This window comes from Perognathus longimembris, chromosome 3 (genome assembly GCF_023159225.1).
Source record: "Perognathus longimembris pacificus isolate PPM17 chromosome 3, ASM2315922v1, whole genome shotgun sequence".
NCBI classification, from domain to species: domain Eukaryota; kingdom Metazoa; phylum Chordata; class Mammalia; order Rodentia; family Heteromyidae; genus Perognathus; species Perognathus longimembris.
This window is the reverse complement of record NC_063163.1, coordinates 64,709,532-64,849,211: the sequence shown is the minus strand read 5'-3', so window position 1 is coordinate 64,849,211 and position 139,680 is coordinate 64,709,532. Positions and strand designations below refer to the sequence as shown.

Sequence of the window (139,680 nt, the reverse complement as noted above, 5' to 3'; positions counted from 1 at the left end):
GAGTTCAAGCCCCAGGACCCGCACAAAACAAATAGTTAAAAACACTGGGTCTGGGTGGTTCAAACTGTTATGCTCAAGTCATGAGACGACCACCAAGAAGACCACTGAGAGCCAGATGTTCCGAAATGCAAAAGCAAGGCTTTATTCAGGCGGGCTGCAGCTCGGGCCTCATCCTACACTCCGACACAGTGGAGGTTAGGAGGAAAGCCCCAAGCTGAAATTTCACTGGGCTTATAAAGGCAAAAACCACAAAGTTACAGCAATCAGGTGTTCAAGCAAGATTAGGATACAGGTACAAATCTGATTGGCTCAGGGCTAGAGGCATTCCGGGGCTGTTAGAGTTAAGCATTCCCAGGCGGTTAGAGTTAAGCAGGGAGTTCTGACCTGCTGGGCCCTACTAAGCTTGTTCTGCTAGCTGGGATAATTGGTGGCCTGGGTTACTCATAGTTTAAACAGTCAACAAAATGGCTACTGCGTCAAAAATGGGGTTTACTTCAACTCTACAAAACCTCTTATCCTAACTGTTGAAGAGGCTGAGATCTGAGGATAGAAGTTTGAAACCAGCCCAGGCAGTAGAGTCTGTGATACTCTTATTGGCAATTAACGCCCCCCAAAAAAGTCCAGAAGTGAAGCTGTGGCTCAAGTGGTACAGCTCAAGCTTTGAGAGAAAAAGCCAAGTCAGACTGTAAGGCCCTGAGTTCAAGCCCCAGGGCCAACACAAAGAAAGAGAGAGAGAGAGAGAGAGAGAGAGAGAGAGAGAGAGAGAGAGAGAGAGAGAGAGAGAGAGAAGAGACAGAGAGGAGGGGGGAAGGGAGGGAGGGAGGAAGGAAGGAAGGAAGGAAGGAAGGAAGGAAGGAAGGAAGGAAGGAAGGAAAGAAGGAAGGAAGGAAAGAAGGAAGGAAGGGAAGGAGGAAGGAAGGAAATGAAAATAAACACTTGTCCAGTGCTGATGTCTCAAAGCTTAATCCTGGATACCTCAGAAGGCTGACATCTAGAAGATGATCATATACTCGGGTTTCTCTTCAGATCGTATAAATCTTTCACCTTTTACTAGAAGATGATCATTCTCTATCTCTAAATAACAAGCAAAAGACAGAGTTGGAGGTGTGTTGCAAGTGGTGGAACACAGCCCAATAAGCAGCCTAAGTTCCAACTCTGATACTTAGAAAAATAAAATAAAGTAATAAGTTAAATTAATAAAATAATGTTATCTGCTGTTTCTTTCCTTCCTTTTCTCCCTCTTTCCATCCTCTCCTTCCCTCTTTTCCTTTCCTTCTGCCTCTCTTCTTCCTCCCTCCCTTCCTTCTGTCAGGTTTTTGGTCTCATGGTGTGGTCCAAGCTGGCCTCAATCTCAACATCCCCTCATCTCAGCCTCCCCAATCTTGGAATAAAAAGTATGGCTTGTTTTTAAGGAATGAAATTACTGGCTGGGAATGTGACTTAGTGGTAGAGTGCTGGCCTAGCATGCATAAAGCCCTGGGTTGTATTCCTGAGTACCACATAAACAGAAAAAGTCACAAGTGGTGCTGTGGCTCAAGTGGTAGAGTTCTAGCCTTGAACACAGAGAGAGGCTCAGGGACAGCGCCCAGGCCCTGAGTTCAAGCCTCAGAACTGGCAAAAAAAAAAAAAAAGAAAGAAAGAAAGAAAGAAAAGAAAGAGAAATAAAATTACTTAATTGGGTGCTGGTGGCTCACACAGTTAATCCTAGCTACTCAGGAAGCTGAGATCTGAGTATTACTCTTCAAGGCCAACCCGGACAGGAAAGTCACTGAGACTCTTATCTCCAATTAACCACCAGAAAAAAAAAATCAGAAATGGCACTGTAGCTTGAGTGGTAAAACACCAGCCTTGAGCAAAAAAGCTAAAGGATGGTGCCCGGGCCACCAGTTCAAGCCCCAATATTCACACACACACACACACACACACACACACACACACACACACGAAAGAAATGAAATTACCAATGATCATTGTTTTTTCCTTATACTTTTCAGCATTTTCTAGTTAGTTCTGACTAACTAGATTTTTTTCTTGTTTTTGATTGTGCTGGTCCTGGAGCTTTCACTCAGGGCCTGGTTGCTGTCCCTGAGATTGTTTTGTTTATTTGGGGGGGGTGGGTAGGTGTTGGGGACACTTGAACTCAGGGCTTGGTTGCTGTCCCTAAGCTCTTTTTTTCTTTTAAATTCGGTTTGTTTTTTGTTGGTTGTGAAGCTTGAACTCAGAGCCTGGATGCAGTCCCTGAGCTCTTTTGTTCAAGGCTAGCAGTCTACCACTTTGAGCTGCAATCCACTTCGGGTTTTCTGGAGGTTAATTGGAGCTAAGAGTCTTACAGGGTTGACTTTGACGTGTGATCCTCAGATCTCAGCCTCTGGATTAGCTGGAATGACAAGCGTGAGCTACCTGTGCCCTGCTGGCTTAGCGACTTTAGAGTTTTGTTGCTGTTGTTATGCTCCAAGCAAGTTCTCTACCCAACTTGGGCCATAGCTCCACTTCCATTTTTTTTTTTAATTTTTATTGTTATTATAAAGGTGATGGACAGAGAGGTTACAGTTAGATAAATCAGGTAATGAGCACATTTCTTTTGGACAATGTCATCCCTTCCCCCACTCTCTCCCAGTTTTTCCCTCCCATCCCCATGCACAGCTTGTATATCTTATTTCACCTCCAGCTGATTTGCTGGTTCATTGGACATATTTGTCTACCCAGATTGGCTTCGAATCTCAGTCCTCAGATCCCAGCCTCCTAAGTAGATAGGATTACAGACATGAGCCACTGGTGCCCGGCCCTAACATTTTCATCTTTCTGTGTGTTTTTTTTTTTCAAATATCTTTCCTACTTGTGGACGATTGGTAGACCGATGTGGACACATCTGCCTGCAAAACGATGCCTAGGCTTCTGTCTGTGGCACTTCGAGGCTCACTGTTCACAGTGCTCCATTATCCTCCTTTAAACATGGATTGTTTGTGGAATAAAAAACTAATAACAGGATTTATTTTTCTACCCCCAAACTTCCTTCCTCATGGCCTCATGTGCGTTTGCCCAATGACCTTTCCCAACACTCGCAATAATTGATCCTTAATCAAATATTCAAATGAGTGCTCCAAGGAAAGCGGAAAGCACCGTTATTTGGCAACTTGGACAGTGAATATGTCTTTACTTTGCACCCCTGCATACACCTTGCTCCCCAGTTCCGACCTGGTCCCCCACTCCCCACCCACTAGAGTCTTGTAAATGTCTTCTTGTTTTAAGGGTTCCCTGGGGAAGCCTTGTTCTAAATGAGGTGTAAAAATCTAAGCGGCACCAAAAAAAAAAAAAAGAAAAAGAAAAAAATAGCGTGAGGTTCGAATCAATATTCTCTTCACAGCTCCATCGATTAACAACCATAGTCTTCATTTATTAATTATGAAGGGGATTTCAGAGCTGCGTCTCTTGCTTTTGCTGTGACATGGCGGCCCCCACCCCACCCCCTCCTGCCTCCCTGCCCAGCTGTAGTACCCCCGCTCAGCACCCCCAGGCTCCCTGAGCGGAGCAGGGAGGGGGCGCGCGGCTGCCCGTTCTCCCCTCTCCCCCCTCCGCTGGGTCCTCCAGGATCTCAGACTGGTCTGGCTTTGGAGACTGCCTGGCAGCTAATGATTCCATTGCTTTGCTTCAGGGCTGGTTTTTTTTCCAGCCTCCTTCCCCTTTACCCCCCAAGAATGAAAGTTTCTTTTGGAGCAGGGTACCAGTAGCTCACACCTATAATCCTAGTTATTTGGGTGGCTGAGATATGATTATCACAGTTTGAAGACGGCCTGGACAGGAAGTTCATGAGACCCTTATCTCCAATGAGCCAAAAAGCAAGAAGTAGACCTGTGGGTCAAGTGGTAAAGTGCTAGCCTGAAATACAAAAGCTCAGAAATGGTGTGCGTGTGTGCACACCATGGGATAAAGCTGCCCTAGATAAACATCACAGCCTTAGCAATGGTGATTTCCAGAGGGGCTAGGCTGGCTTATAGAAGTCTGGCTGGAGCCACCATGGAGTGACAGCTCTTCAGAAAGTATCCCCACTCCTCCCCAAGGACTATCCGTCCATTGGTTTAGGCATCTGTACAATGGAGTCTCTTTCTAATGATGTGATCTTTCAGGTCTGCCCTTGTCTGGCCCTAACATGCTATTGATATGGAAGGGGAATGTCTTTGATCTGGGAAGTCACTAGGTCAGGAGACAGGTCAAATTCAAATTGGTCACCAGAGCACAGCATCAGGACAACCCATAGGGCGGACCAATGGATAAGTGAGATAGTAAGATGGTTGGCTGGAAGGAGGGAGAGAGGGATGAGTGTGTGGATGGATGGGTGACTGTGGATGGTGATAAATGGGTGGATGGGTAATGGATAAATGGTAGGTGATGGGTGGATGGATAGAAGTGTGGGTGAGTGGATGAGTAGGTAAATGAACGGGTGGGTGGATGGATGCATGGGTAGATGGATGTGAGGGAGGGTGGGTGGATAGGTAGGTAGATGGAGGGATGTTGGGTAGTTGAATGGGTGGATGGTGGATGAGTGGATGTAGGGATAGATGAATGGATGAATAGATGTGTGGGTGGATGAATGGATGGGTGGTGGGTGAATGGATGGATGGTTCATGGGTGGATAGATGAGTGAGTTGATGGATGGGTGTATAGATAAGTAAATAGGTGTATAGACAGATACCTGGGTGGAGACATGGATCTCCATGTGGATGGGTTGATAAATAGCTTGAAAGGAGGAACGGTAGATTGCTAAGAGGACAGATAAATATGGATGGATGAATGAAAGCTAGAAAGATGAATGATGGATCAATGGTTGGCTGAGTGAATGGATGGGTGGATAAGTGGCTGGAGGTGTGGATTGGTGGTGGGACAGGTGGAGGAGTAGATGGAATGGGTATGTTGATAAATGTATGGCCTATTGATTGTGCAAGTGGGTGGATGGGCGAATGGTGGATGAATGAAGGGTGAATGGGTGCTGTATATATGTGGGTGGATAGATGGATGAGTAGGTGGATGGGTGGATAGATGGGCAGATGGTGGGTGATGAGTCTCACTGAGTGGGTGGAGGACCATATGGCTGACTGGATGTGTGAGTGAGTGGATGGATTGGTTGTGTGAGGGTGAATGAAGAGGTGGGTGGCTGGCTGAATAAGTGAATGGATAGATGGGTGCATGGATTTGTTGTGTGTGGGTAGATGGATGAATGGATAGGTGAATGGGATGGTTGTGTGTGGGTGGATGGATTGGTTGTGTGGGGTGAATGAAGAGGTGGTTGGCTGGCTGGATGAATGAATGAGTGGCTGGATAGATGAATGGGCAGATGGATTGATTGTGTATAGGTGGATGAATGTGACTGGATGGATGGATGAATAGATGGATGGATGGAGTGGTGGGGGAGTGGAAGAAAGGGCAGATGGTTGGAGAGATAAACCGGAAGTTGGAAGATGAGTGGTGGATGAATGGACTGGGGAGGGGAGGAGTGATGAGTGAGTCTTACTGAGTGGGTGAAGGACCACACGGGTTGATGGTTGGGTGGTTAATGTGTGGATGGTGGAGAGGTGGGTAGCTAACTGGGAGGATAGGTTGGCAGATGCATGGTGGATGGATGGACAGATGGACAGGTGGCTGGGTGGGCTGGTAGGCGGTAGATGGCTGGAGGATCGGCTGGCCAGCAGGGGAGGGTGGTTTCTTCCTGTGTATGGAGGCAGAGGTGATGGAAGGAAGGACTGACTGAGCGGGAGCCGGCCCGGGTCACCTGTGTGGCATTCAGTCTTTCTGGAACTCTTTCCTAGCATTTCTTGGGTCTGTACCCATACTGTGGGAGGGAACCCTAGTCCTGGCTCAGGAGCAGGACACGCCAAGAGGGGGGGTGGGGGGGACCCCCAAAGTCTCTCAACTGCAGAGGGAGCCGTTGGCTTGGGCTTGGAGCTGGGGTCGGGCACTGCCCACCCCCTCCTGGGCAGCCGCGGTGCCCGTCCCCGTTTCTCCCCGCAGCCGCCGACCCCGTGGTCCCCTGCCACCCTCCACTTGGCGAGGTCCCTGAAGGGGGGTGTAAGGGGGAGCGCACACGGGGCGCGCGGGGCTCGGAGCCCGCAGCGGGAGCTGTCAGAGCCGCGGCTGCGGGGAGGGGGGCTCCTCCGCCCCGGGTCGATGCGAGTGGGGGCCCAGGCTGCGGTTTACACTGAATCCACAAAAATCACCGGAGCTTGAAAAGTGCTCGATGCGCCATCGATCGCCGGCTGCTGATCGGCGCGGGCCTCGGGCTGGGGAAGGCGGGGTTCGGGAGGGGCCGCAGCCTGCCACCCCCCACCCCCTCGCCCCATTGCCTTCGCCCACCAGGCACCCCATTCCTCTCACTCACCCCAGCCTGCAGCACCATGGCCTGGGACGCATCCTCTAGTGGGCCCTAGCCTGGAGTGTCCCTGGAGGTGGGGGGTGGGGTGGGGGGCGGTGTTCAAAATCGTCCTGCAACTGTGGCATGAAGACAGAAAGCCTGTCTGTTCCTTGAGGGTGCTGTGTGACCTTGAGTTCGTTTCTTGACATCTCTATGCTTCAGCTGTCCCATTGGTAACATACACATGGCAACATGCACCCTGTCAGATTTCTTTCTTCCATTTCAGGGCATTTCTCCTGTCCCTGTGGGCTCTTCCTTTCTCCTCAGCTGACAGAGAGAAGCCCCCAAGATCTGCTGCTCCCCTAACTCTAAACTCTTCTGTATCTCACCCCTGCTAGACCTGAGTCTTATGCTCTGTCCCTGATGTGGTTGGTCTGTCCTGCTTGTAAGTCTGCCTGCGCTGCCCCCCCCCCCCCCACCAGCACAGCCTCAGGAGAGTTCTGTTTTTACCCCACATGCCTGCTGGGCCCCTGCTCATTCCTAAGCCCCTCCTTAGCTCTTCCCCCACCCTCCCACGTGAGTCTCTAGGCTCTTTCTTCAGATTCCCAATGGCCTGGCTTTGCCCCCCACAAGGTGGGATTCGTAGAAGGACCTCAACTTTTGTTTTTGTGCCAGGACTGAGCCTTGGACACAGGAACCGAGTACTGTCTCTTAGCCTTTTCACTCAAGGCTGGAGCTCTACTACTTGAGACACAACTCCACTTCAAGGTTTTTGGTGGTTAATGGAGATAAGAGTCTCATAGACTTTCCTGCCAGGGCTGGCTCAGAACCATGGTCTTTAGATCTTAGCTTCCTGAGTAGCTAGGATTACAGGTGTGAGCTACCACAGTGCCCAGAAGCTTCTTGTGTTTGATTGGAATCCTTAACCTCACCCACAGAGACACAGCAAGGGAAAGAGAGGAAGAAAGGAAAGATCAGTAGCTGGCTCCTCCTTTTACCTGGGACCCCTCCCCTCACTGTTAGGACTCTTCCTATAACACCCCAGTCCCAGCCACCACGCAGGTTCTCATCTGACCCAAGCAGGAGCCACTCTATCCCTACCTGGCTCTCTCCACAAAGGCCATTGAGCTGATGTCATTCCCAGGCGTCTCTCATGCCTCTGTGATTAATAATTGAAGAAAATGTGTTTCTTTGGGGACCCAGATAAATCAGAAATAACCACAGCTGTGAAGCTGGGGACACCCAAAAGGAAGGACGGGATGTAGGCTTCCAAGACTGGGGTACCCCCCCCCCACCCTCAAGCATGGGAAATGATGCTTGCAAACTCTCATGAACACCAACTGCGGATTGGGGCTGGCTTTTATCCCTTGACTCTTTTTGGAGCAAAGGAGGTCCCCACCACACTTCCGTTGTTCAGATGGTGAAACTGACACGCAATTCAGAGAAACTGTGGTTCAAAGGAAGATGTCCAGTATCAGTATTTCATTCTGTGTTTGCCACTAGGCCTCCTTCTTTCTCTGTTCACAGTCCCAGTCGGGTCTGCAGAGACAGACACTCAGGATTCCCATCATGCTGCGTCCCACAACCTGCTCCCAATATACCCCAGGGTGTGGTGCTTCTCGTTGAGGTCACAGCCACCTCCACCACAAAGGAGAAGACACCTCTCCAGGGACTAAGGACTCAGGGTATCCAAGGCCATGTGTGAACCAACCACCATGGCCTCTGCTGGCCTCCCCGACTTCAACTGCAATCTTCAGGCTGAGCCCACGTGAGGAGTGTGGGATGCTTGAGACCCTGTGGGATCCACTCACTGCCTCAGGGTCCACTGGCCAGAAATGGATGAGGTCAAAAGACATTGGAGGCTGGGTGCCAGCGGCTCACGCCTGTCATCCTGTTACTCAGGAGGCTGAGATCTAAGGATGGTGGTTTGAAGCCAGCCTGGGCCGGAAAGTTTGTGAGACTCTTGTCTCCAAGAAACCAGCAAAAGCCAGAAGTTGAGGTGTGGTTCAAGTAGTAGAGCACTAGTCTTGAGCAAAAAAAGTTGAGGGATAATGCCCAGGCCCAGGATCAGGAGAGGAGAAGGGGTGGGGGAGAGAAAGAGAGAGAATGAGAGAAAGGGGGAGAGAATAAAAATGGAATTATGTCCACCCAAGTACCTGAGAATGTGGATCATCTAGAAATTTAGTTTTTGCAGCTGTGATCAAGGTAACATTATCATGGCCAGATGTGGTGAGGAACACAGGTAATCTCAGCTACTTGAGGTGCAGAGGTGGGAGGATTGTGATCTGGAGCTGGCTTGGGCAAAAGCATAAGACCCTATGTGAAAAACAAACTAAAAGCAGAGGGATAGTGTTTGCAGGACTTGGGGCTTGAACTCAGGGCCTGGGGACTGTCCCTGAGATTTTGTGCTTAAGGGTAGTGTACTACTTTTGAGCCACAGCTCAATTTCTGGATTTTTAGTAGTCAATTGGAGATCAGAGTCTCACAGACTTTCCTGCTGGGGCTGGCTTTGAACCACGATCCTCAGGTCTCAGTCATCTGAGTACCCAGGATTACAGGCATGAGTCACTGGCACCCAGCTCCATTATACATAGTTTTCAGAATGCATCAGAGTGCCCTCAATCCAATGTCTAATGATCGAATCCAAAAAGCAGCACAGACACACAGAGGAGAAATAGTGCTGGAGGACATGTGAAGATGGAACTGATGACCAGGGCCATGAACCCACAAGCCCAGAATCACAACCACCAGAAAACAGATGAGGTAGAAAGGGTTTTTCCTTGGAGCTTTAGGGGAAAGCATAACAACTTTACTTCATTTCAAATTCCTGGTTCCCCGAGCTGTGGAAGAATAGCTCTCTATAGTTATGAGCGGATCAAGTTTATGATATGACAGCAATGAAATGAACAGTCTGGGAGGCAGTCATACAGGAAAATGCAGGAGGATGGTGGGTGCTTCCTATCAAAGTCATGCTACCCCAAGGTTCTTCATTCCACGGGGATTCATGCCCCTATTTTTTGGAGTCTGTGCCCGTACTGGGGTTTGAACTCCATGCCTGGGAAAAGTCCCTTAGCCTTTCCACTCAGTGCTGACACTCTACTACTTGAGCCACAGGTACATTCTCCCTTTTTGACAGTTAATTGGAGAGAAGAATTTCACTGACATCCCTGCCTAATGTGGCTTCAAACCACGATCTTCAGGTCTCAGCCTCCTGAGTAGCTAGAACTACAACATAAAGCACCAGCTCCTGGATCTGCCTCTACTTTTTTTTTTTTAAGATGAAGGGTCATGATGTCTCAGAAAGACACTGTTCACAGCTCAAGGCCTTAAAGCCATCTGGGCAGGCTGGGAAGGCCACCATAGAGGTGAGTGGTAAGAGGCTGGAGAGGCTCAGCGGGGATCCAATCTCCATCTCATGAGCTGCCACTGCCCCCATCTATCTGTACTGAGCAGGCTTAGCCTCAAGGAACTGATCTTTTTTTTTTTTTTATACTCCTGGGGTGGGGGTAATCTCCTTTCTTTAAATGTGAGCAACTGAGAGGAGAAAAAGAGGGGATGGAGGGAGGGGAGAGGCAGGAAAAAGTATGAGGAAGAGGAAGGTGGAAAAGAAGTAGAGAAGAGTTGTGCCTATTCTGGGTGCATTGGCCTCATTTTTGGTCCCTCATCTGTGAAGTGGGAATATAGGCCCCAGTTCCACGTTTTGAAGAAACCATGAATGAACATATGTGACTCATTTAGCAAGGACCCACCTCATGGCAATGGTCAATGAATATAATGGAGAAGATAAATCAAAGGCAGAAAAAAGAGAGGAAAGGAGGAGGAAGAAGGGGAAGGAGAGGAGGAGCTGAAGAGGAGGAAGAACAAGAGGAGGAGTAACTGGGCACCAGTTGCTAATACTTGTAGTCCTAGCTATTTAGGAAGCTGCAATCTGAGGATCATGGTTATGAAGCCAGCCCAGACAAATCTGTCAGAATCTTATCTCCAATTGACCAGCAAAAAGCTAAACATGGAGCTGACACTAAAATGCGAGAGCATCAGCCTTGAATGAAAAAGCTAAGAGACAGCACCAAACCCTTAAGGAATAGCACCCAGACCTGGAGTTCAAGCGCCAGTACCAAAACTAAAACATAAAAAAAAACATCAAAAAGGAAGTAGAGGTGTGGTTCAAGTGGTAGAATTCTGGCCTTGAGAAAGAAAGAGGGGGGGGGGGAAACAAGCTCAGAAAAGCAGGGTGTCAGTGGCTCATGCTTGTAATCCTAGCTACTTGGAAGCTGAGATCTGAGGATCAGGATTCTAAAGGCAGCCTGGGCAAGAGTGCATGAGACACTTATCTCCAATCAGAGACTAAAAAGTCATCTGAGAAGCTGTGGCTTAACTGGTGGAGTGCTAGCTGAGAACAACAACAACAACAAAAATGCTCAGGGACAGCACCCAAGCCCCGAGTTTAAGCCCCAGGACCATTGGCGCTTGAACATGGCGCACACACACACCGAGGAAGAGGAAGGAAGGGACTGGATCAACCCGGACTTCCCACCGAGGAAAGAAAGGAGAAAGGTTGCCCTGCTGGGCCCGCACGCTTTCTGTCCCCTCCCAGCACTCAAAGTCCCAATCCGAGAAAGAACTGTCACTGTGCCAAGGAGACACAAAGAGCTGATGGAATCTTTCCTAGGGTCCTTACTACAGCCCCCCAGGGATGGCGAGGGGAGCAGCACCTGATAGAGAAGCCCCTCGAGTCTCAGCACAGCCTGCTTCTGGAGCTCGCAAGTGATTGGGGGCAGAATTCAAATCCTCACCACCGAGCCCCTGCGCCCAGCTCCGGGGTAGGCTGACACTACACTGACTCCTTTTCTGGGGTATGGGCAATTTTTCACCCAGCAGACAGCCGTTGCTGTTGTTGTCATTATTATTATGGAAAGAGGGTAGCGGGGGAGGGGGGGCTGGAGCCCCTCTTCGAGCTTATTAAGCGCCTCAGGCCGTGGCGATCGATGGCCACTGGGCGCCGGCTGCAGCATCCTTTCCCGACCAGCAGCAGCGCGGCGCATGCGCGCTGGAGTCAGATTGATCGGCTGCGCTCCGGTATCCTCGGCCTCCCGGCCCCGCCCCTCCTCCCGCCGCGTTGCCTGGCAACCGCAGCTCGGCGCGCTTCCATTGGTCGGCGGCGGGCCGGCTCTCCTGGCCGCGCGTGGTCAGTTGGTCAGCGCCGGGCGCGGCGTGGTGGCCGGGGGGGCCTGGCTCCGGGGCGCGGGTCGATGCCGCCTCCCATCTGACCTTTCCGGGTGCGGGGAGGGGGCTGCGGGTGTGTGTGCGGCGGGGGGCGGGGGGTGTGGGGGGAAGCAGCCAAGAAGACGCAGAGAGCTGGACCATCTTAAAAAAAAAAAAAAAAAGTTTATTGACCGCTTTCTTATCTGGTGAACGCACGGCTTCCTGCAGAGGGGGCGATTGACCGGCTTAGGCGGGACAGGGAGGGGGCTGGAGGGCCCCCTGGGGACCCCTCGGCCAACTCACCTGGCTGGCTTCCCGGGTTGGGGGGGGTGGGGCCTGCGTGGGAAAGCAGCACCCAGAAGGGCTCAGAAGATGACCGGGGTCACAGGGGGCCGACAGGGCCCGCTGAGTTCTCTGCTCCACCCACCTGGCTGATAACTTCACATCTCGCTCCCCACCCCCCTCCCCACCCCCAGCCTTCCTGGGACCCGCAAAACTCACTGCCTGTAGCAAACAGCAATACTAGATGTGGGTGCTGGGTGGCTTATGCCTGTCATCCTGTCATCCTAGCTACTCGGGAGATGGAGATCTGAGGACCACACTTGGAAGCCAGTTCTGGAGGGAAAGTCTATAAGACTCTTACCTCCAGTGAACCACCAAAAAGCTAGAAGTGAATCTGCGGCTCAAGGGGTATAGCATGTTAGTGCCCAGGTCCTGACTTCAAGCCCCAGGACTGGTACATTGAGATGAAAGGTCTGAAGGGTGGCCCAGCCCCATTTCACAGAGATCTGTTAATTAGACACCACAACACAAGCCTACAGACTTCCAAAAAGGTTACTGGCCATTTATTGGCTAATGGTAGTGCCCTAAATCTTCCAGTTTAGGAAAAAAAGAAAAGAAAATCCCAAACCTTCCAGCAGTGCATTGGATTTATTAAAATTAACTGCCAGATGTCTTTTTTTTTTTTTTTTTGCCAGTTCTGGGCCTTGGACTCAGGGCCTGAGCACTGTCCCTGGCTTCTTTTTGCTCAAGGCTAGCACTCTGCCACTTGAGCCACTTCTGCCTTTTTCTGTTTATGTGGTGCTGAGGAATTGAACCCAGGGCTTCATGTATACGAGGCAAGCACTCTTGTCATATTCCCAGCCCCGGATGTCTTTTTTGTGTGTGAGGCTTGAACTCGGGGCCTGTCCCTGAACTCTTTTGCTTAAGGTTAGCCACAGCTCCCTTTACAACCTGCTGTCTTAAGAAGGCTGACAGTGAGACTAAAGATTCTGTTGGTGAAGTGCTAAGATTCCCTATGTGCCCCCAATATTTCTTCCTTCTCCGAGAGTATAAAATACAAGAGAATTATTTGGGCTGGGAATGTGGTTTAGTGGTAGAATGGGTTTGATTCCTCAGCACCACATAAACAGAAAAAGCCAGAAGTGGTGCTGTGACTCAAGTGGTAGAGTGCTAGCCTGGGGTAAAAAGAAGCTCAGGAACAGTGCCCAGGCCCTGAGTTCAAGCCTCAGGACTGGCAAAAAAAAATTTAATAAACAAAATGGAATTATTTGCTCCATATGCAGGATTGCTTTAATTTAAACTATGCACCCCTATTCCTCCAATTCTGTTTTTTTTTTTTTTTTTTTTGCCAGTCCTGGGGCTTGGACTCAGGGCCTGAGCACTGTCCCTGGCTTCTGTTTTGCTCAAGGCTAGCACTCTGCCACTTGAGCCACAGCACCACTTCTGGCCATTTTCTGTATATGTGGTGCTGGGGAATTGAACCCAGGGCCTCATGTATACGAGACAAGCACTCTTGCCACTAGGCCATATCTCCAGCCCTATTCCTCCAATTCTATGTGATTTAATTATTTTTTTTTTTTGGCCAGTCCTGGGCCTTGGACTCAGGGCCTGAGCACTGTCCCTGGCTTCTTCCCGCTCAAGGCTAGCACTCTGCCACTTGAGCCACAGCGCTGCTTCTGGCCGTTTTCTGTATATGTGGTGCTGGGGAATCGAACCTAGGGCCTCGTGTATCCGAGGCAGGCACTCTTGCCACTAGGCTATATCCCCAGCCCCTATGTGATTTAATTTTTAAGTTTATTTTATGTAATTATTGTTGTGTGTGTGTGTGTGTGTGTGTGTGTGTGTGTTAGTATTGGGGTTTGAACACAGGGCCTGGGTGCTGTCCTTCAGCTTTTTTTTACTGAAGACTCTACCATTCGAGCCATAGCTCCACTTCCAGCTTTTTTGGTGATTAATTGGAGATAAAAGCCTCATGGACTTTCCTGCCTGGGCTGACTTTGAACCTGGGATTCTCAGATCTCAGCCTTTTGAGTAGTTGGGGGTTAGGCATGAGCCGCCAGCACCCAATTCATTGCTGTGGTCATTCTGTCCCATGCTCAGAGCTTCAGTCTTGCTACTCTTGCCAATATTTGCTCTTATTTTGCATCATGCTCCACCTGATGTCTCCAGTCTCCTTTCTTGGCCTTTGCATTTCTAATTCCTAATGGCTAAGAACGGCTGCATTGACCGAATTGTGTGGAGGTTCTTTTTGAAAGCCGATGCTGCAATTCAATTTTTATTTTAACATGGTTATTGAGTGGGGAGGGGAGGGAGGTGGGGGTTGGTGGGTTTGTGTGTGGGATGAAAAAGCCAGATTTTATCAAAGGAGCAGTTTTGAAAATAGCTGCTTCAGCTTCTAATGTATGAATGGTTAAGCGACAGACTGAAAGACTGCAGGTGTGTGTAGGTAGGAACATACAATTCTGTGTAGATTGTACTGTGTGTGTGTAAATGAATGCAACAACAGTGTGCTCAGAGAGGGTTGTGTGAATATGTTGTGTGTATGCCTGACACAGAAGAGACACTAAGTGTCTCACTTTTTTTTTTTTTTTTTGTCAGTCATGGGGCTTGAACTCTGGGCCTGGGCGCTATGCCTGAGCAATTTAGCTCAAGGCTATGCTCTACTACTTGAGCCACAGCGCCGCTTCCAGTTTTCTGGTGATTCATTGGAGTTAAGATTCTCATGGACTTTCCTGCCCAGGCTGGCTTTGCACTACGATCCTCAGATCTCAGCCTCCTGAGTAGCTAGGATGACAGGTGTGAGCCACTGGTGCTCAGTCCATCTGAGTGTTTCTGTGTTCCAGAGAGTATGCATCTAGGGTGGGAACACATATGAGTGCCTGATCATGGGATGTTTGTGTTCCTGTGTGTAAACATGGGTATGAATGTATTCATGCAGTGTGAGCAGTTACATGTGATCCCAATACATGTGTGCATGTTAGTGAGTGAGTGAGGGTGGTGGACACACTCAAGTCTGTGCAAAAGTGAGTGGACGTTGCGTGTGTGCCTTGCATCCAAGTTTCCTTCCTAGGAGCTCCTCTCTACCAAGGCCAGCTGGAACCTTCCCTGCTGCCTGTTGACTCTCAGATCCCGCTCTGCATGTGGCCCACAAGTGCTAGCCTTCCTTGCAAGCTCTGGGCTGCTGAGGCTTCTCCAGCCTGAGCATCACTTGGCCCCCAGAGCCCAGGAAATAGCAGCAGACCAGAGCAGACAGAAATTCCGAATGTGCCCTGAGAACCTCAGCCCAGCCAGGTGCTGTGACTCACGCCTATAATCGCAGCTGCTCATGGGGCTGAGATTTGAGCATCACAGGTTTGAAGCCAGCCCAGGCAGGAAAGTTCGTGGGACTTTTCTCTCCAATGAACCACCAGAAAGCTGAAGGTGGTGCTGTGGGCTCAAGTAGTAGAGCCTTATGCAAAACAGTTCAGGGACAGTGCCCAGGCTCTGAGTTCAAGGCCCAGGACTGGCACCATGAAACACATTGGCCCAGGCTGCCCAGTGCAGTGGAGAAGCCTCTGGGAAGATAAGGAGGTGAGGTGCAGACACAGGTTCTCCACATTCTTTATTTCCCAGCCCCAGCATGGGCCCCGATGCCGTCAGCTGGGTGCTGGCACCATGTCCCCATTGGACATGGCCATATATGGATTTCCGAAGCTGTCTCTCCAGCTGGCAGCTTTATTAACCCAGTTCGACAGATCGAGTGATTGACGTGTTTGCTTATCATTCTTCCCACCTCTCCGAGGTCCTGGGGCTGAGGATCCCCACCCCATCTCAGGAGGAGAGGGAACACAGAGCCCCTTCACAACTGGAGATCAGCATGCACCCATAGCAGCTCACACGTTTACACTCTTGGCGCTTATATTGATTGAAGTGGATCTCCCTTTATATGTGTGCATGCACTGGGGCTTGGACTCAGGGGCGGGGCGCTGTCCCTTGGCTTCTTGGCTCAGGGATGGTGTTCTAACACTTGAAGCACAGCTCTACTTCTGGCCTTTTGGTGGTTCATTGGAGATAAGAGTCTCCTAGACTTTCCTGCCCAGGCTGGCTATGAACCTTGATCCTCAGATCTCAGCCACCTGAGTAGCTAAGATGACAGGAATGAGCCACTGGCACCTGGCCCATTGATGTTAACAATAGAGTAAGTAGGAACCTCATCCTAACTGCACTATTTGATTTCTCTGTAGAGTCTAGGGCTTGGGGGAAAGGCTCAATGAGGAACACTTGCCTGGCGCAAGGAGGCTGTAAGCTTCCTCCCCAATACCACACGCGTGCACACACACACACTATATATATGTGTGTGTGTGTATATATATATATACACACATGTTGCTCGCTCCCTTTGCCTGGATACCCCTTCTTTCTTGAGGTAGTGTCACACACCTAAGCCCTCCCAAGCCCTATTCCATCCCTGCCTCACTTTGGTGCTCGGCTGACCACTGGGTGTTGGCATATATTGTTCCTGCTGCCTGGATGCTGTTCCTGCTTCTCTCCATTTAATAAACTCTTGGAACCCCTGAAGCTTTCAGAACAAACATATATCCCTCAGGTGCGTCCCCAGTCCTGATTTCAGACATGATTTAATGTCTGCCATCCTGAGGCTGTGTTTCCCAATGCCCCCCCCCAACCCCAAGTCTCAGCTCCACACACACCCCTGCCCCGCAAAGAGGTGCAGCACAGAAAGGGTTGTCTAGCAATTCCACATCTGGTAAAGGAAGGAAACGGCAGCTCCACAGCTGCTGGTGCATAGCAGTGCCTCAACAGCAATGGAGAGTGATTCATGGGTGCTTGTGCCCTCTTTTCAGCCCTGAAAAGGGGAGGGAGGTGGCAGAGCTTCTATTCAAGGCTCCAGTACCACCTTCTCTCATCGAGGCACCTGCACGAGCCTCGAGCAGCCCATTAAGCGATTTTTTTTTCCCTTCCCACTTACAGCCGCCTGCATTGACAAGGAGATTCAATATGGGCTGAAGACGCTGGCCTTGGAAAAGAGATCTCAGCCGCCTGGATAAAATATCCCCACTTGTCAGTGCCTCCCCAGCCCAAAGCTTCTTATTTGATCTCCTCCCCTAATGAGCTCAGCTTGCTCCTCTCCAAGCAGAAGAGATGCTCCCTGCACCCCCCCTTCCTTCCCCCTTCCTTCCCTGTGTTCTTCTGGGCAGAGAATCAATGGAGGGGGCGTTTTCAAAGTTCTGCTGATGAGGTCACCTCCCGCAGGAAGGCCACCCAGATTCACGTGTGCAGGTTCAGAGTGCCCCAACCCTGAAGGGCATGTGGGGGGGGATAGAGGGACCCACTCTGTGTGAAGAGGAGGGATCCCCGTGTTGGGGGGGTCTCCAAAATATGGAGATTCTCCTCTGCCTGTTCTTTCAACAGAGGTGCTAAGACTGAGCCCAAGGCAATAGTTGGCCAAGATGGAGCAGAGCTGCAGGAAGTGCCAGGTAAGTTGAGGAGGGACAGGAGGGACAGGGAGGGGAGGGGAGAGGAGGGGAGAAACAGGAGGTCTAGAGGGACAAGAGGGAGGATGGGAGTCACCAGGTGTTCTGGGGAGGGACAGCAAGGCAGGGAGGGTTGGGAAAGGACAGCTCACAAGCCATGGATAAGAGTGTAGTAAAAGCCACGTGCCAGTGGCTCACACCAAGCTAATCAGGAGGCTGAGATCTGAGGGTAATGGTTCAAAGCCAGCTCAGATAGGAACATCTATGAGACTCTTAACTTCAATAAGCCACTCAGAAAAAGCCAGAAGTGGTGCTGTGGCTCAAGTAGTAGAGTGCTAGCCTTGAGCAAAAAGAATCTCAGGAACCCAGGCCCTGAGTTCAAGCCCTAGGACCATAAAAATAATAAATAAGCATAGTAGAAGCTGCATGCTGGTGGCTCACTCTTGTAACCCTAGCTACTCAGGAGGCTGAGATATGAGGATCAAGGTCCAAAGCCAGCCCAGGTAGGAAAGTCTGTGAGACTCTTCTCGCCAATCAATCAACAAAGAATTGGAAGTGGATCTGTGGCTTAAATGGAATAATGCCAGCCTTGAATGAAAAAGCTCAGGGATGGGCTGGGAATATGGCCTAGTGGCAAGAGTGCTTGCCTCGTATACATGAAGCTCTGAGTTCGATTCCCCAGCACCACATATATAGAAAACGGCCAGAAGTGGCGCTGTAGCTCAAGTGGCAGAGTGCTAGCCTTGAGCAAAAAGAAGCCAGGGACAGTGCTCAGGCCCTTAGTCTAAGCCCAGGACTGGCAAAAAAAAGAAAAAAAGAAAAAGCTCAGGGATAAAGCCCAGGCCCCGAGTTCAAGTCCTAGTGCTGGAACAACAACAAAAAGCAGCAAAGCAGAGGGCTTCAGAGGCACAGTGGCTGGGGTAGGCTTGTTCAGCCTGGTCAGACAAGAGGCACAGGAGATCTGAGTCCCGACAGGGTGAGGATTCCTGGGTGAATGGTGGCAGGCCAGGGGAAGCCCTCGCTTTGCAATCTGGCTTCAGCACCACGGACAGCACCCAGCTACCAGGGAGCTCCCGTTGGTCTCATGGCTCCATTAATCCAGAACTGAGAGGGCCCACGCCATGAGCTATGTCTCCAGATGCAGTTAACCTCCCCTAGTGGGGCTGTGAGGGGCTCCTCGCATGCCAGTGTCTTGATGAAGTGGTGAGGATCGGGGTGAGTGCCTGTGCTGTGTAGAAACCATGAGTCACGGGGCATTCTTTTCCCCTGAGAATCTACCAGTGCTGGGGTTGGAGGCATGTTTCAATTGGTAGAGCGCTAGCCAATGAGTCAAAGTGTCAGTGCGAGGCCTGGTCTCAGAATTTAAAAATACAAAAGAAAGAAATACTCTATCAGTGTTCAGTCTGCTCAGAGGGCCCCTACTCATGTAGGGGTGGATAGGAAATGACCCCCAAATGGAAACTATGACCCAAGTCCTGGGGTTTAAACTCAGAACCTCGTGTTCTTGCTTGGCTTGCTTGCTCAAGTGAAGCCATGTCTCCAAGTCCAGGTTTTTTCTGAGATGGAGTCTCATAGACTTTTTTTTTCTTTTTTCTTTTTTCTTTTTTTTTTTTTTTTTTTTTTTTTTTGCCCAGGCTGGTGTCAAACTGTGATCCTTGAGGCTTTGGACTCCAGAGTAGCTAGGATTGCAAGAGTGAGTTACTGGCACCTGGATAGACCCTTGTTTTATAAAAAGAGAAACTGGGCCAGGCACCCCTGGCTCACACCTGTAATCCTACCTACTCAGGATCACCATCAAAGCCAGTCTGGGCAGGAAAATCTGTAAGAGGCTTATCTCCAAAAAGCTGGAAACGGAGGTATGGCTCAAGTGGTAGAGCACCAGCCTTGAGCAAAGAAAAAAAAAGATATCAGGGACAGTTCCCAAGCCCTGAGTTCAAGACCCAGGACTGGCACACAAAAGGAGGGGGAGGGAGACCTGAGAAGAATATGATTTTGCCTCCCTTCTTCTCCCAACCAGGTTCCAGAATCTTCACTCCGGGATAAGAACCTAAAGGGCAAGGGGGAAGGAAAGAGATCACAAGCCCTCAACAATGAGCCCCATTCAGTGCCCAAATGTATAATGACCCACTGAAGGAGATGCTGAGATCGCAGAGAATGGTCCAGCTCTTAGGAAAAGTACCCCATGCTGAAATGGGGCACACACATGGGGATAGAACAGAGGGAGAGACCCAGGACTCAGAGAGTGCCAAGGAAAGAAGGAGGGCAAGCTGCCTAAGAGAAGAGAGTGCTAGCACTGGGTTTTGCAGGTAAAGTGGGAGTTTCCTAAGGGAGTATAGACATAATGAGGGCTGGGCCTCAGCTGAGGAAATGCCCTCCACCATCAGAGAGGAAACTGAGGCTAGAGAAGGAGGGTCCACAGACCAGGCTCACAGCTGCAGGTCTCCTTTGCGTTTGTTCGGAAAGGGTCAGAGGTGGGCCAAGAAGCCTGACCAGAGAGATCAAGGTGAATCAGTCCAGGGAAAATAAAAGCCAGTTTCTCCCCCCCCCCCCCCCCGCCCCGCGCTACTCTCCAGACATCAAGCCCAGCCTCCTCTCGTTCCAGGTTATTAATTTTTCAGGGAAGAAAATGCTTTTTGTGTTTTTTTTTCAGGCAAAATATTGATAATGGGCTTAATGCGCCTTTCTGCTTTTGTGTGTAGAGAGAGCTTTTCTGTCCGGCTTGCCGCAGAGGCTGCCCTCCCCCCATGATCCGCCCCCCCCCCCCCGCCGTCGCCCCCTCCATTGGCAGCCCCTGAGCAGGGCTGCCAGGCTAGTGTCTGCAGAGACTGCCCTCGCCGAGCCCCCACTTCCACCTGCACAGAGCCAGACAGCCGCCTACCCCTTGGTGGGTCGATCAGTGGTGCCAAGGGACAGACATGGCGTTTGCAGCACTCCAGCTTGAGATTGGGCTCTATCTGCTTGAAAATTGTGTTCCGTCTTTACGTGGCCTTCCAGATGCAGCAGGTAGGGACCTCTGTTCATTCATTCATTCATTCCCTCACTCATTCTCCCACAATGGGCACCTAACATGCATCAGAGCCCATGTGGCCTTCGACAAGCAGCAGGTAGGCAAGGCCTCTGCTCATTCATTCATTCATCCATTTACTCTCTCATGTTAGGCACCTACAATGCACCAGAGTGCACGATAGCCAGGCCAGTAGGACAGATCCAAACCCCTCCTCCCCAGTCTGCCCTTGGAGCTGGTAGACTGGTGGCAGAGTAGGAACTCAACAGAAAAAGAAAAAAGCACAATAAATTATGACAGGCTCCCAAGAGAGATGGCCAAGTGCTGGGTGCTCCTGCCTGTCACCGTAGCTACTCAGGAGGCTGAGATTCAAGACCAGTTCAGGCAGAAAAGTCCATGAGACTCATATCTCCAAAACAATCAGCAAAAAGCCAAGCTGGAGCTATGGCTCAAGTGGCATAGCACCAATCAAGAAGCCATCTGAAGCTGAGCCCTGGCTCACACCTGCAATCCTAGCTACTCAGGAGGCTGAGATCTGAGGATCACAGTTCCAAGCCAGCCGGGCCAGGAAAGTCTGTGAGACTCTTATCTTGAATAAACTACTCAAAAAAGGCCAGAAGTGGAGCTGTGGCTCAAGTGGTAGAGTGCCAGCCTTGAGCACAAAAGCTAAGGGACAATGCGCAGACTCTCAATTCAAGCCTTAATATCCCCTCTCCCCCCCCCCAAAAAAATAGGCACACAATCTTTCTCTTCAGGGTTCTTGTCCAAGGTCACATGGTGATTGGTAGGGCACAAGTCCTCTTCATTGTTTGACTTGAGCCTCTGTTTTCTTATTGGCTGTTCAGGAGGATGATGCTTTATTTATTTGTTTATTTATTTTTGGTGCCAATCCTGGGACTTGAACTCAGGGCCTAGGTGCTGTCTCTGAGCTTTTGTGCTCAAGGCTAGCACTCTACTACTTGAGTTACAGCTTCACTTTGGGCTTTTTGCTGGTTAGTTGCAGATATGAGTCTCAGGGACTTTCCTGACAAGGCTGGCTTTGAACCATGATCCTCAGGTCTCAGCCTTCTGCGTAGCTAGGATGACAGGTGGTAAGCTGCTCTTTGTAATGGGAAGGTGGCCCCCTCCAAGGACCCTGTCACAGAAGTCACTCTACCAACAGTCAGCCAGAGTGGAGCACCAGGCCTGCAGTCCTGGGAAGCCATGTCTTAGAGGCCAAGCCAGCTAAGGGACTCACCCAGCAGGGAAGACTAAAGCTGCCTCTTCCATACCAAACCAGGCTTTGGCTGCCTGTGGCATAAATAATCATTTACAAACACAGCCCACCGCACATTGATTCGCGGGCAGAAGAGGATGTACCACTTCAGGAATCTGGCTTCCCCCTGCCCCCCAAGCAGCTTCCAGCCCAGGCAGGGCGGCTCAAGATCCCACTCTCCAGCCCCAGGAGGAGAGCTTAGCTCAGCCTGGTACCCCTTGCACACCACTCCTACACTCCCTTCACCACTGGCAAAAGGAAGACCAGGATAAAAGCCTCATCATACATGCAACAAGCTCCTGGACCAATGCTTCAGACCGGACATGGGTCCTCGCCTGACCCAGGGGGTGAAGACACCAGACCGCCAGCAAAGCAAAGCAGCCCTGATGTGCAGAGACTGACCGCAGAGTGGGTCTTCAAGGAAGGAGCAGGAGATGGGTGCTCAGGTCAGAGGCACTATCATCAGAGGGTCCTCATAACCATGAGACCTCCTCTGAGCACTTCCCTGCCATCTTCCTGGCTAAGGGATATTCTAAGCAAATACCGGCCTGGAAGCCTGGCCTGACACTTGCATGCTTTTTGTTGGTGGTACCTTTAGTGCTGGTACTGGGGCTTGAACTCAGGACCTCATGTTCTCACTTTGCATTTTGCTCAAGGGTAGCCTTCTACCAATTGAGCCACAGCTCTACTACTGGCATTGTAGTGCTTAATTGGAGATTAGAGTCTTAGGGACTTTTCTGCTAGCTCTGTCTTTGGATTGTGATCCTCAGATCTCAGCCTCCTGAGTAGCTAGGATTACAGGTATGAGCCACTGGCACACAGGAGTATTCTGGTTTTGAGACAGACTCTTGCTGACTTTACCTAGGTGGGCCTTGAATTCACCATCCTCTTGCCTCTCCTTCCCAAGTAGCTGGAATTAGAAGCATGTGCCACTATACTTGGCTATGGATTTTTAATTATTCAATTTGAGCCCCCATTTTACAGGCAGGTAAACTGAGGCAGTAAATTAAGTGAGTTCCTGGGACTCCATTGCCTAAGACGCAGGGCCAGCTAGATGCAGGGGATCCAGCTTGCCCAGCTCAAAGTCACACTGCAGCCCAAGTTCGTGGTCCAGTTTTGTAACTGTCAAGGTAGCCAAGGGGTTGGAGACTCCGTTTACCTACCTTTAAAATGGGGTTGACAATTTTGCTTTGTCCACTAGCCTGCCAGGAATAGGTGTAGGTGAATTGCCTCTAACATGGACCATAGTTTTGTTTTACTTTTTTTTTTCATGGTAGAGTCTCTCTGTAGCCCAGGCCAACCTGAAGCTCACTTGGCCTCCAACGTCAGCCTCTTAGTGCCTGGATTTCAGAGCTATCAGCATGCCTGGCTCTGATCAGTCTTAGAGTCTTCAAGTAGGTATAATGGCTCCCACTTATAATCCCAGCACTCAAAAGACAGAGATTGGGAGAATCATCCTTTTTGAGGACAGCCTAGGCAAAAAGTTAGTGAGAATCCAACTCAACCAATAACTGGGACAGGGTGGCTCTTGCCTGAAATTCCAGCTATATGAGAGGTGGAGGCAAGGAAAAATCACTGTGCAAGCCAGCCCCAGTGAAAAACACAAGACTCTATCAAAAAATAACGGACAGCAAAGGAGGCATGGGGTTATGGATCAAGCAATAGAGTGCTGTGGAGCAAGCATGAAGCCCTGAGTTCGAATCCCAATCCAAGCGCCACTATACAGTCTCCTGGGAGAATGTGACTGTGTCTTGCTGTTTGTGTCTTACAGCTCTGATATTCCTGCTACATTTGAGAGGAATCAGCCATGGGCACGGGGCGGGGGTGGAGGGTGTCCATGCAGGAAGCCCTGAGGTCCTTCTGCAGCACCAGGAAGAAAGAAAGAAAGAAAGAAAGAAAGAAAGAAAGAAAGAAAGAAAGAAAGAAAGAAAGAAAGAAAGAAAGAAAGAAGAGAGAGAAAGAAAGAAAGAAAGAAAGAAGGAAGAGAAGAGAGAAGGAGGAAGGAAGGAAGGAAGGAAGGAAGGAAGGAAGGAAGGAAGGGAGATGGGGGAGGGAGGGAGGGGGGAGGAGAGAGGGAGGGAGGGAAAGGCAGACAGACAGACATGCCTGGAAAAGTTTAAGGAACAGAAAATCAGGAAGTGATACACAGAGGCGAACCAAACACTCCTGGAAGGAACCCATAAGACCAGGGCTGGTAACTCCAGACTGCTTTCTTATTTTTCTTGGTTGTGGGGTTTGAACTCAGGACCTGGGCACTGTCCCTAAGGTGTTTTTAGGCAAGGCTAGTGCTCTACCACTCTGAGCCACAGCTCCACTTCTGGTTTTCTGGTGGTTCATGGGAGAGAAGAGTCTCCTGGACTTTCCTGCTGGGGCTGGCTTCACAGATCGCAGCCTCCTGAGTGGCTAGGATGACAACCATGATCCACCAGCAGCGGCCGGCTCCAGACTGCTTCAGTCTCCCTTCCCTTAGCATCCCCACATTGCCCGCTTCCACAATTCACCTCTGGGCCTCAGCTTTCCCATCTGTAAAGCGGGAGCCCGGTGAACCTCAAGTCTCCTGCATCAAAGGGGACTTGGGGGTCTGCATGCCTGGAGAGGGTAGGAGGTATCTTCCTGTCCTTTGTCCACTCCTTGCCCACCTCTCCCCAGCCTGCTCCCAGCCTTTCAGCATGGAGCTGGCCTGCTGGCTCCAGTCCTCCCCACCAGGATCGATGAAAGGATCAATCCCAGCTGCAGGCCTGGAATGAGGGGCTGGGTGGGGGCTCCTGGGGGAGCTGCCTCCTCCTCTCCCTCCTCCCTAGCATCTGCCCTCCGCCACCTGGTTTGCTCTTGCTATGTAGGAGCTGGGTAAATCTTGGTGGCTCCTTTCTGAGTGTCTAGCAGGTGTCCTGAGCATATTGTATCTCCATCCCACCGAGGGGGAAACTGAGGCTCCAGGAGGGTCGGTGATGCTGTGGGTGAGGGAAATCAGGATTTGAATTCAGAACCTATCCTTAACTGAGAGGGTTCAAAGCACCTGGCACTAAGAAGGCCCTAAGGATGGAGGCTGAGGCTCTTGCAGGGCAGGCCAGCTGTCCTGAAAAGGGTGTTCAGAACCCCTCTGGGCAGCCAGCATGGAGGTTGGACACCTCATCTGCGAAATGGGTGCATGAAAGAAGCAACCCCCTTGCCAGGCATTAGTGGCTCACAGTTGTAATCCTAGTGACTCAGGAGGTTGAGATCTGAAGATTGCAGTTCAAAGTCAGCCTGGGCAAGAAGGTCCATGAGACTCTTGTTTCCTACTAACTCTCAAAAAAGGCAGAAATGAGCTGGGTGCTGGCAGCTCACGCCTGTCATCCTAGCTTCTCAGGAGGCTGAGCTCTGAGGATTGTGGTTCAAAAACAGCCTGGGCAGCAAAGTCCTCTTGTGACACTTACCTCCAATGAACCACTCAAAAGCCAGAAGTGGCACTGTGGCTCAAGTGGTAGAGTGCTAGCCTCGAGCACAAAGAGGCTCAGGAACAGTGCGCAGGCCCTGAGTTCAAGCCCCACAACCAACAGGGTGCCTGCTAGTTTTGGGGTGAAAGGGACTGGAAAAGACTGTCCTAGAAGCTGCTCTCTCCTTCCCTAGATGTTCAGGGAATAAATGTTAAGAAAACACTAGGTGCTCTGGGACTCAAGCCTATAATCCTAACTACTCAGAAGGCTGAGATCTGAGCATGGAGGCTTCGAGCCAGCAGAGCAGGAAAGTCCATGAAACCCTTATCTCCAATTAAGCAGGAAGGAGAGAAAGAGAAAACCAAAAAAAGGCCAGAATTGGAGCAAAAAGGTTCTGGGACAGTTCTTAAACCCCAAGTTCAAGCCCCAAGACGGGCACACCAAACCAAAAAGAATGTGTTGTTTTATTTGAAGAGAGGAAGGAAGAAAGGGAAGCCCTGGGAGTCCCAGGCCTGGCCAAGTGCTAGGATTTATCTCCAAGGCAATTACTAAGGCTCCCTTGTTTGGGAGGTGGACTGAACCACAATTACAGAGGTTAGCATAGAGGGGAGGGAGGAGTGGGAAGGGCAGCAGCAGGAGGAAGTGGGAGGGGGAGGAAGAGAGAAGGAGTGAGGGGAGAGGAAGAAAAAGGGAAGGAGGAGGAGGTCCCCAAGATCCGCCCACCCCTGTTCTTAAAAAAAAAACATCACTGTGGCCGGGCACCAGTGCTTACACCTACTCATAATCCTAGCTACTCAGGAGGCTGAGAACTGAGGCTAGGGATGGAAACCAGCCCAGGCAGGAAATTCCATGAGACTCTTATCTCCAGTTAATCATCAAAACGTCACAAATGGGCCTGTGGTTCAACTGGTAGAATGCTAACCTTGAACACAAAACCTCAGAGACAATGCCTAGGCCCTGAGTTCAAGTCCTAGGACTGGCGCATATGCCCCTCCCCCCAAAAAGCATCACCCTTAAACTGAGATTAGCTCCAGACTGAGCCCTTCAGCCAACAACTCTCATTGTTCCCCCCTCCCCAACCCCTCTCCAACAGCCTGGTCTCTGCTTCACCTTCCTCTTCAGGCTCCTCGGCCACCACCCCTACACACACACCCCACCCCCAACACACCTCCCCCCCAGCAATGGGTAGGAGACTCTAGAACTGGTACCCCAAACTTGCCACTCCTTCCTGCATTGTGAGCTCCCAGCCCCAATATTCAAGGCCCAGTGTGGCAAATCCTTCTACTACAGATGGATTACCCACTTCTTGTCTCCTAGCTGTTCTCCATCCCAGGACTGGTAAGCTGGGACAGAACTGAGACACTTCCCTGGAGCTGGTGCTTGGTGGTTCAAGCCTGTAATCCCAGCTACACAGGAAGCTGCAATAGGATCTCAGTTAGAAGCCAGCCTGACAGGAAACTCTCATCTCCAACTAACCACCAAAACACTGGAAGTGGAGTTGTGGCTCAAGTGGTAGAGCCCCACCCTTGAGCACAAAAGCTCAGGGACAGCACCCAGGCCCTGAGTTCAAAGCCCCAAGACCTGCACCAAGGGGGGAAAAAAAAAATCAAGTGTGTGTGTGTGTGTGTGTGTGTGTGTGTGTGTGTGTGTGTGTGTGTTGTGCTTGCCTCCCCAATCTGGCAAATTCATTCTGCCTGCCCTCCTGTGAGGCTGCACCTCCCTCCCTGTGTACCCACACTCCCTTCCCACCCAGGCGGGCTAGGGGATCGCTACCTGGGCCCCAAGGCCGTGCAGGTGGGTGCCCTCCTCTCCCTGGCTTCCGGCCCAGCAGAAAGGGCGCTAAAGTGTTCAGATAAATGGCGTATAAATGGGTGTCAGCGCCTTGACGCAGGCACCCGGCCAGGTGTGGCCCAGAGCGATCCACCTGCCCCAGCCCTCTGGGGGCAGAGTCACCTTCCTAGTTAGGATCTCGGGCCTTGCACAAATAAATGGGTGCGCTCTGAAGCCTGACCTCTCCACCCCCCCCTTGCACCCCGATTCTGTGGATCAGTCAGGGAGTGTCCATCCCCAAGGTGCGCTGCCCAGACCCCAAGGAGGCTCCTGCAGGAGCCCCAAGACCTCTGGTCCACAGATCCCAGGCGAAGGAAGGGGGAAGGAGGGGGACATCTGCTTAAAGACACCCCCAAGATCGGCGGGCTGCCTTCTTCGGCGAGGGCACTAAGAATGAAATATTCATACATACAGGTTTACATTTTTAATCCTCCAAGGAGTCTGTCTTGCCCAAAGGGCACCATGGGTCTCCCTCAGCGCTGTGGTTCGGGGGCGTCAGGGGTCTCGCTGGGTGGCCCGGGTGGGGGGCGTAAAGCCTGTGGCTGGGTCGGTCTTTGGGCGTCTCGGAGCGCAGCGGCGCCCGACGCGGGTTTCGTTGCGTCGAGGAAGTCGGTAATACCTGTAGTACCAGCCACTGCACGGTCATCGGAGTCCAGTTTGGGGGTGTCCTGGGGGTGCCCTGATGGGTCCTATCCCCTTCCTCCAATTTCCCGCCGGCCGAAGCAGTGCCTTGATCCAGCCGGCCTCAGTTTCCCACGCCGGAAAGTGCAGCGCAAACGTTGTTGGTTTTGTTGTTGTTTCCTGGAGGTGTCAGGCGACGGAGGGGGAAGGGAAGTGGGGTCCCGGCCAGGAAGTGGGTGGCACATTGTCACCAGCCACGTCTGTCCACTTTCCAGATCTGATGGGCCGCCCACCTCCCCCGCAATGCGCAGAGGAAGCGAAAGCAGGGCCGACCGAGGAGACCCGAGAGACCTCCGCCATCGGCCGCCCAGAAATCCCACAGGCCCAGCTTTCCAGCTGGGGAAACTGAGGCTCGGACAGGGCGATGGGGGTGGGATGGATTTCCCTCTTCTCGGGGCCGGGAGGAGTTGGGGCGGGACGGGGGAGGGTGGGGAGAAGGGAAGGGCGCGCGGAGCCCCAGGCCTCTCCCTCACCTCCACCCCCGCGCCCGCTCCCGGCTGCCCAGCCCCGGTGCCCGGCGCAAACAAGCTGCTGTTTGCCGAGCTCGCGGCGGGCGGCGCGGCCGAGAGCGATGAGGATTCGATGGAGACGCGCGCCTTCCGCGGCGGGGGCGCCGGAGCCCGGGCGGGCGGCCGCGGAGATCGATCCCGCACAGCTGTCACGGAAGAGCCCGGGGATCAACCAACCCCGCGGGGCTCACCAAGTCTGGGGCACCACCCGGACAGAGGGCCAGGGGATCCAGGGGCGTCACACCCGCCAGAGGCGAAACCCCAACCTCGCCGCACCCGCGGTGCCGCACTCCAAGGGGTCCCCTCGTGCCCAGTGCTCAAAGACGAGGAGGCTCGAGGCGCCCCGCCGCTCTTGGGGGTGGGGGGAACCCTTCCCCAGGGAAGGAAAGAAAAGCAGACCCTCTGGGTCCAGACCAAGTCCCCGGACCCTCCGAATGGAGGTGGCCGGGTTGTGGGCGCGTGGTGAGGCAGAGAGGGCCGGGACTGTGGAGCAACGGCGGGTTTGGGGGTGGGGTGGGGACTAGTAGAGGGGGGCCAGCACAGATTTTGGCCAGAACGGGCATTCACCTCAATTATTTCCTAAAACCTCTCTCCAATTAAAAAAAAAAAAAAGTGCCAGCACCGGATAGACTTTTCATTTCCGCTGGAGACAAACGCAGAGGCCCCGCCACGGCCGGAGGGGCTCCTGGAGAGGGAAAACTTTGGAGTGGCTTCCCCAACATTTTTAAGGCGAGACATCAGAACAGGGAAGACAGGGCGCTCCTCTCCCCACCCCCCACCACCGAAAAAAAGGAAATGGCTAAAGCCTACCGACTAAGCAAGACATTTGAGCGTGAGAGGTGTGGTGCTCAGAGGTGGAATTAACTGTGTCCATGGGAGCCCACAGCCACTGTCTCAGCCTGTCCTCCCCTCCGCTCCCCTACTCTCAGAACCCTCTCCGGTTAGCTGGTCCCCCAGGTTGACCCTCTTGGCTTCTCCCAAGCCTACCTGGGCTGGACACAGAGAGGGTGAGTGTTGGACTAGGGCAGCCCAGCAGGTGTTGAGGCACCCCAAGGTGCATAAAGCCTGAATTTCCTATTTTCCTAAAGGGAATATTGAGGCTAGAGAGCTTTTTCCCCCCGTCGTGGTGGGGTTGAGAGCACCCACCCCCCCTCACAGTCCACCCCTCCCTTGCCCGTAATTTGCCTAATGACCCAAGATCGATCAAAGACCCAGGCACCCGCCTGCCCCTTGGACGGCTCAATTCTATTTTACTAATTACTAAAAGGCCGCTGTGGGGGATGCTGGCTCTGGCGTTCTAAGAAGGGCCACGCTGGCTCGGTGTTGGGGGTAGGGCACGTCAAATTTTGGGGTTCATCTCCCAGGGGGAGCACATCGCCTGTGAAGAACAAATCTCCCTTTGCAGGGGAGTCAACTCCTTTCACCTCCCAGCAAGGCTGCACACACCAGGACCAGATCTGGACTCTGGGCTGGGGAGGTCACTTCTGAGTCTAAGGAAGTTGTGGGGGATCCGTGTTATTAACTTAGGGTATCCCCATGCAGCTGAGAACAGGAGCCCCCCCTCGTTCCAAAGCTGCAGCTCCGTCTTATTCAAAATGGATGCTTCCACAAGAAAAGCCACAAGGCTTGTGATTTAAAAATAAGAACAAAAATGATATCAAAGCTGTAGCAAATACATAAAAGAAGGAAACTCACTCGATCCCAAACCCTCTTTCCTGGAGTCTCCTGAGATTGGCTTTGGGGACAATTTAAGACCCTGTGGAGATACCACCTCCTCCTCCATGCCCTGGTTCCCCTCTCCTCCCCTTGGTCCTCCCTTTTTCCTTTGAACCTGTGATGCTATCGTTTTATGGCGGCTGATTGATTTTTAGACCCCACGATTATTTTTAATTATCTGTGATTGTTAAATGGTGGAGTTGAGAAGCTCAGGCTAGGGGCTTACCACAGCCAGACCGCCTCCTGCTTCCCAGCCTATGAGAGCCAGTACAGGGAGGGGGAGAATTCTGTGCTCCAGTCCCCCTCCCCCCCACCTTCCCACTTGGAAGATGACTGTGATTGTGTTTGTAACCAGAAACTGTCACCATCAGCCAGGCTCCCGTGGCTCATGACTGTGGCTCATGACTGTACTCCTCCTAGAAGGCAGCCCAGGCAAAACAGTGTATGAGACGCTTATCTCCAATTAATCACCCCAAAAAAAAAAAGCTGAAAGGGGACTGTGGCTCAAGTGGTAGAGTGCTAGCTTGAGCCACAAAGCTCAGGGACAGCGCCTCAGAAGAAAAGAAAGAGAGAGAAAGAAAGGGGGAGGGAGGGAAGAAGGAAAAGAGAGAGAGAGAGAGAGAGGAAGGAAGGAGGGAGGGCCAGGAGGACCGACTCCCACCTATAATCCTAGCTACTCAGGAGGCTGAGATCTGAGAATCATGGTTAGAAGACAACCTGGGTAAGAAAGTCTGTGAGACTCTTATCTCCAATTAATCACCAAAGGAGCACTAACCATAAGCAAAAAAAAAAAAAAATTGAATGAATGAAAAAACCCAGGGACAGCGCCCAGGCCCCAGGTTCAAGTCCCAGAATAGAAAAAGAAAGAAAGAAAGAAAGAAAGAAAGAAAGAAAGAAAGAAAGAAAGAAAGAAAGAAAGAAAGAAAGAAAGAAAACGAGAGAAAGAAAGAAAAAGAACCCAGAGACAGCGCCCAGGCCCCAGGTTCAAGCCCCAGGATAGAAAAAGAAAGGAAGAAGGAAGGAGGGAGAGAGGGAGAGAGGGAGAGAGAGAGAGAAGAAGAAGAAGAAGAAGAAGAAGAAGAAGAAGAAGAAGGAGAAGAGGAGGAGGAGGAGGAGGAGGAGGAGGAGGAGGAAGGAGGAGGAGGACAGCAAAAGGTAAAGAGATCATCTTGCTTATTTATACATAAGCCTAGAACTGGAAAGTCCAGGGACTTGTCCTTTGGAGGCCATGTTAGCACTAGAGGACAACACAGGAAAGATGGAAAGGGGCAAAACTATACCACCCCAAACCTATCTGAGGTCTGAGGCACAGGAGAAAGGACCCGTGACTCCCTCTGTGGGCTGGGTAAGGAGAATGTGCCTGGTAAACCACAGGCACTAAATACTGAATCCTAAGCCCCACTTAGTAACGGAGATCTCCTTTAGTCCTGTTCCCTCCCCCCGCCAGGACTTCTCTCAGCCACTCCACAGCTGGATGATGCCAAGCTCAATGCCCTGATCAAAGCCCAGGGATGTGGCTCACCCTTGTAATCCTAGGTACTCAGAAGGCTGAGATCTGAAGATCAAGACTTGAAGCCAGCCCAGACAGGAATGTCTGTGACGCTTACCTCCAATTAGCCACTAAAGACAGCAGTGGAAGCATGGATCAAGTGGTAGAGTTCCAGCCTTGAGCCCACCCCCCCCCCAAAAAAAAAGCTAATAGAAAGTGTACAGGTTTTGAGTTCAAGCCCCAGAACCAACCCCTATACACCCAAACAAAACAATGTCAGGATCAACCCATGTGCCCTTCTCCCTTGGTCAAAGACACCCACCCTTTCCCTCTCTAGTTAGGAAGGACAGCCTAAACCCTCTTAGGGCCCTCAGCTGGGATTGGTTGGAAGGCATTCTCTCCCATATCTCAGAAGGGGAAACCAAGGCACAGAAAGGATCCTTGATATAGCATCAAGCCTGATCACTACAGATATCACACCTCCAGTGTGTGTGTGTGTGTGTGTGTGTGTGTGTGTGTGTGTGTGTCCACATCTGCAAGGCTGGGAATCCTATGGCAGATCCAAGGCTTTGGCAAGAAGGGGAAGGTCATAAAAATGAGTGGCCTTAGGGAGTGGGGAGGGACTTCCTAATTAGATCCTCCGCCTCCTCGCCCACCGAGCTTAGAACTCTAAATTCTCCCTTAGAAATGGGAAGGCTGTCCTCCCCACCGGTGCAGCACTGAAGGCAAATAGCTTAGTCCCAAGAGGTCCTGGGCCTCACCGGTTCCCCCGGTGGGGGCAGGGGCGGGGACGGGGAGACCAGCACCTCGGCGGCTCCCCACCGGATGGAAAAGCCCAGGGGCCAGGAGTGGTTCCCAGCCGTACACCCGGCCTAACAGTGGGGTCCTCAGAGTTCCTGGGCGTCAGGGCCCGCTAGCTGCTCTCCCAGGCTCCCTAACCCTGTCCTTTCTCAGTGGGACTAGAAGGCAGTACCAGGAGGCTGGAATTAGGCCGTGGCTTTCGGCCCTTCTGAAGCCAGGCATTCCATTGTACAGCTGGGCAAACTGAGGCCCAGGTGCCTGCACGTGCGACACAGTAACACCCAGCCCGAGGACCTCGCGTTCTTCCCCGCACCCCCTCTTTCTTCAAAGAGGTGTTTCAGAGGTTCTGGGGCCCTCCTGCGTGTGCGTGGGAGAGGCTGAGCGGGCCGAGCACCCTCCCGGGGCGGGGCGTTGGGCCGGCGGATCGCGTCTGCCCGGCCCCGTCTCCCGAGTCGCTCACTCCCTGGAGAAAATCTGGGCGCCAGGCAGGAAAGTCACATTTGGGACACTGGAGAGAAACGCAGAGAGACACAAAACCAAAGCCGTGGAAAGTCGCCCCAGCTCCCTGGAGGCCGCAGCTGTGCTCTGACCACACCCCCCTCCGCCGCACCCCGCCCCGTCGAGGGCGTCCCGGACCCCGCGATCCCCTAGGGCCCCGGGATCGCGGAAGCCCTGGCCGCGGCTCCCCCGAGCAGCCGGGCGCTGGCGGGGGCAGGGGCGGAGTGAGGTGGCGGGAGCGGGTGGGCGGGGGCGCTGACGTCAGACCCGGGTCCGGGCGCCGCCGGCCGCTCCCCCGCCACAGCTTGGTGGCCGCGCTCGCAGCCGGGCCGGGGCTGTGCGCCGCGCAGCCAGGCAGCCTCGCGCGCAGCCACCGGGGAGCGGGGCGGGGGCCATGCGGCTGCCTTGAGCGCGCGGGGCCGCCGCCAAGCATCGCGCGTCGCGGGCGGGCGGCCGGAGCGGCGAGTGGGGGGGAAGACCCCCCGCGTGCGCGCGCGGCGACCCAGCATGGAGCTGAGCCTGGAGAGCCTGGGGGGGCTGCACGGCGTGGCCCACGCGCAAGCCGGCGAGCTGCTGAGCCCGGGCCACGCGCGCTCCGCGGCGGCACCACACCGAAGCCTGGTGGCACCGGGTCGCCCGGGCCTGGTGGCGGGCATGGCGAGCTTACTGGACGGCGGGGGCGGGGGCGGAGGCGCCGGGGGCGCGGGCGGCGCGGGCGGCGCGGGCGGCGGGGCTGACTTTCGCGGGGAGCTGGCGGGCCCGCTGCACCCGGCCATGGGCATGGCCTGCGAGGCGCCGGGCCTGGGTGGCACCTACACGACGCTCACGCCCCTGCAGCACCTGCCGCCACTCGCGGCCGTGGCTGACAAGTTCCATCAGCACGCGGCAGCCGCAGCGGTGGCCGGGGCGCACGGTGGCCATCCCCACGCGCACCCGCACCCCGCGGCCGCGCCGCCCCCGCCGCCCCCGCCGCAGCGCCTGGCGGCCAGCGTGAGCGGCAGCTTCACCCTCATGCGCGACGAGCGCGCGGCGCTGGCCTCCGTGGGCCACCTTTACGGGCCCTACGGCAAGGAGCTGCCCGCCATGGGGTCTCCACTATCGCCACTGCCCAACGCGCTGCCGCCCGCGCTGCACAGCGCCCCGCAGCCGCCGCCGCCGCCGCCGCCGCCGCTGGCCGCCTACGGGGCGCCGAGCCACCTGGCGGGGGACAAGCTGCTGCCGCCCGCCGCCTTCGAGCCGCACGCCGCGCTGCTGGGGCGAGCGGAGGACGCGCTGGCCCGAGGGCTGCCGGGAGGAGGCAGCGGGGCCGGGGCCGGCGGGGCGGGCGCCGGGGGCGCCGCGGGCTTGCTGGCGCCGCTGGGCGGGCTGGCGGCGGCCGGGGCGCACGGGCCCCACTCGGGTGGCGGCGGCCCGGGCGGTGGTGGCGGCGGCCCAGGCGGCCCGGGAGCCGGTGGGGCAGCCGAGGAGATCAACACCAAAGAGGTGGCGCAGCGCATCACCGCGGAGCTGAAGCGCTACAGCATCCCGCAGGCCATCTTCGCGCAACGCATCCTGTGCCGCTCGCAGGGCACGCTCTCCGACCTGCTGCGCAACCCCAAGCCGTGGAGCAAGCTCAAGTCGGGCCGGGAGACTTTCCGCAGGATGTGGAAGTGGCTGCAAGAACCCGAGTTCCAGCGCATGTCGGCGCTGCGCCTGGCAGGTAGGAGCGCGCCGCTCACTTCCCGGCCCCCGATCGCCGGCGCGGGGCTCCCCAGCGCCGAGCAGGGCGGCGCCGAGCACCCGGGCAACCTCCCCGAGCCCCGATCGAACGGTGGTACGCCCAGTTAGCCTAAGCCCCTTCGGAGAAGGCTAGATCAAGATCTGCGTCCCAGTCTATTGGTACCGTCGTCAAAAGAGGAAAGAAAAAAAGGAATTGGACCATGTCTCTCCCTCCAACATGTCGCCGCCCCTGCCCCCTTGGGAACCAGTAGGGGTCCCTCGTCCCTTTTGTCCTGCGAGGAAAGGGTCTAGGCCCTTTCTGTGAAGCCGAGCTCAGGATGATCATTGTGTATGTGTATATGTGGGGTGTGTGTGTGTGTGTGTGTGTGTGTACGCGCGCGCGCCCCTTGGGCAAGGGGGTGCTGTGTCTCGGACAAGGCTCTGCTATCAGATTGGGGTACTACTCCCCTCTATATCTAAACCATCCTGAGCAGGGACCCCTCAGCCCCAGCCCACCCGGTTGGTGCGCCGGCGCTGAATCCTCCTCAGCAGCTCAGGCAGGGCCGAGCTCAGCCCTCCAGCTCTCGCCGCCGTTCTTTGTAGCTGGGCCCCAGCGATCGATAGTCCCTACCTCCCCACCCCTCCGGCCGCTGGCAAAGGTCACCCGAGAACGGGCGGGGGGGGAGGGGCGACCCCGGGGACCCTCGGCTTGCGGCCCGCCGGAGGCCTTCACAGCCGGGCTTGGCAGCTCGCCTACGTGTGCCTCTGGTTTGGATGTGGCTGTCCGCCTAGCTTTTTAGGTTTTTCTCTCTGGATTCGACTTGTGTCCGTCAGGACAAACGGGATCTATTTTTCCACTGCTCTCTGGTTTTCTTATTCTTCCTTGTCTCTATCCCTCTCTTTGCCTCTCTCTTTCTCACTCAGGTAGCTCCCTCCCCTGGGGATCTGCTCCCTCCCCCCTCATAGGCAACAGCTGGGACTACAAGTCCCCCCCCCCCCTCCCAGCTAGGAAGCCTCCTCCAGGACTCTCATTCTGTGTGTTTGTGGGGGTGGGTGTCTCCAGGAGTGTTTTCCCTGGCTGTGTTGGGGAGGGGGCTGTGCACCCAGCCACAGGGACAATAGCAGCTTCCAAATCGATCGGTTTCTCCACACACAAGAGCGAGGGGGGGCGCAGGCTGGGCCAGCAAGGAAGACGGGAGAGATTTACTGTACCCCTATTCCTGCCAACAGAGAGGCTGAGGAGAGGAGTGGAGTATGGGGACTGAGTTGTCCTGAGTTGTGACAGCTCCCCCCCCCCCCCGCCCCAACTTCCAGCAAGCTGTTTCCTTTCCCTCCATATGCCAGGCTCACTGGACAAACCTCCTGGAGCTGATGGACCTCAGTTTCCCTCTTCTACAGAGCCAGGGTCTATCTAGCTGGACCTCCTATAGGAGTCCTAGATTCTCCACTTTGGACCTGGGAGTAATTGTCTTTCAAATGTGGCAGGTAACTAAATCCCCAAGGATGTGGTTGGAACATGTTAGAAATAACCACTGGCACTCAGACAGCTTCCTGTAAGTGCTGGATGGCTGGGTTCTGTTCCCCGAGACACATTCACATCGGGGACTTCATCGACCTCACCACGGAATGCCCAGGCATGCCAACACACAGCCTGGGCTGCCCTGTGCCTCGTGGGTGAGCTGGGGAGACAGACAGCAGATCCCACCAGGGACCTGTCACCACACAGCCCTGCCCACTGCCCCGGGTCACCTCTCCAGCACATACGGAAGGGATGCCAGCCTTCACCTACCTCACCATCAATTTACATACCTAAGATCGACCTGTTAGTGGTCTTTGAATGGCACATGTGAGCGGCCCAGCTGAAGATTGCCCACAGAGTCCCAAGGACAAGCCACAGGCCAGGTGAGAAGTTGGGGGTGGAGCCTGTGGCCATCGGGTCTCACTCAGGGCTCCACTTTCTGCTCAGGTGTAGTTACAGATCGGGCACCTGAGGCGGATTTACTCTTGACATTGCCTTCCTAACTTTTACTGCGATGGATGGGGAGCCGTCTCCCCTCTCTGGGGCTATCTTCTTGTTTTGGAAACAGGAGTAGGAGTAGCCGGGACCCCGGGTCCCCTGGGTGGCTGGAGGTGAGCGCAGGGCGCCCCACCCCCGGCAGTCTTCACGTCAACCAAGGCTCTGGCAGAGCGGAGATCACGAAACCAGGACCACCCTTCTGGTGTTTGCGGCCCTCATTTTTGGCTCCCTCCGCACCCCAGTTGACCTGGGACCCTCGGCCAGCCGGGGATGTCAGACGTGGTCGCAGGCTGCTGCGAAGGCTGCGGGGTAATTTAAGGTTCGGGCAGGCGGAGGCCTTTAGTTCCGGTCGCTGCGCAGATAAAAAGCGATTAAGTGGCGGCAAATCGAGGCGTTTAGGGGAGGCGGCGGGCGGGTCCCCGCGGCCCACACCGCGCGGCACGACGACCATCGGGGGCCCCCAGAGGCAGGGCTCCCAGAGCCAGCTCCCCCGGAGAGGTCTCGTCCTTCCCTGCGTCCTCAACCCGCGCCCAGCGAAATCTGCACACCCAGCCCGGCCGGCGAAGCTACCCACCGCGCCCGTCGCCGTGCGCCCTGGTGGCTTCGGCCAAGGTCCCCAGGAGGCTTCCTGTGTCCCACCGGGAGAAGGGACTGAGAGAGGAGGAAGGGGGCAGACTGGGAACTGGAGACGGGGAGTGGTGGGGGGGGGGAGTACAGAGGGAAAAAGAAAGAGATGGGAAAAGAAAAAAGAAACCAAAACAGAAAGGACTCGGGGAAAGACAAAAAAGACGGGAGACAAAGACCAGGAAAAGAGAGACAGACTGCAGTCAGCACACGGAGTTAGATCAGGTAGATCAGGGCGCTGGAGGAGCTCAGGCTGGCGAGATAGCTCTTCTCCCGCCCATCTCCTGGGCCCCCAGACCTGGAGACACAGTGGCCATCTCTGTCCTCAGGATTGCAGCTGGGGTAAGGGCTGCAAGAGACGACCAAGTGGTTGCTTTGTTCCACCAAGAAACCCTGCAAGATTTCTAGTTTGAGTTCATAGTCAGTATGCCTCAGTTTGTCCATCTGTAAAATGTGTGCTTGACGGTACTATTTGGTGATCCTGGGCCCTTTTAGTCTAGGAGAGGACAGTCTTGAAGCTCCCACCCTGTTCCTACCAGGATAGGGGCATCACACCCCCTGCTGCCCCAGAATCCTCTTGCAGAGGCCCCCCACCCCAGCGGTTCCTCAAACTGTGATTATGGGAGATGGCTGGGGGAGGGGCGGTCGATGAATTCGAATTACCGTCTCTAATTCATCACCACCGTGGCTGGGTCGATAGCGCTGGCCGTCTTCAAATATTGTTTAAATTGCAACTGTGGAGGAAAAGTATTTTTTGTAGCTGATCAGAAAAATATGCATTAAAAATAATAAAATAATCAGAGGGAGGCTGTTGACATAATAAAGCACCTTCATCTCGCCTTCCTCATCCTCGCTGAGTGGGGAAAAGTAGGAACCCAGAAGTCTCTTGGGATCCAATATGGGGGAAACTGAGGCAGGGAGGAGCCCAGCACCGATGGGATTCTCAGCCCCAATATGGAACGAATCAAACCATCCTCAGGACAAAAACCAGAGCGGTTTCTGGAAAGAAATGCTGGAGGCACCAGCTTGGTAATGGCCCACCTAGAGGGTAGAGAGAGCTGCTGAGAGCTGGGTGCCTCTCAGGACTGCGATAGATCCCTCACACCCCACTCTGTCCCTCCATCCAGAATGGGGTGGGGGGTGGCGAGAAGAGAGAAATGCAGAGTACAGTTAGCTGAAGACCTATCTAGGAGATCTAGGAGTCTCCTTTGAGGGAACAAGTACTGTGGCCCCCTCTCTCTTAAAGGACCCCTCCCTGGCTCTGTGTGGTGTGTGTGTGTGTGTGTGTGTGTGTGTGTGTGTGTGTGTGTGTGTGTGTGTGCCAGTACAGGGGCTTGAACTCAGAATCTGGTTGGTGTACCTTAGCAAAATTTGCTCAAGGCAAAACACTCTACCACTTGAGTCACAGCTCTACCTCTGGTTTTTTGCTGGTTCATTGGAGATAAGAGTCACTCGGAGGTTTCTAAAGCCCACGTTGGCTTTGAATCATGATCCTCAGAATCTCAACCTCCTGAATCATAGGATTACAGGCATGGGCCACTGACACCGGGTCCTGGTGCCTTTTGGGGAAAATCTTACCACCCACCCACAGCAGGAAAGTGTCCCAGCCTAACAGCAGATAGGAGTGAATGATGAGATGGGGTGGGGGTACTAGAAAGCCTGGACCTCACCTGGGTGACACATCTGGGCAGAGAGCGCCACAGACCTGAAAGGAACAGAGCTGGGAGCCACAGAAGCTTCATAACACTGGCAGGTGGGCATCATGTCCAAGGCTGTGAGCGCAAGGTGCCCAGAGAGCCGGCGTCTCCTCAAAACTCCCTCCCTCCCTCTTAAACCCAGGTGGAGGCTCGGAGCGTGGCTCCCTCCTGTGCATGGAAGTAAGTCCCCGCTGAGGGAGGAGAGGCTGGTAAACCCTGAGATGAATCAACACCTCCATCCTCTGAGTTTTGCTGGTTCATTGGAGATAAGAGTCTTCTGGGCACTTTTCCCGCCCAGGCTGATTTGAATCACGATCCCCAGATCTCATCCTCCTTGGTAGCTAGGATTTCAGGTGCGAGCCACAGGTGCTCGGCTTCTGGGCTTCTGGAATGATCCTTTACACTGGATGCAGTCATGGTGCCCACTTCACAGATGAGCAAGCAGAGCCCAAGAAAGCGAAGGGCGTGTGAAGGAGGTGTGATAGTGGCGCTGAGAGCTGAGCCTGGCACTCAGTTTCCCTAATCTCCTGCAGATGTGTGGGGACAGCAGGTGGCACTGTGGGAATGAAGGCTGGCACAGAGAGCCCTTCACGGCATTGAGAACCAGAACTATAGCTGGGTGGGAGGCTCCGGGCTGGGCAGGGGAGGAAGGGCAGGCACATCGCATTATAGTTTGTAATCTAGTCAAGGTTACCTCCAGTGGATGGGTGGATGGCCCTCCGTTCCCATCTCAGCGCTTTTTAGGGGCTGTGAGCTGGCGTGGGCCCTCGGACTTCCCCAGAGGGTGACTGCTTTGCCCCCTTTGTGGTGGGAGAGCTCCAGGTTTCCTCCTTCCCCCTTCTTTGTATCAGGATCCCCATGCCCTGTTTTTCAGGGCAAATCTTCCACTCACCACACCAACCACCCACGGGACGGGGAGCCAGCACCAGACCCTGGCAGCAGACCTCAGATCCATTGAGGTGATTTCCTCAGAGACAGGCATGAACTCCCCACATCCCTGAAAAGCCCCCGGGTGAAGGTGGGGTGGCTGTGGGTGCTGGCATTCAGCTCCTTTTCTCTCAGGTCCCTGTAGACTACAATTCTGGACTGAATGAAGGTCCATCTATTCTCCTTAAATCTCTCTTTGCCCTCCTTCTTTCCCATCAACCATCACCACTGTAGTCTGAGCCAAGTCTCCTCTCTCCCCAGCCTCCTCCTCCACGCGGGCCTCTCGGATCTCCTCTCTTCCCTGGCTGCTCTCTCCTCCTTGAGCTAAGCTTTTTACAGCCACTTTGCAGCTTGCCACTTCACCCTGCCGGTGCTGCCAGCTTACCATGCAATAACTCCCCAACTTTCCACCCTCCTGAAGGGACCGGGGAGGATGTGGAGACAAAAAGGTTGGGAGGTGAGACAAGTTGAGTCCAGGCTACGGGACTGAGGCCTGATCCCTCTCAGACTCTTTGTATGAGCCAGCAAGCAGCCCTGTGTAACCAGAAGGGCTCAAGCTGCTTTGAATGGAGGATTTAATTAAATATAGGCCCTAATCAATACAGACCAGCAGCACGAAGTGGGCTGGGGGCTGAGTTAGGTGTGGGCGAGATGTAAGGGGAAGACCCCAGGACCTTGGGCTAGCTGGGACACCTTCAGCCTCAGTTTCCTCTCTTACCAAGTAAGCATGCCTGTGTGTGAGTCTTGCTGTAAAGACCCATTGAGGAACAAAAAGGACCTGCCAGGGAGTGGTGGCGCACACCTGTGGTCCTAGCTATTCAGGAGGTTGAGATGTGAGGATCCTGGTTTGAAGCCAGCCAAGGCAGAAAAAAAAAATCACAGAACCTCTTTTCTCCAATGAACCACCAAAAAGCTGCGAGCAGAGCTGTGGCTCAACTGGTAGAGCACCCGCCTTGAAAGTGAAAGATCTTGAAGACAGCACCCAGGTCGTGAGTTCTGGCACAGAAAACAAAGACCAGGATTAGGAGCTGGAGAAAATTGCACAGGTCACAGGCACTGGTTCACAGTAGGCTTCCCCTTGCCCCAGCTGTCCTTACAGGTGGCTGTGGAACCTTCCAGACCTCACAGAGGCCCTGGGGCATCTGAAACACACACACACACACACACACACACACACACACACACACACTCCTTCTCTCCTGAGTTCAGCTGCTGAGGCTGGGGGTGGTCCCTTTCCCTCCCCCAGCTGTGCCAAGGAGGAGGGGCTGCCCCTACCTTCTGCCCTAGCCCTGATGGGGTAGGGGAGAGAGCCATGCCTGCCCAGGAGATATACAACCAGCAAGGGACCCTTGTATTTCTGAGTGCCCTGGCCCACACACAAGACCACTGCTGGAGAGGGAGGGGGAGGGAATGTCTGTGCCTCAGTTTCCCTACTAGCCAATATCACCCTGCAGTGCTGGGGAAGTTACCAAGTCAGGCTGCAACCTTCACATTCTGCTTGTCAGTCATCCACCAGTGTGGGGAGCCCTGGAAACCCCAACACCGGTCACTCACTCAACTTCCTGCCGCAGGCACAACAGGTCCCCAGCCTCAGGGTCCCCCACCAGCTGGAAAGGAGATGCAGCTCTCTCTCGCCCTCACCCCGCAGCACACACACAGTCTTTGGGGCCCCAGTCCCTCCCCACCGTGTACACCCCTGAGTTGAAGCACCCTCTCTGTGTGAGCACAGACATTTCTGTTCTCTTCCTTCACCTCTTGTTTTCTCTCATCAGCTCTTGCACAAAGGACCTCTGCCTGCTAGGCAGGTGCTCCAATGATGAGCCTCAGACCTAGCCTGGAACATTTTTGTTTTATTTTATATCTTCAATGCTTCTTTTTGACATAGGGTCTCACTTATTGCCCAGACTGGTGTGAATCTATCCTCTTTTTTGTTTCTTTATTTGCCGTAATAACTTGGATGACGGGCACTGGCCCCAGTATGGGTTGAGAAGAGAGGCAGAAAACTTTTTTTTTTCCCCTCCTTGGGCTGGCCTGGCACCTTGGTCCTCCTGATCTCAGCTTGCCAAGTAACGAGGATTACAGTAGTAAACCACTAGTGGGAGACCCTCCACTGGATCTTTAAAAGTATTCTACATAATTGTGTGTGTGTGTGTGTGTGTGTGTGTGAGAGAGAGAGAGAGAGAGAGAGAGAGAGAGAGAGAGAGAGAGAGAGAGAGAGAGAGAGCTTCATTTTGTATCCCAGGCTGGTCTAGACTTGGAGATCTGAGGCACTAGAATGCTGAGATTACAGGTATATGCTACCACACCTGGCTCCCATAGTATTTTAAATAGTGAACACTTCCAAATTTAAATGGACTAGGAGCAAGGCTTCATTTCTTCCTTTTTTGCTAAACAAATGCTTCTCCTTTTCTCCTCCAGAGACCATCTTCAGCTGAAAACCAACTTTCTTTCTTTCTTTCTTTCTTTCAAAATTAAATGAAGGGCTGGAATGTGGCTCCAAGTGGTAGCGCCTGTGCACTGAATAGGTGCCCCAAGTTTGAACCTCAATACCATGAGAAAAGAGCTTCCCATTATGTGGGTGTCACCTGCTTTTCATGCCCAGGGATTCACTTTAGGGAAGAGACCACGGGGTCTGTTTTGCTGGCTGTCTAGTATTCTACTCTGTACTTATTCTATTCATTATTTAACCACAACCGGCACAGCCCATATTTGGACTGTTGGGAAACGTTTGTGGTCACAGGGTGGGGGTGGGGGCAGTTACCATGAATACTTCCACTTCCGGGACCTGACTTTATCTGTGGATTAATTCCCTAATAATTGAAATGTTTTGTCACACACGCCCCGTTTTCTGAGTTGGCCTTTTGGTCCTTGTTTTTCTTATCGCTGGTTTCTTTTCTGTCATCTTTTTCTAATTCATTTCCAACTGTCTGCTGGGTCTTGTGTGAATGTCTTTTTTCTTTTTTTAAATCAAAGCTGTGTGTAGGGTGTGTGTGTGGGGGGGGTGTAGTCAGTTTGCCCTGTGGAAGGGCTCATGATGGGGGGGGTGTCTCTGTGGTTGAATGTGGAGCCTGAGCTGCCCTGGGCACCCCCTGCCTCTACCCCTTCAACAGTCCAGCCCCCTAGAAGGGGCCCCCAGGGAGAGGCAGGCCCAGGTGGGGGTGGAACCTCCCAGATAAGCCCTTGAAAGACTCAGAACTAATTTGAGAGTTCAGTCATTGAAATCCCTACTGCCAGGTTGCTCTGGAGAGAGAGGAGGGAGGGGGGAATGGAGGCCCGAGAGAGGTAGGAGGCTGGGCTCCTGGGAAGATGTGGGCAGTCCAGGTAGAGAGAGGGCAGGAGAAAGGACTAGGAACAATGGCTTGGCATGGCTCTCCTTGCTGGAAAAGATACCATACTCTAGTCACTATGGACCCCCATTTCTGACTGATCTAGGGTATTGGGTTGATACTAAGAGAATCAGAATATCCCCCACCCCCACCCCCACAATGCTGTGTGACCTTGGCCAAGTTACTCACCCTTTCTGGCTAGGAGAGATACTCAGAGCAATTCAGCCTGGCAGGACAAGGCATGGGGTGGGGGTAGTGTTCCCCACATTCTGGTCTCTAGCAGCTGGTGGCTGGGGCAGAATGTGTTGCCAAGGAAACTGGTCATCATCCCAGCCGGAGACCAGGCTGCGTATTGAATTGTCTGCTCCATGAAGCCCAGTCTGGTGAGGGGGGCTCAAGCTGGAGGGAGCACAGGAAGGGGACCCTGGTGGTCAGGGGGAGAGGCAGCTCACTACCCTCCTGTTCCCTCTCCTGTCTTGTGCAAGTAGACACATCCGGGAGCACAAGCACACAGGGCACATGTGGGCATTGGCTGGGGGTGGTTGGGGTTGATGCTCAGTTGGTGTGGGACACAAGGAGGGAGGACAGTAACACCTTGGGGCCATTTTTTACTGGTGTGTGCTGACACTGGGCCTTGCACTCTCGCTTTGCTTTTTGGTTTACAGTTGGCACTTACCACTTGAGCCACAGCTCCATTTCTGGCTTCTTGCTGGTTCACTAGGGATAACTGACTTTGCTGCTCAGGCTGGCTTTGAACCAAGAACCTCAGAGCTCAGCCTCCTGAGTAGCTAGGATGCCATGTGAGCCACCAGCCCCTGGCCTTGGGATCATTTCTTAGTCCACCTCTGAGAATCCTGCAGCTCTTGGCTGGCCACTTACACCCAGCTGATTCCTGTTGCTGTCTTGGCCTTGGCCACTACTAGTTGTGTCAGCCTGACCTTGTCCTCTACTCTGGGCCTTTCTGACCCTCCCCCAGTGTCCCCGGAGCATGAATGTGGTCTCCTGATCTACCGGTCTCTCATCAGTTTCTCAGAGCTGGGCCTGCTTCTGACCTGACCCTTGCACAGTAGTGCCTGGAAATTGCCGAACAGATGGTGAATGAGTGAGAGAGTGAGTGAACAAATGATTCGTCGAGTGAATGAGTGGTTCAACGAAGGAATGAGTGTATAGCGAGTTAAAGGAAGGAGTAAATGAATGAGTGGTTGAGTGGGTGAATGAGTTATAGAGTGAATGAATGCCTGAGTGGATGAATGAGGGAAGGAAGGAATGAACAAGTGCCTGGGTGAATGAATGAGTGAGGCAATGAATGAGTGCCTGGATTAATGAGCAAGTGAGTGAATAAAGGAGTGAGTGGATGAACAAACAAATGCTGGGCCAGGCCCTGCTCTGCACTCATTCACAGCTCCTGTCATATCCTCATGGCCCCTGCGCAGTGGGGCCATCACCTTTTCCCACAGATGAGGACACCCGGGTCACGGGTCACTGTTCCACCTGATAAACCAGGAACCTGAGGTCAGTGCAGGCCCAGGAGCCACGCCCCCGCGGAGCCACCTGATAAACCAGGAACCTCAGTGCCGCCTTGGGTGACAGCAGAGGCCACTTGCCCTGGAGCCACGCCCATGACCACGCCCCCTCCGAGCCACGCCCCCGCTGAGTCCTCTCCCCTCCCACTCCCTGCAGGTCTGTTCTGCAATGCTGAATCTCTGTACCAAGGGCTCCCCGGTGCAGCTCCCACGCCCAGCTGCAGATCAACGCCAGTCACCCCGGGGTCCGCTGGCCCTCGCTCCAGGTCACAGCCACTCTGGTCCCCACAGACTTTCCTGAGGGCCACAGGCGTCTCCCACCCTGTGGCTGGGCTGGACTGTGCTGGACAGCGCGCCCCCAGTGACAGCCCTGTGCATTTGCATATGTCTGGAGCTCCTGGAGGTCCTCCAGGTTGGCCCGTATCGCACACAGCCCACGTCAGGTGTGTGCAGAGGCACCCACTGACCCACGGGGAGGCACCCCAGTTTCGAGCCTCGCTGCACTCACGGCTTCAGGGGAGAGGGGCGGCTGAGATGGGAGAAGGGGGGTGAGGAGGAGGCGCCAGTGTCTTTCAAGTGATCATCTACAGCAGGACAACAGTGAACAGGTGGCTCCCAGATCTGGCTACAAGCAGGAATCTGGCTGAGCCACTGAGGGTCTTGTCTCCCCTCCCCCTCCTGCCTCTGAATGCTAGCTCCCTCCACCCCACCCCGCAGATCAATAGATCAATCAATGCCTGAGTTATGCACTCCACAGAGGCTGGTCTGGGGGGGTTCCCAATGTCCTGCTCAGCCCTCCAGGAAATTGATTACCTCAGCAGGATCTAAGTTTGGGCTGAGACCTCCCTCTTAATATCACTACCACCCCCCACAAGGAGTAAGGTGGGGGGAGCTTGCTAGTCCTTGGACAACCCCTTGTAGACCATTCTATGCTGGATGACAGGACCTCAGGGTCATCTGTAGGGAGTGAGGGGAAGGACTTCTTGGAGGTGGGACCATTGCAGTAAGCCTTTGGGAAGTATAGAAGTTCTCAGGCTAGGGCAATCTAGTACTCCACTCATCACTGTGTGTGTGTGTGCACACGCGTGCGTGCATGCGCGCGCACACAAGCAGGTACTGGGGCTTGAACTCAGGGCTTCACGCTCTTGCTCAGCTCTTATGCTCAAGGCTGGTGCGCTACCATTTGAACCACACTTCCACTTCTCAATATCATAAGCTAATTTTCAGTTTTCTATACTCTGCTCCTTGGGAAGATCCTAGGAAAGATGACAAGACTTGGCTTCTGCTCTGACAGAGCCCAGTATCTCCCCCAAACCCCCAGACAGAAGCTGAGGAAACCCATTCTAGCCTCACTTTACTCAAGATCCAGCCTCCCCAATCTTTCCTTTTTTTTTTTTTTTTTTTTTTTGGTGCCAGTACTGGGATTGAACTCAGGGCTTGGGCGCTGTCCCTGAGCTTCTTTTGGTCAAGGCTAGCACTCTACCACTGGAGCCACAGCTCCACTTCTGGCTTTTGTGGTAGTTTAGTGGAGATAAGAATCTCACCAACTTTCCTTCCTGGGCTGGTTTTGAACCACGATCCTCAGATCTCAGCCTCCTGGGTAGCTAGGGTTAAAGTCGTGAGCCACTGTCTCCTGATTCACTTAGGATTTCTTGTCCACAGTGCAGCAAAGCAGGGGACAATTAGGACCTTCTTCTAGTTGGGGAAACCAGGTTCTAGAATAATCCCAAAAGCAGCTGATCTCATCACCCCTGGCTGGGAAGTGTGATGACACCAGCCACTTTCTAGAAAGGCAGAACTTGGAGGCAAGTCCACAAGTGTGAAGGATATCTTGGCCTTAGGAGGCACCCCACCCCACCCCACACCACATTTGCCTCCCCTTGCTCCCACCCCCTATGCACACAGCTCAATAGTTCTTTTTCAGAACTGGGGCAACGATGGGCGCCCTCTGCCGGAACCAGCAAGAACTGCAGGACAACGCTGTTAACGTCCCTCACCCAGCCAGATGTCCTGGCCTTTTCACGCAGGGCTCTACCACTTGAGCCACAGCTCCACTTCTGACTTTCTGTTGCTTTGTAGGAGATAAGTCTCACGGGATTTTCTGCTAGGGCTGGCTCTGAACGATGAGTCTCAGATCTCAGCCTCCTGAGAAACTAGGGTGACAGGCGTGAGCTATCTAAGCCATCTGACAGTGGGGAAGGAAGGAAGGAGGGAAGGAGGAGTGAATTGCTCCCTGGAGACCCTGTTCAGAGCGGCCTCGTTGTCATAAGTGAAACAGGTAGAGAGAAGAAAAGGGGGGATACTTATGCCTGTGCAAAGGCCCTGGGGCTGGACTGGGTGTACAAGAGGAGTGACTTGCCCTTAAGTCTGTGGACCCCCTTCCCATTGCAACAACCCTGCAAGGCCACCCCACCGCCCAACACATAGGAGGGGGACCTGGGGTGGACCCATTCGTGTGGGGCCCATTAGTGTGGGTGGGGATGGAGGAATAGCCCCGGCCAAGGTGAAGAAAGGGGGAGCCCCAGGAGGGAGGATGCGTTTGCCAGAGGCAATGGAGGTGGCGGAGGGGAGGAGGGAGGAGGACAGAGAGTAGAGTGGGCCGGGCTCTGGCGGTGAGTGGAGCGGAGTTGATGCCCGTGGTAGAGGGGGTAGAGGAGGAAGAGATCAAAGAAGGGGTGGTGGAAGAGGACAGGATGGAGGAGAGGGAGCTGAAGACTACGGTGGAGAAGGGAGAGGAGGAAGAGGAGGGGCGGAGGCTTCGCAGCAGATGCAGGAGGGGGTGATTGAGGGTAGGCTGGTTGGTGGGAGGCGATGGAACTGGAGGTGTTGGTGGAGGAAGGGGTGGAGGAGGAGGGTTGAGAGAGGAGGGTAGAGGAGCAGGTGAAGGTTTGGTGGAGGAGGAAGAGAGGAGGGTGGAGAAGGCGGAGGAGGAGGATGGAGGAGGGTGGAGCAGGAGGAGAATGGGATGGCTGGAAGAGAATGGAGCTGGGGGGTGAGGCAGGCGGCTTGCAGGTCATCTGTCCCATGGGGTCCTGTGGGGGTCCCGTGGGGGTCCCGTGGGGGTCCCGTGATTGTGATGGTGATGGTGATAGGATATCCTGGCCCCCGGCTCTCCCAGCTGGCTGCCACGCGCATGGAAGTGGAGGGGTGGCCCCTGGGTGCCCAGCACGGGGCAGCCTCACCCCCCCATCTCTGCGGAGGCCATGGGGGATGGGCCGATGACAAAAGCTGCTCCTGGTAAACAGCTCCAACTGGAACAGGATCGATCCTGGCTGGAAGCAGCTGTAATTAGATTGAACGCAGGCAAGGGGGCGCGGCCCGGCCTCTTTCTGCTGCCTTCAACAACAGCAAAAAAAAAACCACATCAAGCCGAAGTTTTGCTTTCCGACTCTGGCTTGGGCCTGGCCCCTCCCCCCAGCCTCTGCCTTTGGGGTCCCCGTTAGAGACTGGGGAGACCACAGCCGCCTGGGCTGGGTGAGTGCATTGGCTTCCGCCTTGCCACCAGCTGGGCACTCGTGGGCCAGTGGCTCACCTTCTCTGTGTAAATTAAGTTGAAGCCTCATTCCTTAGGGAACTGTTATTATCAAGACTGAAAGGCAGGGCGCCAGTGGCTGAGATCTGAGCATCCCCATTCCAAGCTGGGCTGGGGCAGGAAAGTCAGTGAGACACTTCGCTCCCTTAACTAGGAAAAAGAAAACAAGTGGAGGTGTGGCTCAAGTAGAGCACCAGCCTTGAGCCAAAGCGCCCAGTGAGTTCAAGCCCCAGTTCAGGCACAGAAAAAAAGAAACTTGAACTTTACAACAGGTGTCCAAGGAGGGTCTTCAATGGAACTTAAAAGTCTGGCTTGGCTTTCAAATTCTCTTCTGGAAAACTGGCTGCTTGAGGCTGTGATCCCTTTCAAAAATGGGGTGCCTCCCTGCAGCCTTCACTGTGTGGGCCAGTCCTAAAGAGGTGCAAGGCTGAGATAGGGCCTGATGTTTCTGCCCATTGTCCTCTTCCTCTCCCCACCTTTCTCCTTTCTCCCTCCCTTCTCCCTCCCTCCCTTTTCTTTCTTTTCTCCTTCCTTCCTTTCCTTCCTCCTTTTTCTCTCTTGTTCCCTCCCTCCATTCTTTCCTTCCTTCCCTTCCTTCGTTCCTTCCTTTCCTCCTTCCTTCCTTCCTTTTTTTTTTTTCTCCTGCCATTCCTAGGGCTTGAACTCAGAGCCTGAGCACTATCTCTGGCTTCTTTTTGCTCAAGGCTAGCACTCTACCACTTCAGCCACTTCAGCCACCATGCCACTTCTGGCATTTTCCATATATGTGGTGCTGAGGAATCAAACCCAGGACTTCATGTATAGGAGGCAAGCGCTCTTGCCACTAGACCATATCCCCAGCCCCTCCTTCCATTTTTTTCTTTCATTCTGTAGTTTGAGCTCAGGGCCTTGCTTACTAGGCTGGTGCTCTAACACTTGAGCCCCATCCTCAGTGTTTTGTTTTTAACAATAGGGTCTGGCTTTTTACTCCCAACTGGCCTGGACTGTGATCTTCCTATTATGATTCCTATTCCTAGGTGAGATGACAGGTGCGGGCTGCCAAACTCCACGTTTTATGTTAAAATGGAGTCCTGCCATTTGCCAGGGCTGGCCTTAATGATCCCCACCACCATGCTCAGCCTCTTGCACAGCTGAAATGGCAGGAATGAGCTCCTGGTGCCTGCCTTTGTTCGGTTTTCTTTGCTTTCTTGCTTTCTTTCTTTTCTTTTTGTCTGAGACAGAGACTAGATCTTGGTATCTAATGCTTTTGACCATTGTCTGGTTGAACCACTTGAACCACACCTCCAGCCTCTCAAGCACTGTGCCAACATGCCCAGCTTTGTTGTTCCGTGTGTGTGTGTGTGTGTGTGTGTGTGTGTGTGTGTGTATACTGGGACTGGGGCTTGAACTCAAGGCCTAGGCACTGTCCCTAAGCGTTTTCATTCAAGGCTAGCACTCTAATCACTTGAGCCACACCTCCACTTTCATATATATATATATATGTTTTTTTTTTCCTGGTTAACTGGAGATGAGTGCCTCACAGACTTTCCTCCCCTGGGCTGGCTTTGAACTTTGATCGTCAGATCTCAGCCCCTTGAATAGCTAGGATTACAGGTGTGAGCCATTTCATAATCTTTAATTGTCACTTTAATAACATACTGTGCTTTGTCACATAGATACATTTTTTCTGAAATCATATTTTTCTAGATTGACTCCCTCCCTCCCTCTCCTCTCTCTCTCTCACACACACATGTCCAATGACCTGCAACTGTCTTATTTAATCATAGAACCCAAGGCAGCCAATTAGAACCTCTGAGCATCCCCGGAGGAAGGTGACATGTCAGTTCACACTCTCTGTGGGCAAAGCCCGGCCTCAAGGAATGAGTAACAAGGCCCAGGGAACATTCATTTATTTTTGCAGACATCCGTGGACATTGATCTATCTTGCCATCTGGTCCTGACTGTTCTGGAACCAAAGGAAAAGCAAGCTCACTGTGCTGCCCCAGAATCCCACTGGGCTTCCATGAAGGAGAGGCTCACAGTGGGGACAGTGGGCACCCCCACACTTAGGGGTACCCAGCAGTGGGTGAGGCCTTTGAGGACGTGTGACAGGTCATCCTGTCTCTCCAAAGTGAGGTGTATTTTGTTTTGGGGGGTTTTATTTTTGGCCAGTCCTGGAGCTTGAACGCAGCACCCCCCCCACCCCCCCACCCCCGTGCTTGCTGCCACTTGGCTTTTTACACGAAAGGCTGGCACTCCCTCCACTTCTGACTTTTTGGGAGTGAAGAGTCTCAGGGACGCTTCTGCCAAGGCTGGCTTTGGACTTCGATCCTCAGATCTCAGCCTCCCGAGGGCCTTGGATTACAACCAAATTGAGATTCTGCTCAAGTTCCAACCGATGCCTCCAACATCCCTGGCTTCTGGGGCAGGGGCCCCTTCTCCCTCTCTGAGCCCCATTCTTTGCATCTTCAGGCTCTGGGTGTTGGAGAGAGGCCAGGTTGAAGGGGGAGAGGGCCTCAGACCCCCCCTCCCCAAGAGCCTTGGCCTTGCAGGAACCTGGTGGCTAGGGTCTACAGGTGTACCCCAAGGAAAATGAGTCGTGCCCAGGGAGTTATGCCTTCCTTGTGTCCTCCCAACGTCCCCCAGATCCAAGCTTCCAGAGGGAAGGAGGGAGGGGAAGCCATTTTCCACAGGCTTTGGGGTTGGGAGTGGGGAACCCTTCCCCGTGGTGGGGGTAAGAGGTAGGGGAGGGGCACCATGTGGAGGAGGGGGTCTGGTGGCTGTACTTGGAGTTGTACTCATACTATGTCCCTTTGTCTCCTTTCTACCCCACTTCCCTCTGTCTCCGCCTCCCTTCCGCGGACCCCACCACTCTTTATTTCTGTGTGTCTGTCTGGGTTGGGGGGTGGTCCCTCCTTCCCTGCCTGCGGGTCCATTTCTCCTGGCCCTGGGTCCCTATCCTTGAACCCTGTTCCTCCCTGTCTCTCTCTCCCCACCTGACCCTGTTTCCCATCTTTGACTGCCCCTCCCTGTCCTGTGTGTCCGGGCCTCTGTTTGTCCCTGGGTCTCTGCCCCCCCCCCACTGTCCTGCTGGGCCTGGGTCCCTCCCTCCCTCCCCACCTGTCCCCAATCCCTGCCTGCTGGTCCCTCTCGCTGTGACTCCCCTTCCCCGTCTGCCTGGGTCCCTGTTCCTCCTTCTCTCCCTCTCCACCTGTTCCCTTCCCTCCCTCCCTCCCTCCCTCCCTCCCTCTGCACCCGTCCCCACGCCACCGCTCCGCAGCCTGCAAGCGCAAGGAGCAGGAGCAGCAGAAGGAGCGCGCGCTGCAGCCCAAGAAGCAGCGGCTAGTGTTCACGGACCTGCAGCGCCGCACGCTCATCGCCATCTTCAAGGAGAACAAGCGGCCGTCCAAGGAGATGCAGGTCACCATCTCCCAGCAGCTCGGCCTGGAGCTCAACACTGTCAGCAACTTCTTCATGAATGCCCGGCGCCGCTGCATGAACCGCTGGGCTGAGGAGCCGGGCGCCACCCCCGGGGGCCCGGCCAGTGCCACCGCCACCTTCTCCAAGGCCTGAGCAGGGCTGAGCCCCAGTGGCCAGCCGGCCCCCCCACTTCCTTCCCCCAACCCCCGGGAGGGGATCGCACACCTGCCCCCCCCCCAACCAGGCACAAAGAACCCCTTTCCCATTCACCACCCCAAAAGAAAGCCCCACGCCACCCCACTCCGGGGGGGGGGCAGGGACAGGACAGAACGGGGTGTCCCCAGCCCCCTCTCCATTGGGGACACACAGGGGCCTGGAGGAAAACCCGGGCTCCCTGTGTGTCCTCCCCGAAGCGGGTCAAGAAGCACATACTAGACATAAACCGGGTATTTAAAGCGTGATGAAGATGAACCCTCCTTCCAGGCCCAGGCCCTCCCTGCCTTCCTGCTCCCCTCCCTCCCTCCCTCCTTCCCTCCCTCCTGTGCCCCAAGAACTCAGCGCCCCCCCCCCACGTGGCCAAAGCCCTGTCAAGCTGGATCCTCATCCCCCCCCCTCCAAGCCACCCCCTCCACTGGCAGGAAGGCCTTGTCCACAGCCCAGACCCCAGCCGCCCACCCCCGCGGCCTGGATGCCAGGATACTTTGTGCCAACAACTGCCTGCCTTAAAGCCTGGGGAGGGGGCCTGGGGCCTGTGCCCTTCCCGCCCCCCACCCCAGACCCCACGGGGTGGCAGCGCCAACATGCGGGTAAATTCCAGAAACTTCCCCTTCCCAACACCCCCAGCACCCCTGGTTGAGTTCACTTTAACTTTCCGCACCTTGATAAATGCCACACAGGGAAAAAAAAAAAAACAAAAACACCAAAAAACCCCCCAAACCACCACGCAGGAACCAGAATTGGACGCCAGATTCCCAGACGGGGCTGCTGGCGCTCACCCAAAGCACCAGCCCCACCTCCCCCAGGACATGGGGGTGCTCTGACTTTTCTGCAATCCATCACCCCCTCGTGGGGTGGCAGACCTGGGCCCCACCCAGAGAGGAACTGGAGGGGTGAACCTCGAGTTTGATGCTGAAGAAGTTGGAATCTTCTTGTTCCAATTTTTGCCAAAAAAATAATAATAATAACCAAGGAGGGGAAAGGGTTAGAAATGAAGACAAAGACTGCACTCCCCCCTTTTTCTGGGAGCACCCCAATTTCCACGTGGGCTCATTTCCTCTGGGTGACTTCCTTCCAAGACTGGCTACAGCTGGATTTCCAAGAGCCCATTCACCTGAGGTTCAAGATGGGGGGGAGGGCAGAAGGAACCCTCTCCACAAACTCTCCCCCTCCCCCGTGACTGCGGCTGCCTCCCAGGGAGGGGCCACCCCATTTCCCCAGGAGAATGCAAGAGACGTTTCTAGTGACCCCCCACCCCCAAGGTAAAGGCTACCTCACTCAAAGTTGATGTCTGTGATTGGAGAAATCACACCTGATACCAAAGATTTCCCTCCCCGCCCCCCAAGGATTTGTGCTGGACCCTAGGGTTCCCGCCCCGCCCCCACCCCAGAGAGTGAGAGAGAGAGAGAGAGAGAGAGAGAGAGAGAGAAGATGATAGCGAGGTCGATGAGTGCCTTTTTCTTGAACCAAAGATGTGTGCAGTGTGTCCTCTGTCCTTATCGACTCGCTGTTTCCCCAGATCGACATGATGCTTCTAGAACCTTCCGGTGTGGGAGCAGAATCCTAAGTGGAGTCCCCTTTCACACACACACACACACACACACACACACACACACACACGACACACGCAGACATGCACACGAGGACACACAGGCCCTATGTTATTTCTGCAGTTCCGGGGTGCTAGAAGCTTTGTTGCGGGGATCTCAGGCCCCCTCCCTCTTGCCCCTCACTGATACCTGGGACCCTCTTTTCTCTCCCACACACCCTCAATTCAATTCCTGATAGATGTATCTCGGACTCTTATCCCCCCCATGCTGGGTGAGCCCCTTCCCCATGCCCAGCCTTCATGACCCCAAGGTCAGCTACAAGGGGCTTCTTGTGTCCCTGTTGAGGGCCTGTGGTCTGCTTGTGACCTACTGGTCAGACCAGTGAACCCTGGCAATCATCTAAGTGGCCCTGGATCCTTTCATCATCATCATTATTATTATTATTTTATTTATTTATTTTGTCAGTACTTGAACTCAGGGTACTGTCCTTTAGCGCGCGCTCTCTCTCTTCTCTCTCTCGCTCCTCTCTCTCTCTCTCTCTCTCTCTCTCTCTCTCTCTCTCTCTCTCTCTCTGCTTAAGGCTACTAGCACTCTACCACTTGAGCGAGAGCTCTACTTCTGGCTTTTTGGTGGCTAACTAGAGATAGAGTCTTCTGAGCCTCCTGAGCACCTAGAAATATAAGCACGTGCCAACAGGATCCAGCTCTCTTCTGCTTTTCTCTCTTTTTTTTTCCTTCCTCAGTCTCCCCTTCTCTCCCATCTTCCTCCCTTTTTCTCTTCCTTAACTTTCTTCCTTTAATTCCTTCCATCATTCCTCCCTTCCTTCTTTATCTTCTCTCTCCACCCCCCCCCCCCAGCCTTGGCCTAAGCCCATGCCAGGCAAACACTCTTCCACTCCTAGCCTTTTAGTCTAGTGTGTTTTGTTTTTTGTTTTCCTTTTTTGTCTGTCATGGGGCTTGAACTCAGGGCTGGTTGCTGTCCCTGAGCTTTTTTGTTCAAGGCTAGCACCCTACCACTGTGAGCCACAGCGCCATTTCCTGTTTCCTGGTGGTTATTGGAGATAAGAATATCATGGACTTTCCTGCCCAGTCTGGCTTCGAATCGCCATCCTCAGATCTCAGCCTCATGAGTAGCTAGGATGACAGGCCTGAACCTCTGGTGTCCTTTCAGATATTTTTCAAACACCTTTACCACACCTATCTTTCACACACACACACATACACACACACACACACACACACACACACACACACACACACACACCAGGCCCCCTGGTGTAATCCCTTCCCCCACTTACCAAAGACCTTTCCCCATGCTGGGAACCCATTCTCCAGCACAATTCCTTCTAGCCTTTGACAATTCTCTCTGAAATACCTCAAAATATTTAATGTATAGTTTATGTGATTTAAAAAAAAAATCCTTAGCTAGTTTTTGGAATACGTGACTTGAAGCTTTATACCGTTAAATTATAATTTTGCAGACGATGGCATGTCATTTCTGTGGCGGCTTCCGTGGAAGACATATTGAATGTCAGGGCAGCGGAGCCGGGGTGGGCGGGCGGCGGGCGGTGGGCATTGCTGAGCCGCGGAGGCCGAGGCCCAGGCCGGCCAGGGACCAGACTTCTCATTGACAAGTCTTTTAGGAAAGAGAGTGGACCTTCTGTTTCCTGCCTTGCTCTGTTCCTCGGGTTTTTTTTGGTTGTTGTTTTGCCTTTTTTTTTTTTTTAGTCATGTCTTTAAGAGTATTTATTATTCTATGTGTTCTGTGTTCAAATGTAATTGAAGAAAAAAATTGGAAAAAAAAAGACGCGACAGCATTTGATTTGATGCATGACTAATGTACTCCTTCTTGCCAATAATGTAGTGAGGGGTGGGGGGGCGGGGGTCCTTGTCAAGTGGTTGTAGTTCATGCCCGAGTCCCTGCTGTTCCATGTGTTCTTTATGCTGCTGTTTCCATCCCCCCCTTTGCCAAGAAACTGAGACTCCTCCCCCTGCCCACCCTAGATGGGGAGGAAGAAAGGGTCCTGGAGCAAGCTGGACCTGAGTCCCAGGGGCTTCCTTCACCTCCCAGCACCTTACCCCCCCCAACCCCCGCCTGCCCCAGGCAGGGCCTTCATCACTGTGGGCCTCCCACCCCACTGCCTCCTCCCAGGCTGGTTTCACCTTAGCTTGAATTCCCAAGTGTCTTGTTCAGAGGAGAGAGACAATCAGGCAATTGGATTCTTGTTACCTAGGTGGTAGGGAGAGGCTGGGGTGTGCCTCAACTTCCCCAAATCCAAACAGTCTTGAGACTCGCCCACCTCTATTGGGGGTACCCTGAGCCTCCCCGACCTGGGACCTGGGCACCAATTCACGTTTCTGCCCGGCCTGGGAGATGAGAGCCTGCCCTCTCAGCCACTTCCGGGCCCTGGAGAACAGAGTCGTCCCCCATCCCCCCCCCCCAGACCCCAGTAATGGAAAAGTAATGGCGCTGGGACCCTACGTCTGCCTTGCTCCCCCATTGCCAGGTGGTCAGGCCTCTGGCCCACTCCTAGGTGGAGAGGGAAGTGAGCAGGCTTCCTTCCTGGTGGACTCCAAGAATGTGGGTGACAGGTACCAGCCCATTTCCCAGGACAGGCAGTGGGATGGGGACGGCAAAGGGACGTCCACACGTCGCAGGACAGATGCCCGCTGCCCATCCGCAGGGCCTGAGGGGCTGGTGTGGGGGAATTCCCTCAGTGGAGGGTGCGAAGGAGGCCCAGAATATTCCTCATAAAGATGAAGGGAGAAGTAGGGTGGCTACTGGGGCTGTGGAAAGTTCTGGGTCTCCCAAGCAAAGAACAGCCCTCCTCACCCCACCCTCAGGTGATAAGCTTAGAAGTTAAAAAAACAAAAAAACAAAAAAAACAAAAAAGTTATCACCATTGTGTGAACTGTGGCTGTGCTGGGTTTGTTGTTTTGATTTTTTTTCTTCAATAAATTATTTTCTAGTCACTCATCTGGGTGTGTGTGCTGGCTAACTGGGGATGGACACAAAAGAGGGGGGACAGGGCTCCCCAAGCCCTGAACACAGAGAAGAGGAAAGGAGAGAAGGAAAGAGGAACCCTGTTCCTCCCTGGTCTATCACTGAAGGATTAGAAGCTTGGGGCCTCTGGGCCAGACAGGCCCCTTCCACGCAGACCTGGTCAGGACCTCCCTGGGAGCCATCACTGTCCATTGTGCGAAATGCCTGAGGCCTGGAGGCCAGGCTGAGGAAGCAGCCAGGGGAAGCTAGATTCTGAAGTGCTTGGTGTAAGGTGGTGGAGGGCCAGGTTGTTAGGCAGAACCTGCAGGCATTGTCTTCTCCTGAGTGAAAAGGAAGCTGTCCCCGCAATCTCCACCACACCACCAGGGGGCGGTATTTTGACTCTCACACACCCCTATTGGGACTTGAACTCGAGGTCCTGTGCTGTCTCTTAGCCTTTTTCGTTCAAGGCTGGTGCTCTACCACTTGAGCCACATCTCTACTTCTGCCTATTTTCTCAGTCTGGGGCCTTGAACAGAGCCTAGGCTCTATCCCTGAGCTTCTTTTGCTCAAGGCTAGCATTCTACCACTTGATCCACAGCACTACTTCTAGCTTTTTAATTTTTTTTCCTATAACTTATTGGAGATAAAAGTCTTGGATTTTTCTGCCTAATCTCACCTTCCTGAGTAGCTAGGACTACAGGCATGAGCCACCAGTGCCTAGCTTCTACTTCTGGCTTTTTGTTGGTTAATTTTTTTATTTTTATTTTTGCCAGTCCTGGGGCTTGGACTCAGGGCCTGAGCACTGTCCCTGGCTTCTTGTTCAAGGCTAGCACTCTGCCACTTGAGCCACAGCGCCACTTCTGGCCATGTTCTGTATATGTGGTGCTGGGGAATTGAACCCAGGGCCTCATGTGTACGAGGCAAGCACTCTTGCCACTAGGCCATATCCCCAGCCCTTGTTGGTTAATTAAAGCTAAAAATCTCATGGATTTTCCTGCCTGGGTGGGTTTTGAACCTCCATCCTGAGATCTCAGCCTCTTCAGTAGCTAGGATTACAGGTGTGGAACCACTGGTACCTAGCTGTTTTGACTTTTTAAAAACCAGGAATCTTCTATGTGGCTTGGACAAAAGAAAAGTAGGAAAAATCCAAAGTGTAGGACTGAGCCCAAAAATGCCCTCCCTGGGGTCAAGGACCCTGATTTGTTAAGAAAAAGCAAGATGTAGAGACCTCATCTTTGGAGAAAGGCCTCCTGTTCCCTGATTGACTTTTATGAGGCAATGAGTACTCCTCTGGGGGCAAGGGTGGCTGCATTGCCAAGCCAGGGAGAAAATGGCTCTCAAGAGCAGGGCTCCATTCCCATGGGATGCTCATTCATGGGTGACTATCTCCCATTTGGTGTCTGGGTCTCTGCCGGTGAAGTGTGGGTCATTTTGGGAAGTGTCTCTGTGTCTTCCTTTGGGGGTTGAGATCCTTTGGCCAGATATTTCTCTAGCTCTCCTGCCAGTGTACAGAATGATAATGACCTCTCCAAAGTCTCTGATCGGCAAAGATCTGGCAGGAAGGCAATGGCTGGGGTGGCAAAGAGCTGAGACTGGTCCTTAGAAGATGACAATGTCTTATCTTGGAACGATCTAGATAGTCTGCTCATGGTGGTGGACCATCGCTTAGTGACAGTGGGTTGGGTTTCTGAGGGAACAGTAGACCGTCTTCCTACAATTAACGACAAGCTCCTGACTGAAGATGGCATGGAGGTTCCCTTTCCCTGGTACCGATGAATCTTCTTCCCCAAGGAAGATGTCTTCCTAGCGTTCTTGGGTGACAGCTGGGGGCTCGAGGGCAGTTCTGCATCAGATGGGATGGGGGGACCTCTGTGGACCGTGGGAGGCTTCCTCAGGATCGTACCCCGCGTAATGAGATCTGCATAGCCCTCACGGTGGGAGAAGGCATAGCTGGAACGCCGGGTAGGAGACTCACGGCGTAAGTGAAGCATGCGCTCCACGGTGAAGACATCATCCTTCGGGGTTTCCTCTTTCTGAGAGCACAGTGGGAGAGCAGGGGTGTCAGACTCCAGGTGAACGCTAGTCACCTGCCTCCAGCTAAGGAACATTCAGAGCCCTTGGGGACTGACTGGCCAGGTGCTTCCTGCTTCAAGATGAGTCAACTAAGAATCTTCCCAGAAATTTGACTGTGGAGCAGCAGCCAAATACAGTCCTTCCCTGGGACTTAACTCTAGAACAGGCAATCAGAATTCTAGAGCAGCCAATCAGAATCTTTCCCAGAGTGATTTTTTTTGGGGGGGTGAATTATGTTTTGGTTATATAAGTTAGTAAGTACTTCCTCCCCTCTTTCCTTTTGGTCAGTCAGAGCCTTACTGTCCCTGAGCTTTTTCATTCAAGCCTAGCACTCTACCACTTTGAGCTATAGCAGCACTTCTGGTTTTCTGGTGATTAATTAGAGATAAGAGTTTCACAGGCTTTCCTGCCTGGGCTGGCTTCGAACCATGATCCTCAGATCTCAGCCTCCTGTGTAGATAGCATGACAGGTGTGAGCCATCAGCACCTGGCTAGTACATTCTTTTTTCACTGTGATAAAATAAACACAATGATAAAGACACCACGGTCCCTATAGCACTTAGGAGGCTGAAGCAAAAAGATGGCGCATTGTGAGGCCATCCTGGACCACGAGGGAGAGGCTTTCTCAATTAAATGGACTTTGAAGAGCATGAGCTAAAAATTACCTTCAAAGCCCCAGTGAAGGGCACTGTCCAATGTCATTAAGCACGTATGCATAACTGTGCAGTCATCACCACCATCCAATTCCAGAACATTCTCACTTCCCCAAATTAAAACTCTGTCCCCCAAGACCATTCCATCTATTTGGAGACCGCACTGGAGGCTCATTTCCCCACCTGTGGTTACTTAGGATGTTTCTACATGCCCCCCCCACCCCTTTCCCCTAAAGCAGTTCAAGGTTGATTCAGCCACTGTAACTCCATAACTCTTGGGGAGCTAATGTCAGTCAATCAACGCCAGTTGGCGCTCCTGTACAAGGATGTGGGGTCTTCCTTTAGGGAGTCTGCCCCCCCCCAGGGCACAGGGTACCCTTGGGGCTCCATGCCCATCCCCCTCAATGGGGGGTCGAGGAGGAGCTGCTGGGTCCCAGGGAGGGTCAAGGCACCCCAACCCCGGCCCTGCTTCACCTTGGGATGCAGCTCCCTGAGATGCTGGCAGATGGTGCGGAAGGCCAAGATGGGTAAAGTGGTGGTGGCCATGTTGAGTGGGATCACCAGGAGACTGAACGGCTGGGTCAGCACAGAGTAGTCAGCATCTGAGGGTAGGCGGAGGGACATGGCATAGACCCCACTTCCTCCCCCTCCATGCCAACCCCACCCAGATCACTACCAGACAGCAGCCTATCAGGACTCACTATCAGGACTCGCTGGGTGACTGTCATGAGCCACCTGCATGGCTATTCTCTTTCGGTTCTTGGTGTGTGTGTGTGTGTGTGTGTGTGTGTGTGTGTGTGAGTTGTGGGACTTGAACTCAGGGTCTGAGTGCTTCCCTGAGCACTTCTGCTCAAGTTAAGTGCTCCACCACTCAAATCACAGTTCTACTTCTGGTTTTTTGGTGTTTGGAGATGAAGAGTCTCAGGGACTTCCCTGCGTGAGCTGGCTTTGAACCATGATCCTCAGATCTCAAACTCCTGAATTGCTAGGATTATAGACATGACCCACGGCTTTGCAGAGCTGTTCTTGGGTCCCTGGTGGCCCTACCCGCACCCCCAATTTCCCTGCTGTATCAGGGTCGCCTGTGTGATTTGTGGCAGGATTTCGGGGTGGGGCTTACAGAGAAATGGGAATGTGGACGGAGAAATCTTGTAGAGCCACAAGCTCTGGGTGAAAAACGTCACAATTGCGTAGAAGCCCAGGCTGAGGAAAACAGCCACGACACACAGAATGTTCCAGTATCTGATGACCAAGATGGCCTGGACAGGAAAAGGGGAAAGAGTCAGGATTCTCTGGGTCAGGACATCAAGTTCTGGGGTCCAAGAAGGTCACCTGGGTGGCCTCCATGGTCCCTGGACATGGGGACGAGGGGAGGGCCCTGCCTACCTCCATGATAACAGACAGCAAGCAAGAGACAGCCACAGTCACCGCGAAGGACTGGTAGTCGCCAAGGCTGGCAGGCTCAGCCCTGTCTTGGCTGCTCCACAGCGTCACGAAGAAGTTGATCAGGGAGGTGGCCATGCCATGGGCGATGGCTTGGAAGAAAATCCAGTAGTTGAAAAGTTCCTCTCTCTGGCCAACCACATACAGCCGGGGCATCTCCAAGCTCTTCTCCACACTGGCATCCTGGAAAGGAGTCAGCAATGTCCTGGGCTAGGACAGGGGATGGGAGGGACCCCCAAGGGGGTCCGGCCACTGGTTGCCCAGAGCGGTGTGAGTTGTAGTGAATTAAAGCAAAGATGTTGCTGAGAGGCGGTGGCTCACACCTGTAAGCACAGCTACTCAGGAGGCTAAGATCCGAGGATGGAGGCTCGCAGCCCAGGAAGTAAAGCCCATGAGACTCTTATCTCTAGTAATCTACTCCCAAAAGAGCTAGAAGTGGAGCTGTGGCTCAAGTGGAGTGCCAGCCTTGAGCACAAAAGCTCTAGGATAGTGCCCAAGCACTGAGTTCAAGCCCCCGAATTGGCAACCCTCCACCACCACCCCAAAAAATTCAGATCTTTCTTCCCAGGCTGGATTTCAATCTCGATCCTCAGATCTCAGCCTCTTAAGTAGCTAGGATGACAGGTGTGAGTCACCAGTACCAAGCTTATGATCGTCCTTCTGACATGCTGCCTGAGACAGAGCTCAGCAAGAGCAGATACCAAATGAGGGCCCAGAGCTCATTGCTGGGCTGGGCTTCCCTGCACCCCACACCCGCCAGGGAGGACCCCCGGCCTCACCCCTGCTCACCTGCTCAAAAAGCCCAATGTACAGGACCAGGAGGACGGTATAGACTGTGTTGAAGAGAGCCAGGAACCAGCCTTCATACAGGGGCTGCACAGAGTGAGGACATAAAGATGACCTTCAGAGGCCCCGGGACCCTGCCCCACCACCAACTGGGCTACTAAATTTCTGTAATGACCAAGGCTGAGCTAAATCTAGGTTGGGCTAGAGCTGACAAGGACTGGAAGGGGACAAGCAGGGAACAGGGGAACACTCTAGTCCTTTGAGAAAATGCATCCTCTAATGGGGCAGTAAATGGATGACTGGATCCAGAGCAGCATGTAGGCTAGGCACCAGGGCTCACGCCTGTCATCCTAGCTACTCAGGAGGCTGAGATCTAAGGCTCAAAGTGCAAAGCCAACCCGGCCAGGAAGGCTGTGAGACTCTGATCTCCAATTAATTACCAGAAAAACCTAAGTGGGGCTGGGAATGTGGCTTCGAGGTAGAGTGCTTGCCTAGCATGTAGGAAGCCCTGGGTTCGATTCCTCAGTACCACACAAACAGAAAAAACTGGAAGTGGCGCTGTGGCTCAAGTGGTAGAAAACATAAGTAGTACTGTAGCTCAAAGTGTTAGAGCACTAGACTTAAGTGGAAAAAGCTCCGGGACAGCACTCAGGCTCTGAATTCAAGCCCCATGACAAGCACCAAAAATAAAGAGAGGAGAATGTGCTTGCAGGTCATTCCTGGGTCTCTATAACCTTGATGTAGGGACCTCTGATGAGTAAAGAGCTAAGAGAGACTGGCAGCTGGCTCAACTTGTCTCCAGAATGTTTTTGTTGTTGCGTTTAGGGTTTTTGTGTGTGTGTGTGTGTGCACTGTTACTGGGGCTTGAATTCAGGGCCTCAAGCTTTCCTTTGTTTGTTTTTTTGCTCAAAGCTGACCCTCTGCCACTTTGAGTCACAGCTCCACTTGTGCTTTTTGGTAGTTCATGAGAGAGAAAAATCTCATGGACTTTCCTGCCCAGGCTGGCTTTGAACCACGATCCTCAGAGCTTACTCTCCTGAGTAGCTAGGATGACAGGTATGAGACACCAGCAGCACCTGGCTCCTCCAGAATCCAAATTCACTCCAGCTGAGTATTTCAACCCCAAACCATTCGTGCCTTCGAAGCACTAGGTAAAAGGTTGAGGGAAGGTGAAGCAGAGGGGCTGGCGAGGTAAGGGCTGAGCAAGCCATGTGCTGGGGACAGGAAAAGATGTGAGGACCTCTCACAGGTTCTCACGTGCCCAGCCAGAGGGGCTGCTCGGAGGTAGAGACAGGCAGAGACAGGCAGGTGACCTACAGTGTTAGAGGATACTGGTAAGTATGGAGGATAAATGGGTAAACTAGGGACCAAATAGATAAAGATCCTGTTGCAGAAGGGAGACAACCAGTATAGATGAGCCATGTGTCAGTGGCTCACGCCTATAATCCTTGCTATTCCTGAGGCTGAGATCGAGGGTCACAGTCCAAGGTCAGACCATGGAGAAAAGCACCCAAGGCCCTATCTCCAAAATAATCAGCAAGGGCTGGGAATATGGCCTAGTGGCAAGAGTGCTTGCCTCTTATACATGAGGCCCTGGGTTCGATTCCTCAGGACCACATATACAGAAAATGGCCAGAAGTGGCGCTGTGGTTGAAGTGACAGAGTGCTAGCCTTGAGCAAAAAAGAAGCCAGGGACACTGCTCAGGCCCTGGGTCCAAGCCCCAGGACTGGCCAAAAAAACAAAACAAAACAAAACAAAATAATCAGCAAAACAAGTGGTAGAGCATCAGTCAAGCAGGCAAGCTGAGCAAGCATGAGACCCTAAGTTCAAACTCAGGTACCAGCTAAATAAATAAATACAAGAGATAAGATCAAGATAAAACTACATAAGGACATATATGGTGGCTTTGGCTGATAATCCCAGCTAGTTGGTGGGCAGAAGGTTTTTTTTTTTTTTTTTTTTTTTGCCAGTCCTGGGCCTTGAACTCAGAGCTTGAGCACTGTCCCTGGCTTCTTTTTGCTCAAGGCTAGCACTCTACCACTTGAGCCACAGTGCCACTTCTGGCCGTTTTCTATATATGTGGTGCTGATTCCTAGCCCTGGACAGGAGATTTTAAGAATCACAATTCAAGACCAACTCAAGCAGAAAGTTAGTGAGACTCCAACTCAGCCTACAAGGGGCGTGTGCACCTTTAATCTCAGCTACATGGGATACATAGGTAGGAGGATCTTGGTCAGAGGTGAGATCCTATCCAAAAGATAGCTAAAGTAGGAGAGAGCTGGGGGTGTAGCTCAATGGTAGAGCACTTGCTTAGCAAGAGCAAGGCTTTGAGTTCAACCCCTAGTTATGCCTATATAAACATAAGAGTGATTAACATCAGGTGCTATGGGCACACACCTAGAATCCTAACTACTCAAGAGGCTGAGCTCTGAGGATGATGGTTTGAAGTCAGCCCTGGCAGGAAAGTCGTTGAGACTCTTATCTCCAATTAGCCACCCAAATGCTGGAAGTGGAACTATGGCCCAAGTGGTAGAGCACAAAACTTTGAGCACAAAAGCTCTGGAACAGTGCTCAGGCCCTGAGTTCAATCCCCAGTTCTGGCACAGATAAACATAAAATAAACAAACAAATTAAAAAGAAGTTGAAATTAAGAGAATAAAATTTTAAATGAATTTAAAATAGAATGTTGAGACGAGGTTTTACTGTACATCCCAGGCTGGCCTCAAACTCCACATCTCCCTGCTATGTCTCTAAAGTTCCAGGATGACAGGCATGCACCACCCTGCCCAGCGGGGCCCTGGAGTTTCCAGTGTGCCCATGCCTGCTACTGGCAGCGATGGGGAGAGACTAGGCCACCTTTTGGGCGGCTCCTACCCGCCTTGCACACCTGGGCAGTGAAGCCGTTGTAGAAGGAGAACCAAACATGGCCCATCACGCAGGCTGTCGTTTTGTAGAAGAAGAAGCGAAGGAACTTGGAGATGCGCACGTAGGAGAGACGGCCGTGAACCAGCAGCAGCTGCTTCAGGAAGCAGAACTGGGCCAGCACGTAGTCACTGTTCTGTACTGCCTGCATGCCCTCCTGACCTGCCAGCCCTACACCAATGTCCGCAGCTGCAGGGGACATGCAGACTTTTTTTTCTTTGCCAGTCCTGGGCCTTGGACTCAGGGCCTGAGCACTGTCCCTGGCTTCTTTTTGCTCAAGGCTAGCACTCTGCCACTTCAGCCACAGCGCCACTTCTGGCCGTTTTCTATATATGTGGTGCTGTGGAATCGAACCCTGGGCTTCATGTATAAGAGGCAAGCACTCTTGCCACTAGGCCATATTCCCAGCCCGACATGCAGACTTTTGACACCACTACCTTCTCCCCCCACCCCCAGGGCCACCCTGGCTGGCTGCCCACAGCCTCCTCCCCACACCCGGAGCCCATTGCCACCCACTTTTGATCATGTTGACGTCATTGGCCCCGTCCCCAATGGCCAGGGTCACCGCTTGCTGGTATTTCTTCACCAACGCCACAATCTGAGCCTTCTGCTTGGGCGTCACGCGGCAGCAGATGACCACCTGGCACCTGCATGCCAGGTCCACAAATGCCTGTTCCTGTCGCACCCTGGGACTCTCTTGGGTATTGGAGGCCTTAGACTGGGCCGGGGCCCGTGGGGGTCTGGAATTCTGCCACATCCAGGAGAGCCTCCTGGTCTGCAGGAAGTCCCTCCTCCTCCTCTGGCCAGGCTCCTGCCTCGTCTTGTCCATCACCACATTTTGGACGGGGGCCTGGGGCTCCCTGTGCAGTGACAGAAGCAGCTGGTCCTGGATAGCAGAGAGAAGGGGCTACATCATCCGGCCTGTGTGCTCCTCTATTTCCTCCACTGAATGTCCCTCCCTGAGGTCCTGAGACCCTTGTGTAACGAACTCTCTCCCTGGGCTTGACTGTGTCTCTCCCTTGCACACTGGCCTCTCTGGATCCAATCTCTTGCCATTTTCTTTTTATTTGCCTTTGCTTGTTTGTTTGTTGTCTTGGTGTTTGAACTCTGGTCCTGCATTCTGTCCCTGAACTTTTGTGCTCAAGGCTAGTGCTCTACCACTGGCTGGCTTTGAACTGTGATGCTCAGATCTCAGCCTCCTGAGTAGCTAGGATGACTGGCATGAGCTCCCAGCACCAGGCTTTCTCCTGGCATTTTCATCTGAGATGGCAGCAATCACCCAATCCCTAACAACCTTGGGGTCCCCATGGCCAGACCCCCTCCTCCATACCCACCATCCTACTGTCCACTCCAAGCCAACACTGACCAGAAAGTCCCCAGTAATGACCATGGCCATGTTGATTTGGGGCAGGGACTTCAAGTTTCTTCTTGGTGGGGCTTGAAGGTTGTTGTTGCTCTCCCAGTAGGTCTCCAAGATGCGGCTGCAGGATAGCAGGGGTGAGGGGTTATTCCCACCTCTCCCTTCCCATACATGACTCAGTTTCGCCCTTTGTTGGAGTGGCTCTCAGACCTACCCTGAGAGTCCAGTCAGCCAGATCCAAAAATACACTGAAGGGGCTGGGGATATAGCCTAGTGGCAAGAGTGCCTGCCTGGGATACACGAGGCCCTAGGTTCGATTCCCCAGCACCACATATACAGAAAACGGCCAGAAGCGGCGCTGTGGCTCAAGTGGCAGAGTGCTAGCCTTGAGCGGGAAGAAGCCAGGGACAGTGCTCAGGCCCTGAGTCCAAGGCCCAGGACTGGCCAAAAAATAAAAATAAATAAAATACACTGAAGATGCCCAGGAGACCCTCCAGGTCATAGACATTCGGGATCTCTTGCCCACCCCTGTGCCTTCCTTACCTTATCTCCTGGTCCTCCAGAATGAGCATATTCTCTGTCAGCAGCTGGCAGGCAAAACCGATGTTCACAGCTGTCTCTGTAAATGACTCCTGCTCAGAGACTTCCCAGCCCTGCCTGGTGACCACACCCACCCTGCCACGTGGACCCCCACCCACCAGCCAATCACAGCAGTGCCCACTGATCCTGGCCATGGTGATTGGTTCAGAGCAGAGTACATCACCCAGGCTGGCCAATGAGGGCTAGCCCTGAGACACTGTTTACAGCTCAGAGTGAAAAGGCCAGCTATTGACTTCTGAGGCTAAGCTACTCCGGAGGAGGTGGGTTTGAGGGCTGGGCAGGTCATAGCTTGAGTTTGCCACCTGCTGTACTTTTTTTTTTCCCCTCCAGTATACTGGGGTTTGAACTGAGGAACTTATGCTTGCTAGTCAGGTTCTCTATCTACCATCTGTGCCACACTCTCATCCTTTTTGTTTTTTTCTTTAGTCTTTTTCAGGTAGGATCTTGAAATTTCTGCTTCTTGCATCTTGGAACTTAGAGCCTCACACCCTCCCTTTGCCAAACCGAGGCTGGCTTGAGCCACACCTCCACTGCCAGCTTTTTGCTTTAATTCAATGTAGGAGTTTCATGGATTTGTTTACCTGGGCTGGCTTTGAACCATGATCCTCAGATCTCAGCCTCATGAGTAGCTAGGATTGTGGGCATGCACTACCAGCATGCAGCTGGCAAGCTATTTTGAGTGCTTAGCTCTGTAAGGTCTACTGCCCACACAGAGGTGGCAAGGGGCCGTCTTGCAGCACTACTCCAAATACAAAACCCCCACTGAGTCCTCAGCACACTGTACATCCTCAAGAGGCACCCTGATTGTCACTGAGGTTGGGGGTTGTGTGTGTGTGTGTGTGTGTGTGTGTGTGTGTGTGTGTGTGTGTGTGTTGGTTTAGGGCTATCTCATGGTCTGGTCACTCTCATTCAGCTTTTCCACTCAAGGCCAGTGCTCTAGCACTTGAGCTACAGCTCAAGATGCCTGGCTTTTTTGTGGTTCATTGGAGAAAAGAGTTTCACAGACTTTCCTGTCTTGGCTGGCTTTGACCACGACTCAGATCTCAACCCGCTGAGTAGCCAGGGTTAAAGGCATGAGCCACCGGCTCCCAGGTTTCACGGAGGGTTTTCAGTTGCCCCATCTGTCTTTTGGTAGGAAATGCTGGATCCAAACACAGGGGAGGGGCAGCCAATGGGTCTTGGGACAAGGGGCGTAGGGACTGGGGACCCACCTTGCTTATCCCCCGTGAGCATCCATATTTTCATGTTTGCTTTCTTAAGACACTGAATGGCTTCTGGAACCCCGTCCTGGAGTTTGTCCTCAATGGCTGTAGCTCCCAACAGCTGGTGGAGAGGGAGGGGGAGAAGGGCGACCTGAGGACTGAGCACCCTGGTAATAGGCTTTGAGGCACCCCCACCAACTGGCCCTCTGAGTATCTGCCTACCTGGAGGTTCTGTTCCATCTCGTCATACAGCTGGTACAGGGCCGGTGCCCGGTTCTGTAGCAGGAGGCAGGCCCTGCGGTGCTGGCTCTCCCACACCTCAAAGTCCTCCTCAGACACCTCTTTGTAGGCCAGGCACAGGGTCCGCAAGGTCTGCCCTGCAAAGGCCTGGGGGAAGAGGTGCAGAGCTGTCACCACCCCAGCCAGAGGTCCCTCCCTCTCTCCCCTTCCCCCCGCCCCCTTTCTTTCTCTAGCACCAGTGCTAGAGCTTGAACTTAGGTCTTGGGCATTGTCCCTGAGCGTTTAAGCTCAAGACTAGTACTCTAAGCCAGGCACCAAGGGTGCTACTTTACCAGCCTTTTTCAAAGATTTATTTTGAGCTGGTAGCTGGTGGCTCACACCTGTAAATCTTACCTATGCAGGAGACTGAGATCCGAGGATCACATGCAAAGCCAGCCTAGGCAGGAACATTTATGAGATTTTTATTTTGTTTATTTTTTTTTGGTGTAGATTTTAAATCACAAGCTTGATTTGATGCCCTCCAATACAGATCTTAAGGAAGATTAGGTAAAAAGAGTTGACAGTGCTTTGAGATGAGAGAATTTACACTTTGGTAAACTGATGAGTTCTTTATGTGTGTGCTTTCACTACCAGGTAGCTTGCTCCAATTCATGCAATGAATGATGATTACATTTCTAAGAGTTGTCATGGTTATCTGGGTGAGATTTCCGGCCTGCTCGGATGGACCTCACTGCTGCTGGGCTCCTTCTGTGTCTGGACAGGGGAGCCTGCAGCGGCGGAGGCAGCTGAGATCCCATGAGGGGCCAGAGATTTGTTTATTTTTATTGTGCCCGTGCTGGGACTTGAACTTGGGTCCTGGGTGCTGTCCCTGTGCTTTTGTGCTCAAGGCTCACAGACTTTCCTGCTCTGGCAGGCTTTGAACCACAATCTTCAGATCTCGGCCTCCCGAGTATGTAGGATTACTGGTGTGAGCCACTGATGCCTGGCTTCCATGACACTTTGATCTCCAATTAACTACCAAAAAGCCAGAAGAGGAGCTGTGGCTTAAGTTGTAGAGCACTAGCCTTACACACAAAAAAAAGCGCAAGGATAGCACCCAAGCCCTTAATTCAAGCCCCACTGGTCCTCTGGTCTAGACCTCTCTCCCTCAGACCCCTCCCTCTGCACCCTCTGCCCTGGAACAGTGATGATCTCTGGCTCAGGTCTCAGGCTCCCTCAATCGAGTCCAGAGTTCATTCACCATGAGGATGGCCTGGGGCCTGAGAGAACCACAGAAAAGGGATCAAACGTCAAGCTACAAGCACCCTACCAGGGAACCCCTTCATGGTGTTGATGGGGATCGTGAGACAAGAGATGGCACAGATCAGATGGCAGGGCTCCTTGGGTGTCGGGATCCTCAAGTCGATCTATACCTTGAACCTCTTTCCCTACTCATCCCATAGAGTGGTTCAAGCATTTCACTGAGCTCCTGGGCTCTAAGTCTTTATTCTAGAACCAAATACCTGCTTCCTGCTAAGCCCAGCAGAGCAGGCTTCCCTAGAGACCCCTCAGTGAAATCTTTGGGGGTGTCCTCAGGCTAGACACTGATCCCTCTAGCTCTGTAAATCCAGGCAGGACCAGAGGAAGAGGTTTAGTGGTGGCCCCTGTGTTATCCGGTGGAGATCAGAAAGGCACCTTGAAGGTAGAGGTCATTGGGCTGGCCCTCAAGAGCCAAAAGATTGTGAATTACAAAGGGGGAGCATTGTGCCCAGGTCCCAAGGGGTCACGTAGGCACAGGGGAGGGTGAGCTAGAAACCGGGGTCCTGGGGCCCCATAGAGGGGTCAAAGGACAGAGGGCAGCAAGAAATGGAAGGAACCTAGCTTTAAATGCTGAGCTGAGCCCGGCCTCTAGCTACTCAGGCTGAGATCTGAGTTAGAACTGCAGTTCTAAGCCAGCCCAGGCAGGAAAATCCATGCGGCTGTGATCTCCAGTTAAACTAATCAAAACAGCCAAAAATGGAGCTGTGGCTCAAGGGGTAGAACACTAGCCTTGAGGGAAAAGAAGCTCAAGGGGCAGCGTCCAGGCTGTGAGTTCAAGTCCCTAGACCAGCACAACACACACACACACACACACACACACACACACACACACACACACACACACTTCTCAGCCAAGACTCACAGCCAAGACTTCCTCTGTGGTCTCCTCCATGTCACCCCTCTGGTGCAGGCGCTCCAAGATGACTGTGTCGGCGCCCTTGCTGTAGAGGCAGATGGACCCCTCGGGGTTCCTGACTGTAGGGAGACAGAGAGGCTTGGCTGGCACACACATTCCTCTGCCACGGGCTCCCTGCGGGGCGTGGGGAGGGGAGGCGCCCACCCAGCACAGACATCCGCTTGCGGTCACTGGTGAAGTCCATCATGGCAAGCACCCGGTAGACCCGCTCCTCTCCCAGCTCCAGCACGGTGATGGTGTCCTGAGTGCGGGATCTGAACACGTACCCCAAGTTCCTGGCGGCAGTAACGAGCACTTCCTCATCCGGGGATGCTGCCTGGTACAGCAGCTGGTCTGGAGGGGGCGGGGGGGGGGGGAGGGAACAGGTGGGGAAGTAGAGGAGGAAGTAAGAACACTCACCCCCTTTCGCCCTCCCTGATTGCTGATGCAGACTCCTTTCTTTTCTTTTGATGCCTGTCCTGGGGCTTGAACTCAGGGCCTGGTGCTGTCCCTGAGATTATTTATTTATTTTGCTCATGGCTAGCGCGGTACCACTTGAGCCACAGCTCCATGTCTGGTCTTTGGGGTGGTTCATTGGAAATAAGAGTCTCGCAGACCTTTCTGCTGGGGTTGGCTTTGAACCTTGATCCTCAGATCTCAGCCCCCTATGTAGCTAGGCTTACAGATGTGAGCCACAGGTGCCCAGCTCTGAGCCATCATCTTTTGCCTCCAGGCCAGCATGGCTTGGACAGCCTAGGATGAGGGGCTGGGCTCAGGCGGGCTACGACAGGAACCTGAGGGGGCTGGGAAGCCTGGGGTAGGGGATGATGTGCAAGTTCCCCCGGCTGAGCCCTCTCTGAGGTAGAGGGCCAGGCGGGCCATACCCTCACCGTCTTCTTCCTGGGCCATCACCGTGTGACAGATGGCGAGCAGGCGCCAGAACTCCTGCACCATCCTGTCCTGTCTGCGCTGCACCGTGTGTAGTAGCTGCTTGTTGTAGTAAAGGAGTTTTCCATCTGCAAATTCATTCCACATGTAGGGCTTCTCCTGGGTGAGGGGACAGGACAGGTTGCCTCTAAGTGAGTCCCTGTCCGTCCTTCCACCTGCCAGAAGGGCCAGGCCAAGGGCTTACCTCACAGGGGGGACCAGCCTCCTCATCCGGATCTAAGAACAAAAGTATTTCAGAGCTGGGGGGGCGGTGGCTCATGCCTGTCACTCTAGCTACTCAGGAGGCTGAGATCTGAGGATCATGGTTCAATGCCAGCCTGGGCAGGAAAGCCTGTGAGACTCTTATCACCAATGAATGAACAACAACAACAAAAAAGCTGGAAGTGGAGCTGTGGCTCAAGTGGTAGAGCGTTAGGCTTGAGCAACAGTGCTCAGGGACTGCATTCAGACCATGAGTTCAAGCCCCAGGACTGGCACACACACAAAAGAGAAATTTTCAGAACTTGACTGCCTGGGAGCCCACACTCAAGGTCCCCACCCTGCCCCCCTCCACCCCATCTCAGCCTCCCTCCCCCTACCCAAGCTCAGCCCCCCTCCAAGGGGGTACCCAATGTCACCAGCCAAACCTGGAGCCATATGGCCATGATCTGTGGTTGAAGTTGAAGACCCTGTAACCCTAGATCTTGAGCACCCAGCTCCCTGAATCAGGTATTGGGGCACCCTCCCCCCACAAGAAGGAGCATGGGAGGGGGACAGGGCGGGAGGTAAAGGGAGGGCTGGGCATGCCCACCGTAGATGTGGCCGTTGATACAGCATTTTTTGAAGGTCAGGATGTTCTGCGTGAGCGTGCCCGTCTTGTCTGAGAAGACATACTGCACTTGGCCCAGCTGGTCGTTGAGGCTGGTGCTGCGGGCCTTGGCGGGCATGGCCCGTGGCTCGGAGTACATGCCCGCATCCCAGTTGATGAAAAGGCTGTGGCCCAGGTAGATGAATTCTGTTCTGCAAAGGCATGGCCGTCACATTCCCACCTGCCCGGCCCTGTCTACTGTCTCGGGAGGCCTCCGTAGACCCCATCTGAGAAACAGGCAGCGTGCCCGCCCAGCGCAGGACTTACAGGATGAACAAAGACATAGGCACCGCGGTGCTGAGCAGGATGAGGAAGCTCCAGAAGATGAGGAAGGACTCCAGAATCTCCGGCCTTGGGTGCTTGGCAGACACGTAGTGGTGCTTCCATTTGAAGTCTTTGATCATGCAACGGAAGCCCAGGGTCAAAGCCAAGGAGATGGCCACTAGGGACAGAAAGATCTACAAGGTGGACATGAAATAAGGAGGCATAAGGGGGGGGGGGCGGCTGAGAGGGCCCTGAAACCCTCACAGATTTGTCGGTGGGGTCATAGGCAAGGAAAAGGACAAAGTTTGAGATAATATAATCCTCAGACCTAACATCGGAACGGGGTCAGCAAGAGGAGAACAAAGATGGAGCAAGAAGGGATCAGGGGAGGGATATTCCCAGAGGTTTTCCTGACTTTTGTGGCTGATTCATTTTTACTAGAATGACATAAAAATCACAAAGATGCTGGAGGCTCATGCCTGTCATCCTAGCTACTCAAGAAGGTTGAGATCTGGGGCTGGGGATATAGCCTAGTGGCAAGAGTGCCTGCCTCGGATACACGAGGCCCTAGGTTCGATTCCCCAGCACCACATATACAGAAAACGGCCAGAAGCGGCGCTATGGCTCAAGAGGCAGAGTGCTAGCCTTGAGCGGGAAGAAGCCAGGGACAGTGCTCAGGCCCTGAGTCCAAGGCCCAGGACTGGCCAAAAAAAAAAAAAAAAAAAAAAAAAAAAGAAGGTTGAGATCTGAGGATCAAGGTTCAAAGCCAGCCAGGACAGGAATATCTGTGAGACTCTTGTCTTCAATTAACCACTAAATAGCTGGATGTGGATCTGTGGTTTAAGTGGTAGAGTGCTATCCTTGAGTGAAAAAAGCTCAGGGATGGTGCCCAGGCCCTGAGTTCAAGCCTCAGTACCAGCACAAAAATAAATCATGAAGATGATTGTGAAAAGACTTATGGATGGTTCCTTTTCATTGCAGGGGATAGGTGAGATTTTTTTTATAGATTTGGAAAATGTCTAGATCAAATTTTATTTTATGAGACTTTTTTCTCCTAGCAATACTGTGGACAGAATCCAGAGCCTCACGCATGCTAGGCAAGCACAGTACCACTAAGCTACACCCCCATGCCAAAAGATGTTTAAACATTACTTTACCAAAGATTCTCTGGCAACACAGACTTGCTCTTGTATGAGGAAGAAAGCCAAGGCCCAGAAGACAGAAACTCCAGGTTCCTATCAGTAGGGTGGGAGCCTGCCTCTAGACTCCCCAGTGTCACCCCACAAGAGCCCTGGATGGGAGCTCACCAGGACCACTAGCTTATTCATGAGGAGCTCTAGCTTGGTCCTCTTCAAGTGGATCTTGCCACAGTTCTGCATGATCTTTGTGTCAACACCTGCAAGATTTATAACCACACAGCCATCCATCCCCCATCTATCCGCCCATCTGTCTGTCCATCTATTGCCATCTATCCACCCTCCGTCCATCTATCCAACCATCCATTTATTCATCCATTTATTCATCCATCTATCCACCCAATCATCCATTCCCCATCCACCCACCATCCATCATCAATCCACTTAACCACTTATCTCCTATTTGTCCACAATCATCCATCTCCTACCCACCTCTCCATGTATTCATCTATCCATCCATCCAATCATCCATTCCCCACCCATCCATCTATCATCCATCCATCTGCCCAACCATCCATCCACCATTTTCACCCATCCACCCAACCATTCATCCAACCTTCCATCCCCCCTTCCTCCACTCATCCACCCATCCATATACCCATCCTTCATCATTTCATCCACTTACCCATCCACATGTCCATTTATGTACCCATCCATCCATTGATCCACTTACTTTTTAAGCCCTCCACCCATCCACCTACCCACCCATCTATCCATCCACCCATACATCCACTCATCCATCCATCCATCCATCCATCCATCCCCAATGCCTCCATCCACCTGTGCACACACCCATCTATTCATTCACTCTCCCCACCCTCCATCCATCCACTCCTCACCCACCCAATCATCCACTAGCCTTCCATCTTCAGGGCTCAGACCCTGAAAAGGGAGAAGACTGACAAGCCATAGCCCAGACAGAGCACCATAGTTTCTCAGCCATGTTCCTTCTAGCAGAGAAGCCAAGCCACCAGAGCCCACATCTCTCTGCAGGTCCATGCCTAGCCCTGTCTCCTCCACTCCACCCCTCATAGCTGTCACGAGCCGCTCTACCTGCATAGATGACAAGGCCATAGCAGGCATCGGTGTTACGGATCTTGCAGCCACGCAGGAGCAGGTTCCCAGTGTCCAGGGGATATTTCCTGTTGTTCCACTCCAGGCTCCCCACGAAGTGGTGCATCCGGCTGTTGGGGTCCTCGCACCTCACGGTGCCTGCAGATGCATGGCAGTCAGCATTGTGGAGCACAGGGTGCAAACCCTGATCCCAGTTACAGACTCTGCCACTCCTCCCCAACTGAAGTAGGGGGAGTGCTCCTACCACCCTCCTGCTCCAATCACCTTCATGGACCGTGGGGTGCCCTCAGGTACCTTCAGCCATTCCCACCCTCTGGTTTCCCCTAGAACCCGCCAAGGCTTGTTTCATGGCCTCAGGGACTTTGCACATGTCCCAACATCCCATTCCTTCAGACAGACTAGTCCTGTCTGGTTTCCTTTGTGTGTGGGGGGGGGGGGGCGGGCTGGGGTTTGAACGCATGGGCTGAGTGCTGTCCCTGAGCTTTTTTGCCCAAGGCTAGTGCGTTCTATCACTTGAGCCACAGCTCCATTTCCAGCTTTTCTGGTGCTCAATTTGAGATATGAGTCCTATGAACTTTCCTGCTTTGAACTGCAATCCTCAGATCTCAGCCTCCTGAGTAGCTAGGACTATAGGTATGAGCCACCACACCCAGCCTTAGTGCAACTTTTGATCCTGGGATGTTGCTGGGTGTTTATGTCTCCAATGACATCATTAACAGCTGTCAGCCTCTTCTCAGTCCCTTAGGGATCCTAGAACCAGGTCTGGCACCTGGCACCCAGCAGTTGCTTTGTCAAGTCATAAAGAAGGAAAGTGGAAAAAAAAAAAAAAAAAAGCTAGCCCCAGTGACTTGCACCTATAATCCGAGCTACACAGCAGACCAGGATTTGAGGTTTGCAGTTTGAAGCCATCGCAGGCAGACAAGTCCATGAAACTCTTACTTCCAGTTAACCAGCAAAAGAGCCAGGAGTGGAAATGTGGCCTAAGTGGTAGAGTACCAGCCTTGAGCAAAATCCTCCTTAAAGGAGAGCACCGGACCCTGACTGAGTTCAAGTACAAGTACTGGTACACACAAAAAAGTCAAACCTAAGGAAATGCAGTGCATTCATTTTGCAGACATAGCAAGACATTAAAATACGTCAGCATGGGCTGGGAACATGGCCTAGTGGCAAGAGTGCTTGACTCGTATACATGAAGCCCTTGGTTCGATTCCCCAGCACCACATATATAGAAAATGGCCAGAAGTGGCGCTGTGGCTCAAGTGGCAGAGTGCTAGCTTTGAGCAAAAGAAGCCAGGGACAGTGCTCAGGCCTTGAGTCCAAGGCCCAAGACTGGCAAAAAAAAAAAAAGAAAGAAAGAAAGAAAGAAAGAAAGAAAGAAAGAAAGAAAGAAAGAAAGAAAGAAAGAAAGAAAGAAAGAAAGAAAAATACGTTAGCATGAGCCGGGCACTGGTGGCTCACTCCTGTAATCCTAGCTATTCAGAAAGCCAAGATCTAAGGATCGCAGTCAAAGCTAGCATGGGTAGTAAAGTCTGTGAGACTCTTCTCTCCAGTGAACTACCAAAAAGCCAGAAGTGGCACTGTGGCTCAAGTGGTAGAGTGCTAGCCTTGAGCAAAGAAACTCAGAGACAGTTCCCAGGCCCTGAGTTCAAGCTCTAAGACTGACACCAAAAAACAAAACAACAACAGAAAAACCCTCAGCATTAATATCGATGGAAGGAACAGAAAGCAGGCCTGGAACAAGCTACAAGGTCCAAGAAATAGAAACAGGGCATTTTTGTTGTTATTGTTGTCGTTGATGGTGGTGCTTGATTTTGCCTTTGGGGTTTTTTAGGGGAGTAAAGGGGACACAGAAAGGGAGGGAGGGAGGAAGGGTGAACAAATGCAATCGTGCTATTCAGTAGACACTACGTGGAAAATGAGTTATGCAACTTGTAGGCAGGAATGGGAAGGGGAAATGGGGAAAGCAAAGGAAGGGGTAACAATGTCCAAAAAAAAAAGAAATGTACTCACTGCCTGACTTAGGAAACGATAGCCCCGCTGTACATCACCTTTATAATAACAATACAATGATATATATTTTTTTAAAGTACAGGCTGGTAAATGCACTGATGCAGAGCGATTTGGGCTGGGTGCTAGGCCCCACCTAACCGCCATCAAAGCTAGAGGAGGGGTAGAGGCCCTGGACTCCATCTTCCCACTCACCCTGGAAGGACGCCATCTTTGTAGCACTGGTCAGTTCTTGGTGGGTGACTGTCAAGGCCTGTCTGAACTTCAAATTGGTCTCCCTGGTAACAAGAGGAGGCAGGGAAATGCAGAAGATGATGAAAAGATGGCTGACACCCTGGCGGGAGGAGCCACACCTTCTCTCAGAGATAGTGAACACATTTGCTGAGCATCTGCTGTGTTCTAGATGAAGTCCCAGAAAGGGCAAGGGATTTGTCAAAGATCACACAGCACAAGAGGCCCAGGTCAGGACCTAAGCCAGCAGATCCCGTGGTGCCCAGTAGGCAGATCTCCTCCTCGGGAGCAGGTCCTCCTGCATTTTATGTCCCTGTTGGCTGGGAAAGTCTGTTCTGTGCCCGCATAAATGCTCATGGGAAAGCTGGAGATGGGAGTCAGCTGACTGGCATCTTTCCTCCATGTTTCTGGCTTCTCTTTAGGATGCTGCAGCCTCTTTTCTTTCTTTTTTATATTATTTATTTTTGTTGTTGTTGTTGGGGTTTTTTTGTTGTTGTTGTTGTTTTTGTTTTGCCAGTCCTGGGCCTTGGACTCAGGGCCTGAGCACTGTCCCTGGCTTCTTTTTGCTCAAGGCTAGCACTCTGCCACTTGAGCCACAGCGCCACTTCTGGCCATTTTCTATATATGTGGTGCTGGGGAATCGAACCAAGGGCTTCATGTATATGAGGCAAGCGCTCTTGCCACTACGCCATATTCCCAGCCCCTATATTATTTATTTTTATATTATCATTATTATTATTATTATGTGTGTGTGTGTGCATTCATGCATGCGTGTGCATGTGCCAACCCCAGGGCTTGAACTCGGGGCCTGGCAACTGTCCCTGAGCTCTTTTGCTCAAGGCTTGTACTCTACCCCTTGAGCCACAGCTCCAGCTCTGGTTTTCTGGGAGATCATTGGCGATAAGGGTCTCAGGGACTTTCCTGCCTGGTCTGGCTTCAAACTGTGATCCCCAGATCTTAGCTTCCTGAGTAGCTGGGCTAACAGGTGCGAGCCGCAGCATCCTGCTGATGGGACAGCTTCTCACCCATCAATGTCCGCCGTCTCCACGTAGCACAGGCTGCTGGGCTCCGTGCTGGCTAGCAAGAGCAAGTCTGCCTGTACAGGATGGGAAGGAGACAGAACTGTAGGGGGGGATGGAAGACGGGGTGAGGAGTCTCTCCTGGGGCGCGTGCAGGGGGTTGAACTGACTCACCGGGACTATGCTGTCCTTTCTGAGACACACCATGTCTCCCACTCGGATGTGTTTCCACTTCCTCCAAGTAAAGCTGCGGGGAGGGAGGTGAGAATGGACCCGATCCCTTCCCCCAGGCCCAGGCTCTGAGCCCTGTGCCCTCTCTGCTCAGCGGCTGCCTCCCCAAAGAAGCCTTCCATGATTTCCTCTTCCTTCTGCCCAATGACTTCCATGGTCTCCTACCCAAGTCTCTCCCCGCCTTCCCTTGACCTCCCCGTGCCCAGGTAACTGATCTCTTTTTCATGATCCCAGGGCCAACCCCAGGTCAGGTAGACATTAGGTGCCTAACAGATGCAGGCCTGTCAGGTGCCAGAGGCTCACGCCTGTAATCCCAGCTGCTCAGGAGACTGAGATGTGAGGATTGCAGTTCAAACCCAGCCCAAGCAAGAAAGTCTGTGAGACTATCTCCAATTAATCATAGAAAAAGCCACAAGTGGCGCTGTGGCTCAAGTGGTAGAGTGCTAGCCTTGAGCAAAAGGAGCTCAGGGACAGTCAATGCCCAGGCCCAGAGTTCAAGTCCCAGGACTGGCAAAGAAAAAAAAAGATTGCAGGCCTGGACCTGGATCTGATGCGCAGCGGCACCAGCTGTTCCACCGGCCCCTGCCCGCCATGACCACATGCTGGCCTCCGTGCCCAGGCCAATCCTCCCGGCCGCCTCCAGCCTCACCTCTTTCCGCTCAGGATCTGGCAGGGCCTGTTGTTGACAGCATGGTCACTCCTGTGCCGCCCCTGGACCAGCAGGGTGGGATCAGAGAGGTGGCCCCGCCCTCCCCCACAGTCCCCACCTTGCCAGGTAACTAACTGGCCAGCCACCACTCACACCCCTGCCAGCCAGGGCCAGCCAGGGCCAGCCAGCACTGTCCAGGGTGAGGCTTCTGGGCCACACACCAGGGGCCGCCTCAGCTGATGGCTGATATGACAGAAGCTCCTGCTTAGCAGGCTGCAGAGCCCAGCACAGCCACCCAGGTCTTCACCCTGAGAGCCATGACCAACCCATCAAGGCCAGCCATGTTGGGACCAGAACTCTGGACACCCCCCACACACACACACACATACACATCATGATCTCACGCCCCCGGCGTCATCCTAACTTACAATGTCATCCACCAGGTCTCGAGTAGCCCGGATAAGGAGGAGGCAGACCAATGGGGCAAAGAGGGTAAACCAAGGCAGCGTGGAGATCTCTGGGATGCCCTGCAGGGTTGGGAAGGCCTTGTTCATCACCTCTGGCCTTCCTGCCACACGGGCCGCTCCTCTTCCACTGCCTGTTCCTGCAGTCCTCTTTCTCTGGTCATTCTTCAGGTCTGAGTACCATGCTGGCCCTGTCCAAGCCCCCCAGACCACACAGTCTCTTTCCAACCCAGTCCACTAGTTCCTGCATCTTGTGCAGGCAAAGGTTGGAGGCAATTAGCCAGCAAGAAGCCGGAAGTGGAGGTGTGGTTCAAGTGGTAGGTAAAGCCCCAGCCTTAAGCAATAAAAGCTAAAGGACAGTGTACACACACACACACACACACACACACACACACACACACACACACACACTAGCAACCACTAGACAACAAACAAATAAAGCCTTGGCCAGGCAAGGGTGGCTCACACCTGTAATCCTAGCTACTCAGGGAGCTGAGATCAAGGATCATGGTTCAAAGCCAGCCCAGTCAGGAAAGTCCCTGAGACTCTTCTTTCTAATTAACCACCCCCAAACCAGAAGTGGCGCTATGGCTCGAAGTGGTAGGTCACTAGCCTCAAGCACAAAAGCTCAGAGACAGCGCCTAGGCCTTGAGTTCAAGCCCCAGGACTGACAAAAAAATAAAATAAGATAAAACCACAAAATGGAGCAGAATTGAAATGCGGAGCAGGTAAGGGGCTCCAGGAGAGGAAGGAGGGGTCTTGGTGGGTGACTGCCTTCCCCTCCCAGTCCCTGCTATTCAGATGCCAGAAAATGACCTGGCAGGTGTCAAGAAACCATCAGGGGGGCTGGGGATATAGCCTAGTGGCAAGAGTGCCTGCCTCGGATACACGAGGCCCTAGGTTCAATTCCCCAGCACCACATATACAGAAAACGGCCAGAAGCGGCGCTGTGGCTCAAGTGGCAGAGTGCTAGCCTTGAGCGGGAAGAAGCCAGGGACAGTGCTCAGGCCCTGAGTCCAAGGCCCAGGACTGGCCAAAAAAAAAAAAAAAAGAAACCATCAGGACTCCTGGTTCCCCAGTCTGAGGCCAGCCACATGGGCACAGAAGCCAAGGAGGTTATGTGACGGAACACAATCCCACCGGAGGGAGGGGGCTGCCTCCTCCCGCTTCACCATTCAGCTTATATTGATGCCAGGCACACATGGAAGGGGGAAGTGTAAGGGAGAAGGAATGTGGACAAGCTCCCATGTGCCTAGGGAAGTGGCCAGAGTGCTCCGGAGAGCTTCCTGGAGGAGGCAGCCCTGCGCCCTGCCTCACCTGCAGGATAATGATGAGAAGGAAGTAGAGGTTGGACACGCGGTGGAACTGCTCATACAAGTTCAGTGGCAAGAAGGAGAAGAAATTGTACTTGGCTGTGTGGATGACGTTGGACTAGAAAGAGAGCATCCGTCAGTAAATGGGGAGCTACCCAGGCCTTTGGGTTCTTGGGGCCAGCCCACCCCATCCCTGCCTGGCCAGAGTGGCCAGAGCCAGCATTAAGGGAGCGTCTGCTGGGTCAGCAGTAATTAGACCTCAACAACGGTGTTTCCCAAAGTGAAACACTAGCCACGCACAGCAGCTCACACCTGTAATTCTAGCTACTCAGGAGGCTGAGATCTGAGGATCAAGATTCGAAGCAAGCTGGAGCAGGAAAGTCCTCGTAACTCTTATCTCCAATTAACACCTGCACCCTCTCCACCACCACCCCCCAAAAAAAAAACCCTGGAAGCAGAACTGTGGTTCAAGTGGTAGAGAATCAGCTTAGAGCAAAGGTACAGTACCCAGGCACTGAGTTCAAGTCCCAGTACCAGCACACACACTCTGGGAGCATGAAAATAAACTCCCAATGGGAAGATCCTTGCAGCATGGTAGGGGATAGAGACTTTGTTGGGCAGGGGTGGGGGTGGGGCTGGGCGTGGCTCTGTCAGGGTTGTGGTCTCGCTGCCCACCTTGTACTTTTTCCTCCGCCAGCATAGGAACTTTTCCTTGGACTTGGTGTGAAAGTCCCAGTTGTTGGCCCTCACCTCCCAGGTGAATGCTGCAGCGGGAGAAAGTCAAGCACTTCTAGAGCAGACAAACACCCTAACAAAGCCCTGGAGGCCGATGAATGTGCCCCAAGAGCTGCACTCCAGGGATGCCCAGGATCTCAGCAACAAACAGAAGGGAGTGAGGGCCACGCCTGGGGCCCATCTCAGTCCCGGCGCCGCCATGCTCCAAAGCCACTGGCACTCGTGGGTCTCAAGAGTAACTTCCACTAGAGATCAGGCACTGGGAGAACCACTGATATCCACTGATTCTACAGATGGGGTAAACTGAGGCCTGGCAATGGACTTCCAAGCATTTGCGATCACATGCTCAGCTGGCGCAACCTCCTTTCCAATCTGGAGTCTACCCCTTCAACAAGAGGGTTTGTAAGCCAGTCAGCAGCCCTAAACAAGGTTGACAGTGCGGGGCTGGGAATGTGGCTTAGTGGTAGAGTGCTTGCCTAGCATGCATGAAGCTCGATTCCTCAGCACCACATAAACAGAAAAAGCCAGAAGGGGCACTGTGGCTCAAGTGGCAGAGTGCTAGCCTTGAGCAAAAAGAAGCCAGGAACAGTGCTCAGTCCCTGAGTTCAAGTCCCAAGTCTGGCAAAAAAAAAAAAAAGGTTGACAGTGCCAGACATCTATCTACCTGTCCCCTCTCTTCCTGCCTCCCTCCCCTGCCCCTGATCCAACGTGGTACCTGTGTTCTTGTTGTCTTCCACATCGTCTGGGTCACTACCAGGGTCTATGCTGGTGGGGCTGTTAGGGGAAAAGACCCGGGGTCAAGGTCACACTGTGGCCCCAGCCCTTGCTGGATATTATCTACTTCTCTGACCTCAAGTGGCTCAGAACCTGCAGAGCACCAGTGGGTCATGCCTATAACCTTAGCTACTGAGGAGGCTAAGATCTGAGAATCTGGTTCTAAGCCAGCCCCGATGGGAAAGTCTATGAGACTTTTTAATCTCCATTTAGCTACCAAAAACACCAGAAGTGGAACTGTGGCTCAAATGGTAGAGCACCAGCCTTGAGCAAAAAAAGCAAAGCAAGGGGCTGGGAATGTGGTTTAGCGGTACAGTGCTTGCCTAGCTTGCATGAAGCCCTGGGTTCGATTCCACATAAACAGAAAAAAACAGAAGTGGCGCTGTGGCTCAAGTGGTAGTGTGCCAGCCTTGAGCACAGAGAAGCACAAGGGACAATGTTCAACCCTGAGTTCAAGCCCCAGGACTGGCAAAAAAAAGGCAAAGCAAGAGCAAGAGGTCCTGAGATCAAGCCCTGGCACTGGTGCTAAAGAATAAATGTCACCTCCCACCACCAGACGTGGGTATCCATCTGCAGTCTTTACCTGGGCTATGGAGGTCCACCCATTAGCTGTATATTCTCTCAGGAACAACCTGAGATCAAAGCAGTTCCACATCTATCCACCAGTCTCCCTGGCTGGCACTCTGGGTCTGCATTACCTCCTCCACTACCATTATTTAGTTATGGCCCCTGGCACAGCCCTCGTGCCTCTCACGACCTCCACCTCCTCCTCCAGCCATGTCACAGACTCTCCTGTCCCTATTAAGACTTCAATCTGTGCTTGTTGACTGACCAAACAGGGCCTAAGGTGATATGCTATATCACAGAGCAATGTAGTGTGGACCACTAAGAGATCTGGGCTTAGGGTTGCTGGAGGGCGATTCTACCAGACAGTGACCCTGGGAGGGGTGGGCTCTACAACAAGCCTTGTGAGGAGCCCCCTAACAGAATCAGGAATCCCCAGGAGGACCTGATCCAGCCCCATGAAGTCATACAAATCACCCCTAAATGGGAGAAGCTCTCCCCAAATAACCCCTACCAACCCCCACCTCATCAGCGGGCTTGTAGCACCTTCCTTGCCAAGCTTTGAGAATTGCAGTTCAAAGCCAGTCTGGACAGGAAAGTCTGTGAGACTCCGATAGAAGGCGCATAGGTAATTGCAAGGACATGGGCACTGAGCCCAGAACCGGGATTCCCCAAACATTTATCCCTAAGTATCAAATGATCCCCTCCTAGGTGCGGATGCCTGGTTGGGCCTCCAGCTAGGCAGCACCGGTGGCCGTTGAGAATACCTTAAGGCCAAGAAGAAGCTTCCTGGGTTCTTGTTTGGTGTATGCCCCACCCTGAAGGTAGTTGGTCAGAGTCCTACTTGAAGGAAATGTTGAGTTGAATGAAGCCATGAGGCTGGGGGCCCAAGTGGGTACTTGGGGTGGGGCCACAGAAGATATCATCCTCCTGAGTGGTGCTGTCAGAGGAAGATCCCCTTCACCTCCTTCCTCCACACCCAGCCCTAGGGCCCCTCTTCCACCAAGATCATCCTTCCCACCGGCCTAATCAGTGCTTGCTTACCCTTCAAGTTGTACTTCGCACTTTCCAGTCCATCCAGGCTGGGTCCTGTGCTTCCCAGGGATACCCCCTATCTCTGGGGTGTCCCCCATCCTGGCTCTGGTCACTTTTCTACCCTACTTCTCTGTCTGGCTCATCTGCTGAACCTCAAATCTCCCCAGAGCTATGACTCATCTGTGTCCCCTGGGCTTGGTAGAACTGGCAGGGCCTGGCTCAGGGCCAGCTCTGGTCCTCTGAGTTCCCTAAGCCAGCCAGTCCCCATTTACCAAATAAGAACAAGTGAGGCTGGGGTGACTGGGGCTCAGGCAGAGGAAAGGAGGAGAGGTGGGGAGAACCAATGACCCAGTGAGAGGGACCTGGAGTTGGAAAAGCCACTCAGATGGTCAGAAGAACCCCCTCACACACAAAATAAAGTTTATTTGGGAACAGAAATACCCTGTTGTTTGCTCCTACTCCATTCTGAATAACAATACACATCATTAGCCAGAAACCTCAGTGTTTCCCCAGCAGCGGCAATGGGACTCACTGGTGACAATAGGCCACCTGAGGCCAGCGAAGTGGTGAGGGCCACTGTGAGCAGCCAAGGAGGAAGGCCTTGCTGAAAAGAGCCAGGCCCAACCTGGAGGCGGTGCCTCAGCCAGGGAGGCCTCTCTGAGAAAGACCATTGTGGGGACGGGGAAGGTGCATGGGAAAGCAGGGCCAGGAAGAAGGCGGGGCCTAGTCTAATTTTAGAGCTAAAGCCTGCCCTTAGGGGCGGGACCAAGTCAGAAGGCAAGGCCTATTGGGGACAGGGCCTCCAAGGGGCGTGTCCAGGAGGAGGAAGGCGGGGCCTAGTCTATTTTCAGAGTCAGAGGAGACCAAGTTAGGTGGCTGGCTTGGTGGGGAAAGCACGGCCGCAGGGGGCGGAGCCGGAAGGCAGGCAGGACCTCTGGTGCTCTAGAGAATGTCACTCGAGCATCTGGGCGGGACTAGGGCAGATGTGGTCTGGTAGGGAGGGTGGGGGGGGAGGGGGGAAGAGAAGGTGGGGCCTACCAGAGACTAGCAGAGAGAGCCAGGGACTGAGAGAGGCTTCATAGGGGTCGGGGCCAGGGAGAAGGTGGGGCCTGAGGAAATCTTGCAGAGAGCAAGGCAAGACAGAGGCAGAACTCAAGGCCAAGTGAGCCCTGGCTGAGACCTGGACAGGAGGGGCCTTGGGCGGGAGCTGGCATCTGCACGTGAGACCAGGGCAAGGCAAGGCCTGGAAGATTGTGTGGGAGTGAGATCATGACCCAAGGGTACTAGCTACAAGAGGATGGGAGTGTTGGGGCAGGGAGGGAAACTGAGATAGGCCCAATGGGTTGTCTTATTTCCCAGGGCAAGATTTGGTGAAAGGGAATTTTGTTTCTGGCCAGCAATCCTGAAATACACCCTCTGCCTAAGTGCTGAGACTACGGGCATTTCTCACCACATTCAGCAGAAAAGGTCTTGAAAAGCAGATCTACACAGGGCAGCAGTGCTTTGTTAATTCTAGCTGCTCAGAAAGCCAAAATCTGAGGATCAAGGTTCAATGCCATATGGGACAGGAAAGTCCATGACATTTTTATCTCCCATTTACCAGCAAAAGCCAGAAGTGGAACTGTGGCTCAAGTGGTAGAACACCAACCTTGAACGGAAAGGTAAGGAACAGCACTCAGGTCCTGAGTACAAGCCCTGAAACCAGGATTAAAAACAAAACAAAAAACAGCCATCACTGTTGGCTCACACCTTGTAAGCCTAGCTACTCAAGAGACTGAGATCTGAGCATTGCGGTTCAAAGCCAGCCTGGACAGGAAAGTCTTTGAGACTTAAGGACATGGGCACTGAACCTAGAACCTAGGTTCTCCAAACATTTATCCCTGTGTATTATCTCCTCCTAGGTGCAGATGCCTAGATTGGGCCCCCAGCTGAGCAGAGCACTGGTGGCCATTGAGAGCACCTTAAGGCCAAGAAGAACTTCCTGGGTTCTTGTCTGGTGTATGCCCCACCCTGAAGGTAGTTGGTCAAGAAATGCTGAGTGAAGCCATGAGGCTGCGGGCCCAAGTGGGTACTTGGGGCGGGGCCACAGAAAAAATCATCCCCCTGAGAGTGGGGCTGTTAGAGGAAGATCCCCTTCACCTCCTTCCTCCACACCCAGCCCTAAGGTTCCACCCTCTGGCCTGGCCTTCCTGAGACCAGGTCACCGGTGCCCAACTCTTTTCTGTTCAGCCCCCAAGGGAGAAGTTGGGTAAATCAAGGAATGATGGCCATAGGGAATAATCATCCTTTCATTAATTCAGCATTTACCCCCCCCAGCACCAAGGTTGAAAGGACCCTAGATTGGTGTTGAACAAATTGTTCAGAGAGCCAGGCTCCAGTGACTCACACCTGTCATCCTAACTACTCAGGAGGCTAAGATCTGAGGATCACAGTTCAAAACCAGTTCAGCCAGGTAAGTACATAAAACTTTTATCTCCAATTAACCACCAGAAAACTGGAAGTCGTGCTGCAGCTGAAAGTGGCAGAATAGCCTTGAAAACAAGAGCTCAGGGGCAGTACCCAGACCCTGAGTTCAAGCCCCATTACCAACTAAAATTTTAAAAAAAAATTGTGCTGATATCCTTAAAGAACGTTCTTAGCCAGGCACTGGTGTCTCATGCCTGTTATCCTATTTAGGAGACTGAGATTTGAGAATCACAGTTCAAAGCCAGCCTGGGTAGACAAATCCAAGAGACTCACCTCCAATTAGCCAGCAAAAGGCCAGAAGTGGAGCTGTGGCTGAAATGGTACAGTACTAACCATGAGCAGAAAAAGCTAAGGGATAGTACCTAAACTTTGAGTTCAAGTCCCAGTACACAAACAAATACACACAAAGTTCTTGTGAGGCGAAGTGAAGGGACCAGAGCCTCCTCCCCTATACTGGTGAAGGGGAGGAATCACAGTAGGGACACTTCCCAAGCACAGGAATAGGTGTGCAAAGGCCCTTACAGTGTGGAGACTGGCTTAGCAAGCAGAAAAAGAGGAGAGAATTCCTTAAGGCTGGACAGCCTACCATGTTGGGCTATCAGCTGTTTGTGGCTTAGCTCCTGAGCTGCCCAACTGCCCAGAGACACTGAGTGTGTTCTCAGAGAAAAAGCAGGCACTACATGGACACACATAGCAACAGGGCTTCTGTGAATACATCGGCACCATTTATTCAGAAAACGCCTCTTACAGAAGGTCAGGGGGACAGGTAACTTGGTCATAAGAACAGCCTCTGAGGGTGGGATGGCCTGATTTAGTCAAGGACCACCCCTAGGGGGCTGTGCATCCTCCAGTGTGGATTTCCAGAGCTCTGGAGAAATTCTAGACCCTGGGCCTGGAAAGGAAAACCATTTTCCTCTGCAGCCAGAGGTCAAGCAGTTTCTGGAAGAGGCCTTGATCCTGGCCCCTGGGGCCTTCAGCAGAAGCCTGAGTGACCAGGTGGGGTGGCACAGAGCCTCCTGGGGCAAGACTCTGCTCCTTGCAGCTGTGCCCTCAAGCATACTGACCTGGGGTCTCCCACCTGGGCACAGGATGGAGGGGCCCTGGCATCTCCCGGTCCATGAGGCTCTTTTCAGCCTTGAAGTAAGTCAGCTCAGGCCTAACTGCCATTGGGCCTCCTACCTAACCCTGTGAAGCGAGCTTACGGACACACAGAGGCCCATTCAGCACAGTCAGGTGGAACTCCACGCACAAAATCATTGCAGTTCCCACCTGGGCCTTCAGCCCCTCCCTGTGGTTGGTCCACAGCATGCAGAGGCCCTCTTGGTGGCCACCTCTGAGCCTGCTCCACATAGCTGGATCCACAAGGAGCAGGGTAGTGAGAAGCCAGCTCTGCCCTCACCCCGTCCTGGGGACACAGTCTGGGCCCTCAGAATGGACAGGCTGCAGTCACAGGCCATCCAGATATCCTGGTGGTTTCAAATACAATCAATCCCCAGAGCAAGGGTGGTGTGCTGGAGGCCACAGCTGGTTTTGGTGATGGTAAGTCATCGCCATGTCTCGCTCCTCTTCCTGGCCACAAGAAAAGGGGGTGTGCAGAGGCCTCAAGCGGCCCCAAGAGCACCACAAACTGCAAAAATCTAAAATCCATACAAACATTTATTCTGTCCCTGCCCAGGGAAGGGATACAGAGAGCCCGTACAAAGTAGGGGCGGGGCGGGCTCTGAGGAAGACAGTCCAGTGGCCCTGGGCCTGGGGGCACATCTGGAAGGCAAGACCCTGGGGCTGGCAGGGCTGGCTTGGCTCTCCGAGGTCACCAAGTTCAGGTGGGCTGAGGAGGGTTCTGGAAGCTGCCTCCCTCAAGGCAGGCCCAGCTACCTGGGCTCCAGGCAGGCACCTAGGCCCACAGGGCCAGACCTTGAGGCCCTGGCCCATGGCTTGGGGTCTGGCTCATGCCCACCCCTTCCCCTAGAAGGGAGGTGGGGCCAGGGCCAGGCTCCTCCCGCAAGGGAAAGAAAGTGTGCAAGTCAACAGGTTTAAATTAAAAATTAATAAAAATAACAATACAAAATAAAAAAAAGACAACTCCTGTCTCAAACAAGCCCGCCCTCCCTCCCCCCACATATATCAAGTACAAAGGGGCTGAGGTGGAGATAGGGACCTGGCTCAGAGCTGTCCTGGTCAGCAGCAGCTCCACTGAGACCAGGCCTAGGGGCACAGAGGTGGGGACGGGCGCGGGCTGGTGGGGTCGAGCTCCTGGTTGGTCTTGCGTTGGCTGTGGCGACGCCATCTCATCCCTGCTCCTGGGTTCTGTTCTTGTGAGGTGCACAGGGTTAGCTCTCAGATTTATTGCACTGTTTTGGAAGAGGCCTGGGGCTAAGGACAAGCCGGGGCTGCAGGAGAGGCAAGTGGGCAGGCGGGCGGGTGGGTAGGCGGGCGGCAGGGTGGCAGGTGGCGGGAGTCATCGCTTGGTCTTGGCGTCTTCACGGATCTTCCAGATCACGAGGTGCATGCAGGCGCTGGCATCCTCGCTGGAGCTGTGCCCATCCACTATGGAGCAAACACAGTTACCAGCTGCCCCACCCTGGAGGCGGGCCTGAGGTGGCCGCTACTCACCATTATCCTGGATGATCTGTCTGAGGTAGTCAGCCATGAGGTTCCGCAGGGAGCGCTTGTAGGGCAGGCCCAGACGGTGGGGGAACAGCACGGACGTGTCTACCACGGTGCTGTGGATAACCTGGGACAGGTGAGAAGGAGAGAGGACAGTCAGGCTGCATCTAGGCAGACTCAGCCTTTCTATCTGCAGGGCCTGGGGCACTCAAGCATCCATGGAACCCAGTATGGCCAAACACAGGAACCTTCAAGGCTAGCAGGTCGCTCTCCAGGCTGTGTCCGATGAGGATGGTGTCGGCACTGAACATGCTCAGCAGGACGGCCTGTACATCCCGCAGGGTGATGCTTGTGTCCGTGAGGTCGGCCTCTGTCACCCCTGAGAACCTGGTAGGAGGGCCAAGATAGGGATGTTGGGCTGGGTGGGCACGGTGGAGGTGGGCAGCCCTGTTGGAAGGGCCAGCCGGGGGCCCCACCCAAGCACACCTGGTGTTGTAGTCAACAATCTCGTTGTCAGGCTTGACGAAGGTGTCATACACCACTTGCATCTCCGTGTCCACCACTGTGACACGGGTCAGCTCCAGGCCATAGGTGGTGTAGGACTGTGAGGAGAAGGATAGGCTGGAGTCCTACAAAGCCACCATTGCTCTGCAGAGCTGGGTAGAGCAGAGGGAGGCCCCACTGCAGATGAGAAACTGAGGCAGGGACACTGGGGCTGGGAATACAGAGTGCTCCTTGTCCAGGTCAGCACTGTCCTCAAGAGCCCACACAGAGGACCCTGCATGTACCCTATCACCCCCTGCAGTGACTGCACATGCGCACCAGACCTGGCCCTGCTGACCAAGTCCAGCCTCATATGCTGACGAGGTCCCTGCCAGTCACGAAGACTCACCATCTCACAGTCAAGGGCAAAGATGCCTGCATGAGCATCCTCCGAGAGCTCCTTCTCGAAGGTCCTCACAAAGCCCTCGAGGTTCTCCTTCCGGCCGTCCTGCACATGTTGCTGGGGGGTAGGGAGGACCTCAGAAACAGTCAGCATGGCCAGGGTGGCCAACTTACTCTCTTCACCCACCCACAGCCCACTGACATTCCAGACAGAGCCTCAGGGGGTTCCAATCCCCACCCTGGCCCTAAAGCTGCTAAGTTCCGAACCAAGACAGGGAGCTTGCCAAGGGGATGCCATGAGGAAAGGGTTTCCAGGGCTCAGGGGCTCAGGAGGACTTGGGAGGGGGTCCTGAGCCCAGGACCCCAGGTGCCCTCCACCCCAGACAGCAGAGGGAAATAAGGAGTCAAGGCAGGCAGGGCCCAGGCTAGCACTTACCTTTGCAACCTGACAGCCGATGGAGCCAACAGCCGCTGAGCAGCACATGTACTGAGTCTCCCAGCCCCCAGCCACTGACAGAGAAATGGGACCAGAGTTCTGGCAGACTGTCGCCCCCGCTGGGCTGCTGACCACCCAGCCAGCCTTGCCTGAGGTAGAGCAGGCTTCCCTTCCCAGCACACGCCGTGCCTGAGGGTGGGAGTGGGCAGGAAGACCAAGGTAGGGCTTCGTGGTGAGGTGTCCCACCCACAGAGAGGCAGAGCTGGATAACATCCAGATCTAGATTGCAGACAGCTTAGCAGGCTGCTGGCTGAGCCCTTTGTTCATGGGTTCCCACGAGTCTCCCATACAGAGGCAGGCCGAGGGCCGGTGCCGGGACAGAGCGTCAGGGACCTGCACACTACCAGCAGCACCACACTGCTACAGAAAAGTGCTACTCTCATAAAGAACGAGTCTGAGGAAAATGGAGTGGGTGGGCCCTGCAGTCCTCCCTAGGACTTGCAGCCCTGGGGGCCAGCGAAGACCACCATGGGGTCTGGTGGTGGGGAGTGGGGGGTCCCCAAGCCTCACCTCGGTTACGGCGGAGCCGCCCCCAGTGGTAGTGGCATTCCTCATCTCGCACGCAGCGGCCGGAGGAGGACACAAGGTACTCAGTGCCACAGCGGCAGCAGACTCTGCAGGAGGCTGTGCAAGGAGAGGGACACGGGGGCACGGGGGTGGGGGGAAGTGAGAGCTGAACTCCCCAAGTCCACACACCCATCCCCAGGTCTCCCCAGCTGGGGGCCAGGCCAGGACTCACAGTCCTTGGGCTTTTTCTCCTCTGCTGTGAAGATGACCGCACCACCAGGGCGCTCAGGGTGGGGGAAGGGGTAGCCGTTCTCCTTGAGCTGCTCTTGGGTGAGCAGGTACTCCCTGAGGCGGCGGTACAGGGCGGCCCCTGCGAACAGCAGGTCAGGAAGGCAGTAGGGCTGGCAACGGGCCCCTGAGTGGGGTGGGAGTGGGACTGGGAGTCTGGGACTGCAGGGAGCTCGGAAGAGCAGCTCACCTTTCAGATCTTCCACCCTCGGGCTGTTAGGGCGGCTTAGGGAGAAGCTGGTCTTGGCAGCCAACTTGCCCCCCAGCACCACCTCATGTGACACAAGCCTCCGGCCACTGGCTTCTGCAGGGAAAGAGAAGTGAAGGCAAGACTGGTGCTGGTGGCTCCAGCCTGTAATCAGCTACTCAGAGGTGAGATCTGAGGATCCAGGTTTGAAGCCAGCCCAGATAGGAAAAGCTGTGAGATTCTTATCTCCAACTACCACCTAAAAACTAAAAGTGGTGCTGTGGCTCTCAAAGTCATAGAGCACTAGCCTTGAGCAAAGAAAGCTCAGAGATAGCACCTAAGCTCTGAGTTCAAGCCCCACAGCCCACAAGGAAAAAAAAAAAAAAGGATTAGCTACATGTGTGCCCCATACATGTACAACCCGGCCTCACCGCCCCCAAACCTGGCCACTCTGCTAATGCTTCCATGGGGACACTGTCCCTTTGCTCATGGGCTGCCAACAGAAGCAAGAAGCATGCATAGCTCCACGTGCCCCATCAGCGCCATCCCCCCAAGGGGGCAAGCAGCCCCTCCCCATCTGAGCTGGCAGGGACCAGGCCCCCACTGGTGAGGTTGTGCCTTCTGGAAGGCAGGCAAGACAAGGGAAGCTGCAACTGGCTGAGCAGGCTATCTAATGGCTTTCGAGGGCTTTGTGTTGCCACAGGCTGCCTGTCCTGTGCAGGCCACCCAGGCCCCTCTGGCAAGCTGGGAAGCTAATGGAGGCAGCGGGGCCAGGCAGCAGGGGAGGTGAGAGTGAGATCGCGGAGGCGCCGTGATTGCTTAATGCACCCTCTTGAGAGGCAGTAATGAAATGTCTTAACCCCCTTCTTTCTTCCTCCCCAGAGCTTAATGCACAGAGCACAGCCCCGGCGCCACGGCCTCTCCCTTTGAAGAGGACGAGTAGTTCCATTAGCAGGGGGCCCTCGGCTGGGAGGCCCCACTCGCAAAGGAGGGTGGTTAAATAGCGAGAAAAGGCCACTCCCAGGGCACGAGCCATTTCCACCTTAGTCGGAAGCTACATACAGAGTCAGGCATGGGCCCAAAGCTTCACGCCTTACTCAGGCCAGTTAGCAACCAGGGCCTATCCTAGCTCACAGCAGCCCCATGGGGTGTACCATCTTGGCCCCTGACTCACTGCTGAGACCAGGCACAGTGTTGGGAACCAGGCCCCTCAATTTCTTCAGTGTGTTTACAGCGATGTTCAGGTAGATGTTCTTGCTGGGGCTGCGGTCATAAGCCACCTTCTCCTCATTCAGCGCCTGGAGGAAACACAGTGCTCAGTCCCTGCATGACCTGGGAGCTGCCAGGTGTGGCAGGGTCTGGATACCAAAAAGAAGGCTTGAGTGGAGGGGGAGGGCTGGTAGCTGGGAGTCTGGAGCCAAGGAGACACCCACCTTCTCTATAGCCTCCTGGTTAGATGAGCAGAACTTCAAGCACTCCTCGATGAACAGGTTCAGATAGCGCTGGCGGATGACGGTGGGGACCTTCCCCCCGAACTCTTTTGGGATAATGGGTTTCTTTAGACTCTGGAGGAAACAAACCATCAGGGGGTGGGTGAGGTGCACAGACCCACAACATTATGCAAACCACACACATCCCTGCTGGGGGTAACGTGTGTGCTGCCAGCAAAGGTTCTCCATTGATATGGGGACAGATGTCAAGCATCCCCAACAGAGGAAACTGAAGGTGGACATTCCTACACTTGGCTCAGACTTCTATAAACCAGAAGTGCTCTCAAAATAGTCTGTTAGAGAGGTCCTAGAGGATCACACCAACAATCCTAGCTACTCAGGAGGTGGAGATCAGAAGGACCGTGGTTCAAAGCCAGACTGGACTTTTGTTAGTGAGACCCATATCAATCCATAAGCTGAGTATTGTGGTATATGCCTGTTAACCTAGCTACATAGCAAGCATTAACAAGGAGGGAATAAATGGGAAAAACTCTGTCTAGGCCAGCCTGATCAAAAATATGAGTAACTATTTGAAAATAAAAAGGTCTCCTCAGGCCCAGCAAGCATAAGACCCTAAGAAAGAAGCAAGCAGTCTATTAGACATTAAAAAGGAAAAAACAAAAATGCTTGCTGACATTCCAGAACCTCTGGGTTCATCCCTAGCACTGCAAAAACTAGATAAAATATAACCGTTTATTTACAGTGGTTCACACTGTAATCCTAATTACTCAGAGGCTGAGATCTGAGGATCATGGTTCAAAGCCAGCATGGGCAGAAAAGTCTGTGAGACTATTTTCTCCAGTTAATCACCAAAAAAAGGTGGAAGTGGAACTGTGGTTCAAGTGGTAGAGCATTAGTCTCAAGCTGAAAAGCTCAGTGCCCAGACTCTGAGGTCAAGTCCCAGTACTCACACACACACACAAACACACACACACACACACACACAGAGAGAGAGAGAGAGAGAGAGAGAGAGAGAGAGAGAGAGAGAGAGAGAGAGAGAGAGAGAGAGCGCTAGAGGTGTGGCTCCAGTAGCCAAGAGCTTCCCTAACAAGCACAAGGCACTGGGTTCAAGCCTCCATACTGCAAAACAAAAAGCACACATGGGGGCTGGGAATATGGCCTAGTGGTAGGGTGTTTGCCTCACATACATGAAGCCCAGGGTTCAATTCCTCAGCACCACATTTATGGAAAAAGCCAGAAGTAGCACTGTGGCTCAAGTGGTAGAGTGCTAGCCTTGAGCAAAAAGAAGCCAGGGACAGAGCTCAGGTCCTTGAGTCCAAGCCCCAGGACTGGCAAAAAAAAGGCACACATATACACCACCTCTCCAGAGGAAATCAGACAGGAGGGAACAGGCAGCTCATACTCCATCCAGAGTGCTAGAGGGCAGGGCTAAGGGAAGAGCCCCGAGGCTGGCTGGGAAGGAGTGGCAGCTGCAGGTGCTAGGTACCTGTAAAGACGGGCTATGAGCGATGCGTTTGGGAGTGATGGTAGTGGTGGTCTTGGACGCCATCCCTGACAGCGTACGTGTCTTCAGTGGCTGGCTGCCTGACTCAGGGCCATTGGGAGCCTGGCTGCTGCTGGCCGTAAGGGTCCTCTTGGCACCTGTAGGGGCTGTCGGGGGACAGGGGACATGAGTGCAGGAAGACAGAATGCCCATCACCGAGCTGCGGAGCACCAAGAAGCTGCGGTCATTGAGTGTGAGCAGCACGTGCATCTCTGAGGGAAGCGGGAGCGGCCGGGGCGTGGAGCTCGCGCTGTGAAATGACATTAGGCTCTATCTGTCTTCTGGTAAGTCCATGGGGACATGGCAACAACTCTCAACTGCAGAGGCCAGCTCAGGCAACGTTGCCTTCAGAGTGGTCTGGTAAGTGACAGGGGACGTGCTGGGCTTTTGCCACATGTTCCAGCCCCTGACTCCAAGGCATTGACGTCTGAGGAGGCCCTGACTCCTGGGCAAAGGACCAGAGGGTCTGGGACACCCTGGCCCAGTCATTGTGACAACCTGCCCACCTACCACGGCCTCTGTGTTCTACCTGTCACTCTGCTGAGGTCATAAAGCAGTGCCCACCTCTAAGGGAGGAGATGGTTGGTGGGGCTGTTCCCCAGAATGTATCTGTGCCAGAGGGTATAGACACATTTTGTCCAGCTCTGAACCCGGGGTGAGGCTAACAAAGGGGTGATGGTGTGGGTGGGGACACTGGCTCCCATTTTGAAGGCAAGGATCTGAGTAGGGTAACTTCTTTCCAAAGTCTTGTCCTGGAAGGGACTCAGAGCCAGGACCACATCATCTACCAGCTATAGTATTTACCTATCCTACTCAGGGGGAGAGCGACAAAGACAAGGAGCCAACAGGGCAGTCTCTACAGCTCAGGATGGCTACAGCCAAGGGAAAGCCAGTGACAACACTGCCCCCAGGTGGCAAGAATCTGCTGAGCCACTGAGGCAAGGGAAGCAAAGGGGAGGGGGAGAAGCAGGATGGAAGAGAGCTCTGTGTGGAGACTGGGCCTCTAGACACAGCCCCAGGAGCTCAGCACCAGGCTAGGAGGAGGCCATTGAGCAGTGGTCACAGTGAAGACCTCGGGGAGCTGGCCAGATGTGTGGTGGCCCATGCTGGTGACTCACTGGCCATACCTAGGCTTAGGTATGACCAATCCCACAGGTCTCTAAGATCCTAAAGGGCCTAGGGGAAGAGACAAGGAAACTGACACTGGCGAGACATTGTAGCCCAAACACTGATCAAGGTGAAGATTTTTACCCCCACTTTACACAAAGGCAAACTGGGGCCCAGACCTCAAGAAGTGGTACAGGAAGGCTGGTCTGGTAACCATGGAGCTCTGCCTCTCCCTGTACCCAATAAGTCCTCATCCCTCAGCAGCAGGAGCTGGGACTCACCGGTGGCCAAGCGAGGGTTGGGGACGTGGGCAATCCTCCTCTTCTCCCCGGGGGCTGAGATGTGCACCGAAGGCTTCTCCGCTGGCCTTGTAACAGCCTGGAGCAAGCTGGCTGACTCCCTTTGCGCCTGCTGGGCCCGGCGGTAGCAGACCTCCTGGGCAGTTGGTGGCCGGGCTGGGGGAACCGCAGGACCCCTCTTTGGGGGCTCCGCCTGGACAATGACAGATCCTGAGCCTGGTTGTCTGGAGTAGCCATAACAAGCAGCCAGGGGAGACTTGACTGCAGAGGTTCACATGGAGAGAACTGCCCAGACTCTGCTTCAGTTTTGGGGTGCCCAGGCAGAAGCCAACACAAAGCCCCAGCCCCAGCTCTGCCCAAACTAAAAGCATCTGAGGCCTGCTCTCCACCCTCAAGGCTCTTCTGGGGGCTTGGGCCATGCTCTGAGGCCTGATAGGGCCACAGGTGGTGGCAGAATCAGTCATGGATTAGAAGATTGCTCCATCTGCCTTCCAGAACGCCTGGTGCTACCTCTCAGGAAGCTGACTGGAACCCCTAACCTTGAAGCCAAGTTCTCTGTCCTGAGCCTTCTGTGCTTTGTTACCTATACTACATTAGAGGAAGCCAAAGTTCAGAAAGGTTGGGCAACTTGGCAAAGATCACACAGGCTACTGGGGCCAGGGTTTGCCTTCCTCTTTCTTGCTTTATGCCCATCTCCAGGCCTGGGAACAATCTGAAGACAGGACATGGGTGGGATATACTCTTCTAGGCACCACAGTGCTGAAACAAAGTTGAAAATAACACTCCCATACACACAAGTGGGCTACACAGGAACTTGGCTTCTGTAGGGAGGGCTAGGTATATCGGACCTGCACAACCCAACAGATCCCCACTTCTGCCAGCAGGTCCCCATTCTGGACCCAAATCTGGCCCCTTACCTCCTTGCCTTGCTTGGAAAGGTGGGAGATCCTCCTCTTCTGCCCTGGGAACAGAGTGGTCAGGCCCGTATGCCCTTTCTCCTCACCCTTCTCGTCCTTGGGGGGCTGAAACACACGTCTGCTCCTCAATACCAGCTCCTCTCCCAGCCTCACCTGGCACACAGCTCCTAGTCACCCTGCATGAAGTCGCCTCTAGCCAGAGGAGAACAGAACTTTCCAAGGCCAAAGACCTTGGGCCAGTTATGCTGGTGAAGACCCAGCCTCAGCACCTTGTAGCCAGGGCCCCAGCTCTAGCCCCCAGCCTGGGCCACCACCACCCCCAGGCCAATGGAGCAGGGAATTCTGCAAGGGGGCACAGCCCCACCATAGCTGCTCCCTGCCTGGCACAAGACAGTGGCTCGGAATGCTGAGTGCTGGAGAGAACAGGCTGAGTCTGGCTGGGCTGGATTAGGGTGAGCTCCCTCTTGTGGCCACTGCTGGGCCACTGGACAATGAGCAGACCCACATGGGTGAGAGAGCCAGGCCTCCCTAATACAGGGAGCAAAGAGGAAGGGAGGAGAGAGGAGTCCCCAGAAGTGGGGGTGAGGCCAGAAGAGGGAAGAGGGGTTGGGGGAAGGAGGTGTGAGAAGGGCAGAGAAGGGGAGGGGAGGCAAGAAGGGCTGCAAGACAGGAGTGGCGAGGGCAGGGGGGTGGGCATGGTACTCTTTTGCCAGTCAGTCTCACCCGCCAGTTGGAATGCTGCCACAGGAACCCTGCTGGGCAGGCTGTAAGCCATTGGCCTCTTTCTGACAGGTCTAGGGGGCAGCAGGTGACTACTGAGGGTTCCTGAACTGTAAACGAGTTAAGAGGCCAGCTTCTACCTGTCGCTGAGGTTCGAGTCATCTGGAGTCGGCTGCAGAACGATGTTGGCCTTTTCAAGGCCCTTGCCACAGCCGGCCTGACCAGGAGCCTATCCGTGATGCCTGGCACCCCTCACCTGCCGGGCCAGCCGGCCCTTGTCCTCCGTCTTCACACTGGTGGACTCGTTGAAAATCCGCAGGCACTCCTCCATGGGGTCAGAATCGAAGTCAACCTCCTTCTCCAGAGCTGAGTAGTCCTCCTCTGTGTCCTCCCCAGCCCCCGCAGATGAGGGGGAGAAAGGGGAGGGAGGCGTGGGGGATGGGGGTGGAGAGGCCTTGAGCCGCTTGGACAGCTGCTCCTCAGGGAGGCCCAGGCTGGAGTCTGAGTCTGAGTCTGAACTGAGGCTGGGAAGGGAGGGGGGCCAGACCCGCGGCGCACCAGCCCCCACATCCTCATCCTCGCTCTCATCCCCAAAGAGGTCAGCATGGCTCAGGGCCCGCTTCTTCAGCTTGGGGGCATCCTGAGAGGTGCCCTCATCCAGTGAGCGGGTCTTGCGCTCCACCAGCTTCCCAGACAGTGGTTTGCCACCATCCTTCCTGTCCAGCAGCTGGTGGGAGCTAGGATGAGAGTCCTGGGACCGGGGACCCTCACTGGTGAGACGGCCAGGCCCCCCTTTCCCTGAGCTGGCCACCAAGGTGGCTGAAGATGGCTTTTTCTTGGTCCCTTCGAGTGGCTCAGCTGTGCCCCTGGAACTCCTGGACTGAGGGCTCTTCTTGTGGGGACAGGGCTTGTCTCCAGATCGCCTTCGGTCCTTGTCCTTTCTCTTGTCTTTCTTCCGGGTATTGTCCTTATGGTTGAGGGATGGTGGGGTCCCACTCTTCTTCTTTTTGGGTTTGTCCTCCTTGGGGCCACTCAGATCCTGGGGGACCTTGTTTGGAGAGTTTGGCTTCAAGGGGGATGTCCCATCTGGGCCCTTTGTGGGCTGTCCAAGGTCCCCGACATCGTACTGCACTGCCATCTCCTTGGTCTCTCGAGGGCTGCCCTCCTCTGGCTCCTGGCCTTCCTTGGAGGTTGGCTTCCCAGAGGCCTTGGGGGGACTGGCCTCAGCCTTAGGGGGACTGGCCACATCATCTTCTGAGTCCGAAAACCGAGCATCGCAGCAACTGAAGGGGTCACAGGGCTTCTTGAGAGCAGGTGTATAGGGCTCACTGCCACGGGAGCCCCGGGGCCGTTTGGTGGCCCTCTTGTCCCTAGAACTGGCTCTGCTAAGGTGCCGGGCTGAGTAGTTGGAGAGTGGATCATATTCGAGGTCCGTGGATGGCTTGGAGTTGTCCACTACATACTTGCCACTGGGCACAGGGCGGCTGTACCGCCGAGGCTGGCTGACAGCTTTGGGGACATACTCCAGGGCACTGCTACACCCCCCCGCCTTGCCCTGACCCCTTTCCAGAGACGTTAGGGAGTACCTGCTGCCTGGCTCAGCTGGGGTGGCCAGTGGGGTTGGCTGGTAGCTAGCATCAGGGGTGAGCAGGCCATGGCTGCCAGGAGTATAACTGAAGGCCAGTGGGAAGGCATCCTCATCAAGGCCCATGCTGGGGCTGTTCGTGGGGCCGCGGGGTGCGAGGGCAGAGGGCGCACCATGCTCACGGGTGGTCTCTAGGAGTTCCTGATAGCGCCGCTGCTCCAGCTCCACCTCGGTGCGCACAGCCTCTATGGCCTGGTTGACCAGCTCCAGCTCCAGCATGTCCGAATGGGACTCATCACCCTGGCCCAGTGTGCCGTTCTCCCTCTGTGCTGGGGGCTTGGGCAGCTCGGGATTGTACGGGTCATATCCAAGCCCTGGGAAGGAAGAAGACAGGAGAGTTGGTAAGCAGGTGAGCTGAACCAGAGTTCTCACTAGTTGTGGCATCATCAAGGAAAGGAAAAGAACCAGCTTTCCAGAACCTGCTGTGTGCCAGGCTCCCACCTTGGCCCCAGGAAATGCTCTGTTCGGCCCTGTGCAGATGGTGAGATGGGCACTGGGTGGGTATATGGCTGTCACAAAGGGGTAGGAGGTAGCAGCAGGGTCCTAGTAACACTCAACATCCACAAGGGTCCTAGGGACTTCCTGGGATTCCATGAGCCATGCCACAATGAGGTGGGAGAGGAAGAGGACAAGAAGCAACTACCTGCCCTGGGCATCACACCTATAATTCTAGCTCCTTAGGAGACTGAGATATGAGGATCCCAGTTCAAAGCCAGCCCAGGCAGAAAAGTCCATGAGGCTCTTATCTCCAATTAGCCCCAAAAAAGTTGGAAGTGAAGCTGTGGCTCAAGTGGTAGCATGCCAGTCTGAGCAAAACACTAACACAATACACAAAGTCCTGAGTTCTAGCCCCAGTACTGGCACAAGAAAAGGAAAGAACAAGACAAGGATGGGGAAAAAGCACACAACTAAGTATTTGAGAGTACAACTATCACCCCAGCTACTCAAGAGGATCACAAAGCTTACTCAGGTCAAGTTGTCAAAGACCTTGTCTCAATAACAAAATACAGACCAGACACATGGTTCAAACAGTAGAGCACTTCACTTGCATTTACCCCTGGACCTGGAATTCTCAGGATCCATGAGCACACCTCCTTGCACAGAGGGAAATTAAGAACAGGGCAGCCAAAGCATTACCTGGAGAAGTACAATAAAAGATAACCTAAAAACTTAAGTGTAGGTCAAATGGGGTCAAAGAGGGCACATGTGCCCTTTGTCCACCTCAAGCTACCCGTTGGATAAGAAACCAGAGCAGGGGAGACATCATATGAAATATGGCACATTCACTTTGTGAACACAAATAAGTGATCAGTACAAGATGCTACCTGGTCCACGTGACACTGGCAGTTTTGGAGGGTAGGGAGGCCTTTCTGGACACAAATACGACTGTGTCTTAAATTAAGAGGGACTCACAGTACTGATGGGCATGTCCAGGCTGATAAGAGTGAGGCTGGCAGTGAAGGCATGTAGCTAAATTTGAGATAGCAGCAGAGACCCTGCAGCTTCTGCCCCAGCTCTGCACTGGAATGTGTACATTCTGCCAGTCTACTGGCAGGAACCACAAACACTCCCAAAGGAAGTGGGGCAGTTGAGGACTTGTGTGTTGAGACATCACATACAAGTGGAGGCCCCTCAAGCTGAACCAGTCCTCTGGAGCCTGATGTTCCTCAGGATGCTCCCCTGAGACCATTCCGTATAGGAAATTGTGGTCCCCAATCTCTGCCCCCAACACTGGAGCCTGTGGCTGTCACCTCGTGGCAATAGGAATCTGCAGATGGGATTAGGAAAAGGGTTCTGAGATTAGAGGTTTTCCTGGGTTGAGTCAGAGCTGCTCAGACCTGAGCTGCTAGCCAGATCAAACCAATATACTCAGTGACAATTGAGGGATGTACCAAAGGTAGAGAGGCCTTCCAATAATGGCTCACACTTGTAATCCTAGCTACTCAGGAGGCTGATATCTAAGGATAACAGTTCAAAGCCAGCCTGAGCAGGAAAGTCCGTGAGACTCTTATCTCCAGTTAACCACCAGAAAACCAAAGTGGAGCTGTGGCTTAAATTAGCCTTAAGCAAAAATCCTCATGGCTGGGGATATAGCCTAGTGGCAAGAGTGCCTGCCTCGGATACACGAGGCCCTAGGTTCGATTCCCCAGCACCACATATACAGAAAATGGCCAGAAGCGGCGCTGTGGCTCAAGTGGCAGAGTGCTAGCCTTGAGCGGGAAGAAGCCAGGGACAGTGCTCAGGCCCTGAGTCCAAGGCCCAGGACTGGCCAAAAAAAAAAAAATCCTCATGGATAGCACCCAAGCTCTGAGTTCCAGGCCCCTGACCAAAAAAAAAAAAAAAAAAAAGAAAAGAAAAAAATGACATTGCCTCCAATTAACTAGCACAATGTCAGAATCAAAGTGTGGCTCTAGTCAAGTGCCAGCCAAGCAAGCAAGGTGAGTAGGCATGAGACTCTGAGTTCAAACTCAAGGTACCACCAAAAATAAAAACATTCCTAATAGGCCTAAATAGGTTACAGTTTTGCTCCTATTCTAACCTCTTTCCTTCAGTCACTGGAGCATGCCCCTACAGACTCAATTACCCTGCTGGTACTCTAAGATGTACAGAGTTGAGCACACAGACACCAGGAGCTTACTATGATCACATATGGGTCAGAAGACAGCACAAGAATGCAGAAGGGGGCTGGGGATATGGCCTAGTGGCAAGAGCGCTTGCCTCGTATACATGAAGCCCTGGGTTCGATTCCCCAGCACCACATATACAGAAAATGGCCAGAAGTGGCGCTGCGGCTCAAGTGGCAGAGTGCTAGCCTTGAGCAAAAAGAAGCCAGGGACAGTGCTCAGGCCCTGAGTCCAAGGCCCAGGACTGGCCAAAAAAAAAAAAAATCCTCATGGATAGCACCCAAGCTCTGAGTTCCAGGCCCCTGACCAAAAAAAAAAAAAAAAAGAAAAGAAAAAAAATGACATTGCCTCCAATTAACTAGCACAATGTCAGAATCAAAGTGTGGCTCTAGTCAAGTGCCAGCCAAGCAAGCAAGGTGAGTAGGCATGAGACTCTGAGTTCAAACTCAAGGTACCACCAAAAATAAAAACATTCCTAATAGGCCTAAATAGGTTACAGTTTTGCTCCTATTCTAACCTCTTTCCTTCAGTCACTGGAGCATGCCCCTACAGACTCAATTACCCTGCTGGTACTCTAAGATGTACAGAGTTGAGCACACAGACACCAGGAGCTTACTATGATCACATATGGGTCAGAAGACAGCACAAGAATGCAGAAGGGGGCTGGGGATATGGCCTAGTGGCAAGAGCGCTTGCCTCGTATACATGAAGCCCTGGGTTCGATTCCCCAGCACCACATATACAGAAAATGGCCAGAAGTGGCGCTGCGGCTCAAGTGGCAGAGTGCTAGCCTTGAGCAAAAAGAAGCCAGGGACAGTGCTCAGGCCCTGAGTTCACGGCCTAGGACTGGCCAAAAAAAAAAAAAAAAGAATGCAGAAGGCAATATGACCTAAGGCTTAGAGGCCAAAAAAAGGCTTTTTGGGGGCCAGTTCTGGGGCTTGAACTCAGGGTCTGGGCACTGTCCCTGAGCCTCTTTTGCTCAAGTCTAGTGCTCTACCACTTGAACCACAGCACCACTTCTGGCTTTTTCTGTGTAGTTTATTGGAGACAAAAGTCTCACAAACTTTCCTGCCCAGGCTGTCTTTGAACTGCAACCCTCAGGGCTGGGAATATGGCCTAGTGGAAAGAGTGCTTGCCTCGTATACATAAAGCCCTGGGTTCAATTCTCCAGCACCACATACATACATACATACATACATATATATATACATATATATATATATATATATAGAGAGAGAGAGAGAGAGAGAGAGAGAGAGAGAGAAGTGGCACTGTGGCTCAAGTGGCAGAGTTCTAGCCTTGAGCAAAAAGAAGCCAGGGATAGTGCTCAGGTCCTGAGTCCAAGGCCCAGGACTGGCAAAAAAAAAAAAAAAAAGTAATAATAATAAATGAATGAACTGCAACCCTCAGTTCTCCTGAGTGCTAGGATTACAGGAGTTAGCCACCGACGTAGAGCTTTTTCTTTCTTTAGCCAGTCCTGGGGCTTGAACTCAGGGCCTGAGCACAGTCCCTGGCTTCATTTTGCTCAAGGCTAGCACTCTGCCACTTGAGCCACAGCGCCACTTCCAGTTTTTTTCTATATATGTGATGCTGAGGAATCAAACCCAGGGCTTCACGTATATGAGGCGAGCACTTTACCACCAGGCCATATTCCCAGCCCCGACAGAGCTTTAGTCTGTTTTGAGATGGGTTGGGTTGGGTCCTTTGGTGGGGACCTGTTATAGCTGAGGAGGCACCCCAGAAGAATGTTTTCTGTGATGTCTGGTGATCCTGAGGATTCAGTCCACATCAAGGAATGATCCTCTGAACTGCCAGCACTTTATTTCCTGTGGGAGCACGATGTTTCTCCTCCAACACAGAGACTCAATGAGTCCTAAGGGACTAGCCCTTACCCCACCCCGTCCCTGCTTCTCTTCCTAGCCTTTACTCAAGGCCCTAAGACTGATAAAAGGCCCAGACTGCACAGGACACTACCTGGCCTTGGGTGATAATCCAGTGCAACTCTTCCAGGGAAAGCATACTCACCCTGCTGGGGAAGGCAGGAATACCAAGAGAAAGCAGACAAGTGCCTGCCCCTCAGAGGTGAGGTTTGGCACTCGAGAACATTCACAGGGGTGGAGAGCAACTTAGCCTCCACCCCAATCCCAAGGAAGCTCACTGCGTAGCATGGGGTCTCAAAAGTGGAGAAAAGACTATGCCCCAAAGGCCACAGAATTAGCCAGGCACTAGTGACTCACACTTAAAATCCTAGCTACACAGAGGCTGAGAACTAAGGATCTTGGTTCAAAGCCAGCCCCCACAAAGTCTCATAGGGGCTGGGAATGTAGCTTAGCAGCAGAATGCATGTCTTGGTTCCCAGCCCCTTATGAGACTCTTTATCTCCAATTAATAAGTGATAGAATGTTAGCCTTGAGCAAAAAAAGTTCAAGGACAATACCCAGGCCCTGAGTTCAAGCCTCAGGACACACATACACACAAAGCCACATTGGCAGATGTGCACAAGGGAAGAGCCCAGAGGCTTGTTGTCTGCAGCTTCAGGTAGTGGATTCTGGTAGACAATGTCCCCTGAAAGCCAGAAGATGCAGCATGGCCAGATGCACCCAGAGTTTGTCAATAGGAGGCCTCCTCTCCCAATACTCCATAGGACATCCTGAAAGCCCACTCCTTGCTATTTGAGCCAAAAGTCTTTTTTTTTTTTTTTTGCCAGTCCTGGGCCCTGAACTCAGGGCCTGAGCACTGTCCCTGGATTCTTTTTGCTCAAGGCTAGCACTCTGCCACTTGAACCACAGCTCCACTTCCAGCTTTATCTGTATATGTGGTGCTGAGGAATCGAACCCAGGGCTTCATGTATGTGAGGCAAGCACTCTACCACTAGGCCATATTCCCAGCCCCACTCCTTGCTATTTGAATAGACAGAAAAGAGCATCAATAGGGAGCATCATAGGGAGATAACGACACACCTGGACCACACTGGAGCAGCAAATTATTGGAAACCAGGGCACACAGCATTCATAAATACAATGTTGGAGCCTAGCCAGAGATAGGGGTACTGAACCTGAGAAATGCTCTTTGGCCTCCCTGATCCCTGAGGTATGCAGACCAGTGCCATTCTCAGGAAACGCACCATGAAGGAATGGGGCCTGCTTTCTGCTCAACTCCAAGGGCACCACAGGCCAATGCCAGGACATCCCAACAAGTGGAGCCACACAATCAGATCCACAGGGAAAAGTTGCCCAGCCAGACCTGGGACACCAGCCAATTCAGCTTTCTGAGCTGGGGACAGACCTCAGAGAGCAGCAGCCTTAACCTCCATTCATCTGCTGGCAGGAGGGGCACAGGATGAGAACTCACATTTCCAATGCTGGATTACAAGGACAAAACAATAGAGTGAAGGTGAAGATAGCTTTCTCCTTTGTACTGTCTCTGCCCCCAGAATAGGCCATAATGGAAATTGATTGCTTTTAATGCCCACAGAAAGAATACTTAAAAACAGCCAGGTGCTAGTGGTTCATGCCAGTAATCCTAGCTACTCAGGAGGCTGAGATCTAAGAATCATGGTTCAAAGCTAGCCCGGGCAGGAAAGTCTGTGGGACTCATCCACAGTTAACCATCAGAAGTAGCGCTGTGGCTCAAAGTGGTAGAGGGCTAGCCTTTAGCAGAAGAGCTCAGGGAGAGCACCCAGACAGAGTTCAAGCCCTAGTACTGGCACAAAAATATTAGTAGTAGGGGCTGGGAATATGGCCTAGTGGCAAGAGTGTCTGCCTCGATACATGAAGCCCTAGGTTCAATTCCTCAGCACCACATATATAGAAAAGGCCAGAAGTGGTGCTGTGGCTCAAGTTGGCAGAGTGCTAGCCTTGAGCAAAAAGAAGCCAGGGACAGTGCTCAGGCCCTGAGTTCAAGGCCCACAACTGGGAAAAAAATAGACAATTACTACATATATATATACATATACATATATATATATTAGTAGTAATAATGTTCTGCTGGGCACCAGTGGCTCACACCTATAATCCTAGCTATTCAGGATGCTGAGATCTGAGGATCTCAGCCAACCCAGGCAGTCAAGTCCATGAATTTTTATTATTATTATTATTTTTTTTTTTTTTTTTTTTTTGGCCAGTCCTGGGCCTTGGACTCAGGGCCTGAGCACCATCCCTGGCTTCTTCCCGCTCAAGGCTAGCACTCTGCCACCTGAGCCACAGCGCCCCTTCTGGCCGTTTTCCATATATGTGGTGCTGGGGAATCAAACCGAGAGCTTCATGTGTAGGAGGCAAGCACTCTTGCCACTAGGCCATATTCCAAGCCCGAATTTTTATTTTATTTTATTTTTTTTTTTTGCCAGTCCTGGGGCTTGAACTCCGGGCCTGGGCACTGTCCCTGAGCTTCTTTTGCTTAAGGCTAGCACCACTTCTGGCTTTTTCTGTGTATGTGGTGCTCAGGAATCGAACCCAGGGCTTCATACTTTCTAGGCAAACACTCTACTACTAAGCCACATTCCCAGTCCACCCATTAAACTTTTTTTTTTTTTTTTTGCCGGTCCTGTGGCTTGAACTCAGGGCCTGAGCATTGTTCTGGCTTCCTTTTGCTCAAGGCTAACACTACCACTTGAGCCACAGCACCACTTCTGGCCTTTTCTATATATGTGGTGCTGAGGAATTGAACCTAGGGCTTCATGTATACCATCAGTCAAGTCCATGAATTTTTTTTTTTTTTTGCCAGTCCTGGGGCTTGAACTCAGGGCCTGAGCATTGTCCTGGCTTCCTTTTGCTCAAGGCTAACACTCTACCACTTGAGCCACAGCACCACTTCCGGCTTTTCTCTTTATGTGGTGCTGAGAAATTGAACCCAGGACTTCATAAATGCTAGGCAAGCACTCTACTGCTAAGCCACATTCCCAGCCCCACATTAAACTCTTATCTTCAGTTAACTACCAAAAAAGCCAGTAGATACTGAAGGTATAAGAAAATATCTCATCAGCGCCACAGGCCATAATGAACCACAAGGAAAGGCTAATCAAAGAGCCTTGTAAGTAACTTCAATTCTCCTTTCTTCTCATGACCTATTCCTGAATGACCTGCTGGGCCCCTCTGCCAGAGCCCTGGAGGAAGGAGGGGCTCCCCACATAAGTGTTCCATCAGACCAGTGTTCAGGTACAAAATTCGCCCCAACAACACTAACATTACCACTCCTACTTCCAAAAAACCCATGATCAACTTAAAATTGACACCCCCTAAACTGAGGGGGGGAAAGAGACTGGCTCACTCCCTCTCACCTCCTTCTGCTAAGGAGGTGCCAGGCTCTCCTATGTCCAAACTCCTCCCTTCACAGAATCACCTCCTCCCACTGCTTTGGCAGCAGCTGGGCAGGGCAGATGTGCCTCATGTTGGGGATCCCCAGACTTCGCTCCTACTGGAGCAGAGAACTAGACCTGCCTGCCTGGCTTCAGGAAAGGCCTCACACGCTGCCCTCTAATAGTGCATCAAGACCCAGGTGAGCAACAAATGGGCCAAAAGGTGCTTGGCAGCCATTTTTGCCATGGCCCAACAGCTGCGTTGAGTAGAGCTCAGCAATAAAAATGGAATGTCCCTTTGAAAGCCCTCCCCACCCCCAATTTAAAAAATAAAAGCAGGAAAGCCAGCAAATGAGTGTTGATTCTTCCTGTTCTACTTGCACTGTATTACTCAAATGTAGTGGAAATGCCCCAAAGTGCACAGCATAATACAGCAGATTTCCACCCCTAATCTCTGTGCAACCAGCTGTCCTCCCTGCCTCCTTCCCTTCAGTTCCCCAGCCCAATCAAAGTGGTAGAGTGCAAGCCTTGAGCAAAAAAAGCTCAGGCCCCAGGCCCTGGTTCAAGTCCTAGGACCAGCATTCACACATACAAAAAGTAGTGTTTTAACCCAGTGCATGTTCACCAGTTCCCAAACTGCAAAGTGTGTTTCCAGAGGAAATTCATAGGATCACCTGTTCCCCACTCTAGCTTAAAATGGCATTAGGAGCCAGAGCAGTGTCTTCCAGGTATTCAGAGGGAATCTCGGGATTGGGACCATGCTGGGCATTTCATCACACTGGGACAGCCCCTGGGTTAGGGGCTAGGACCACCACATACTTTAAGAAAGTATGCACAGCAGGGTGCCAGTGGCTTATACCAGTAATCCTAGCTAGTCAGAAGGCTGAGATCTGAGGATCATGGCTCAAAGCTAGCCTGGGTAAGAAAGCTTGTGAAATTCCTTTTTTTTGTGTGTGTCAGTTGTAGGGCTTGAACTCAGGGCCTAGGCACTGTCCCAGAGCTTTTTCCCTCAAGGCTAGCACTACCACTTTGAGCTACAGCACTATCCCCCCCCCTCCTTGCCCCTCCTCCCCCTTTCTGGTTAATCTCCAATTAACCAACTGGAGATGAGTCTCAGACTTTTCCTGACTTCTGGCTCTGAACCATCTCAGATCTCAGCCTCTTGAGTAGCTAGGATTATAGGTGTGAGCCACCAGCACCTAGTTGGTAAGGCTCTTATCTCCAATTAATCACAAAAAGTTGGAAGTAGAGCTGTGGCTCAAAGGTCAGGAACAGAGCCCAGACCCTGAGTTCAAGCCCCCAAACTGGCACAAAGAAACAGAGACAGACAGACAGAGACAGACAGACAGAGACAGAGAACTGAGTTTAAACCCCATAACCAACAACAAAACAAAGTTGAGTATGCAGAGTGGGACACCACCAGTGCTCTATAATTCTAACTACAAAAAAGCCTGAGATCTGAGAATAGAGGTATGAAAACATCCCTGCAGACAAATCCAAGTATCTTATCTTCAATTAACTAGCAAGAAGCTAAAGTGGAGTGGTAACTTAAGTGCATCAGATATGGCGAAAAAGCCAAGCTAGAGCTCAAAGCCCTGAGTTCAAGCCCCAATACCAGGGGAAAAAAAGTACACGCAGTTTAGTCACACAAGCAGCCACAATTTTATTGCTGGAGACGGTGGGCTGGTGCTTGGGATACTGCAGGGTTGCACTTCAAACTGGACCAATATTGCCAATATTCATCCCTCTATCCAATGGTTCTCCCTGCCCCAAACCAAGGAAGGCCAGTGCATGCTGAACACAAAGGGCTCAGAATAGACGCTATGCAGTCTTTCCATGCTGTCTTATTAGCTCCAAAGTCAGCTTTCTCCATGCAGCCCTCCCAAACTGTCCCAGTGGAATGATCTACCCATGACAAGCACATCTGTAGCATAGCAGGAAGAAGGTAGAGGCTCTGGCCTTGTATTGTGATCTATGGCATCTAGGTCCACCTTCCCATGGTAGGTTCCTTGAAGAAGCTCTTACTACTCAGAGCCACTAGGGGGACAGGGAGGCTATGGTGACTGTGACCTGAGTGGAAATGGATTCCTTGCTAGGACAAAGCCCCAGATCTCCCAGATCACACCCTATTATCACCTTTCCAGTGTAGCAACTGCTCCTGCCACTCACCCATCCTGCCAATCACCCATCCCGCAACTCAGTGTTGGTCCAGGAAGACAGCCCAGCTAGGCCAGAGTGGGCATCTGTGAATGGATGAGTTGAAACATTAACATAGGCCACTGTGGTGACTGGAGATGCCAGAAAGAAAAGGGACACTTGCCTCAGGACACCCAGCTCTCAGAAGCAAATAGGAAAACTACCTGGGCCCTGTGGCCTTCGCCTTCAACAAATTTTGGAGGCCACTGGAACCAAAGCAGCAGTCCCAAGCCTGTTCTAGACAGCACAGACAAGCCAGTATGTCAGTGTTAAGGCCTGCCTGCTGGTCCCTAGGGCTGCAGCAAGCTGAGACTGCTTCCCCTTACCTTCCAGCATCTACAGGAAGCTCTCAAACAGTCCTTTAAACTAGGGCATGAGACATTCTAGGCCTTTCTATAGGCTAATTCTCTGCCCAGAATCCTGAGTAATGCAGCCACCAGGTAAACTACTGTTCATTCTTCCAAACACTAATTAGTAACTGCCTGACACTACAACATTGCATACCAGCTGCTCCCTCCTGAAGCCTCGCCTGCCTCTCTTGCTGCCTGTCACACCTACCCTAGGTCTGGTCCTTCAGGGACGTCCAGAGTCCACACACGGGTTGGAAAGGCCCTTCTATAGGGGGCACCAGGGCCAGCACTTGTGTTCCAAGGACAAGGGCCCAAGTATACATGCCCAGGCCAAGCATCAACCCCAGAGAACAAAAATCTAGGTCCCCCCAGTAAACTGAGGCAGGAAGCTCCATCCTCATGGCTGTTTTAGAGAACATCTGGATGCCTACAAGGCCTGATGAGAAACAGCTGCTGATGCAACCACCATGGTGTGCTCCCCAGGATTCAGTCACTGAGGAAGCCTAAGACCAGCTAGCTGCTTCTTACATACTCACTTCTTTTTTAGACCTAACATTTTCATGCTTCAAAAGTGACCTGTGGGCTGGGAATGTGGCTTAGTGGTACAGTGCTTGCCTAGCATGCATGAAGCCCTGGGTCCAATTCCTCAGGACCACATGAACAGAAAAAGCTGGAAGTGGCACTGTGGCTCAAATGGTAGAGTGATAACCTTGAGCAAAAGAAGCTCAGGGATAGTGCTCAGGTCCTGAGTCCAAGGCCCGAGACTGGCAAAAAAATAAAACTGACCTGTGAACCAGGCAGAGTAGTACAAGTCCATAATCCCAGCTATTCAGAAGCAGAACAATGTTAAGTCCAAGCTGAGGCTGAAATCAGCACAGGCAAGGTAGTGAGAAGACAGTCTCAAAAAAAATTAATAAATAATTTTGAGCATCAGCTGCTCAGGCTGGTATCTAAGGATCACAGTTTGAAGACAGCCCAGACAGAACAGTCCTTGAGACTTTTATCTCCAATTAACACCCCCCCAAAAAAAAGAAAAAAGAAAAAGAAAACCAGATATAGATCAAGTGGTAGGAAAAATAAAACAAAAAGTTGGACTTGCTATATACCCAAACAGGTTTACTGAATAAAATATGTATGCATGTGTATCATTCATACTCTCTCTCTCTCTGCTTAAGTGTTGGCTCCTCATTAACTGTACACTGCAAAAGGCCACTGAGAATAGAGTAGGGAACTTCACTGTGCCCTGCAGGGAGCAGTCCTGGGCCGTAGCATGGCACTCACAACACACAAGCCCACTGTGCTTAGATCACCTAGGCCAAGGGAGCTATGCTGGGACCAGTCTAACCAGAGTTGGAGCTGACTCTGCGTAAAGCCAAGTCAAGAAACCTGAATCTGGCAACCTGCTGTCTCTGTGGACTAGGCTCATCTGTGCCTCCAGTATGGAATCCCAGGAGCAGGCAGTGAGGCTAGGCAAACTCAAGCATCAGCATAGGTTCCCTGAGCGTGCGTCCCACAGGTCCCAGCAGACTCTACCCTGAGCACCCAGGCAGGAGCAGTGGAGCTTCTCAGGTTTCTTCCTGTCCTTGTAGACCACATCCTGCTTCCCCATCCCACTCAAAATTAACAACCAGGCCAGATTCTGGGAAACCAGGCCAAGTGGCTCTCTGGTAGGGCGTCCTGGGCACTTCAGGGTGCTGGGCAAGTGTCTCTGGCCTCCATCCACTCCATACCACCAGCTATGACACCCAGAAATGTCCCCAGAGGCATGATCACTGTTAAGAGACTCTTGTCTTTTTAACCATACATAGAGGCTCTCAAATCTCCCAAGCCTAAGGGCTCCATCCAGCGGTCCAATGACAAGTCAGAACAAGCCATGAAGCCAGGTTCTCAGAGTCCCCAGTGGTCCAAAGGTCCAGATAATGGAACCAACTCGGAATATAGCTGAGTCCAGTTTTACTTGTGAGCTATCCATGACACCACACTGAGAGTCTTCTAAGTCTGAGAGGCACCGAGACCAGCTCACAGCCATGCATGGACCTTTCTATGCTATCCTGGGTCCTAAAATACCACATGCAGTCTAGCAAACTCAGCAACTCATGCAAAAGGCAGATATTGGAAATTGGGCCTCCAGCTGGGCTGACCCAGGTAGGTGGCTTCAGCCCTTACCACACTTACTAAAGGTGACTGCCTTGGAGAGACACCATCTTTCCTCTAATCCCACTTCTACAAGGAAGAGAGAACAAAGGAACAACAGAATTTAATACCCATTTGACAGGAGCCCTGAGCCACAAGGGACCCTCAGGTTCCCAGGAAGCAAAGAGGCTCATAAAAGCACTGGTGAATCACATCTGTAATCCTAGCTACTCGGGAAGCTGAAATCTGAGGATAGTGGTTCAAAGTCAGCCCAGGCAGGAAAATCTGTAAGACTCTTATCTCCAATTAATCACCAGAATACCAGAAGTGGTACTGTGTCTTAAAGTGGTAGAGTGCTAGCCTTGCACAAAAGAACTCAGGGACAGTGCCCAGGCCCTGAGTTCAAGCCCTACAACCGACAAAAAGAAAAAAGAAAGAAGAAAGGAAGGAAAGGAAGGAAGGAAAGAAGATCTGATGAACAGAATTCTCTGGTGGATACTTGACAACATTTGAGGATCTTTATGGCTGTCATACAGGTGGGGTAACAAGGTGCTAACATCACTGAGTAGAAAGAATAGGGACCCACTCCAAACCCTAATGTGTAAGATACTCTGGCCCACAGTGCTATTCCTCCACCAGCTACAGCTCCTACCTAGACCATGGGGGTGGCTGGGCTCTAGCCTACTCCTACTAAACAGCTAGTAAGAACATCCCAGGTCCTTGTAGACCCTGGTCAGGCCTGCAACATGTAACGAAAACCCTCATCAATGTTTCTCTGCAAAGCTACTTCTTCCCCAGAAGGTAACTCCATGCTGTAGCTCCCTTCCTAGGAAGAGCTAAATAGGCTAAAGCACCCCCTTGTAGGTCTCTTAAGAGACCCACACATGGTGACAGATACCCCACTCCCATTGTTAGGTGGCTGGGACCTGTCATGGGAATGCAGCTGACAATCTCCCTCTAATCCTGGGCTGCCAGAGACTGCTATGGTCCCTTCTTGTCCCAAGATAGCTCACAAAAGGAAAACCTACCTCAAAGTAAGCAAGTGTATCATCTTGGCCTCTTTCGCTCTTCCTGGCTCAGTCTTCCTGTAGGGCCCAAGTCCCTAAATTCTGTCTCTCCAGGGCAGAGCGCTGGGCGGGCCCTGCACATACTGGAAACCAAGTGGTCATGGGGCCCAGGTGTGCTAGCAGTAGGAGCTGGAGTGCCTCACAGACAGGGTCTGCCCTGGTGCATGCTGTGGGAACCTGGCCAGGACTTCCGAGTCCACCTGAGGGCTGCAGCTGAAAGGCCACAGTGATAAATCCCATGTTGTACTGGGAGTGAAGCTCAGGCTACCTGCTCAAGACCAGGAGAGTTGTGCCCACACAGCACTTCCAGCCCTGTGCCTGGTCCCTGACCTGCTGCCTCTCTCACGCATTTCATTCCCTCCCCAAGGAACATCACTCCACTAAACTCTATTCCTTTAGCTCCTCAACCTAAACCTCCTTCACAGCTCCTCAGAATTGGCACCTGCACCAACAATCTATAGCCCTATCCAGAATAAGTCATGAACAATTTCTACTGGGTCTGTGCCTAAGACACCAACATAGAAAGTGGGGTAAAAACCACACCTCACTCATGGCTATCACCCTGTAGTCACATGCTGCAAAGGTCTTGATGTAGGCTCTCTAAGTGGCTGTGTGGTTTACAAGATAGACAATACAGAAATGGAGCTGTGGCTCAAGTGGTAAAGCACCAGCCTTGAGTGAAAAAGCCAACTGAGTCAGGTACCAGTGACTCATGCCTACAATCTTAGCTACTCAAGAGACTGAGATCTGAGACTCTTATCTCAAATTAATGACCAAACAGCTAGAAGGAGAGCTGTGGCTCAAGTGGTAGAGCACTAACTTAGAGCAAAAAAAAAAAAAAAAAAACCAACAACAACTCAGGGACAGTGCCCAGGCCATGAGTTGCAGCTCCAGGACTGGCCCAAGGAAAAAAGAAAAAGCCAAGTGAAAGTGAGGCCAGAGTTCAAGCCCTAAGATTGGTGAAGGGGGGCGAGGGGGAGAACAAGAAGGGAGAAGGGAGGGAGGAAAAGGAGAACTGGGCATTGGTGGCTCACACCTGTAATTCTAGCTACTCAGGATGCTGAGATCTAAGATTGAAAAGTCTATAACACTCTTATCTCTAATAAACTTCTCAGAAAAAGCTGCAAGTAGCATTGTGGCTCAAGTGGTAGAACACTAGCCTTGCACCAAAAGTTCAAGGGCAGTGCCCAGGCCTTGAGTTCAAGCCCCAAGCTGACACAGCAAGTGTGTGTGTGCGTGCGCACGTACACACACACTCACACAAGACAACCCACCAACACTCAGACTCCCATCTTAACAAATCTGGGGAGCCATGGCTTTAGGGTCCAAAGAGCTGTTAAGTTGGCCCCTCCTTGGATATGATCAGGCCTAGCTAGCCCCAAACAGGGATAAAGTGCTTCAGTTCTGCTGCTCGAGGTGGTCTGTGGCACTGGTCCACCTGCCAGTTTCCTGAAGCTTCACCCTGCTGCCTTCCATCCCTGTTCCATGCCCTCGGTGCCACAGGATCTCCTCCCATCTTGATGCGCCACAGCTCCTGGTGGCCTCAGACCTGCTCTTGCCAGTGGTGTTGTGGCAATGAGAATACGGAATGAACACCCTTCTTCATCAGTCTCCCCATAAAGAAGGCAGCTCAAGTCACAGTGAGCGGCAAGCTGACCATAGGGCCCCATAGGGCTCCACGACTGGCTGTCAGCACAACCCCTGCACCTGGAGTTCTGGTAGGTTGTTGCTATGCTCACCCAAGAAACCCATGGGTTTGTTTCAATGCCCACTGTATGAGCAAAGAGGGGACACACAGGAACAAAAACCTGCACACAAGTCAGAACCAGGGCTGGGAATGTGGCTTAGTAGTAGAGTGCTTGCTTAGAATGCATAAAGCCCTGGGTTCAATTCCTCAGCATCACATACATAAAAAGAGCCAGAAGTGGCACTGTGGCTAAGTGGTAGAGTGCTAGCCTTGAACAAAAGAAGCTCAGGGATGATGCTCAGGCCCTGAGTTCAAGCCCAGGACTGGCAAAAAAAAAAAAAAAAAAAAAAGCCAGAACCAGCAGAAGTCAAAACCAGTAACTGCTGGATGAATGCAAGCAAAGGCACCCACCAGGACACAGCAGAGGATGGTCACTTCAGCACTGTTGAAATCTCCCCCAAGGGAGGCTCCCTCCCCTGGCCTCCTCAGAGAGTGACCCAGTGAACAGTGAGGGGAAATAAGTGACAGAAAAGCTCCACACAGCAAAAACAGCTGAGTTCAGAGGGAACCTGACTCTCTGCAGGAGGCAAATGCAGATCTGTACCTGCAGGTAGGCAGGTAAATTTTCCATGGGCTGTGAGGCACAGAGGACATCACCCCATGAGCCCCTAGAACTAACCCTTTGGAGGGCCACTAACTAGGACTGGGCTAGAATGCAACCTAGTGGTGAGTGCTTAGCTACTGTGAGGATCTGAGTTCAATGCCAGTGAGACACCTGGGTGTCAGGAGCTCTTACACATCACTGGAAATGAAAAGTAACAGTCAAAAACTAGTACTGTGCCAGGCGCTGGTGGCTCATGCTTGTCATCCTAGTTACTCAGGAGGCTGAGATCTGAGGATTGCAGTTTGAAGCAAGGCCAGGCAAGAAAAGTCTGTCCTGAGATTATCTCCAATTAACTACCAAAAAAGATGGAAGTAAAGCTACTTAGGGCACTCAGGCCCTAAGTTCAAGCCCCAGGACCAGCACAAAATAAACAAAAAAGAGCACTTGGATAGAGTAAAAATGGTGTCTTCCCCACCAATGTACAGTCCAGCACCCCAATTTCCTGGGCACTGCCTCCTCAGGCTGAGACATATTGGGCATGCCAACTCTTTTTTCCACAGCAGAAGGGTCCCAAGAGTGAAGCCCCCATCTTAGGTGGCTCTGAATCCCCCACATCTGTCAGAACAAGGATGCCGGGTGCCAGGTGTGAAGCAAGACAGTGGATGCATTACAGGTGTTCTTGACACATTTACATGAGAAACTGGAGAAAGGGGAAAAAATATTTTCTTTGACAAAGAAAAGGCTATTATCTAATCCTAGCTACAGTGCTCCTCTTTTGTGTGTGCGTGTGCACACCAGTCCTGAAGCTTGAACTAAGGGCTTGGACACTGCCCCTGAGCTTTCTTTGCTCAAGTCTAGTGCTTAAGCAACTGCCCCACTTTTGACTTTTTGGAAGTTAATTGGAGGTAAGAATCTCACAAACTTTGCTGCTTTGAAACATGAGCCTCACATCTCAGCCTCTGGAGTAGCTAGGATTACAGTTGTGAGCCACTGTCACTAAGCGGAGTGCTCTTATTTTACAGTAAGACACTCTTGAGCCCAAAGCCACTGTTTGAAGGAGCCCATGAGACAGAATGCTGGAACTGACATTAGATAAACAGACCTGGGATGTAAGAAATAAAGCCCTGATGGAAGGGGAGGGTCATCCCCAAGAGACAAAGATGGGGGAAGATCCTGAATAACACCGCGCTTAGTAATCTTCGTTCCCTCCAGACCTTTCCTTGCAAAATATATCCCCTGATTCTGCTCCAATTCAAATACTCAAGATTCCCAATATCTCACCTCAAATCCCACATTTCTTACAAAGAAAGATGCCGGATCTCCTGCGGCTCTCAACACGGGCTTGTCAAAGCATCGACAAACACGATAGTTCCGTGGGGCAATCTCAGCCCAAAGAAAAGGCAGGCCATTCATCTTCCCGGTCCCAGCCAAATAGATCTGAGTTTCCCTGTTCGCTGGTGCCTGGCACACAGCAGATGCTTCCTCAATGCCCACTAAACTCAAAATCAAACTAGCGTTGACAGCGGTGGCCGCTACTAGGGGCGCGGCCCGGGGAAAGTGTCCCGGAAATAAACATTGGCTGCCACAAGCACGTGGGGGCCCGAGGCCGGGAAGGTTTCCTTCTCCTGGAGTGCGGGCGTGGAGGAGTCCCAGGTTTGTCCAGCGCTGGCCGCACCCGTTTTCCAAGCCCCCTCCCCCGACGCTCCAAGCCGTGCCTGAGCCGTCTCAGCCCCGGAGAGCACGTTGTGTACGGTTTACACTCGCGGGAGACCGAGGCTCAGAGGCCCAGCCACCTGCACAGAGAGGGGTCCCAGAACAGGGACTCCCGAGCCCAGCTGGGGGCGGGGGAGGGAACCGTCACCTGCGAACGTGGGGGGGGAAAGGCTGGGCGGGGAGCCGGGACGTGGATGAACGTGGTGTTGGGAGCCCGGACCTGAGCGGGGAGCGGAGACCCGGAGGTCGAACAGGCATTACCTGCTGCGGGGGGCGCCGCTCCACCGCCGCCGGGCGCACCGGGGACCCGGGCCCCGCGGTGCCGGAAGTGGCAATAAGGTCGCCGGCAGGACCCCCCGGGCGCCCCTGCCCAATATGGACAGTCGATAGCCCGGAAGAAGCCAGTGGAGCGTAGCATGGTTCGTCCCGCGAAGGGGCCCTGGCCCGGAGCCGCCCGGGCCCCCGGGCCCCCACCCTCCCCTCACTGACGCCTCACTCGCCGCCGCCCGCGCCTCTCGGACCCCACCACCGCCATCTTGCTCCGAGGCCCCCGGAAGCTCCCGGGACGCTGTCGCAAGGGACTCCGGGAAGGGCTGCCCGCGGCGCGCCTGTTCAGAATACCTTGATTCCGCGGGGCCGCGGTGAACGGTAAAACCAGAAGCTCGAACATGAGAAGGCTCGGGATTCCCTGCGTATGGCCTCCCGAGGCTCTTAAAGGTACTGACAAGGGCATTTTGCTAGTATCTTGAATGCCGGTGCAGGTTCCTGTGGTGCCTGGACTGTCTAAGACGCGCCTGACCAAAAAAAAAAAAGACCCTGAGGCCTGTTGTGGTCATTTGCATGTCATTTGCATTTCAGAGCTCTAAAGCGCCTCCTAGAGGACGAAGTGAGTCCTGTAGTCGGTATTAGCTCTGTTGTACCTACCAAGATAGACCCATGCGCACGGTTCACGACCTGAGGCTTGGGTGTTGGTGGCTCACACTTGTAATCCTAGCTACCCAGGAGACTGAGATCTAAGGATCACGGTTCAAAGCCAGCCGGGACAGGTATGTCCTTTAAGATTTCTTAACTCCAGAGCGCAGAGCGGTTTGGTCGTTCGTTGGGATACTGTCGTCCCTGAGCTTGCCAACTGCACCTCTTCACTGAGGACCACCAGCGGCTTTGGGTGAGAGAAAATGGCTCGAACCAAGCCGACTGCTCGTAAATCCACCGGTGGGAAGGCCCCGCGCAAGCAGCTGGCCACCACCAAGGCTGCCCGGAAAAGCGCGCCCTCTACCGGCGGGGTGAAGAAGCCCCATCGCTACAGGCCCGGCACTGTGGCTCTTCGAGAGATTCGTCGTTAACAGAAATCCACTGAGCTGCTCATCCGGAAGCTGCCTTTCCAGAGGTTGGTGAGAGAGATCGCTCAGGATTTTAAGACAGACCTGAGGTATCAGAGTGCTGCCATCGGTGCGCTTCAGGAGGCTAGTGAAGCATACCTGGGGGGTTTGTTTGAAGATACCAATCTGTGTGCCATCCACACCAAGAGAGTGTCACCATCGTGCCCAAAGACATCCAGTTGGCTCGCCGGATACGGGGAGAGAGAGCTTAAGTGAAGGCAGTTTTTATGGCGTTTTGTAGTAAATTCTGTAAAAAAAAAAAAAAAAAAAAAAAGATTTCTTAACTCCAGCTAAGCAGTAAAAAGCCAGAAGTGAGGGTGTGGGTAGAGCACCAGCCTTGATCTGAAAAGCCAAGGGACTGCATTCAGGCCCTGAGTTCAAGCCCCAGTACCAACACACACACACACACACCATGAATTGCCAGTTGCCATCAAGCTCATCAGACTGGAGGGGCCTAAGGACCAGGACCCTTGACTCTCAGAGGACCCAGCCAAGTACAGAATCCACAATATGGGACAATTGAATGAAGTAATGAATTCCAAACCAATGAACCTATCTTCTACTCAGTGAGCCTCTAACTCAATAGGGAAAAGACTGGAGTAAATGCCTTATAACTAGGGAGCAGCTTGAAAAACAACAACAACAACAACAACACAGAATTCTTGCTTGTTGCCAGTGGCTCACACCTATAATCCTAAACTGCTCAGGAGGCTGAGATTTGAGGATTGCAATTCAAAGCTAGCCCAGAAAGAAAAGTCCTTGAGTCTCTTACCTCCAATTAACCACCAATAAAGCTAGAAGTGGACCTGTGGCTCAAGTGATAGATTACTAGCCTTGAGCAAAAAGGCTCAGGGACTGTGCCTACTCCCTGAGTTCAAGCCCTAACACTATCACACATACAAAATCTTGCAGATACCAGGGTTTAAACTCAGAGCCTTGTAATTGTCTTTTCTCTATCCATTCTACCTCTTGACCCACCCTTCCAGCCCAGCTTTTTGCTGGTTATTTTGAAGATGGGAGTCTCAGACTTCTCTGCCTCATCTGGCTTTGAACCACTATCTCCAAGATCTCAATAACTCAGATTGCAGGATTTCCTCCTCTTTCTTTTCTTTTTGGGGTGTGTGTTATTGGGGTTTGAACTCAAAGCTTTGTGCTTGTTAGGCAAGAGCTTTAACACTTGAACCACACATTCCCCACTACTTGAGATTGGGTCTCCCGTCTATGCTCACATTATGGATTACATTACAATCCTCCTGTTCACTGCCCCCTCTTAGGTGGAATGATAGGCATGAATCACATAGAACAGCTTATTTGTGTGTGTGTGTGTGTGTGTGTGTGTGTGTGTGTGTGTGTGTGTGTGTGTGTGCCCTGGGGCTTTAATTCAGAGCCTAGGCTCTGTCCCTGGTCTATCTGTGCTCTCTTTATGTGGTGCTGAGGAATTGAACCGAGGGCTACATGCATGCTAGACAAGCACTCTACTTCTAAGCCACATTCCCAGACCTGTAATCAAATTTTTTTTTTCCAGTCCTGGGCTTGGACTCAGGGCCTGAGCACTGTCCTTGGCTTCTTTTTTGCTCAAGGCTAGCACTCTGCCACTTGAGTCACAGCGCCACTTCTGGCCATTTTCTGTATATGTGGTGCTGGGGAATCAAACCCAGGGCCTCATGTATGTGAGGCAAGCCATCTTGCCACTAGGCCATATCCCCAGCCCAACCTGTAATCATTTTATTTTGTGCCAGTTCTGGGGTCTGGACTCAGGGACTGGGTGCTGTCCCTGAGCTTTTTTGTGCTCAAGACTAGCTCTTCACCACTTGAGCACAGCTCCACTTTCAGCCTTTTTGGTAGTTAATTGCAGATAAAAGTCTCACAGACTTTCTTGCCCTGGCTGGCTTTGAATGGCGAACCTCAGATCTCAGCCTCTTGATTAGGATTATAGGCATGAGCCACCAGCGCCTGTCTTGTTGGGATTTTGTTTGTTTGTTTCTGGGGCTCTCCTCCAACCAGCAGGAATCCTCCTGATTTCTATCTCTGGTTAGAGTCACAGCTACTGTGCCTGGACTGTGGGGCAAAGGAAGAGAACTGACTTGGTACTCATGTGTGTCCTCTGGTGGCTGCTGTGGGAAGGACAGGTGATTGGGATTGAGGTGGACTACACTGGTCCAGGTGAGAAGTGGTGAGGCAATACCAAGTGATGGTTCTTTGTATTTTTTTGAAAGTTTGAAATGAGGTTTGAACTCATGACAGAGATTGGAACCCAAGGCCTTGAACTGGCCAGAAGTCCCTCTACCGCCTGAACCATGCCCTCAGCCCCAAGTGGGAGCCCTGAAAATTGAGGACAGGCTAGGGCTGTGACTCAGAGCACTTTCCTAGCCATGTCAGATCACCACAAATACACAGGAAGAGATGAATGATTTGTAAGACAGATCTATACACATGTATTGATATTTTATTTTTGTGCTGGTCCTAGAGGTTGAACTCAGAACTTGGGCACTGTCCTTGGACTTTTAATTCAGCAAATTTTACTTCTGCGGAAGTAAGCAAACCTCAAGCTCTTTTGCCCAAGGTTAGTACTTTACCACTTGAGCCACAACTCCACTTCCAGCTTTTTTTTTGGTTAACTGACATTAAGAGTTTCATGGACTTTCCTGCCTGAGCAGAAACAAACCTCAATCTTCAGACCTTAGCCTCCTGAGTAGCTAGGATTACAGGCATGAGCCACATGCACCCAATTTGTATGTTTTATACACATACATTTATATTTGCAGGCCTTGATGGCATTTTCGGGATAGAGAACACCCAAGGGCATTTCCTAATGAACTCCATGTGGGAGGCAAACCAGAGTCTATCTAGGAAGACCCAGGGAATCTGTGCTCAGTGGGCTGAGTTGGGGGATGACTGTCAGTTTAAGGTGTGTGTGTGTGTGTGTGAGAGAGAGAGGGGGGGGGGACATGGGGTCTGGAGTTGAGAGGGAGGCTGAACGGAGTCTGGACATGCAGGGGTCGAACTTGAATGGGTTTTGGAGGAGTGGGGATAGAACCTGTCGCACATAAGACCTGGGACTGCACGTGGAGAGCACCCAGATTGAGTCGGGAGCCCCAGGGGCTACACCAGAGTGGTATTTCCAGCCCCTGTGAGGGCTAAAAACCTGAGGAGAGCATCTCTCAAAGACACTAAGGGGTGTAGACTGTACATTCCAGGAATTGCAAGAAGCTCTAGAGGAGGCCAAAAGGCAGGGATCGCGGCTGGCTGGCGAGGAAGAGGTATAAAAGAAGCAAATAATGCTGGAGCTATAGGGACACGCTAGCCAGCGAGGTTGTGCTCAAGTAAGCAGTTAGACCCCCAAAAGTCCAGGGAGCGCGGTCAGCAGGGCTGAGCCGGCGCGGACTGCGCAGTATCAGGAGCTGCCACCAGGTGGCGGGGCTAAGCCTCCACCGGCGAGACAGGGGGGAGGGGAGGGCAGGTGAGTGGAGGCGACTCCGCCCCCGTCCCCGCCCCTCGGGGACTAGGGGACCCTGGAGACCTGAAACCTGTTCCTTAGGAAAGGACTCCAGACTCACCCCCCTTCTGCTGCTTCGCATGCACGCCCGATCCGCCCCGGCCCTCCCTTCCCAACTGGAAGGTAGCCCACAGTCAGTGCTCAGTAGGTGAGCCCGGGAGGGCCGAGGGGAAGGGCGAGCTAAGGGGCTGCGGGGGGGCCCCTCCGGGGAGGCGTGTGCTGCACCCGTGCGGAATCCCGGGGCGCCCCCCCACACACTCCCCACAGCCCCCTCCTGGCGCCGGGAGGGGGCGGGCGGCAGGCCCCCCTCCCCGCACCGAGTCGCCGCGCCTCCGTTGCTAGGCGACGGGCGTCTGGCGGGCGGGGGCGCGGCTGCGCGAGGCGTGGGTGAGGACGCCGAGCTCGTGCGCGCGGCTGTGGGCAGCCCCCTCCCCGCGCCTCGGCGCCCGGGTGACATTTCGTGTTGCCAAGGGGCCCGGGGAAGACAGGCCTGCCCTGCTCCCCTGCCTGCCTCCGTTTCCCCCCCCCCCCAGCCCCCCCAGGAAACTGCTGCAGGAGACTTCAGGACCTTGTGCTAGTGGGTGGAACTCGAGGGCACCGTGGAGCCCCTCCTGGGGAACAAACCACACCAGACACAGAGAGGCAGGGTTTACAAAAGGGTCCTTTTTAATTAAATACAAGAGGGAGGCAGGGAGGGTGGGGGAGGCACACCACCCACAGACAGCTTTCTCCCCAGCCACCCTGCAGAGAGGCCACCTCTAAGTGGCTGGAACCAGGTCCCTGAGACCATCAGCTCCTGTCTTTCCAGGCCTACCCCCTCTCCCCAACCCCTGCACAGGAGATAGGGATACCTGGAAATTCTCCTTCCCTCCTCCTCAGGACAGGCACCAGCCAGGCTGGGACCAAGCAAGACACATTCAAAGACAAAGAAACCAGGGCCCCAGCCCCCCACCCACCATACAGACTAAGGCATCTCACTAACGCTGCCAGAGAAGAGTTAGTGGGCAGACAAGACCAGGGAACCCTGCAGGACACGCAGAAGAGAAGCCCAGGGCAGAGGCTGAACAGGGTGCACCCTTCGAGCCCAGCTCCAGAAGGGCATCCCCAACCTCCCCCTGACCGGGACTACAGGGTTCCATCCCTGGATCGGGCCAGGGCTGGGGCTGGATCCAGGCAGAGGTGACATCATCCCAAACCCCCAATGGAGTATCAGGAAGTTCTGGGACAAATAGGGTGCCAAAAATCTCCTGTAGCCAATGGGGGGAGGGAGGAAGCGTTGTTTGACGGGACCTTTCTGTCTCAGACAGGGTGAGGGTCCTCAGGCCCAATGTCAAAAGGAAACCCAAGCCACAGCAGGAAGACACGGGAGAGGACCCCATAGATTACCCACCCTCCCCTCCTTCTGATTGGGGACCCTCCCCCACACTCATACCCCCTGAGGATGATGGACTTACCCCCACCCCCACCCTCCCAGAGGGAGAGACGGATGCCTGAAAAAATATTCTATCCCGTCCAAAAAAACGAGCTTCCAGGAGGCTGCATAGTCTCCCTACCAGTCCTGGGGTCCGGGTCCGCCCCTTCCTGGCACCCAGAAGCCTGGGAAGGAGAGGGGCAGGATGGTGCCTGCCAGCCCTCCAGGACCCTACGGCCCACCTGCAGGGCTTTGGGTCTGGCCCAATGCAATGGCCACCAGGGTCCTCTTCAAGATTGTCTATCACACAGTACCACCAAGGCCAAATTCAGGAGCCCTACCCAGGTAGGAGCTAAGAGGCTGGATCATAACGCCAGCCACCCACAGTCTCACGCAAATACATACCCAGGGATGGGCGCAAAGCCCCCAACCAGCAGAGAGGGAGGAAAATAAATAAACACTCCCCTGCCCCTAAAATGAGTGGAAATGCTCTTTGGAAGGACTTTTAACCCCCCCAGCCCAAGTCTCCCAAGTAGGGCCTAGAGCCCTCTGGAAACCCAACCCTCCCATCCCATCCCTGGGTCCTGAATGCTGGGTGGTGCCTCCAAGGGGGGCGGGCCTATGGACACCTGAGATTGAGTACCCAAGTGAGGGGTGCCTAGGCTACACCCCCCATTTCCCTGAACATCTCCAATGGCTTTCGGTGGGGTAGGAGTGGGCAGGGGGCCCATGGGAACCAGGGTTCCTCTATGGCTCTGTGCATACTGTGTCCTACCCTTGAGGGAGCAATGGGGGGAGGGGAGGGGCTGAGGACAAGCAGTGGATGGGGAAAATCCCCCTGGTCCCACCTCCACTCCCACTCCTAGGGGAAGACGTGGTGAGAGAGTCCCCCGGTGCCCACCCGGATCCCTGTAGAGGGTTTGGGAAGAGTTAAGAATCATGGCTATTTACAGACAGCCCCAGACCACCTCCCAGGCTGGGTGGACTCAGGTCCAGTCTCAGGGCCCCCCCCCCCTTGCTTTCTTGAGGTGGGTGGAGGCAAGGCTAGGGCTCCCTACTGGTTCCCACCATAGGGCCTGTGAGATGTGTTCTCCTGTTGCTGGTGGCTCCCTGCCGAGGCCTAGCAGGGGAGCCACACAAGGCAGGAAGACCAGGGCCCTACAGGCCTGCGGGAGCTGGGCTGGGCACCGGGCTGGGCACAGGACTGCTAGCCAGGCTGCAGGGCAGTGAGTCGCTGGGCGAGATGCTGCGAGCCCCTGGGCGTCGAAGCAGTTCCGGACGGAAACCAGGGTGTCGGCGGGCATGCTTGGTCAGGTGGTCACTTCGGGTGAACCGCTTGGTACACAGCGGGCAGGGAAAGCGCTTCTCGCCGGTGTGCGTCCGGTGGTGGCGGGCCAGCTCATCAGAGCGTGCAAACTTCTTGTCGCAGCCTGGCCAGTCACAGGCGAAGGGGCGTTCACCTGGGCAGAGGACAGAAAGTGGTCAGTGCATTAGCGCAGGAGAAGGCAAGGGAATTCCCATTTGCTCCCAAACATCTGCATTTCCTGAGTCTTTCTTAGGGCCCATCCACGGCTGGAGGGATCCAACAAGAACACCCAAGTGACCTTTTCCCTCTGTGTCCCAAGAATGTTCCTGTGAGCTGTCCTTCTTGCCGTATCTGGAGAACCTGGACTGCAGGGGTAACCCTGCCACCTCCACAGTATTAGGAAGGGCCCCCTTTAGCATTCTGGTGCATTCAGCAAAGCCATTCTCTGTTCCCACCCCTGTGGGGTATTATAGAGCATCCCAGGTGTCCACAATTCCCAAACCCCTCCTCTTCTACATGACCATGCAGGGGCGCAGGAGAGTGGTAGACTTCCTCCACAGTCCCCGGAAGGCCTCCTCCAAGAGTCACAGCCCCTCCCCTGCAGGCCACCCGTAGCCCTTCCAAGACCCAGGTGTGTCAGCCCATGCCCAAGGCTCTCCAGGAGCAGGGAAGAGGGAAAGGTGGCAGGAACCTCCGCCCAAAGGGACCAGGGGCAGGTCACCAAGGGGGGGAGGGAAGGCAGGACCCGAGCAGGGAGGGGGGGGGGAAGATAAGGACCCGGGAGGGGGCGTGGCCTAGCCACCCGGGCTCTCCGAGCCTCCACCAGGCAGATGGCGCGGGGCAGGGGCGGGTCGCCATCTAGCCACTTCCTCCGCAGGGCCCTCCCACCGCAGGCCGCCCTCGGCCTCGCCCATCCTTTCCCGGACCAGCCGTCGTCGTCGTCGTCGGTGTCCCATCTCGGCGGGTGCGAGTGTGTATGTGTGTGTGTGTTTGTGTGTCCCTGATTACACTCTCCAGACTCCAGTCTGCCCAGGCCCTCAGACCAATTCTGGCCTCCCTTGGGGGGAGGGGGGGCGCCGTGACATGCACCCGAAGAGCCCCAGGCTTCGGAACCGTGGGCCAGGGACCCAGGACCCTGGAATCCCCAGGCCTTTGCTCTCGTGAGGCCCAGGGTTTTTCAAGGGTAGGGTGGGCACAGGGTTTGGACCCTGGAGCCGAGGGGTCCAGGCACACCGCATGATGCCTGCCCCTTGTGACACAGGATGGAGCAGGAAGAAGGCAGAGGACAGGAAACAGGTCACCAGTGCCCTCAAGGCCTAGTCTCAGGGGAACCAGAGCAGGAACAGGGTGGTTTTCACCTCAAGCAGGCCCAGGTGACCCACATTGAGTCCAAGAAGATGCCCACTGATTTGTTTCGGGTACACATACCCTGCAGAACTTTACAGGCGGGTTTTTTGTTGTTGTTTTGTTTTGTTTTTAGCCAGTCCTGGGGGCTTGAACTCAGGGCCTGAGCACTGTCCCTAAGCCTCTTTGTGCTTAAGACTAGTGCTCTACCACTTGAGCCGCCCAGCTCAACTTCCGGCTTGGGGGGTGCTTAACTGAGATAAGAATCTCATGGACTTTCCGGCCTGAGCTGGCTTCCTACTGTGGTCCTCAGATCTCAGCCTCTAGAGGAGCTAGGATTACAGGTGTGAACAGAGAGGAGGGCCTTTTAAGGAAAGACAAAAAAAAAAAAATCCCAGAACCCATGCTGAGAAGTGCGGGAGACTAGTAGGCAGTAGGAGACTATAGTTTAGAATGGCACTGGGGGGAGGGGGTGATCTGATGACGTCTCAACTCTAAACAGCTCAGGGCTCCCCAGGGAAAAGAGCTCAGGGAGGGGAGGGGGTGGGGCCAGGGTGAGGACACCTGCCACCACCCAGCCAGGAAGAAGCCGGAAGAAAACCTCCCTTCCCCCACACCATCTTCCTCCCCAGCCACACCTGACACCCTGGTATATATAGGAAGGTGGGGAGCAGAACCCAGAAAGCCCCTTCCAGGGTGGCATCTCCTGGGGGTGCCTGTGGGCTGTGCTCACACTTGAAGGACCCACACAGGTCCTAGAAGGCTAGGTAGGACCTCACATAGCTGCGGGGGAGAGGGGTGAAGCTAGTGTCGCCTCCTCCACACCCTACGTCTCCCCTAAACAATCCAGGAGGAAGTATATCAGCAGGAGGAGAAATGATCCCAGTGGGTCCGTGCTGAATGAGTGAAAGCAGCCCCAGAAGGGACCTTCACACAGATGATACAGCTGTGGTTGGGGGTGGGGGGGGGCTCATTATGAGAGAGCTTTGAAGCAGACCCCAAGAGAGAGCTTTGAAGCAGACCCCAAGATGGGGAGAGCAATGCTCTGGGGGCATGCAGTCCTGTCACCAGAGGGTGGAGTGGGTAGAGGCCAGATTGGAAAAGGGACATCCCATAGCTCATTCACCCCCAGAAATTGGCTCCCTTCCCCTTTTGGGGAGCCCAGGGGCCCGTCCCTACCTCTCAACCCTCCAAATCCCCTCTGCCTAGTGCAGGTTGCTGAGGAAGCCAAGTGTAGCCAGCACTAGCCCACCTGGGCAGAAGGCACCCGGCGGCTGGGAACACAGCTGCCCCACGTAGCTTAGCTCAGCAGTGCCACGGGGGACATCCGGCAGTCCTAGCCAGCCCTGCCCCTCCTACCCCCCCACCACCGGCCCAGGGTCACCTCCCGGGCTGGGCTCCTGCTGGCCCCTCGCTCCCTCTCCCTTGTTCAGTGGTTGGGGCCTGCAAACGTGCACACGTGGGTGGCAGTATGCTGGAGTGCAGCTTCCCACACCCACAATGTTGGGCACATGCCTGGCCCGACCCTACCAGTCTCTCAGTCCACTTGCAGGGTTAATGGAGGGGAGGGGGTGGGGTAGGGGGGTGCACAGTGCTGAGTCCAGCAAGACTCTCCAGGTGCAGCTACCAGGTGGGGTCAACGGCAAGCAGGGCCGTGTAGGCGGGGCCCTGGTGGACTTGATCCTCTGAGTCAGGCAGGGCCAGGGGCTGGGGCCAATCCAGGTCACTAGGGGCCATATAGGCTCAGAAACTTGGAGGTCCTTATCTTCTGCAAACTGGCTCCAGCCCCTCCCCCCAGAGGGGATCCTGCAAGTGGTATGTCAGGGGGCAAGGACCTGGTTCCTAATCTCCTGAGCCTGGCACTGGAATGAGGAGGGCACTGGGGGCATGGATAAGAAGCCTCCCCCCACGCAAGAGTGGCTCACGCCTGTCATCCTAGCTACTCGGGAGGCTGAGATCCAAGATTAACGGTTCAAAGCCAGCCCAGGCAGGAAAGTCTGAGAGACAATTATCCCCAATTAACTACCCAAATACCAGAAATGGAACTATGACTCAAAATATTTGAATGCTAAGCCTTGAACAAAAAAGCTCAGGAACAGTGCCCAGGCCCTGAATTCAAGCTCCAGGACCTGGCACACATAGAAAATAAAGAAAGGAAAAGAAACCTCCCCCAAGCCAGGTTCAGGTGGTTCATGCCTGTAATCCTAGCTACTCAGGAGGTTGAGACCTGAGGATCACATTGGAGGCCAGCTGAGGCAGGAAAAGTCTTTGAGACTCTCATCTCCAATTAACCATCAAAAAGCTGGAAATGGGGGGCTGGGAATATGGCCTAGTGGTAAAGTGCTCACCTCAAATACATGAAGCCTTGGGTTCGATTCCTCAGCACCACATATATAGAAAGAAGCGGAAGTGGTTCAAGTGAGCAAAGAGAGAGTCAGGGACAGTGCTCACACAGAGTTCAAGCCCCACGACTGGCAAAAAAATAAAAAATAAAAAATAAAAAAAAGCTGGAAGTGGAGCTGTGTGTGACCTAAGCAGTAGAGCACTAGCCTTGAGCACAAAAGCTCAGGGATAGCACTCAGGCGGAGTTCAAGCTCCAGGTCCAATACAAAAAAAGAAAGAGAGAGAGAGAAAAAAGGAACAGGGCAGAACCTCCCAGAGGTTGGACTGCAGCTGCAGCTGAGAGGGGTGAGCAAAGGGACCCTCACTCACCCAGGGGAGGGGCAGGGGATCCTATAAAGTGGCCTCCTAAACAAGAAAACCGGTGACACTATGGTCAAGGGAATGACCTTCTAAAGGCCAGCCTATGGGTATCACTTGGTCTGGAATTCCAACTGGTCTCAGTCTACCCTGACCTAACAACGTCAGGCTTCCTCTTTACCATCACTTCACTGTTCCCACCAAAGAATTGTAGGCAGGCACATTCTTGAGTGGTCTCAAACCCTCACCTAACTGCCTGTCCTATCACCCTCAGAAACCTCTGCCAACTCCGGGCTCCTATTCCTAAGCCTGTGCCAACAGCCGGGACTTACATACCCAATGTATACACTTCTGGTCACCCCTTCTCTGCTCAGCATCATCCTTAGACAACCTGTCTCCCCTAAATCCACTGGTGATCCCGACACCTCCTGTGCCCTGTTTGCATCTCTGTGAACAGAGAGCAGGAGCTGAGTTCCCAGCTTAATGTGTATCCAGGCAGACAATCTCCAGGCCTGGCCCAGCAAGAGCTAAGGACCCCTGTGCACTCAAGTGGGAGGGGCTACTTCTCCATTTCAGTAAGGGCCAGGCTTCGTGGTCACTCTCCATCTTCCTCTCAGGGGTAAAAGGTACCCTTCATGCTTCCCAAGGAATACGCAGGCTCTACAAACCCAGTGACCTACTCAGCCCAGCCTGCCTTCCCCGGGAGACCAGCTCCTTAGCTGGTATCATTCACCAACTCCTGGCCCATCTGGGTCACTTTTATCAGGGAGCCTGGGTGGGGGTTATTTATCACCAGGGCAATATTGGAGAGCTCTCCCCTCCTACTAGCTGGAGTTTGAGCTAGTCCAAACTGCTGTGCCTTGGAAAAGGTTGAGGTGGGAGTCCCTGGGCACCCACTAGAGGTGAAATACCACCACATCAGGCCTAGCATTTGCCCACCCCGCCAGTTCCCATCTGACCCTAAGAGAGATCAAATCTCTGCCTCACCCTGCCGACCCCTCAGGCTGGTCATATGAAAATTGGGGCTATGGCAGCCTCCTCCCTCCCTCCTTCCTAAACCACACTCCACCCTCTGCCCTCTCTTGTCCTAATCCCTTCTCCATAAACGGATTTGCCTCGGCAAAGCCCCCACCCTTGGGATTAAACACAGCTCTTGGGCCTGGCTGCTTCGTTTCGCCCTTCCAAACCTGCTGGTACCTCTGCAGGGGAACACCGGGCCCTGGCTGGCTTCAAGTCCGCCTGAGGGGCCTTAGTAGGAACCGTGCTCTCACCAGTCACCCTCCCTTCCCCATCCCCAGTTCCCAGGGACCCGACAAGGACGGGTTCTGTCCCCCGCAGGATGCTACTCATCCCTGGCACACAGCGAGTGTTGTTTCTCAGATTAAGTAAACAAGATTTTTCAGAGAATAACGTAGCTAGGGGTGATCTTTCAGTCGGCCATGGGGCACTGGACAATGTCGGGAGACATGTGTGGCTGTTACCACACCTCAGGGTGCTCTTGCCACGAAATGGAGGCCAGAGAGGCTGCTCAGCACCCTGCAGGGCCCCACCAGAGAACTGGGGCCCCAAAGGGTCAGTGTCCAGAGGAGACCCTCAGATCAACAGACCTTTTCTGGATCTGAGCTGGAGGAGGGGGGGCGGGAACAGGAAACATGAAGGAGTCCAAGACAGCCAAGGGTCCATGCCCGATTGCATTGGGCACTTGGGGGGGTCTAAGGGGCCTGCCAGGGATGGAAGGAGGTATGGAGAACAGTCGGCAGCCAGCCTCTTCTACGTTTCCGCCCCCGCCCCAAGGCTGGCTCTCTTCCAGTATCCATGGCAACGGCGTCAACATCTCTCACAGCCTCCAAAGTCCTTCCCTCCCCACTCAGGGGTACTCAGCAGGGCAAAGGGCCATAGGCCAGGTTCTACCCACTGTCTACATGTCCTACCCGGGAAGGGGGAACTTCCATTTCCTCCAGGCCTCCTCATCTCAAGTCTCCTCTGTCCTAGGGAGCTGAGCCGGACTGCTGTTCCTCCAACACAGAGAAAGTTCTCAATCAGAGGGGATGGGTGGGTGGAATGAGGGTTGCTTCCCATCAAAGGTCTTAGGGGATGGTTCTACAAACAGCTGTTCCAAGGCCTACAGTCACCAGCTGGTGAACTCAGCTGGCCTTGGAACCCCCAGAACAAAGGTGGCCTTCCCTGGATCCCAAAATGGAAAATACATGCCACTTTTCCCTCCCTGGCAAAGGGAGACCCTGATAAAAAGCCATCAGGCATTTAAGTGTCCCTAATGCCACCAAGAAATGAAATTAAAGGTGCCAGGCAGGGTCCAGTGGTGCTCTCCTAGTCCCCAAGTGGTTATAATTTAAAAGAGGCTTTCTGGATAGAGGGCCCAGACTCATGGAATCTATGCAGGGAGAAGACTCTGCCCGCCCTGCAGAAGACACCCAGTGTTGCTTTTAATCATCTTCGCCCAGCCCTAAACACCTCCATCATTCTCTACCAGCCAGTTTCCCATCACCACACAGGGGCAATGCTGCTCAATCCCAAAATCTAGCCAGGATTCCTCCCTTCCCCCACTGGTTCAGGAGCACTGTGGCCATCATCCCATCCTAAAGGACAGGGAAGCCTCTTAGTACTTCCAAAACTGCAGGAGTGGGCCTGGCTTCCCCTTCACCCAACCCAGAATGTCTGGTAAAAAAAGAAAAAAGGCTGGGAATGTGGCTTAGCAGTAGAGTGCTTGTCTAGCATGCATGAAAGCCCTGGGTTCAATTCCTCAGCACCACATAAACAGAAAAGGCTGGAAGTGGTGCTGTGGCTCAAGAGGCAGAGTGCTTAGCCTTGAGCAAAAAGAAGCCAGGGACAGCGCTCAGGCCCTGAGTTCAAGGCCCAGAACTGGCCCGCGCTCGCTCTCTCGTGCACGCTCCTACTCTCTCTCTCAATGGGGAGGGTGCTCTGACCATGAACAAACCAGTCATTCGCTGCAGCCAGCAGGTTAAGACTTGGGCAAATGACAAAGTTGGGAGTCCCTCTCAGCAGGCTCTCACTTCACCCTCTGGCTGATCAGACTGGCAAACTCAAAGGAAACAAGCCAGGGCACTCCTGCACCCCAATCAGCCAAGGCACCTTCTCCCTTTTGCTGCCCCAAAATATCTCTCCTGTGGAGATAAGCTTGCACTCAAAACCTCAGCAGAGGGTGGTGCATCCTGGAAATGCACCCCCAGCCCAACACATGCCTTGTCCAGCTGGTCTCTAAGGCAGCAGAGCCTGCAAGGCCCAATGAGGGTTTGTGGAGAGTAGAAAACAGACCCCATCCGTGACCACCGCTCAAGGGACCTCCTACCCTCCAGCCCTAGTCCACCTGGAGGTAGAGGCCCGGCAGGGTGCCTTGTGTTGCCCACAGGGCCATCCCAGCTTCCAAGCACTCTCTCCCAGTGTCACAATGGGAACCTGGACCAAGCCAGTCACCGCGCCCGATTCCCCGAGCGATCCCCACCACTATCCCAAGGAGGCAATCCTACTCCCTTTAAAGAAATGTGGGTGGAAACCTTAGGCTGGTAAGTCCCCATCCATCCCGGAGCCAGCCCCAAAACTTGAGACCAGACAGACACACCTGCCCTGCTCGCCTGCATTTGCCAGAGTGGGTGACCTCTCCTACAGAGGGACCCAGGTTAGTCGCGGAGGCCCACCTTCCCGTAGCTCATCCAAATTTCCAGACAGGTGGGGGAAACTCAGGGAAGAGAGGGTTAGCAGAGGAGCTGAGAAGGCACAGTTGATCAGCGCGCATTGGGCAAAGGGGTTCCCCTGGCCACCCCGGGGCTCGATAGGGAGAGAAACTCTGGGATGGCCCCCTTCGACCTTGCGGACCTTCGTGGACCCCTCACCAGATGTGTGGGGGCGTGCCAAACACCCTAGAGAAACTTGTGGCAAATCCCTTTTTCCTCAATGCTACTCCACTCCAGACTCAGGCCCCAAACCGCGCGGTCCTAACCGCGCCCTCCACCTCTTTGAAACGCACAGAACGGAAACTAAACGTGCCGGTCACCCCATACCTTGGCCCGGCGACAAGTTACCCTCGGAGGGGGGGGGAAGGATTCGTGAAGACCCTCCTCCCTCTTCAGATAAGGAAACTGAGGCGGGGGGGGGGAGGGCCGAGAGGAACCTCAGAGGCCGGATGCGCGGACCAGCCAGACCAACACGCAAAACATAGAAAGAAACACGAAGCAAAGCCCCAAGAACGCGACAGCGCCCGCTGGAGCCCACCGCGCTCGGCGCCCGGAGCGGCCCGGAGCCCAGGTCCCGGCCGCCCTCCTCTCGCCGCCCGACCGCGTGGCCGCCACGCCCCCCCTCCGAGCTCGCCCCACCCACCGAGGCCCCGCCTTCCCGGCCGGCGCGGCGGCAGCCCGGGCGCGCCCCCCTCCCCGCCTCCCACGCGCCACGCAGTTTCGGGGTCCCAGCGGGGGAGGGGGTGCAAGAGGTCGACCCCACACTGTACAGGATCACTGCCTGGCTCACCTGTGTGCGTCCGCAGGTGCGACTTTAGGTGCGAAGACTTATAGTAGGCTTTGGCGCAGCCTGGGAAAGGACAGCGGTGGCTCTTGGCGGCGGCCGCGGGCGCGGCGCCGGGGGCGCGGCCCGAGGACGGGGACGAGGCGACCGAGGAAGACGAGGCGGGCGAGGCGCCCCCCGGGGCGGCACCCGGCCCACCGCGCAGGTCGGCCAGGATGCTGGCGGCCAGCAGGTGGGGCGCGGCAGCTCCCGTGCCGGAGGTGGCGGGGGTCGGCGGCGGCGCCCCCGGGGTCCCGGGCGGGGCGGCCTCCCGGCGTGCCGACCGCACATCCAGGCCAGCAGTGGGGCCCGCGCCCTCGGGACCGGGCCGCCCGCGGTGCACTACAGCACCAGAGGAGATGGCCATGAGCACGTCGGCAGCAAAGTAATCCACGCACGCCACGGCTGCCGACATGCCGGGCAAGGGCGCGCGGCTCGGGCGCAGCGGGCGGAACGGAGGCGGTGGGAGCGGCACCCGTCCGGCCGGCAGTGGCTGCTCGAATGCTGGAGGTGGAGGAGGAGGAGGAGGAGGCGGCCGGGCGCGCGCCGCCGCCACCGCCCGCGCTTGGCCCGCCCCGCCCCGCCTGACGCGCCCTGACGCACCGGAGCCCGCGGGGGTGGCCAAGGCCCGCCCCGCCCGGAGGACGCCCCCTCGGGGCTCCGCGGCCACGCCCCCCGCCGGGCGCGCCCTTCACCGCCCTGAGAGCCGCGGGCGGCCGCCGGGGGCGGAGCTCCGGCCCCAGGAGCCCGCCCCCTCCCCCAGCGCACCCACTCGCGCGTCGGGGAGGGCTCAAGGTCTCCCGCCCCGATCGCGCCCTTTCTACGCTAAAGCGCGAGCCCCGCCCCATTTCGATACGCGGCCCCTTGCCCTTTCGGGAGCACTCACTCCCTCCCCAGGCCACGGCTCGAGGCGGGCGGGCGGAGCTGGCCGGCATTTAGGCACGCCCCTCTTCCCCAGCGCGCTCCGCCCGCCTCCAGAGCGCCCCTCCTCCCGGGGCGCCCCACGCCTCCTCCCGGCGCGGGCCCCGCCCCTTGCAGGCGCGCCCACCCCACGCCCGGGCGCGCGGCTGGCGGGAGCCGGCCCCCTCCCCGAACGCTTCCCTCTCAGTCCCGGGCGCGCTCCCGTTCGCGTTGGGCGGGGTAGGGGGGGGGGCCGGCTGGGATCCGCACGTGGCCGGGATGGGGGTGCGGAAGCGGCTGGCCCCGCCCCCAGGCCACGTGCGCGACCCTCACCTCCCCCCCCCTTCAGCCTGGGGCCCCGAATTTACCTCGCAGCTTGGCACCCTTCTGCCCAATTCTCAAAGCTTCTCAAGACTCTCGCTTTTAACGAGCCTCCCCAATCTAAGAACTGGGTGTCCCTCCGCGGGACCGGTGAGAGTGGGAAGCCCCTCCCAGCTGACCAAGCCCTTCGTTCCTCTCACTGCTCCCGGGTTACTAGAGTGCTGCCCCCACGTCTGGAAATGGACGGGGTTGGAGACGGGGTGGGCGAGGCTGAAAAGGAAGGGCCCCGCCCGGAGTACCTCAACTAGCTAGATCCTCCTCGACCTTCTGGGACCCGGGACCCTTGTTTCCCTGCTCCAGCTTGGACCCTTTGGACTGGAAAGGAGAAATATGAGTCTAGACCTCGGGATGCCTCCAAGGACCACAGAGCCAAATTCTGAAATAACGGTGAGGAAGCTGGGCACACCGATGGCTGGGTGCCTCAGACCCGCAGGCCCCAGGCGGCGGGCCCGTAGAAATGGGAGGCCAGGCTCCCGCCCCTTCCTAGCTCCCGCCGGGCAAAGAAGGCAGTGCAGTGGCCGGCGCTGCCTCCAGGGGGCGGAGCGCTTAGGCAGCTGGGGCCGGGATTCGACAGTCACTGCCTGAAATGGACATTGCCCTTGGCACTATCCTGGAATTCTAATTTACCTTTAGGCACCCATGGGTACTTGTCCCAAGTTCCCCTCTCCCCTAAGTCCCACGGTACTTGATGATGCCACCTCTTCCTCTGACAGAGACTGAACCCTCAGGTCCCCAGCAACTCCTGCTACACATACATCAGTGGCCAAAAAAGGGGTATGGCACACTGCCCTACTATGTAACTGTACCATTTTTGCACAACACCTTGTCAAAAAAAAACTTCTTTAATTAATAAATTACAAAAAAGGGGGGGATACGGGAGATACGGCCCAACCATGCACAAACACCTGCACCCCCCTCCTTGGGCTTTGAAGCCCAGGGATCATGTGGCCTTTGGCAGTCTGCATTCTTGCCTGACTAGGCCTCCACTTCCTTTGAAGATTCAAGGTGTTGGTCCATTGGATCACCCCCATCTATAGGAATTTCAGTGCTCCTCTGTCACTGTGGCTGGGACAAGGTGCCTAATGCGTTCTCTCACAGATCTGGCCAGGTACCTGTGCAGGAAGCTGGAAGAAGCCCAGGCCTTTCGTTTCTCCTTTGGAGACCAAGATTCTGACCTGGAAGGGCTCACAGTCTGGGAGGGGCAAGTAAGGCAAGGCTGGCAGGGGCTTGGATTTGAATTTGCATTTGACAAATGTGCTGCTCAAAGTTGAAGGCAACCCCCCCCCCGCCCCGCCCAGAAAAGCCCAGGGGTAAAGGGGGAGATTCTGGAGGACACACCTGCTCTCCAGAGACAGAAGTGAACCAGCCATGCCAACCAACATGCCCTAAGGAGATGACTACTTCCAGTCCCCATCAGAGCTTAATCCTGTGGCCCATAGCATCTGTTAAGTCCTGTAGTTGTGCTGGGCAGCAGCACCATGCAGCCCACATTTCCCTTAGGTTTGCTTACCCCAATCTCCAGGAACATACAGGCAACTGGCACATGTAGCCTGCAGCATCCCACCACACACTACCTGTGTTATGCCCTCATCACTGTGACCCTTAGGGAGCTGTGAAGTTGAGGCTGGAGAACCACAAGCAGCCACATATGTTTACAGCTCAGAGTGGCCAAAGGCTCTCTGAAAAATACTTAGCTTGTACCTATGCTCAGCACAGGGCTGAGCACTTGCCTGGGCTCCCTCAGGGGTAAGTGGAGATCACCTCTGTCCTTCCCCAATAGCACCCATGTAGGGGAGAGGACATGCAGAGCTTGGTAGGGGACAAGCAGCCTCTAGATGTTGCTGGTGTGGTCTGTCAAGACCATGCCTCATTCTAGAGGGGTCTGAGAGGTTTCCTAGGGTACAGATAAACACAGAGGTTATACCTAAGGAAGTAATCCAAAATTGGCTTCCCAAGATAAGTGGCTGGGGAACCCACTAGGCCATCAGAGTGAGTATTGAAGCCAGGTAAAGGTGGCTGAGAGCGGATCATCTTTTGAAGCCAGCCCAGGGAAGGTAAGTCTATGAAATTCTTATCTCTGATCAACTCCCCCACCCCACACACAAAAAAAGCCAGAAGTGGAGCTGTGGTTCAAGTGGTAAAGCATTAGCCTTGAGCAAAATAGCTCAAAGACCCTGAGTTCAAAAAGCCTAGACCCTGAGTTCAAGCCCCAAGACCACAAAAAAAAAAAGAAAAAAAAGTATTGAGGGTGGCATGGGATGCGGTCCCTCTGACAAGATGTGAAGAGTGCTAGGGCTATCCTTTTCCAAACTATCACATCTGATTATGAGAAGACAAGCCAAACCTGGGTTAGTGCACCTTTTATGAAACACTGGCCAGCCTCAAGGTGGCCAAGTTGGAGAAAGACAGACCAAGAAAATATGTTAAACTCTCAATAAGAACCAGATTTTAACACACTCAAGAAAACCTGAGGCGGGCTGGGAATATGGCCCAGTGGTAGAGTGCTTGCCTCATAAACATGAAGCCCTGGGTTGGATTCCTCAACACCACATATTTAGAAAAGGCCAGAACTGGCGCTGTGGCTCAAGTTAGCAGAGTGCTAGCCTTGAGTAAAAGAAAGCCAAGGACAGCGCTCAGGCCCTGAGTTCAAGCCCCAGGACTGGCAAAAAAAAAAAAAATCTAAAGCATGAAAAGTGAGTGTGAGGTGGGGCCTTTTAAGTAAGAGTTACATGGGCAGCACTGGTCCACAGTACACTGGGAGGCTTTAGAAGCTTCTAGTCCAGCTTATCAGAGCCCTCCCACCTTGCTTTCTGAAGTTCCAGAGGCAGACAGATCCTGGTCTGCTCATACCTGTAATCCTAGCTACTCAGAAGGCTGACATCTGAGGATCACACTTCAAAGCCAGCCCAGGCAGGAAAGTCTGTGAGACTTTTTTTTTTTTTTTTTTTTTTTTGGCCAGTTCTGGGCCTTGGACTCAGGGCCTGAGCACTGTCCCTGGCTTCTTCTTGCTTAAGGCTAGCACTCTACCACTTGAGCCACAGTGCCACTTCTGGCCATTTTCTGTATATGTGGTGCTGGGGAATCGAACCCAGGGCCTCATGTATACGAGGCAAGCACTCTTGCCACTAGGCCATATCCCCAACCCCTCTTGCCACTAGGCCATATCCCCAACCCCTCTGTGAGACTCTTATCTTGAATAAACTACTCAAAAAAAAAAAAAAGCCTATAATTCTAGCTACTCAGCATGCTGAGATCTAAGGATCATGATTCAAAGCCAGCCTGGGCAGAAAAGTCCGTGAGACTCATATCCAATTAACTACTAGAAAACCAGAAGTAGTGCTGTGGCTTACATTGTAGAGTGCTAACTATGAGCTGAAGAGCCCAGGGACAGTGCCCAGACCCAGAGTTCAAGCCCTATGACCAAAAACAAACAAACTGCCCATGCTGGTGGACAGACTTCAGATTCTTAGGTAAAGAAAGAAACTTTTCACCACATGCCCCACTTGCTCTGCAGTCTTTTTTCACCTGTCTCCATGGGCAGTTCCTACATGGTGACACTTGCCCATCTGTTAACAGCCAACTATGGACAGCCACTCAGAGGGTATCCTAGAAGAGTACCTAGCTCTACCACCATCCAGCATCCCTGGATCCCAGGCTTTCTGTGTTCCCCACCCCTCAACACATATGACCATCCAATAGATGTATTGTCTTAGTGACGAGGCTTAGTTAAATTGAGGCACACTGTGTATTATATAACTGGCAACTTGGGCTGGGAAGGTGGCTTAGTGGTAAGTAGAATGCTTGCCTAGAATGCATGAAGCCCTGGGTTTGATTCCTCAGCACCACAACAACAAAAAAAGCCAGAAGCGGTACTGTGGCTCAAGTGGTAGAGTGCTAGCCTTGTGCACAGAGAGGCTCAGGGACAAGAGTCCAGGCCCTGAGTTCAAGCCCCAGGACTGGCACAAAACAAAACAAAAAAACCTGGTAACTTACCCCCATATAGTAGTTCTATGCTAGACATTAAATTATGTACTATGGTCTGGATGTGACTCCATGCAGAGGAGGGCAAGTAGCTGAGATCAGGAGGGAACAAAGGACACAGGCTCAGGCAGGTGGGGTGCTTGTACTCCCCCTTTGGGGCTTATACTCCAGGTCTGAGAATTAAGCAAGGTAACAGTATAGCCCAGGAGTCTTGCAGGGAGGGTCCTTTGGACTCTACCTCATACTAGGAACTCTCAAGGGGAGAGGCGGGCCAACAGCTCCCTGCCTATGCTAACAGCCTCAGAGTCCAGGAAGCAAGGGACTCAACACCATCCAGATTGCCAGCAAACTGCAAAAGGGATTTTACTGGCAGCGCTGAAAATGACACACAAGGGTGAGCCTTTGAGCAGCCTCTGCAGTCCCCCCCCACCCACCCAGTCTTGTGAAGGTGTTGAAAAGTCCAAGACCTCTTCCATGCTGTCAAGGCCAGATGGAAAGGGACTTCATTAGGCCCATAGATGAAGAGATTGTGTGTGTGTGTGTGTACATGCATGCATGCACAGGCTTGAACTCAGGGCCTGGGCCTCTTCTTGAGCTTTGTTTCACTCAAGAGTAGTGCTTTAAGGGCTGGGGATATGGCCTAGTGGCAAGAGTGCCTGCCTCATATACATGAGGCCCTGGGTTCGATTCCCCAGCACCACATATACAGAAAATGGCCAGAAGTGGCGCTGTGGCTCAAGCGGCAGAGTGCTAGCCTTGAGCAAAAAAAAGAAGCCAGGGACAGTGCTCAGGCCCTGAGTCCAAGCCCCAGGACTGGCCAAAAAAAAAGAGTAGTGCTTTAAGCCACATCTTCCACTTCCATCTTTTTGCTAGTTAATTGGAGATAAGAGGCTCACAGAGTTTTCTGCCTGAGCTGGCTTAGAACTTCCACCTTCAGATCTTCAGCCTCCTATGTATCTAAGATTACAGGTGTGAGCTACCCGCACTGGACTAGATGAAGACATTCTTAGGACACCCTGTTGGGAGCACTTGGCTGGAATCCCCTACCCAGGACTCGGCTTCTGATCTCCCCTGGACAAGCGTGGCTCCAGTCTACTCCATGACTCCCTGGAGCTAGGTGCTGGGGCAGTCAGATACTACAGAGCCAGCACACCATGTCTCTATTTCACTTTCTTCCAAGCCATCTGTGCTGACATGGTAGGGTACACCCAGTCCTGTAGAACCTGACCAAGGTCTGTCTTGGGGACAGTGAGGATGGTGCCTCCAGCATCTCAGAGTTGTTGTGAAGAACAGCCTGGCCAGAGGCAGCATCCGGAACAGGAAGGAGAGGCTGGGTTGGCCCCAGTGGCATGAGTGTTGGGCCCCGGCTGCCCGGTGTCTGACCTCCAGGGGGGCCCCAGGTGAACAGTGACCAGTGCCTCCCTGGGGGGCACACATCTATCTCCAGCCAAGTGTTCAGTGCCCTAAGCAGGAGTATGGAGACAGGAGGCAGCACTGCCATAGGAGCCTTGTCTCAGGGGCCAGTCCTCAGAGACAGGGGGCTTGTGGGGCAGGTCCCTCCAACCAAGTATCACCGGAGGACAGTGTCCTGAATTTTTATTAATTAATTTATTTAGCAGGTCCTGGGGCTTGAACTTGGCCTGAACACTATCCCTGAACAGGTAGTGCTACAGCTCAAGGGGTAGAGTGCTAACCTTGAACAAAAGAAGCTCAGGGACCTGGATATTGAAATATGCCTGCCTACCTGATCTAGGGAAGGGAAAGAAAAATGAGGGTGTAAGATATCACAAGAAATGTATTCACTGCCCCCCCCTTTTTTTTTGCCAGTCCTGGGCCTTGAACTCAAGGCCTGAGCACTGTCCCTGGCTTCTTTTTGCTCAAGGCTAGTACTCTGCCACTTGAGCCACAGCGCCACTTCTGGCCGTTTTCTGTATATGTGGTGCTGGGGAATTGAACCCAGGGCCTCAGGTATACGAGGCAAGCACTCTTGCCACTAGGCCATATCCCCAGCCCCTATTCACTGCCTTATTATGTAACTGTACCTCCTTTGCACAACACCTTGTCAATAAAATTTAATTAAAAAAAAAAAAGCTCAGGGACAGTGCCCAGGCCCTGAGTTCAAGCCTGGGAACTGGAAAAAGAAAGTTATCACTCATGTAAGCCAGGTGCTGGTGGCTCACACTTGTCATTTTAGCTACCCAAGAGGTAAATTTTGAGGATCATGATTCAAAGCTAGCTAGGAAAAAAATGTTCCTGAGACTCTTATCTCCACCTATCAGCAAAAAGCCAGAAATAGAGGAGGTAAATGATACTTCTACCACAACTTGATCTATAAATCTAAGCAATTTTCATTGAAAGAAAGAGAGGGAAAAAGGGAAGGAGGAATGGAAAGCAAGATGAACTTACATGATGTTCATGTGAAAAAAGAAATGTGCCTAAAAATTATGAAGAGTAGCTTTAATCTCAGCACCAGGGAGGTGGAAGCACAAGGGTCACAAGTCAAGTTAGCCTGGGCTACAGTGTCATTTTATCTCAAAAGAAGGAAGTCATGATAATAGGACAATGATGAGAGAGACAGGCTTTTTGGGTAGTAAGGAGGTATGCGATAGTGTTCCTACAACCAGGGGTAATAGTCTAGAAAGAGGCTC

The 139,680-nt window shown here is 53.5% G+C and overlaps 4 protein-coding genes across 4 annotated transcripts; 1 reads left to right on the top strand and 3 right to left on the bottom strand.

The window, feature by feature from the left end:
• Positions 1 to 33,004: 33,004 nt before the first annotated feature.
• Positions 33,005 to 51,393, top strand: Onecut3 (one cut homeobox 3). The gene is made up of 2 exons (XM_048340850.1): positions 33,005 to 34,196; positions 51,101 to 51,393. Exons 1-2 carry the CDS (start codon positions 33,005 to 33,007, stop codon positions 51,391 to 51,393), a joined length of 1,485 nt encoding a protein of 494 aa, XP_048196807.1.
• Positions 51,394 to 57,373: 5,980 nt separating this feature from the next.
• Positions 57,374 to 82,925, bottom strand: Atp8b3 (ATPase phospholipid transporting 8B3). Its single transcript, XM_048340618.1, has 28 exons — positions 82,826 to 82,925; positions 81,159 to 81,217; positions 80,384 to 80,472; positions 79,713 to 79,826; positions 78,360 to 78,458; positions 77,932 to 77,993; positions 77,226 to 77,298; positions 77,058 to 77,128; positions 75,997 to 76,079; positions 73,774 to 73,932; positions 72,832 to 72,920; positions 71,528 to 71,718; positions 71,204 to 71,412; positions 70,598 to 70,629; positions 70,356 to 70,512; positions 69,631 to 69,819; positions 69,433 to 69,545; positions 67,254 to 67,418; positions 67,041 to 67,152; positions 65,773 to 65,848; positions 65,236 to 65,350; positions 64,386 to 64,755; positions 63,835 to 64,058; positions 60,950 to 61,033; positions 60,104 to 60,343; positions 59,838 to 59,976; positions 59,176 to 59,319; positions 57,374 to 58,020 (listed from the first exon to the last, which is right to left on the bottom strand). The coding sequence occupies exons 1-28, from the start codon at positions 82,912 to 82,914 to the stop codon at positions 57,374 to 57,376; spliced, it is 4,194 nt and encodes a 1,397-aa protein (XP_048196575.1). The 5' UTR covers positions 82,915 to 82,925.
• Positions 82,926 to 86,920: 3,995 nt separating this feature from the next.
• On the bottom strand, positions 86,921 to 116,155 carry Rexo1 (RNA exonuclease 1 homolog). The gene is made up of 16 exons (XM_048341726.1): positions 115,863 to 116,155; positions 96,546 to 98,248; positions 95,570 to 95,674; positions 94,635 to 94,845; positions 93,190 to 93,353; positions 91,686 to 91,817; positions 91,427 to 91,550; positions 90,256 to 90,369; positions 90,010 to 90,147; positions 89,781 to 89,894; positions 89,211 to 89,284; positions 88,782 to 88,892; positions 88,376 to 88,491; positions 88,138 to 88,276; positions 87,896 to 88,016; positions 86,921 to 87,829 (listed from the first exon to the last, which is right to left on the bottom strand). Exons 1-16 carry the CDS (start codon positions 116,017 to 116,019, stop codon positions 87,741 to 87,743), a joined length of 3,612 nt encoding a protein of 1,203 aa, XP_048197683.1. The 5' UTR covers positions 116,020 to 116,155; the 3' UTR covers positions 86,921 to 87,740.
• A 5,187-nt stretch (positions 116,156 to 121,342) lies between these two features.
• Klf16 (Kruppel like factor 16) lies at positions 121,343 to 132,370 on the bottom strand. The gene is made up of 2 exons (XM_048341725.1): positions 131,738 to 132,370; positions 121,343 to 123,347 (listed from the first exon to the last, which is right to left on the bottom strand). Exons 1-2 carry the CDS (start codon positions 132,183 to 132,185, stop codon positions 123,046 to 123,048), a joined length of 750 nt encoding a protein of 249 aa, XP_048197682.1. The 5' UTR covers positions 132,186 to 132,370; the 3' UTR covers positions 121,343 to 123,045.
• Positions 132,371 to 139,680: the final 7,310 nt, after the last annotated feature.

Coding starts and splice junctions, on each gene's coding strand:
- Onecut3 (XM_048340850.1), top strand. CDS start 33,005: ATGGAGCTGAGCCTGGAGAGCCTGGGGGGGCTGCACGGCGTGGCCCAC. Junction 34,197..51,100: donor GTCGGCGCTGCGCCTGGCAG/GTAGGAGCGCGC, acceptor ACCGCTCCGCAG/CCTGCAAGCGCAAGGAGCAG.
- Klf16 (XM_048341725.1), bottom strand. CDS start 132,185: ATGTCGGCAGCCGTGGCGTGCGTGGATTACTTTGCTGCCGACGTGCTC. Junction 123,348..131,737: donor GCACCTGCGGACGCACACAG/GTGAGCCAGGCA, acceptor TCCTCTGCCCAG/GTGAACGCCCCTTCGCCTGT.
- Atp8b3 (XM_048340618.1), bottom strand. CDS start 82,914: ATGGGGGACACCCCAGAGATAGGGGGTATCCCTGGGAAGCACAGGACC. Junction 80,473..81,158: donor GGAAGACAACAAGAACACAG/GTACCACGTTGG, acceptor CTCCCGCTGCAG/CATTCACCTGGGAGGTGAGG. Junction 59,977..60,103: donor TGCTGTCTGTTATCATGGAG/GTAGGCAGGGCC, acceptor TTTCCTGTCCAG/GCCATCTTGGTCATCAGATA.
- Rexo1 (XM_048341726.1), bottom strand. CDS start 116,019: ATGCTACGCTCCACTGGCTTCTTCCGGGCTATCGACTGTCCATATTGG. Junction 95,675..96,545: donor AGGGCCGGCTGGCCCGGCAG/GTGAGGGGTGCC, acceptor CGTGTGTTTCAG/CCCCCCAAGGACGAGAAGGG. Junction 90,370..91,426: donor CACTGTGCCTGGTCTCAGCA/GTGAGTCAGGGG, acceptor CTTTCCCTGCAG/AAGCCAGTGGCCGGAGGCTT.